Source organism: Mirounga angustirostris, unplaced genomic scaffold (assembly GCF_029215605.1).
Source record: "Mirounga angustirostris isolate CCGP_5_RB_7025 unplaced genomic scaffold, mMirAng1.0.hap1 SCAF_4, whole genome shotgun sequence".
Lineage (NCBI taxonomy): Eukaryota > Metazoa > Chordata > Mammalia > Carnivora > Phocidae > Mirounga > Mirounga angustirostris.
In genome coordinates this window covers 95,862,805-96,006,983 of record NW_026991712.1, presented here as the reverse complement: position 1 = coordinate 96,006,983, position 144,179 = coordinate 95,862,805, and the positions used below count along the sequence as shown (strand labels likewise).

The window sequence follows — 144,179 nt, the reverse complement described above, 5'->3', positions numbered from 1 at the left end:
TCCAGAGGAGAGCTCTGTTTTTCTAGGTGGAAGTTAGGTAAACTTTTTCAGGAGCACGCCCCAGGCAACAGGCTGGGGGCTGGGGACTACCTTCAGGAAGTCCTTTCCATCATCTGCAGAAGGAAGCTCAGCATCGTGGACCCATCTGGGTGCTAGCGCATTGCCTCTGGATGACAAACTGCCCAGGCTTTGGAAGGGATTTTTGTTGTTGTTGTTTTTTAATAAAAGTCATCTCTACGTCCGACGTGGGGCTCCAACTCATGGCCCTGAGACCAAGAGTCACACGCTCTACTGACTGAGCCAGCCAGGCGCCCCTTAAAGTGCACTATTAAAAACCTATCCATACACAGAAGGCAGGCTGATAGGGGTGATGATGTTAAGGATGCTAATAATAGTAATAATAAACCACACCTGCTGTTCACTATGTATACTGTGCTCTGGGAGAAGTCAGAATGCCTTCAGCCCAGTACTTGATTATTAAAGATTTTATTGCATTTCTATCTCCTCTGAGGTTTTACTCCTACAGGCACAGCTAGGTAGGTGTAAAATGAAAGTTCTAAACCAGGGGCGTCTGCATGGCTCAGTCAGGTAAGTGTCCGCCTTTAGCTCAGGTCATGATCCCAGCATGCTGGGATAGAGTCCCAAATCAAGTCCCCCGCCCCCCCAACATCCTATGGGCTCCCTGCTCAGTGGGGAGTCTGCTCCTCCCTCTCCCTCCGCCCCTCCCCCCGCTTGTGCTTTCTCTCGCTCACTCTCTCTCTCAAATAAATAAATATATATTTTTTTAAAGTTCTAAACCAGACACACTAAGAGAAGGGAAGAGAGAAGACAGTTAAGCTCAAAGTTGGCAATCTTGTCATTTTAACTAGTTTGGACCTGAGCCAGAGGTACAAGTGGAAGTCTACAAAAGTCATTAAGACACTTGGCCCTGCCACGCAGTGGATTTGTAATCTTTATTAAACAAGCAATTCTCCCTGGGCCTCAGTTTCCCTGTCTAGAGGTGAGGAAAATTGGTGAAATCATATCTAACTCTTGATAGCTCTAACTTTCCTAGACCAGATGCTTACACATTGAGATTCTTCCGTGTCACTGGGTCCTCTTCAGTGGACAACGGGGAGGAGAGAAGGCTTCCCCCGTCTGATAGAGTAGCTAGCACTTGCCGGGCACTGTGGGAGGGATCTTGCATACATTAGCATACATTAATGTATATACATGAACTCATGGGACAGCGGTGCTGTCTTAATTTGACTAGTGGTCTTCAGAAGGCGGGGTGGTATCATCAGAAGGTTCTCTCATTTCTATCTTATTCAGAAAACAAGGAAGTAGGTAGTCTATAGACAGAAATGGATAGATGGAAGTGTATATACATTTAAAATCACTACAAATAGTTTATACATACATAAATTACATATTGATGTGTGGCACAGAATTTGAATTGTACATGAGGGATGCAACATTTTAAAAAAGGAAGAGTTGAGACGTTATCCCAGACACTGGAAGTAGGAAAATCGCAATTACCCTACCCAACAGATGCTTTACTTGGAGGGAATTGAGAGCCCATAATATGCTTAAATCAAGTTTCACATAGAAATCACAGGTGAGCTGTTTCTCAATCCATTATTTCCTTCCTTCCCTAAGTTAAAAAAAAAAAAATTACACATGCAATTCCTTAAATCATTCTCACTGTGAAAGAGCCCCACAATACAGAGTCAAGAGCCCTGCGGTCATTCCCACTGCCCTCCTCCCAGCCTCTAGCCGCCCTGACCTCTCACCAGAGGGAACCCCAATGATCATTTTGCTGTGTATTCTGCCCACTTTCAAATTAAAGTTTCATTATTGCTATCCTTCAGTTGTTGCCTTAAGGAAAAAGAGCCTGGAAAGAGGAGAAAGTGGGATTCGGTAACCTACAAAATATTTTAGGCAGGACCCTTTTCAAAACGCAACGGGCAGGCCTGGAAGTCGAACGACGTGTGGTTTCCAGTGCAGGGCGTCTGGCCACCTCCACCTTGGTAAATACTCTGACTGGCTCTGGCCCTGGCGTGCCTGCCAGACAGCCAGACACAGGAAACCTGACAAATCACTAGCATCCTTCGCTTCTTTATTTTTATCCTTTATACTCATCAGTCTCCTGTCCCCTGATAATGGCTGGGAATCGGAGTTTCTCTTACACACAGTAGCAAGGGCATGCTTTCTCTCCTCTCTTTCCTTTCTAAAGGACAATGTCAAGGACATGTCCAGGCCAGGTCAGAGAATGTTACATCAGAGATACTGCTGCTATATTTACCCCCACTTGCCTTTCAAGCAAAGCAATTTATATGATGAAAAACAGCAGAGACAGGCTGTCCCGGGGTATCTTCAGAGAAGAAAAACATTGAATTTTTTAAAGCTGTGTATTTTATGTTGCAGTACATTTCTCTCGGGGCAAAATTTCTTTCCCTCTCTCTTTTCACTTTTTAAAATTCTGAGGACAGAGTTAAAGAGACTTATTACTTCACCCCAGGCCTAGAGACCAACAGTTGCTACTCAGGGTTTAATCCATTCCAGGCTGTCACCATAGCCTTGAGACAAGAGAGACCAAACAGAATGACAAGGAGAATCACCACTGGATTTGCTTTGCTGTGGAAGTTTCCATATTGGCCTCTGTCGCACTTTCACCTCCAACCCCCTCTGTACTAATTATGTTTACTCTCCAGGCCTCAGTTTCCTGCTCAGTAAAATAGGAAGACTCAATTCTGTTTCACTTGGAGGAGGGTCGTTAGGGGAATAAATATGAAGAGGGTCTTGAAGTGGGAAAAAAGGGTTATTCAGCTCTGATTCAATTCAGCAGTTGCTTCTTGAGTACTTACTAAGTACTGGCACAGGGAACCACCCAGTCAGACACTGTACCTACCCTTAAGGAGTTAACAATCTGATAGCTGGTAGAAAACCAAATTTACAAAGAACCTTGCATGCCCCAGTTTCAGAGGAGGGAATGCTGGGGGAATTGGGAGAGGGTTTAGGGGAAGCTGCTAAGGGAGGGGTGGCATTTGAGATGGGAGGGAACAAGAGGACATTCCTGAGAGAGAATAAAGAATAAAGGAAGGGGCCGCGCCTGTCTGGCTGAGTCGATGGAGCATTCTACTCTTGATCTTAGGGGTTGTAAGTTCGAGCCCCACGTTGGGTGTAGAGATTACGTAAAGTCCTAAAAAAAAAAAAAAAAAAGGAATAAGAATAAGGAGAAGGAAAAGGAGAAGAAGAAAGGAAGTCACAGAGGAACCAGAGCTCAGGATGAGCTCAGGGGACAATGAGTATGCAGTCTGGTACATGACAGGGAGCACGGACAATAAGTTGGGTTCACACTGGAGAGGCTACAAAGTCTGTGCTTAATCCCATAGGTGTCACAGACTTTTGTAGAGGAGTGACAAGATTGGAGTAGCACTTCAGGGCAATTACCGTGGCAGCTGGTAGGGGGGATGGGGCAGCTTGGAGGGATAAGGGGAGGGCGTGCTCCAGTGGGGCGAGGGCGGAGCACTGCCAGGAGCTCCTTGCTCCTGGACCCGTCACCCGCCCTGAATCTGAGTCAAATGCTGCTACAGGAAGGACTTTCCTCCTAAGCACTTACACATTCAACAGTTAGACTTAGCCAAATCTGGTTTTGGTGGGTCTCTCTCTTTTCCAAGCTGACTCTTGGCTCCCCATGAGAGCGTGAGCTTCCTGCAAACGGGGCCTTTGTTCTGTTCTTCATGCTCCTCTCTGCACCAGCAACCTGATGCCCTCTACACTCTTGTCCACGGGAGCCCTCACTCAGGGCCAAAAGATTGCTGCTTGGCCTTCAAACCCAGACTGCACTTTCCCTCTGTTTCCCCAAAACATCCAACTAGTTCAGGGGTGAAAAAGGAAATGGTAGGCAGATGGGGGAGGAGGGGATGTCCTGTGTCCTGGCGAAAGACCAATTTGGATTATGGTCCTTTGAAAAAATCTAAAGACCACATTCGTTGAGCAGTAATTACAGCGTCAGGCATCCTGCACTTCAAACGCATCACTCCATGACATCCAGTTGGCAAGCCTGTGGGATGGTTACCATTATTTCACAGATGAGAAAACTGATGCACAGAGTTCAATAGTTTGGTCATTAAGTCCTAACAAGGGACAGAGGCAGGATTTGAACGGTGTCTCTCTGCTGTCCATTAATCTTAGGGGCGCCTGGGGGGCTCAGTTGGCTAAGCATTTGACTCTTGATCTCAGCTCAGGTCTTGATCTCAGGGTCATGAATTCCAGCCCTGCACTGGGGGCTGGGATGTGGAGACTACTTAATAAGAGAAAATAAGAATTAAAAAAAAAAAAATTCCATTACTTTAACCACTGTGGTCTATTGGTCCTTCTGCATTATGGACCTAGATACCCAGGTCAGCATTTCTTCAACATTGCGATCTATACCCTTCTCCTCCAACACAATGGCCCTGTTACTTGAATGTTTACTGAGGAGTTGATCCCTTTGGATTAAGACTTTGTTAGTGGAGATTACATTGCAAAGACTTAACCTTTCACTGTTACATAGCTCTCAGGGGGTAGATTTCAGTGCTTTGAAAGATTTTAACCTGCCAGATAAATATCCTTTATTGATTAATTCCATTTCCCATAAGACCATCAGGCCTATTACACTGAGTTGACGGGACACCAGATTAAAACAAAGGAATCTGAGTAGCCTGAAAAGAATTGACAATTTCTATTAGCCTCTGAAATGGAGAGAACAGTTCTCAGACCCCTTTGGAGCCTTCAGGGTAATGGGGGTGGGGTTAGGGAGTAAAATTTTGGCCTGGACCCCTGTTGGGAAACCCTGCTCTGACCTTCTATGGTAGAATGCATTTTATTTTATTTTTTTTTAAGATTTTATTTATTTGTGAGAGAGAGAATGAGAGACAGAGAGCATGAGAGGGGAAGGGTCAGAGGGAGAAGCAGAATCCCCGCTGAGCAGGGAGCCTGACGTGGGACTCGATCCCGGGACCCCAGGATCACGACCTGAGCCAAAGGCAGTCGCTTAACCAACTGAGCCACCCAGGCGCCCTAGAATGCATTTTAGAGAGCTCTGTTTGATGGTAAGGGAAGAGAGCAGAGCACCTGAGGAATGAGGGAGAGAAGAAGGGATGGTGAGAGAGGGAAGGTGAGAGAGAGAGAGGATCAGAGCACCTTTCTGGTGATTCTCCTGCCTTAAGGATGCATAGCTTGTAGCTAATTAACTAAATTAGAGCCAGCCTTGGTTCATTTGGGAAGGCATCCATGGAAAGATCATGGATTCTGAAGAGAGGCACATTTGGACTTTTTCTCACCACCTTGCCTAACTTCTGAATCTCATGGAATAAAATAATTACTTTTTAGGATTGTTGTATATGAGATAAGATATGTTTTCAAAAAATCCTGGTATTGGGGTGCCTGGGTGGCTTAGTTGGTTAATCGTCTGCCTTCAGCTCAGGTCATGATCCTGGGGTCCTGGGATGAAGCCCCTCTTCGGACTCCCTGCGCAGTGGGGAATCTGTTTCTCCCTCTCCCTCTGCCCCTCCCCCTGCATGTGCATGCTCCCTCTCTCTCAAATAAATAAATAAAATATTTTTTAAAAACCCTGTTAGGGGCGCGTGGGTGGCTCAGCCGGTAAGCAGCTGCCTTCAGCTCAGGTCATGATCCTGGAGTCTCGGGATTGAGCCCCATGTCAGGCTCCCTGCTCATCATGGAGTCTGCTTCTCCCTCTGCCCTTCCCCGCTTATGCTCTCTCTCTCTCTCTCGCTCACCCTCTCTCAAATAAATAAAATCTTTAAATAAATAAATAAGTAAGTAAGTAAGTAAGTAAAGTCCTGGTATTAATAGGCATTGAATAAAGGCCAGTTAGTAAAAATCTTGAGAACTACCAGGGGCACCTGGGTGGCTCAGTCGTTAAGCGTCTGCCTTTGGCTCAGGTCATGATCCAGGGGTTCTGGGATCGAGCCCCGCACCAGGCTCCCTGATCCATGGGAAGCCTGCTTCTCCCTCTCCCACTCCCCCTGCTTGTGTTCCGTCTCTCTCTGTTAAATAAATAAAATCTTCAAAAGAAAGTCTTGAGAACTACCATTTTGTACTGATTTAAGAGGTTTCAGAATCAGACAACTTGCATAATTCAGACTTTCTTATAAATTTCAAGTCTATTATCACTAAGAAGTAGTAGTTGAAATAAACTAGAAAGACCTCAGATATTTTTAGTAGACGAATGTCCAGCCAAACAGAAGAGCAAGACCTTAACTAATTTGCTGATCCTCAGGAAGACAGAATGCTGAGGAAGCCGCCAAATTGTCAGAATTTTTCATGCAGCTTTTCTAAGGACAGCATGCAATCCGTCTGGATTGGTTGTAGGCTGAGAAATAATTATTTTCCACATGAAGATCACCGAGGACATACTAAGTGGCATTATTTCAAGTTAGATCTTGAGACATAATTTTTGTTTATTCCTGTATGTAGAGTCCTCCTTCCAAGATCTGCTGGGTTGGAGGCTTGATATTTCGAGGGTCTGGTTTTAGCTCCTTAGCTTCTTCCTGACTTTCCTGTTTTGTTTTGTCCCCTGACAAATGGCCTTATCTCTCCAATCTTTCCAGGGACTGTAGGGAGGAAGGCGGGGGGGGGGGGGGGGGGAGGTTGTCTGTCTAGTACTACTCTAAGTGCCTCTTAAGCCAGGCTATGGAGTGGGGGGGTTGGGAAGGGGCTGGTTTTTAATTTTTTTTAAGCATCCTGAGTAGTGACAACATTCACAGAGTCAGTGGATATTCTTGTTGGATTTCTGGGTTCAAATAATTTCAGAAAGTGTAACTTAAAATAAAACCACGTACCACCATTGTAACCATTTTCAAAAGGCAAAGAATGAGCAAGGTAGGTGTGTACCATCTCTCTTCTCTACTCCACGTGAGGTCTGTCCCTTCGGAAACTGGTTTGGGAAGACAGGGGTTGTCCTATCTTTCTCCAGTTCAGGTGTATTCAGAGACAGGAGTTGAAAATCAGTGTATGTTTAGCAGATTTCCCTAAAATTAGGAGCCCCACACATGAATGTTATGAAACAGCAAGACCACCCCGTTTCCGGCAGGGTCTCTCTGCCTGAGACCTCCTTCCCTTCTTCAACTGGCGGGAGTCAGCTCAGCCATCCTCTCCTCAGGGAAGCCTTTCTTATCACTTCTTTCTTCATTGGTCTGGGTTAAATACAGGCTTAAACTTCCTTCTCATAAAGCCTAACTTCTGTGTAACATTGTAATGGACTGCTTACAAGTTGATTGCTTTGCCAGAGTATGTTTCTTAGGAGATTTTTTTTTTTTATTACCCCATCTATAGAAAGTAGCACAAGATCTGGTATATAATAGGTATTTAATACTATCAGTTTGCTCATGGAAGGAAGGAAGGAAAGAAGGAATAGAGGGAGGAAGGGAGGAAGGAAGGTCAAGGAAATCCCATTCATACCCCTCCTCACTCCCCCTACTCCACTTCTCCCCCCCCCCCCCACCTACCCAGCTCTGCCTGATGAGAGGACCAGTCTACCTCAGTTACCAGCAGGAAGCAGCAGTAGAGGTCCTTGAGCATAAAAAATTAAAAAAAAAATAAGCAAATGCATTTTGGGTTCCTAATTCACCCAAGTTTCTCCATTTGCTAGGTGTCATTGGTCTGGCATCAAATAACTGAGATTGGCAGAGAGCCCACACGAAAACAGGCAAGATGTTGATGTGCCAAAATAGTATATTTTAAAAATTATCCTGTTCCAAACAAAGATTTTGTTCCGAGTGGAATCTAGCTCCATGCAGGAGAAGTTGAGAGTCCTAGCCCTGGTTTTGATGCTGGTGGTGACCCGGGGCCTTGCCTTTCATTTTAATTTGTTCATCTGTAAAATGAGTCTGTGTTTAAAAATGAGTTGTGAGCCATTGGTAGGTCGTGTTATCAGTTTATCGGGTTGCACCTGGCATTTTCTAATTGAAACCGTTGACCGGTTGTGGTAAGGTAAGGATGGTTTCCTGAAACTTGGTCTGGTTATACTTTGTGCCTGTGGGTACTAGGTCAGGGTATAAAATGTACTTCTTACTCTGTTGTCAAGGTCAAACATTTGGAAAGAATTGGGTTGGATGATAAATGAGGCCCTTCTAATATTAGTGTGTGTGAATTTGGCAGGACTGCAGCAGACCCATCAAAAATAGAGGGAAAAGAGGGGCTGGCAAGAATTAAAGAGAGATCAATTGGGATAGCACTAAACAGGAGGTCAGCTGCAGTCAGGAGAAGCTGACGTAGAGCTCCGGAAAGGTACCAAACAGAAATCCTTCAGAGAATTGTGCAGCTTGGCTCTTCCCCGCCTTCCTTCCCAGCCTTAAGTCTCCTAACTGTCTGTTGCCTTTATTTTATTGGTTGGGAAGAGCATTGGCATTTTCCGGAGCCGTTCCCTCCAGCCCCACCCCTACCCTTCTCCCCCGGTTATGTATAACTCCCCTGTGCGCCTCCTCCCGACCCCATCCCGGTTCGCCCACCTCTGTGCACAGGTGCTGGGCCTAATCACTGCTGGGTGTCTGGCTCACACCTCTTTCTATTCCTCTTTGGTGGTCTGCCTACACACTCTTGGAGCCAAGAAGCGTGTGTTGGAATGTGGGGTCTGGGGGGTGTGGATAAAGGGGTGGAATGTTCCTCTGCAAGAGCCCAAATCTTCCCAAGGAGGCAGATCAGTATAAATTAAAAACATATATTTTAATCTCAAACATTGTTTCAATTTACATTAAAAGAAGGCATAAGACTTTATGATTATTAGTTTTAGTCAGAGGAGATCCTGAGCTTTAAACATTGGAGAATCACTGCTCAGTGTAGTCAGCAGGGCCTCCCATGACCCACCAACTCCAATCACCTGGCTCTGCTTCAAGGTGGCAAGGTCGGCAGCGCGGGGGAGACAGATGGAAATGCTTCCCTGAAACCCTGTTGCAGAGTGACCGATGGCAGAGGTTTGGGCCTCAGAGCAGGGACAATCCGATTTCTACAGTCCCTTCCAGTTATCAGATTCTTAACTTTTATGATTTAATGAACAAATGAGAAGTGATAGGAGATTTTAGCGGGTACCTACACTTCTGTGATTGGGGGAATCCAGCCTGAGGACAAGGAGATAAAAGACTTTCGTGTACAGCCTAGGCCCCCTATTCTGGCTACAGATGTTCCTTGGACAGTGGTTAACACAAACCCGTCAAAGAATGGACTGTTCTCAAGGCCCGTGGTGGGAAAAGACGTTATGAACCATGCCTCTAGATTCTTTGACAAACATTGAGTCACCGCCAGAAAGCAGAGGTCTGGAGGCTAACTGCTAGCATTCCAGGGTTCTAGTCCTTGGCAACTGACCTGTCAAATGACCTTTGACATCTGGCCTGACCTCTCAGTTTCTCATTCTTCCTCTTCTGTGGAGTATTCAGCTAAACAACAATGCCTTCCATTGCCAAACAGTTCTCAAGGTAATGTACGTAAATTCAAGGTAGTGGTAGCAGTAGATAAAGAAGTGGAAATAGAAGAAGCAGTAAATATTATTACTGCCATTCTGTAACTTAGACAACTGAGGCACGGAGGGGTTAAGTACCTTGCCCACGGCTGTGCAGGGATTGGTGTACGTGACTAAGTCTGCAACTGCCAGAGGCAATGTGACTGGAAGGTGACTAACTGGTATTGGTTGCTGGGAACCGGGGTGGAAGTTGCTGAAGGGAAAGACTGGTCTGACCCTGCCCTGAAGGAGTCTCGAAGTGATTCTGAGTCACAGCCCTGTGAGGTCCCCCTCCGGAAATGGCACTGACTGTAGCTAGAGTCCTCAAACATTTTTGCCCCTGTATCTTTTTTTTTTTAAAGATTTTATTTATTCGTTTGAGACACAGAGATATATATAGAGAGAGAGCATGAGCAGTGGGAGAAGCAGAGGGAGAGGGAGAAGCGGACTCCCTGCCGAGCCAGGAGCCCGATGTGGGGCTTGATCCCAGAACCCTGGGATCATGACCTGAGCCAAAGGCAGACGCTTAACCATCTGAGCCACCCAGGCGCCCCTGCCCCTGTATCTTTTAAGAGAGTTTTGAAAGGGGTGCCTGGGTGGCTCAGTCGTTAAGCGTCTGCCTCCGGCTCAGGTCACGTTCCCAGGGTCCTGGGATCGAGCCCCGCATCGGGCTCCCTGCTCAGCAGGGGAGTCTGCTTCTCCCTCTCCCTCTGCGCTCCCCCTGCTTGTGTTCCCTCTCTCGCTGTGTCTCTCTCTGTCAAATAAATAAATAAAATCTTAAAAAAAAAAAAAGTTTTGAAAAACCATGTGCCCCCTTGGCACCTAACATTTTTTGCCTTTAGCTTCAAGAGTTGTAAAAGTTGTAAAACACAGTGACTGGCCTTTTGTAAATATTAATTAAACTATGAAATCACTCTTTTAAGTGCATCTAAAGATTTCATATTAATATCAGTTACTTGATATTATCCTGATGGATTTAGCTAATTCATGATGGAACTCTCTAAATTGGAAGTGCCATATTGTTTCTTTTTTTCTGTGAAATCATATTTCGATTCCTCTTCCATGTCTTCTTAAGATAATTTAGTGATTGAAGGCATTTTATTGGTCCTCTACTATACATACTTTTCTGCAACAAAAATGCATAAATTAAAATTCATTTAAAAAGGTCTTTCCAGTGACAGAGGTTCTAATTGTTCAAAAATATTATGATTAGTAACATTTATCAAAACAATAGATTTATGGGGCACCTGGGAGGCTCAGTGAGTTAAGTCAGACTTTGGCTCAGGTCATGATCTCAGAGTCTTGGGATCGAGCCCCGCATCAGGCTCCCTGCTCAGCGGGGAGCCTGCTTCTCCCTCTCCCCCTACCCTTGCTTGTGCTCTCTTGCTCACTCGCTCTCTCAAATATATAAATAAAATCTTTCCAAAAGAGCCAGATTTATTACAAATGTTTATAATTAGTAAACATGGGTTCACTTCTTTTTTTAAAAAAAGATTTTATTTATGTATTTATTTATTTGAGAGAGAGAGAGAGAGAGCATGAGCGGGAGGAGGAGCAGAGGGGGAGGGAGAGGGACAAGCAGACTCCACGCTGAGTGCAGAGCCCTACTCGGGGCTGGATCCCAGGACCCTGAGATTTTTTTTTTTTTTTAAGATTTTATTTATTTATTTGAGAGAGAGAGAGAGACAGCATGAGTGGGGGGAGGGCAGAGGGAGAGGCAGAAGCAGACTCCCCACTGAGCAGAGTCCGATGCGGGGCTCGATCTCAGGGCCCCGAAATCATGACCTGACCTGAAGTCCGATGCTTAACCAACTGAGCCACCCAAGCACCCCAACACTGGTTCACTTCTTAAGAAGTGAAATTTTATTGGGAATTTGTTTCTTAAGGAGATGGAAAGAATGGGGAAGTGTTTATGTTTCCTTGATTAGAATTAATTGTGGACTTGTCCCTTTGCTGTCCCAGAGATTTTTTGTACCTTAGAGCAATGCATCAGTTAGCAGGAATAGAGAAGAATGAGCAGTAAACTTTTTAGTGTGTGAAGTGGGAAGAAGGCAATTGAGGGGAAAAAAAAGGAGGGAAAAGGAAATCAGGGCTGCAGATACCCTCTGAGGCATGTCAGTTTAGGGAAGAATATGAACGGAAATGGAGGCCCTGGAAATTGATTCCATTGAAACTAACCACCGCCCTGTAGCTTTTGGAAAGTTTCTGTGCATCTGAACCACCTGCGGGTGAGCCGTGTGCCCCCAATACCTGCCCTGGGGGAGAAACTGGGCCAAGGTGGCAGCAACCAAGCAGTGCTCTTTGTTCTCCATCCCAGGGATTTGCATACCTACAGCCCCTCCTTCAAGGTCTTCGGAGTCATTCTGGAGCCGCTGGGGGTGGCTTTCTTGTGCTCACAAGCTGGTCTTCTTCGCTCTTCTGTGGTTTCTGCCCATTTTGGTCCATCTTCTGAGCAGCAGACCTGCTAGCCCCTTAGCTGCCAGAGCTAGCGTAGACAGCTTCGTATGAGGAAACTGAGGTTTGGACCCCATACCCGTAGGCTTTTTCTGGCGCAAACAGTGGCTCTCTGGGGGGTGGGGGTGTCCCCACCTTGACCGACCCAGCGTCCCTCCCTGGGATGAGGGGGACTTGGCAGGGAAAGCACCTCGTGCTGACAGTTCTTACGGGGGGTGGAGGGGTGGGGGGTGGGGGTGGAGGTCGTTAAAGCATATCATCCCATTTGGTCTCCCTTTTGGTTCTGGAATGGTGATAAAATGCTCCAAGCGGGCCAAAGTACCAGGTGCTATGAAAGGGGCCCCTGACCCCAGACTGCACTTTATATTTCAGCATTACCCCAATTTTCTTCACACCCAAGACTCAAATGGCTCCTTTTCTTGGCCCTCTAATTTATCTCCTTGGTGAACTCATATTCACCCTTCAAATGTCAGTGTAACCCCTCCTTTCAGGATGCCTTCCCTTTTCTCTGAGGGCCTTGGGAGGTGTTTGCTATCTCCGCGCACTTACTATCTTGGTACATATCTCATACATATGTGTTAGTCTTTCTCTCTAGGTAAACTGTGGGCTCCTTGAGAACAACGTCTAGCTTTATCAGAGACTATATACATCCCAGTGTCTGCTATGGGGAGTGGACCAAGTAGGTGCTCAAAGGATGTTTGTGGAATTGAATGTCATGCCATTTGGACAAACTTAGAGGGAAAAAGGACAGTAAAGGCACACCACTGATTTTGGCCTATGTCATAAATGGGGATGAGTAGAGGACAAGAAGTGTTCATTAATACTTTTCTCTGTCTTGTTATATTCTGGTGCATAAACAGAAGTAAGTGGCTCTCTTTCAATCACTGGACATGCCTTCGCGTGCCCAACTCTCTTGAGGACAACCAGCTCATTCCATGGAGCCCTGTGATCTAGATGCTCTGGAGTCCGGAGGATGCTGGGGAGGGGACAGAGCCCTTTGGGCACCAGGTGTTACACACAGCAGGGTTCTGTAGATAGAGTCTCCATCTCCTGACCAGAGGTGAAGGAGGGGCCTTCTGTGTTTCTCCTGCCAGTTGGGATGAAAGAAACAGTCGATGGAGAACCAGCTTATAATCTGAACTCAGCCCCCTCCAAACAATGCTCTGGTTGATACACTCTCTGCTCTTTTCCAAGGGGAGGGAACAGCAGTAGGCTGATCTATGAGATCTTCTGGCCCAGACTTAGAAGGATCTGGACTTACTATTCTAGGGGGAATTCACCTTTTTTTTTTTGAGATTTTATTTATTTATTTGAGAGAGAGAGAGAGCACAAGCAGGGGGAGCGGCAGGCAGAGGGAGAGGGAGAAGCAGGCTCTCTGCTGAGCAGGGAGCCCGATGCGGGGCTCGATCCCAGGACCCCGGGACCATGACCCAAGGTGAAGGCAGCTGCTTAACCCAGGTGCCCTGAGGGGGAGTTCATCCTAACAGGATTTTATCCAAGCAAGCCAAACAGTATTCACTGCATTTGATGCACAACAGTGCTACTGAAAACGTGGTCCGCCACTGACAGCATTAAAATATCTTGGGAGTGTTAAGAATGCAAATTCTTGGGCCCTTCTCCAGACCTACTAAATCAGAACTCCTGGGTGAGGCCCAGGAAACTGTGTTTTAATAATCTCTCAAGGTCATTTTTATGTATGTGAAAGTACACACACACACACACACGCACGCAGGGCCGCCTACAGCTCCAGCAGCTGCTAATGACACCGGGTCGTTTCCCTGTGGCTGCCCTCGGCAGGGCCCTGGGATTTGTTTTTCTCTACTGTGGACCTTGTTCATTTCCTGCTGCTTCCGAGGTTGGGAGAGGAAAGAGAGTGAGAATGAAGGCAGGAGGGAGGGGCAAGGGGTTAGCTAAGGCAGTGGAGCTTTCAAGAATGAAAAGGAAAATGCTTAGTGACAATGTTCCTTTGTCAAGAGTCAGCTTTATGTTGATGGAGCTGCAAGTCATCAGCAATCCAGGCACATGGCAAGAGTTGACCCGGTCATTCTCTGGGGCCAGATCGCCCTCTGCTGCCTACTGATAAATAACACTCTGGGACTCTGGAACTGCCAAGGAAAATGGGAAGAGTCAGTCCCTGGGGCTGGGGTGGGAGAGAGGACGTGACTAAAGGCAAGAGGTCACAAAGTCACCACTTCAGGCTAGAAGAATCTTGTTAGGATCTTGTGTGCAGGGAAGGAAGAAGTAGCCAATTCAGTGGGTGTTTCCAGGATCCATCCAACAAACAGTGGGGTTCTGCCAAGCTCTCCAGCGGCTCCCATGATTCCCAGCTCCCAGCTTGATTTGGCTCTGCAGCTGCTTTCCCCCTTCTTCCTCACCCTTACCTCACCTTGAAAAGAAGGGGCGTTTAAAATCAGAGGAATACAAAACAAGATGGAATTTTTTGGTGTGGAGGCATCTAGGGGCAGTTAGTCAAGGCTCAGACCTTTTTTTCAAACTCATTTTCTGAATCCCTTTGTTTCCTTTGTCTCCATGAAAGCACTATGTCTTTCTGTCTTTATTCCCTTGCCAGGGAACTCTTACCCCACAGTTGTGGAGTCAGCCCTTCTTTATTGCCCCACTTTATTGCTGTTGGGAATTATGGTTCATGTGGGTCACTGGTGAAGAGAGCAAAGATTTGTTCCCAGAATAAAAGCCCAGGCACAGCAGTGGCTCCTGCCAACCATGGGGCGGTGACCCACTTCCTCTTGGTTCTCGCTTTTGCCCCTTCTCAGCTCTGGCGGGAGCTGGCCACTGGCCGGCTATCGCCCCCTCACCCCCTACCCTGGGACTTCCTCAGAGTGTAGGACTCCTGCTGGGGAGATACCTTCAGGGTCAGGTCTGGAAAATTACTTAAACTGCCCTAAAGGGGCTCAGATGGAGTTGAGAAAGGGAAGGGAGGAGAGAGTGGGAGATTGAGGAGACAGAGAGTGGGAGATTGAGGAGACGAAGAGAAGGGGGCAGAGATGGAAGTGCATGTGGGGAGGAGATAAGAGCAGTGGTTAAATTTTTCAGAATGTTCTGGTGTCGGGACGCCTGGGTGGCTCAGTCGTTAAGCGTCTGCCTTCGGCTCAGGTCATGATCTCAGGGTCCTGGGATTGAGTCCCACATCGGGCTCCTTGCTCAGTGAGGAGCCTGCTTCTCCCTCTCCCTCTGCTGCTCCCCCTGCTTGTGCTCTCTCTCTCTCTCTGACAAATAAATTAAAAAAATCTTAAAAAAAAAAAAAAGAATGTTCTGGTGTCATGAAATACTCTAGCCTCTCCCCAAAACATCTTCATGTACAGAATAAGGCTATCTATGTGATGCCAAGCCCTTTAACCAAAACAGATATTTTTAGATAAAAATGTGGTTGTTTGCTCGGCTTTTGGTCCACATGGGACCAAATATCTGGATCTTTAGATAACCACATTTATATAATTTTATGTATATGACCACAGATATATGTGTGTTGTGTATTTGTATTAAAATCACAATACCTTTTGGGTGCCTGGGTAGCTCAGTTGGTTAAGTGTCTGAGTCTTGGGTTTGGTTCAGGTCATGATCTCTGGGTCATGAGATCGAGCCCCTGCATCGGGCTCCACACTCAGCACAGAGTCTGCTTGGGATTCTCATTTTCTCCCTCTGCCCCTCCCCCTGCCCATGCTCTCTCTGTCTCCAAAATAAATAAATTAAATATTTAAAAAAATCAAATCAAATCAAAGCACCGTTACTTACAGTTATAAAATAAGTAAAACCTGGAAATACAATGTACAGCACAGTGAATACAGTTAATAATATGTAATAACTTTGTATGATGACAGATGGTAGCTAGCTTTAGTGTGATGATCAGTTCCTAATGTATATAAATGTTGAATTACTATGTTATACACATGAAACTAATATAATATTATATGTCAACTACGCTTCAATTAATTTTCTTTTTTAAATCAAAGTACCTTTACACTGCCTTGTGATTATGACACTTAAAAGACAATTTCATCTCTCATAACTAACCTACTTGGTTGCGTTCATTGTGAGCAGTGTTGCATCTCTGGAACAACTTTGTACCTGGAGTTGGATCAGAACTCCAAGAAGAAGGGGCATAATCATAGGTACTTTGGCTGCAGACACAGAGGTCAGGGGTTAAGGAGAAGAATGGTATTTAATAGAGGGCGTGACAGTGACAAGGTATGGTGACAGATGTTAATTAGACTTACTGTGATGATCGTTTTGCAGTACATACAAATATCAAATCACTATGCTGTGCACCTGAAACTAATTTAATATTATATGTTGATTGTATCTTAGTTAAAAAAAGAGGGTGTAAGTAGCTACGTAATTTGCTGGGCTCAATGCAAAACGAAAATGGAAGACTTCTAGTTCAAAAAGTATTAAGAATTTCAAGATGGCAACAGCAGAAGTATGGGGCCATTGTAAGCACGGGGCCCACGGAGCCAGCTCAGGTAGAGGGTCCCGTAGGGAGGGTATGGATTAACAAATTCAAGGAGCAGTGATGTGTCTCTTCCAGTTTAAGTTTCCATCCGTTTCAGTGTCATTCCTTCTGCCATCCTCAAGGCATCTGGCAGGTTTTTTTGACACCCACTTGCTGGTCCTAGCTGTACGTTGGGGAGGGAAGGCGGGAGTCCGTGCCCAAGTTGGGGAGACACAGCTGGGGGAGAGCAGTGGTAGTACCGGGGAGGAGCCAGTCCCCAGATGGCATCAGGTGGCCTCGGAGCTGTGGAGAGGCACCAGGGGTGGCAAATGTACTTGGGGAGAAAACCTGCAAATGCCAGGATCACGTTGGCTTTCTTCCACAAGCAAACAAAGCGAAGGAGCAATCCAATGAGATTTACAATGCAAATCAGCTTCTCATATTCCAGAGAAGACAACTTGAGGTCACTGAAATGAGTATATGGAAAAAAGGTAGCCTGATTCTGTAGTCTTAGGCTAATGAAGTCTTGGAACACTTGGTTGCATAATCAGGCATAACTGGTATGACATGCTTCATGGCTTGGGATATAAATATAGTCTTATCTTTTAATTTTTCATTAATCACTTGAGCCCCCCCCCCCATGTCTTTATTTTTAAAATTGTTTTTTAATGTAATCTCTACATCCAGTGTGGGGCTTGGGCTCACAACCCTGAGATCAAGAGTCATGTGCTCTATTGACTGAGCCAGCCCAGGTGCCCCCCCTCCACCCCCTCGCCCCTGAATTGTCCAAGAACAGGGAACTGCTGCAGGTCTGGCCAGGTCCTTGCTTGTGGGGAGGAACAGCAGCGACGAGTAACTCAGAGAGCGGAGGAGGAGATGACGTTGTTGTCGGGTGTTCCCTGAGGTTGAGAAAGCAGCTCCCCTCAAGTTCTACTTTACTTCCTTCCCCTCGTGGGCAGAATCAATGCTGTATTTGTGCCGGAATGACCCAACTACATCCTTCCTGATTTCTTTCTTAGAATTACGAAGCCCTGCCTAGCATTCAAATCTCACTTTTCATAGACATCAGTCATAAACTATCAAGACCTAGGCAACACACTGATGAAATTTAATAGTAAGGAAGATAATAAAACATATTTAAATATGTTTAAAATGTGTATTTTAAAATGTGTTTAAAATATGTATTTGAAATGTTTATTTCTAAGTTTCAATAATTAAAATTGTTGTTGAAGACAAGAATTGATTGCTGTTGCTTCCTCCTGCTAAGGGAGGTGATGAAATGCACTTTGATATGGAAAGAAATCTCTCTTGGTCCCTGATCCTCCCAGGGGCTATGGAGGAAGGAGAAAGAAAAAGATTTCTTTTTTTTTTTTTTAAAGATTTTATTTATTTATTTGAGAGAGCGAGAATGAGAGAGAGGAGGGTCAGAGGGAGAAGCAGGCTCCTCGCTGAGCAGGGAGCCCGATGCGGGACTCGATCCCGGGACTCCAGGATCATGACCTGAGCTGAGGGCAGTCGCTTAACCAACTGAGCCACCCAGGCGCTTAAAAGAAAAAGATTTCTAAGTGGCCATGAGGCATTGACTCTGGGGAAAATGCTTGCCGCTTAGCTGAGCAAAGTCTGCAGAGAGAGGCTGGGGTTGAGTAGGGGGTGAAGAGGTCAATTGTTTTGTATAATAAGGTGAGGGGGAACTGAGTTTCCCGGAGGTCAAAGAAAGGCGGAGCCTGAAAATTAAATAAGCAAGGAAGCTTTGGGGAAGAAATGAAGATCAAATTCAGTTTGTGTTGTGTTTAAGTAATGTAAATCGCTTCCTGTCCTCACATCTTCAGTAAAGTCTGCTAAACACATAGGTGCCTGGGGTCTACAATTAATAAAACAACACGTAATACTTGCTGTGTAGCATATACTATTATAAGAACTTTACATACACAAATTTCTTTAATCCTCATAACCTTATCAAGTTGGTACTAGAATTCCTTTTTATATTTATTTATTTATTTTTAAAGATTTTATTTATTTATTTGACAGAGAGAGAGACAGTGAGAGAGGGAACCCAAGCAGGGGGAGTGGGAGAGGGAGAAGCAGGCTTCCCGCCGAGCAGGGAGCCGGATGCGGGGCTCGATCCCAGGACCCCGGGATCGTGACCTGAGACGAAGGCAGATGCTTAACGAATGAGCCACCCAGGCGCCCCTACTTTTTATTTTTAATTGAAGTGTAGTTGACATACAATGTATTAGTTTCAGGTTACAACATGGTGACTTGACATTTGTATACATTACAAAATGCTCCCCATGATAAATGTCAACATCTGTCACCATACAACGCTATTACAATTATTATTGACTATATGCCCTATGCTGTACTTTTCATCTCTGTGACTTATTTATTATATAACTGGAAGTTTGTGCCCTTTAATCCCCTTCACCTATTTAGTCTGCCGCCCCATCCCACCCCCTTTCACAATCATTAGTTTGTTCTCTCTATTTATGAGTCTGTTTCAGTTTTGTTTGTTCATTTGTTTTGTTTTTTAGATTCTACATATAAATGAAATCATATGGTATTTGTTTTTCTCTGAATTATTTCACTTAGCGTAATACCCTCTAGATCCATCCATTTTGATGCAAATGGCAAGATTTTGTTCTTTTTTATGGCTGTCTCTATATCATTGTGTATCTGTATATCTATACACCTCCCCCCCCACCTTTATCCATTCATCTCTGGATGGATACTTGGCCTGCTTCCATATCTTGGCTATTGTAAATAATGCTGCAGTAAACATAAGGGTGCATATATCTTTTCTAATTAGTGTTTTCATTTTCTTTGGGTAAATACCCAGTAGTGGAATCACTGCGTCATATGGTAATTCTATTTTCAGTTCTGGGGGGAATCTCCATACTGTTTTCCACAGTGACTGCACCAGCTTGCATTCCCACCAACAGTGCACGAGGGTTCCTTTCTCTCTGCATCTTTGCCAACACTTCTTTATTTCTTGTGTTTTTGATTTTAGCCATTCTGACAAGTGTGAGGTGATATCTCACTGTGGTTTTGATTTGCATTTCTCTGATAATGACTGATGTGGAGTATCTTTTCATGTGTCTGTTGGCCATCTTTGGAGAAATGTCTGTTCATGTCTTCTGCCCATTTTTAGTTGGATTATTATTATTATTATTATTTTTTTGGTGTTGAGTTGTATAACTTCCTTATTATTTTGGATATTAACCCCTTATCTGATATATCATTTGCAAATACGTTCTCCCATTTGGTAGATTGCCTTTTTGTTTTGTTGATGGTTTCCTATGCTGTGCAAAAGCTTTTTATTTTGATGTAGTCCTAATAGTTTGTTTTTGCTTTTGTTTCCCTTGCCAAAGGAAGCATATCTAGAAAAATGTTTCTGTGGCTGATGTCAAAGAGATTTCTGCCTGTGTTTTCTTCTAGGAATTTTATTTTTATTTATTTTATTTATTTATTTTTTCTTCTAGGAATTTTATGGTTTCAGGTCTCACATTTAGATCTTCAATCCATTTTGAGTTTTTTTGGGATATAATATAAGCAAGTAGTCCAGTTTCATTCTTCTGCATGTAGCTGACTGGTTTTCCCAAAACCATTTGTTGAAGAGACTTTATCCCATTGTATACTCTCGCCTCCTTTGTTGTAAATTAATTGACCATATAATCATGGGTTTATTTCTGGGCTCTCTATTCTGTGACATTGATCTATGTGTCTACTTTTGTATATCACATCTTCTTTATTCATTTATCTATTGGTGAACACTTGGGTTGCTTCCACATCTTGGCTATTGTAAATAATGCTGCAATAAGCATAAGGGTGCATCTATCTTTTTGCATTAGTGTTTTTGTTTTCTTCAGGTAAGTACCCAGAAGTGGGATTCCTGGATTGTATGGTATTCTTACTCTTAATTTCCTGAAGAACATTTATGCTGTTTTGTATAATGGATGAACCAATTTACATTCCTACCAACAGTGCATGAGGGTTATCATTCCATTTTTATGGATGAAGAAACTGAGGCTAAGAGGGTAAGTAATTTGTCTATAATCACTCATGGTTAATATATTTTGAAATATCACTAAATATTAACATGCTATCATTTATTTCAATTCCAGTCATTCAAAAGTTTCAAAAAGTTATACATCAAATCCCTGGTGGCTAAGTTTTAGGTTATCAAGTTTAAAATTAATGGAGAGATATAACAAGAAGGAATGTGGGCCAGGACTCATTTTTATTTGTTTGTTTGTTTTCTATTTTTCTTTTGCAAACTAAAGAATCACTGACGTCAAAACTCTGGCCACTTCAAAGTAAAAACGGATTAGCATAGCAAGTGTAAAGACAAAGAACAATGCTAAGAAGAAATTGGAGTTTGAGAGGGGCGCCTGGGTGGCTCAGTCGTTAAGCCTCAGCCTCAGCCAGGGTCCTGGGTTCGAGCCCCGCATTGGGCTCCCTGCTCGGCGGGAAGCCTGCTTCTCCCTCTCCCACTCCCCCTGCTTGTGTCCCCTCTCTAGCTGTGATTCTTTCTGTCAAATAAGTAAATAAAATCTTAAAAAAAAAAAAAAAAAAAGAAATTGGAGTTAGAGAGAATGAGGAGATAGTAAATAAGCTTTTTAAAAATGCCCCCCAAGGGGTCCTGGGCTGGCTCAATTGGTAGGACACACCACTCTTGATCTTGGGGTAGTGAGTTTAAGCCCCAGGTTGGGTGTAGAGCATATTAAATAAATTTTAAAAATGCCCCCCCCCAATCTCTGGGCCCGGAGAGTTATGTTCCATAGTAGTAAAATGATTTGTGGATGGGATCATGGATCTACCAGCAATTTTCTATCTTTGAGCCAGAAGTTATACACATTTTAACTTTAAATATTCTTGAGAAGTTGTGGTGAAAATAAAAGGGTGTCCAGAGCCTGGAAAACATCATAAATTTCATAAATAAGAGAAGGGCAGATTCCAGAACTTCATACCAGGAAGTAGGATGTTGTTCACAGGAAAAAAAATCCCAGAATAGTGTCTTAAATAGTTGTTTTGTGGATACTTCATAAAGAATGTTGTTGACACTTGGAATGAGTTTGAGTTTTCTAGGAATATTTCATGTCAAATTATCTATGTTTTATTTTATGATAAAATTATCAGATATGTAAATTAGGGAGATATAATAGTTACACTCCATCTTGATTTTAGCAAGACATTTACAGAGTCTGTTAATGTCATTATGGAAATGATGAAAAATGTGACAAGATTCTAATACGGTTTGCTGGGTTACATGGGTTAAATTGCTCATGTCAACGCAAACTGATTCAGAGCCTCTGATCCTGTCCCGCATGGTGTTTTTATCAAGGACTTAAGAAAGCATTTTTTTTTAAAGATCTTATTTATTTGTTTGAGAGAGAGAGAGACTGCACTAGCTGGGGGAGGGGCAGAGGGAGAGGGACAAGCCGACTCTCCGCTGAGCAGGGAGTCCAGTTCCGGGGGCTCCATCCCAGGACCCCAAGATCATGACCTGAGCTGAAGCCAGATGCTTAACTGACTGAGCCACCCAGGCGCCCCCTTAAGAAAGCATTTTTATTAAATTTCTACATCTAGAAATTTGGGAGCAATATTTAATGAATTAGATAACAGAGTCAAGATTCAAAATTATCTTATTATTTACTCCAAACCAACAAGAATATTATTGAATCCTTCAATTAAGTCTAGGACCAGATTGAACAGGTGTGAGCGTTTGGATAATGGCGCGAAAGAAAATCCTATGAAAACCAGTGGGGGCGGTGGGGTGGTCTTCATTATTTTTAGTATAACTGATAAAAACAAACCAACCAACCAAAACAAAAAAATTAAAGAACTCTTCCTTCGGTGGCCACTCCTGGAGCTCTGTATATGGTTTGGTGTGCCATTCTTTAGCAGGATCCTTAAAAAACTGGCGGATATTCAACGATAATAACACTGTCCAAGAGCCTTTGGTATCCATTTTCTTGTTTGTTCTTGCAACAGTCCTGTGCGATAGCTATTACTATCCTCATTTCACAAATGGGGAAATGAGGGCATAATAAGATTAAGCATTTGCCCCAATTCATACAGCTATAATTAGGATTTGAGCACAGTCTGGCAGGCTTCCCCACCCTTATGCTTAGCCGCTATGCACGCTACCTTTCAGAAGAATGACCACGTCAGTATTGTCCTAAGTTAAACTGTGCCTTAACGGAAATGGTTAAAGAGTTTGGGTCTGTATTTTCACATATTCTTAATTTCTTGTGGAAAATGTGGCTCTTAAGGGCTTAATTAGAACAGAAAGGGTGATCAATATCTGCTACACATAACGACTTTGTAATCATTAGAACTTCCCCAAAATGGAATGAGCTGCTTAAAAAAAAAAAAAGTGTGTGTGTGTGTGTGTGTGTGTGTGTGTGTCCAGGCTCTGGGTGCTGGAACATGGCAGAGGACCAGTTTCTGTCCTTAGGGAGTTCTTGTCAGTGTTTCAGTTCCTTGCAAAATGTGTTCAAGACAGCTCGTGATTCTCACTGGATTCCTGCCAGAAGGCATGACATTTTTTTAAAAAAGATTTTATTTATTTATTTGACAGAGAGAGACACAGCGAGAGAGGGAACACAAGCAGGAGGAGTGGGAGAGGGAGAAGCAGGCTCCCCGCTGAGCAGGGAGCCCGATGCAGGGCTCGATCCCAGGACCCTGGGATCATGATCTGAGCCGAAGGCAGACGCTTAATGACGGAGCCACCCAGGCGCCCCTAGAAGGGATGACATTTGAGTTAGGTCTATACTAGGTTGGGATTTGGACTGGTAAATCTAAGTTTACAATTAACCCAGTGATTCCTATTTCAAATATTTGGATAGTTTGATATTTAAGATTTTAGACACATGTTAGCTACACATACTAAAAAGAAATAGCCCACAGTTACTGCTATCATTCTACCCACATCCCCTCCTCAGTCACTCATAGCTACTGCTGTTGATGCTTTAACCATTATTCAAATCGGACTAGGTTATATGTCTTCACAGACTCAGACACAAACATTCAGAGCAGTTTTATTTGTAAAAGATCAAAACTGGAAATGGCTCAAATATCCAACCGTGATGAATGGATAAACATAATGAGGTACATCCATGCCATTGGGTATGGCTCAGCAATAAAAAGGAATGAAATGTGGATACAATAATATGATGGTTCTCAAAATAATTATATCGTGTGGAAGAAGCTACACGAAGAGCTCTTGTTGCGCTATTTACTATTTAATTATTCACATGGACAAAAAATCTGGGCTGTTTTGAGTCCAGAAATTAATGGATTCAGAAAAAATTCTCAAAATGATTGCGTAGAAGACAAAAAAGGCTGCTTTAAGGAGCTGCACAGAGGTGGCCTAGTTACTGAGAACCTCAAGGCTGAGCTGTAAGCTCTCAAAGCTTTCCTCACGGTTCTCTTCCCTTGGGGTCAAAGTCTTGGGGACTCAGCAGTAACCAGAGAATAGCGTTCTGCCTCTCTGGGATCAAATTAGAGGTCTTTGGGTTAAGAAATCTGGTTATTGCTCAGTTTTAACAATGTGTACTTAGTCCTTGGAACATGCAGGGCACCAGGATGGGTACTAATTGTCTTTGCTGTCAGTTATAATCATCTCTGTCACAGCTGACTTGGGCAAAGCACTCTGCCGGAGGACTTTAGATGAAGTATCTTCTTTTTTTTTTTTTTTTTTTAAGATTTTATTTATTTATTTGATAGAGAGAGAGACAGCGAGAGAGGGAACACAAGCAGGGGGAGTGGGAGAGGGAGAAGCAGGCCTCCCGCTGAGCAGGGAGCCCGATGCGGGGCTCGATCCCAGGACTCTGGGATCATGACCCGAGCCGAAGGCAGACACTTAACGACTGAGCCACCCAGGCGCCCCTGAAGTATCTTCTTTAATCCTGACAGCCATCTATGATGTGGAAGTTATATTTAATCCTCAATCTACGGTTAAGGGAAATTGAGGCCGGGAGACATTAGATATCCTCACCAAGGTAATAGAGCTAATAAGGGGGAGAGCTAGGATTTTGATCTAGGCAGCCTTCCTCCGGAACTGGGGTACTTAACCATCGCTTTATATTGCCTCGCTAGGGATACTGAAATGTAAAAAGATAAGAAAGAAGCACCCATGATCTGGTGGGGGAGACAGGCACAGGGACACATTGACCCCAGCATGTGATAAGCACTACAGTGAGGGTGTGTACTGTGTATGAGGAAAGGACTGAGGAAGGGCCCCTGCCCTGCCTTGGGGAAAATGGGGGAAGTGGCATTGAAGCTGGGCCTTGAAGGACAGGTGGGATCTGCTATGGAGAGAAGGGGGAAGGAGTATGGCAGGCAAAGGGAACTGCATGTACAAAAGGCAATGGAAAATGAAACATGAGGGGCACCTGGGTGGCTCAGTCGGTTGGGTGTCTGTCTTCGGCTCAGGTTGTGATCTCGGGGGTCCTGGGATCGAGTCCTCCGTCGGGCTCTCTGCCCAGCGGGGAGCCTGCTTCTCCCTCTCCCTCTGCCCCTTCCCCTGGCTGTGTGCTCTCTCTCTGTCTCTCAGATAAATAAATAAAATCTTATTTAAAAAAATATTTTATTAAAAAAAGATTAAAAAAAAGAAAATGAAACATGAAAGCAGACGAGATTTGGAGAAGAGCAAGTAGTTTGAAATGAGATGGTGGTGCAGGGGTAGGTGAGCATGGAGGCAGCTTCGAGAGGCCTCCACGGGAGCGGAGGTGCCACAGGAAGTGGGTGAGCAGAGTAACAGGATCAAGAACCGTGGCAGGGTCAAGTTCAAGCTGTGCTGCTTGAACTCACCTCAACAGGTTAACGAGGAGAACCTAAGACTTTTGCCACAAGTTCAAGGGACCCTGAGCTCCCACGGGTTATGACTTTGAAAGAAGAGGAATGATTGCTCAGTTTATTGTTTATTTGCTTCTGTCCGGGCTGTTGGTTCTAGAAGGGGCAGGAAGAGGCCCTAGCCAAGAACTTGCTGTTTTCCTGTGAAATAGAAAGAACACCAGGTACGCTTGCTTGCCCGAGGTTACTGCTACCCACATAGAGAGTACTCTGTTGGGATGCTTTTAGTTGCAACTAACAGAAAAATAGAGCTGTGTAAGGAATTTATCCACTCATGATGTTCAGAAGTCCAGAGGGAGCTAGTTTTAGGTGAGGCTGGATCTAGCAGCAAAAACAATGCCTTTCTTTCTTCTCTGCTGTCTTCTTACTAAAGCTGACTCCCTTTGGGGTCCCAAGGGGGCTAAACCCAGCTCCCAGGGCTACCTGCTTTCTCATTCACACTCAGCAGGAAAGACAGCATCTTTGTCTTTGTCCGAGGGTCACACTGATTGCAACAGCTTTGGTCATAGCACCCTTTAAACCACCCCCAGTGGCAGTGGATAAAATGCAATGATTACCTTAGCTTTCGGGGTCTACTGCTTGACCTCGGAGGTCAGGAAAGGAGTTGCCTTCCCTCGGGCTACACAGATCTCCAGATAAAATAGGACTACTGGGAAAGTGAAAAGAGGTCACTGAACGTCCATGCTCAGCAGTCAGGCGTCAGAGCTTTGGAGGACTCGCTCAGTTAAAGTCTTGATTTGCACAGAACCTCATTGATTGTTGTTAGCGGCCCGTGCAAACTTCATACTCCTGGCAGCCTCTGTTTAATCCAGTGGTTCCTAACACCCTCAGAGATTCTGATTTCCTTGGCCTAGACATCAGTATTGTGTTTTCAGCTCACCAGAGGATTCTAGTGGGCAGCCGGGGCTGAGAACCATTGCTTTTGTCTTTCATTAATGCCACTTCTTCGGTCACAGGTTCAGTTTTATGTACAGCTGAACTGTGTTGAATTGAAACAAATAAGGAGAGGGGCGCCTTGGTGGCTCAGTCGGTTAAGCGGCCGACTCTTGGTTTTGGCTTCGGATCGAGCCCCACATCGGGTTCCGTGCTCCACATCGGGTTCCGTGCTCAGCAGGAGTCTGCTTGGAGATCCTCTCCCTCTGCTCTTTCCCCCACGAGCTCTCTCCCTTGCTCTCTGACTCTCAATTAAATAAATAAATCTTAAAAAAATAAACAAATAAGAATATAGGCAAACACATAATACAAATTAGTAGTAACTAACACTAATTGAGACTTACATGTTCTGTGCCCATGGCAAGGTATTTTGCATGCATTATCTCATTTCACCCACTCAACCATCTTATGAGATAGAACATAATATCTCGTTTTGACAAATGAAAAAACTGAGGCCCAGAAAACTTAGTTCACTTGTCCAAAGTCATGCGTCTAGAATGTGATTACAGTAGGACTTGAACCCAAGTATAACTGACTCCAAAATTTCATGCACTTAACCTGTTATATATTGTTCCAGAACCATGACTTTAAGAGACCTCATTTATTGTTCATTTCCCAACCCTTTTTAGTCCCTAGTACACTTTTATCAGGGCCTGCCAGTGACATTTAGGTGGGGTCTTAGTGTCTCTTGCACCATCTATGACATTTTATGTATATCGTATTACACTTACAGAGATTACACCTAGTATATATCTGTAGGTATAAAACAGGGTGTGATCTAAATATGTGTTCAGAAATTATACATTGTGCATTTAGTGTTTATATCTATACACACACACACCTATATTTTACACACATATAAAAGTTGTGGATGTTGTATAAGGGAGAGAACACGGACTAGCACTGTGACCTTAGGCAATCACCTGAATTTGTTAATTCCTTTTTTATCATCTCTAAAATGGGGAAATACTGCTTGCTTTTTCTAACCGCATGGTTATCTGAGGATCAATTGAGATCCCAACCTAGCAAGGAGTCTTGAGCACACATTTTTTTGCCGGCTAATGAGCTATAAATATATATGATGTGTTGGCATCACCTTTTACAGAGTAATGTTGCATCTCTGTGTATCCCAGTTGATGAACCATAAGTGCCCCCTCCTCTTGCTTTTTTTCTTTTTAAGATTTTATTTATTTGAGAGACAGAGAACACGAGCAAGGGGAGGGGCAAAGGGAGAAGCAGACACCCTGCTGAGCAGGGAGCCCCATGCAATGAGGGGCTCTTCCCAGGACCCAGGACCCTGGGATCGTGACCCGAGCAAAGGCAGAACGACTGAGCCACCCAGGTGCCCCTCCCCTTGCTTTCTCATCTACTGACAAACCTTTGGATTCTGTGTAATATGCATGGGTCAGAGGTCACAAATTTAATAGAGAGCAGGGGAAAGCACAGAAGGAAAAGGAAAGAGTAGGAGAGGCATTTTTACAAGTTTTGCAATTTACATAGTGGCATCTTGTTTTACTCCAAAACAAGTCACTGTTGGCTCAGATGGGAGGAAACTGGCCCTTTTGTACACTCTTGATGGGATATAAATTGCTATAACATTTTGGAGAGCTAGTTATCACACTGACGGTCAGTATAGCAATTCCATTTTGTAATAAATAATAAAAAAATTTAAAAACGTAAGCTCATATTTATACCAAGATTTAGCAGAAAAGGGCATGAAAAGATAGACCCACCAGGGATGGCCAGTGCTTCCTGGAAGTGTCTGGGAGGGGGAGTTTCACTTTTTACTCTATATTCTTCTGTGTGATTTGAACTTGCCTACAAGCATTTATTTATTTGTTCGTTTGTTTGTTTTTTGCAAACAAAACAAAACAAAAACCAAACAAAAACCAAGAGAAGTCCAGAGCAGAGGATAGCTAGATAGGCACACATCAGCTGTGTGCCCATGTTCTTAATCCTTGGCTCCTCTGTGCAAGGCAGGAGGGCGCTGACCCCTGGCTGGCAGGCCCTCCTCGTGCTGCGCTGTTTGTAGCCCATTACCAGCTGCTTAAGCAGCAGGTTCCCGGTGGCTGGTCAGCTGGAACTGCTTCACGAGGACAAACAGGAAGGACGCAGCTGCCGGTGCAGCTTACCCCGTTGGCCTCATTGACAGAAAAAATCTATCAGTCCTAAAATGTTAAGGAGAATGTCATGCTATTAATAAGTCCCTCGAGCCTCTGCCAGGAGAGGGGAGTGAGGCAGCGTGAGGTTGCCCAGAGGAAACCTTGCACACCCACGCATTACAAGCCTCCAGTCCCTGGTCCTGACAACTTGCCCTCCACACTTGCTCAGGACTTCCGTGCCACAGGCGAAATCTCATGGCGATCCTGATCCCCTCCGTGCAACTGGAACCTCCTCTGCAGCCAAATAAACCGTCCCACCCTCCCTGCAGCTCACCTTCTCTTACGCAGGATGCCCCCAGGAGCTCAGAGCAAAGAGAGATTAAGGGAGGCAGGGAAGTAAGGTGAGAATGCCTGGTAGATGGATAGCAAATCCCTGTTTTGACACTTCCTGGCTGTGTGGACTTAGGCAAATTACTTTGCCTCTCTGAGCCCAAGTTTCCTTATCCGCAAAATGGGGAAAATAAACCTACCTGCCTTATAGGGTTGGAGGTGCTGCTACCCATAAGGGCTAGTGCTGTCTGCCTGAAAAGAGGAATGCTCCGTAAGTGTACGTGTGTGTGTTGCCTCATTAGCTTTCACCTCCCACAATGACAGTGGTTCAGAGTTTGGGCTCTGTTATTTATTACACGTGTGACTTTTGGCAAACCTCGCTGGGCTTCAGTTTTGTCATGGGCTGAATGAATAGGACTCCCCTCTCATATGGTTCTTGTAAAGATGAACTTGGATCATGCACATAAAACAATAAAGTGCCCGGGTGGCACCTGAGTGGCTCAGTCGTTAAGAGTCTGCCTTCGGTTCAGGTCATGATCCCGGGGTCCTGGGATAGAGTCCCACATAGGGCTCCCTGCTCAGCGGGAAGCCTGCTTCTCCCTCTCCCACTCCCCCTGCTTGTGTTCCCTCTCTCGCTGTGTCTCTCTCTGTCAAATAAATAAATAAAATCTTAAACAAACAAACAAACAAACAGTAAAGTGCCCGAACACAGGCATTCAGGAAATGGGAATGATTACAATTTGCTGATGAAAAATTAGCATGTTTCCTGTAAAACATATGAGCTTTGCAAACCAATTCAAAATCCCCCTGCCTACTCCCCCCCTCAACCTCCACCAATGCTCAGGGAATGAGCTGCCTGTTCCAATCTGAAATCTACTCCTGAACTCCTGTGCTGTGTGATGTTCCTGTCTTCATCCCCTTCTTTCTCTCTCTTCCCGCTTCTCTTTCTCTCCCTGCCGAGGCCTCTCATTAGTCCAATTAATAAACAGTTGCTGTCACTTCAGTTCAGCCCCAGGACCAGGGTCCCTTGTGGATGGGCCGTTATGCTGGGGAAGTGAGGCGATGGGGGAGTTGTGGGGGGCACCCTCATTTCCACGGGGGAGTGGAACAAGGAACCGGGCTTGGCAGCAGATGGACCTCCCTGGGCCCCGGTCTCTTGGGACATCAACAGGATAATCAATGAGAACTTCATTATACAGAGTGAGAGTCTGGTTGTTTGGCAGAATACCAGGGTCCCATTTAGGGACTGGAAGGTTCTGGCCTGGAGATAATGATCAGCCCCAGGCCTCTGGCTTTCTTCTGTGCACTAGCTTTCAGCTCCCCCTTGGACGTGTGCACGCGCTCGCGCGCACACACACACACATACACACCCATACAGGCTCGCACCCAAGTTCCCCGGCTTTTAGTCAGCTAAAGAGTTTGTGGGTACGTTCCAGGCCTGGAAGGCTGGTGAGCAGGGTGAAGCTGGAGGGCCCAGAAACGCATGACTGCTCCTGCTGATTGCTGAGAATAATCAAACCCTGAGGTTCCCAAGGGCCATTAAACCATCACAAGTGTCTCATCCACAGTGAGAGCAGGTTCCCCCCCTCCCCCGCCAACCCCCAACCTGGGGAGGATAAAGGAGCAGGCCTGGGGAGTGGGCCCAGCCAGCTGCAAACAAGACAATGGGACTAAGAGGCTAGCTCAGAGGCTCCCGAAGCCCAGGGACAGGTTGGTTTGCTGGGTACACAATGGAGTCAGCATTTTCAACCTCCTCCTCCCCCAACCATGGGGTGTGAACCTGGAGTTTCTGCTGAGGACAGGTGAGGGGAGGGGGCATGGTTTGATGGGAAGTTATTTCCCCAGCCAGTTACATCATACGTACCTGTTCAGGCAAGTATTTAGGGAAAAGGGGGTCCCTATCAAACTCACTGCGCTGACACCTGGCCCCCACCTGCTGCGCGGTGGGCGCTTCTCTTTGCCACCTAGAGTTCTGAGCTTCGACGCTGGCCTCAGCCCAAGGTGAAGGTAGAGAGTGCCGCATTTTCTCTCACTGCTTTGTCTAATTCCCCACAACCACAAAAACACATGGGCTTCGTATAATAGATTTCCCTGTAGGTCTCAGAGTGTGGTTCTCAAAGTATGGTCCATGAGCCAGCCACGTCAGCGTCACCTGGGAAATCGTTAGAAGTGCAGATTCTCAGGGTGCCTGGGTGGTTCAGTCGTCAAGCGTCTGCCTTTGGCTCAGGTCATGGTCCCCGGGTCCTGGGGCGAGCCCTGCGTCGGGCTCCCTGCTCTGCGGGAACCCTGCTTCTCCCTCTCCCACTCCCCCTGCTTGTGTTCCTGCTCTTGCTGTGTCTCTGTCAAATAAATAAATAAAATCTTTAAAACAAAAAAAGAAGTGCGGATTCTCCAGTGTTACCCCAGACCTACAGAATCCGAAAGCCAGCCCAACAATCTGTACATTAACAGGCCCTTCAGGTGATTCTGATACCTGCTGAAATTTAAGGACCCTTGCTGTATGTTTGAAGATAACTTGAAAAAAATTAAAACAGAGGGAAGGGGACTAAATTGTAAACAGGACTGTTTAAAAGCCTATAGGAATATACAAGGTGTCCTTCATGGAGTTTTGCTTCCCTCTTTGGAGGCCCACGTGCAGAGGCTGATTTCTGCCCATATAAAAACGATCTAAAGCATGTGCTCACACATATACGCGTGCACACACACGAACCCATTCCCCATCTTCTCTCCACGGAGGCCACAACATTCTCAAGACATTCAAATTTGGTGTTTATCATTCACATGCTTTTACTATCTATTTACTATATGGTATTTTTGGCATAGTTAAAACTTGGTGTATTTTGGACATACCAGACCTATCTGCTGGCAGTTTGCTTTTTTCATTTGCCATTAAGTTTTGAGATTTATTTTTGGTGACACTACATCTATTTTCTTGTTGGTGGACTTTCAGGTTGATTCCAATTTTCTTTCTTTTTTTTTTTTTTTAAGATTTTATTTATGTATTTATTTGACAGAGAGAGACAGTGAGAGAGGGAACAGAAGCAGGGGGAGTGGGAGAGGGAGAAGCAGGCTTCCCGCCAAGAAGGGAGCCCAATGTGGGGCTGGATCCCAGGACCCCTGGGATCATGACCTGAGCTGAAGGCAGACGCTTAACGACTGAGCCACCCAGGCGCCCCCCCCAATTTTCAACTATTATAAATAATGCTGCAATTAACACTCACGTTATATCAATGCACAAGAGTTTCTCTAGGATATATACCTAGGAATGGAATTACTCTATTATAGTAAGGTGCATCCTCAACTTTACTAGATCTTTCCAAGTTATTCTTCAAAGTGGTTATATTAATTTAAGCTGCTACAAAAACGGGGTACAAGAGTTCCTGTTGCTCATGGCCAACATTTGGTATTGTTAGACTTTAATATTTGTGTTAAATTTGTCATTTTTTGGATGTGAATGGTATTTCTTGGGGGAAAGTTTTAATTTACATTTATCTGATTACTATTAAAGTTGAACATTTTTTATAATGTTTACTTGGCCATTTGGTTTCTTCTGTGATTTCATGTTTATTTCCTTTATTTGTATTTCTATTGGGTTATCTTTTCTCCACTGATCTGAGGCATTTTTTTTTTAAAGATTTTTTTTTTATTTATTCATTTGAGACACAGAGATACAGAGAGAGAGAGAGAGCATGAGCAGTGGGAGAGGCAGAGGGAGAGGGAGAAGCAGACTCCCAGCTGAGCCAGGAGCCCGATGTGGGGCTCGATCCCAGGACCCCGGGATCACGACCTGAGCCGAAGGCAGACGCTTAACCATCTGAGCCACCCAGGCGCCCCAATCTGAGGCATTTTTTATACACCCTGGGTATGCATTATAAATATCTGCTTTCATTTATAGCTTCTATTTTTGCATTATTTATGGTGTTTTATGGTATAGATGTTTTTCATTTTATTATGTAGGCATATTTATCAACAATTTTCCATCTAATTGGTGCTCTTTGAGTCATGGTTACAAAATATTTCTGTGTCCGTGAAGACTGAGATGCTATAACAAAGAGACCCCAAAATGGTGTGCGTTAAAGAATAGGAACATTTATTCCTCTCACAAAACAGTCCCAAGATGAGTAGTCCCAATTGCTGAGGTGGCTTTGCTGTACGTAGACATTTGGGGAGCCAGGTTCATGCCATCTCATGAGTTTGCCATCCCCTTGGGCATATCACCGTGTTGTATAGCCAAAGCTGGATTGCTGCCATATTCAAATTCCAGCCAGCAGGAAAGAAAAGGAAAGCATGGAGAAGGCATAGCTAATATCGAGTTCCAGAGCTGCAAGTGGCAGTCAGCAGTTCTGTTTACATCCCACTGTAAGAAATTAATTTCCTTACCAGACCCATCTGCAGGGGAGGCTGGAAAACGTGCCCAGCTACAATGTGATTATTATGGAAGAATGGGGGAATAGATTTGGTGGGCAAAGAGTAGTTTCTGTCTACTTTCTCTACCCCGAGGTCTTTATTCTATTAGGGTTTTATTTTCATTATAATGTGAGTTGGGGGTCCCTTTTACTTTATTTCTTACATTCCAGTATATTTGTTGATTTGTAATATGACCTGAGTCAAGTTTCCCTGTGGGCATGACTTGATTCCCTGTGGGCATGACTTGATTTCTGGACTCTCTATGCTGTTCTTTCTAAAAAAATTTTTAATTGTAATTAATTAATATAAAATATTTTATTTATTTATTTATTTAGAGCATGTGAGCAGGGGGAGGGGCAGAGGGAAGACGGAGAGAGAGCATCTCAAGCAGACTCTGAGCTGACAGTGGAGCCCAATGTGAGGCTCAGTCTCATGACCCTGAGATCATGACCTGAGCCAAAATCAAGAGTTGGGCGCTCAACAGATTGAGCCACCCAGGTGCCCCTCTGTATTCTGTTCTTGTTGTTTATCCCTATGTCTCTTCCCCAGTTTCTTAATAACTAAAGTATTATTATAAGTCTTATTATCTGGAAGTATCAACCCCCCTTGACTTAGTTTTTTTAATAAAAACAGTCTCGGTTTTTCTTGGCCCTCTGTTCTTTATGATTTTAGAATCAACTTGTCAAGTTTCATAACATTCTTTTTTGGAATTGTGCTGCACTCTGGATTCATTTTGGCAGATTTGTCAGTTTTAATCTTTCTCTTATAAAACACAACATATAGAAAAGTGTTAAAAAATAGAAATCCACATTTTGGTTGTAAAGCAAAACCCATGTAACCACTCTCTAGATCAAGAAACAGAATACTGTGGGAACAGTTCCCGGTGTGTTCCGTATTAATCACAATCGTCCTCTTCCTGCACAGAGGTCACCACTCTTAGCTTTTATAGGAATAATTACCTTGCTTTTCTTTATAGTTTTACTGTTTGTGTATACATCTCTAAATAAACATTGTTTTTAAGCTTTATATGAAAAAATAATATAGAATGCACTCTTGTAATTTGGATTTTTGGCTCAGAATTATGTTTGGGTTGTTTCTAGTTTTTGGCAATTATACTAAGGCTGCTGTCTACATTTTGGTGCATGTGTCCAGTGCATAAGCATGCGTATCTCTAAGGTGTATATCTAAAAGTGGAATTGCTGCATTGTGATATATGTACATTTTCAGCTTTTTTAGATAATCCCATGCTGTTTTCCAAAGTGGTTACACTAATTCTGATCCCCATTAGCTTTGATGAGACACCTCATTGTTCCATTTTCTTACCAACACTCAGGATTGTCAGGTTTTGCAATTTTTATCCATCTGATATGTATAGTGGTATTTCATTGTGGCTTTAATATTCCACATCCCTGACACATAATGAGATTAAACAATGTCTCATGTGCTTTTTGGCTATTTGTATTTTTTTCTTTTGAAGTGTACCTTAAAATTTTATGCCCATTTTTCTTTTAGGTTGTTTGTCTTTATCTCATTGATTTGCAGGAAATCTTTGCAAAAATGGGATACTTCGTTGGTTATGTATGTTGTAAATATCTTTTTTTTTTTTTTTTAAAGATTTTATTTATTTATTTGAGAGAGAGAGACTGAGAGAGAGAACACATGAGAGGGGGGAGGGTCGGGAGGGTCAGAGGAAGAAGCAGACTCCTGCCGAGCAGGGAGCCCGATGCGGGACTCGATCCAGGGACTCCAGGATCATGACCTGAGCCGAAGGCAGTCGCTTAACCAACTGAGCCACCCAGGCGCCCCTGTTGTAAATATCTTTTACTGGTGTCTTTTGTGAATGAAAATTTTGATGTCTACATATATCATTTTTTTTTTATGATGAATGATCTTTTTTTGCTTTAAGACATCCTTTTCTATTCCAAAATGAAAAAGATAGTCTTTACTATTCTCTTCTAAAAGCTTTATGTTTTTACTTTTCAGTTTTAGGTCTTAAACTGATTTTTTGTATGTGGTGTGAAAAAGGATCTAGTTTCATTTTTTCCCATTTTTATTTAATGATCTGTGCCCCATTTATTGAAAAGTCTGTCCTTTCTCTAATGATCTGAAGTTCTACGTGGGTCATAAATCAAATGTCAAACTAAGTCTCTGATATGTACCAAAAAAGTCTACGGAACTTTCCCTGTGGCAACACTACACTTTTTAATCACTATAGCTTTAACACCTATCTTTTTTTTTAAGTTTATTTATTCATTTTTTTAGTAATCTCTGCACCCAACATGGGGCTTGAACTCAGAACCTTGAGATCAAGAGTCACATACTCTTCCAACTGAGCCAGCCAGGCACTTGCTTAACATCTATCTTGATATCTGGTAAAGCAAATCCATCTACACTTTTTAAGATTTTATTTATTCATTTGAGAGAGAGAGAGAGAGGCAGAGAGAGCACAAGCAGGGGAAGAGGCAGAGGGAGAGGGAGAAGCAGACTCCCCGCTGAGCTGGGAGCCTGACATGGGGCTGGATCCCAGGACCTGGAGATCGTGACCTGAGCCAAAGGCAGATGCTTAACCATCTGAGCCACCCAGGTGCCCCCATCTACATTTTTTGCTGGTATTTTCCCCTTGCAATACCATGTACATTTAGGATTTTTACTAGGATTGCATTAAGTCTACAAATCAATCTGGGAAAATTGACATCTTTATGATGATGATTTCTCCAATCTAAAAGCGGAGTAAAACTCTCCATTTACTTAGACCTTTTAGGAAATAATTTTCAATAATGCTTTCTAATGTTCTCCATATATTTTTTCTCTTGCACTTCTTTGATCAAGGCGTCTTTTAGTTCTATCCTAGGTGTCTTATGGTTTTTATTGCTATTGCATGTGCTGTCTTTTAAAAATTGTAGTTTATAATTGCTGTTTTATTAATCACTGATTTTAATTTGTCAATCCTGTAGTCAGAAACTTGTTGAGCCTTTTTACTAATTCCAGTAGTTTATTGAAGATTCTTTTGGATTTTTCCTTCAGACAATCATAACCTGTTTGAGTAAGGCTACTTTTGTATCTTAAAATCCTTATACCTTTGGGGCACCTGGGTGGCTCAGTCGGTTAGGTGTCTGCCTTCAGGTCATGATCCTGGTGTCCTGGGATCGAGCCCCGCGTTGGGCTCCCTGCTAGGCGGGAAGCCTGCTTCTCCCTCTCCCTCTGCCTGCCGCTCCGCCTGCTTGTGCTCCCTGTCCCTCTCAATGTCAAATAAATAAATAAAATCTAAAAAAAAATCCTTATACCTTTTATATCTTTGCTTGCACTGCTTAGAACCTCTTGCTGCACTGGTTACAGCCTCTAGTACTTATTGTATGGAAGCAGTAATAGACATCTTTGTCTTGATCCTAATGTAAGATGAGTATTTTTTTTTTTTAAAGATTTTATTTATTTACTTGACATAGACAGACACAGCGAGAGAGGGAACACAAGCAGGGGGGAGTGGGAGAGGTAGAAGCAGGCTTCCCGCTGAGCGGGGAGCCCGATGTGGGACTCGATCCCAGGACCCTGGGATCGTGACCTGAGCCGAAGGCAGACGCTTAACGACTGAGCCACCCAAGCGTCCCAAGATGAGTATTTTTTTTAAAAAGATTTTATTTATTTATTTGAGAGAGAGAGCAAGCCAGAGAGAGAGCTTGAGCGGGGCCACGGCAGGGGGTGGGGAGGAGCAGAGGGAGAAGGAGAAGCAGGCTCCCCACTGAGCAGGGAGCCCTACAGTGGGGGGAGGGGGCAAGCCCAGGGCCCAGGATCTTGACCTGAGCCGAAAGCAGGCCCTTAACTTATTGAGCCACTCAGGGACCCCAGGGACCCCAAGATGACTATTTTTAATGTTTGTATTATATTGTATTTCTTTAAGAGGTTTTGTTTTTTTTTTTAAGTAATCTCTACATCCAACATGGGGCTTGAACCCAGTCGGTAGAGCATGTGACTCTGAGATCAAGAGTCATGTGCTCTATTGACTGAGCCAGCCAGGTGCCTCTATTTTATTGTATTTTTTTTTTTTTTTAAGATTTTTTATTTATTTGACAGCGAGAGAGGGAACACAAGCAGCGGGAGCAGGAGAGGGAGAAGCAGGCTTCCCGCGGAGCAGGGAGCCCGATGCGGGGCTCAATCCCAGGACCCTGGGATCATGACCCGAGCTGAAGGCAGATGCTTTACGACTGAGCCACCCAGGCGCCCCTATTTTATTGTATTTTTTATGTTAATATTAAGTATGAAGTTTGCTTCAGGTTTTGGTAAATATCCTTTATCAGCTTAAGGAATTTCATTGTGTTCCAAGTTGGCAAAAAGTTTTTGTAATGAAGATTTCTGGAAAATTATGTTAAACACATATATATGATATATTACATATATGATATTTACATGTATCTTATGGTATATGGGACCTATATTATATATCATATGGCATATATATGTGTGTTAAAGAAGAAAAACCATACAACTATTTTAGTATATGAAAAAATATATGATATACAGTACATTTATATATGTAATATATAACATATATAACATGAATATACACACATATTGTATCTGATAATGTAGTAAATTGCTGGTATTATCTGATAATGTAGTGAACTGCTGATAACGAAGTGAATGGCTAGCACTCTCTGATTTACCTGTCAAAGAGTACATTCATGCTGTTTGCTGTGCGGATAGTTTTGAGGGAAACGAGATTGGAAAAAGTTCAGTTAGGAGGCTACTGAAGTGGTGTAGGTGAGAGATGATTATGTCTTGAGCTGGTATGGTGGTAATGGAGATGGAAAGAAGCAGTCCGTTTTAAGGTATATTTTGGATTTGCTGATGGACTGGATGTGGGGTAACCATTGGGAGCACATGGAGAATAAAGGGAAAGGAAAGACTTGAAGACAAGTCCTAGATTTCTGGTTTTAAATTTTTTTGTAAAAAAAATTATGGTAAAATATACATAACATAAAATTTACCCTCTCAACCATTTTCAAGTTACAGTTCTGTGTCATTAAGTTCATTTATGTTGTTTTGCAACTATCAGCACTATCCATCTCCAGAACTTTTTTCATCATCCAACTGAAACTTAGTATCTATTAAACAATAACTCCCTATCTCCTTCTCCCCTGGCCCCTGGCAACCACCATTCTATTTTCTGTCTCTATGAATTTGACTACTTTAGGTACCGCGTGTAAATGGAATTAACAATATTTGTCTTTTTGTGACTGGTTTATTTCACTTAGTATAATGTCTTCAGATTTCGGGCGCCTGGGTGGCTCAGTGGGTTGGGCGACTGCCTTCGGCTCAGGTCATGATCCTGGAGTCCCTGGATCGAGTCCCGCATTGGGCTCCCTGCTCGGCGGGGAGTCTGCTTCTCCCTCTCCCACTCCCCGTTTGTGTTCCCTCTCTCGCTGTGTCTTTCTCTGTCAAATAAATAAATAAAATCTTTAAAAAAAAAAAAATAATGTCTTCAGATTTCATCCACATTGTAGCATGTATCAGAATTCCCTTCCTGGGGCGCCTGGGTGGCTCAGTCGTTAAGCGTCTGCCTTCGGCTCAGGTCATGATCCCGGGGTCCTGGGATCGAGCCCCGCATCGGGCTCCCTGCTCGGCCGGGAGCCTGCTTCTCCCTCTCCCACTCCCCCTGCTTGTGTTCCCTTTCTAGCTGTCTCTCTCTCTCTGTCAAATAAATAAAATAAAATCTTTAAAAAAAAAAAAAAAAAAGAATTCCCTTACTTTTCAAGGGTGAATAATACTCCACTGAGTGTATATACCACATTTTCTTTATACATTCATCTGTTGATGGGCACTTGGTTTGCTTCCACCTTTTGGCTGACTGTGAATAATGCTGCTATGAACATGGGTGTGCAAATATCTCTTCAAATCCTTGCTTTTAATTCTTTTGGGTATATACCCAGATATGGAATTGCTGAGTCATAATTCTATGTTTACGTTTTTGAGGAAATGCCATTCCATTTTCCACACTAGTCACACCATTTTACATTCCCACCAGCAATGCACAAGAGTTCCAATTTCACATCCTTGCAACACTTTTTTTGTTTTGTTTTTGTTTTGTGGGTTTTTTTTTTTTATAATAGCCACCCTGATGGGTGTAAAGTGCTATCTCACTGGGTTTTGATTTGCATTTCCTTAATGATGAAGGATGTTCAGCATTTTTTCATGTGCTTATTAACCATTGTATATCTTCTTTAGAAAAATGTCTAAGTCCTTTCCCCATTCTTCATTTTTTTTTTTTATTATTGAGTTGCAGGAGTTTGTGTTTTTTTTTAAGATTATTTATTTATTTGAGAGAGAGAGAGCATGCACATGCTTGGGGAGGTGGGGGAGATGATTCTCAAGCAGACTCTACACCAAATGCAGAGCCTGATGTGGGGCTCAATCCCACAACCCTCTACCTATCAGAATGGTAAAAAATAATGTGCAGAAGGAATTAAGAACTGGGAGGGGCTCCTAGCTGGTGTGACCTGCACAACTTATTTGGGAGGACACAAGATAGAGAGCATGAATTTCTATTGTGCCCATAGGGAAGCTCTGAAACCAAAATTCAGAGAGGTACTAAGATTACTCCTGCCTATGCCCAGTTTCTTAGTGGAGGTTGTTAAGTATGCTTAATAGCCAGGGAAAGGAGGTTAAGAGTAAGTTTCACCCTGCTGTCTTGGCTTTTAAAGTTTGGTTAAGTAAGATTGGAGCATTGGATATGTCTTTGGATAGCCAAGCAATGGATATCCAAGAAATATTTCAATTCTTAAAAAATTGAAAAAGGGTTTTAAAAGCATAATTGTGACTCCAAACCTGCCATGGAAAGATTGATTTCAGTTACTTTCTAGGACAACCTTATGACCTAGGCATTATCACTTTTTTTAACCTGCTCAGTCTTTCAATTTGCAAGAGTCAGAAAACCCATAGTAATGCCAGTATGCCTCTGCTCCAGGTAATTTGTTGAAATAGAAACAGGTCCAAAATGGAGTCACTTGTGCTAAGCCCCACATCCGCAAACCAAGATTAAATACCTAACCTAATTGCAGTTTCCACCACTCCCAGGACTGTGACCTTTAATCAGTCAGTCTGGAATTAACTGGTCAGCGCTGGTGAGGTGATGTGCCTGATAGACCCTCCACCCGCCACCAAAGGAGGTGACTTTTGCTCGAAACTTCGTTTTTTCCACCCACTTCTGCCTACAAAAGCCTTCCATTTTGTACATCTCCTCAGAGCTCCTTTGCTGGGTGGAATGAGGCCTGGTTCATGAATGTTGCATAACACCAACTAGATCTTCAAATTTACTCAGCTGAATTTGTTTCTAACACTTCATTGAACCTCTCTGGGATTGTTTTCTCATCAGCAACAATCGTCCTGTCAATTTTACAGTCACTGAGAGACCAAACAAGGTAACAGATGCAAATGCTCTTTGAAAAGTATAAAAGCACAACATAGAAGTGAGCCACCATATTCTTGAAGTCTTATTCATAAACTTGGATATAAGAAATGACTGAGTGAGCATAAGGAGGCCAGACTTGGCTCTTCCTAGTAGGTTTTTCATAGCCTCTGCTTCAGGATAAATAACACCCAGCCTTCGCTTTGTTGACTATTTAACATCCTCTTTATAGGTCCCACTAGCTTTTCTGAGTGTGAGCATAAAGGACAGCTTCTCTGCAACAGAGGAAGGCAGGGTATTTTCCTTAGAGACATGCCTCGCAGGTGCAGTCCCATCAACATTTATTAAACTCCAGGCTAAAATAGAAGCTGGAGGTACACAGATGAATAAAGAGGGCCTCTTCCTTCAGGAGCTGATCAACTGATAGCAGTCAATCAACTGATAGTGGTAACATGCTTCCTGTTAAGAGAGTGGGAGTTGTCACCCACTTGCAGGACTGCAGGAGCAGCAGACAAGCAGGAGGGGGCAGCGGCGGCCCCAGCTGGGCTCTGGAGGCCAACGCCAGGTAACATACCTTCAGAGTCCGCGACTAGGAAGGTAGCCCTTCTATCATTCCCCTTCCTTGGAGCCCAGAAGAAAGATCCTTTTCTACGATTATAGTAAATATCCCCCAAATCAAGACTTCGGACTCGCAGAGCTTTAGCCGCTCTTCCTCTTAAGAAGCTACTGCGCCCTCCAGCGGAAAATTGACGGCGGCACACCAAACTGGCGCCACAACGTGCCGGACACCTTAAAATCCTCCTTAAGAAACGCCCACTCACCGGCCCCGCCTCCTCACGGAGTCCCGCCCCCGGCGCGACCTCGTTCTGTGGCACCGATTGGCTGGCTCTTGTGCGTGAAGACGTTGCGTCGCGGGGCGGGGCGGAGGAGCGTCGTCCGTAGGGCCTTAGCCGTGTATCCTCGGCCGCCGCCCCCGCTGCTGTGCGTATCCGCCCCTCTCCTGCCTTCGGAGGGTCCAGGCGACAGCCGGGCCCTGGGGTGGCAGCGCAGCCGCCAGACGTCTCCGCCGAGCTTTCTTTCGGTTGGCGGCTCTTCTCGGCTGGGTCCAGGTCGGGGGGTGGAAAATGGCGCCGGCGCCCCAAGGCGTCCAGGAGGAGCCGCTGCTGGACTGTCGGTCCACACCACTTTCCCGGCTCCTTTTCCTCGCCCAGGCTGCCCTCCTCTTGCTGCCGGCCGCTCGCGCAGGCCTCTGCCCCGCGCCCTGCTCCTGCCGCATCCCTCTGCTGGACTGCAGTCGCAGGAAACTACCAGCGCCGAGCTGGAGGGCGCTGTCGAGCCCGCTGCCCCCCGACGCGGCCAGCTTGTGAGTAGGGTTGCCGGGAGGGGGTCCAAAGGAAGGGAGCTTCGCCTCCCAGGGGACAGGAGGGAGACACGCTGGGTCGGAGGTCGCGGTCGGGAGCATAAATCCTGAAGAGACATGCCATTACAACGTTGCGAACATTTTTTGAGGTGGGGTGGGAGCCTAAAACACCTGGAGTTAAGGTTCTGGAGACTAGTATGAAAACCAGGTTAAGATTCTGGAGGCCAGGGAGTTTGTGATGCCTGGGCTGGGGAGGAGTTGGGACGGGGACATTGTTAAGGGCTCGATGGACCTGGGCACCGGCCTTGACTCTGGATGGTTGGAGATCCTCGCCCACTTTGGGCTGCATCATCCAGTGTGTAACTCAACTCGAATGCTCCGCAGGTACGTGATTTATAACCACGATCGCCAAAGACGTAAGAACGGTCCTTTTGTCTCTAGTTCGCGTTTTGGCACATTGGGTGTTGTGGTTTTGATACTTAAATTACAGGGTTAAAACAGCATGTGTTGGGAGATCCAGTACTAACCCGAGGAAATATCTTTATAAGTAGCTTTTTTTTTTTTTTTTAATGTAATTCAGGATTCACTGTAAAGAAAGGAAGGAGTATTCTTTCCCAGATCATGTGATGCTTTAATTGTTTTCAGTGCATTTCCTTGTGGCAAAGAACCTAAAAATCAGTTCTCTTTGTTTATGTGTGGGAAGCAAGTACCGTGATTGGATGAATTCTTCTGGAGACTCCACTGCTGAGTGCTCATCTTGACAGGCCTGTTAGACAGTGGCACCTGGAGAGCTCATTAGTGTGAGTCAGCCTGGTGGCATTAAGAGCAACAGTAGGTGTTAAATGCTGCAATTACGGGGTTTCTTAACCACTAACGTACAGTTATTTCTCTGCTAACTGAGCAACGAGTTTATTAATTGACAGACTTCTAATGGAGGCTTCTCTAAAAAGAGTGTCACAAAAAAGAATAGTTTGAGGTGCCATTAAAATATGAGGGGCTGTTTGGATTTTCCTTGCAAGTAAAATACGAATAGAAATTCTCTCTGCTGCAGAGGTTAAAGTATTTAAACATTTACAGATAGGTTAAGATAGATGGGAAAAAAACTACTTCAGAAATTCTTTGAGAAAATTAAGGTAACTTAAATAACCAAATGTAGCATAGATCAGCAATAAAACGTTTTCTTTTGTTTTATTATAGTGATACCTGTCCTAATTCTGGTTCTTTTGACCCAGATTAAATTTAAAAATTGTTATCAGTGAGCACCATAGTCTGAATTGAACCTAGCACAGCATCTTTGTAATGCAGCAAGTGCCTTTTTCTAAGAAATTCTTGGAACAGCTACCTGATTATGATGGAATGAATCTGGTGCAGGTTTTTTTTTTTTAAGATTTTATTTATTTGCGAGAGAGACAGTGAGAGAGAGAGCACATGAGAGGGGGGAGGGTCAGAGGGAGAAGCAGACTCTCTGCTGAGCAGGGAGCCCGACGCGGGACTCAATCCCAGGACTCCAGGATCATGACCTGAGCCGAAGGCAGTCGCTTAACCAACTGAGCCACCCAGGCGCCCCGAATCTGGTGCAGGTTTAAAACCAACCGTTTATTTAACTGTGATTGAAATAAATGTGGCTTACTTACAAGATCCTACATTGGTAGGTAAACAGTAATTAGGAATAGTTTTATGTACGATACAATTATTTTGTGTCTGGGTTTGATTTTTGTTTAATCTGGACAGATTTCCTAAAGCCAAATGACATCCCCAAATTCTAAATGTCCTGTAATGAAATTGACATTTTCAGTTGATGTAAAATGCCTGGGAGAGCAGTTCTGTTGTAGAAATGTAATTGGAAGTCTTACATTAGCAGAAGAACTCTTAGAATATTAAAACATTGCGCTTCTATAAACTGAGAAATGTAACATTCTTTAGTCATTGCCTTCAGCTATAAAACCAGGTACACATGGGTTTTGTTTTTGTTTTTTTTTTAAAGATTTTATTTATTTATTTGACAGAGAGACACAGCAAGAGAGGGAACACAAGCAGGGGGAGTGGGAGAGGGAGAAGCAGGCTCCCCGCAGAGCAGGGAGCCCGATGCGGGACTCGATCCCAGGACCCTGGGATCATGACCTGAGCCGAAGGCAGTCGCTTAACCAACTGAGCCACCCAGGCGCCCACACATGGGTTTTTTAACGTAATTTTGAATGTGTAAAGTAGATGTAATGCTGTAAATAGTGATTCAAACTCAAATGCTGAAACTTGTGGCCATCATCAAAAAGATTATAGATGAAATCCGTTAATCTTGGTTTTTGGAATATATATGTATATCTGTAGCCAGTTCCTGGTATAGAGCTTCTGAATATCCTTTGTAATTTCCTAAATGATAAGAGCACTAGGAGCATCTTGTGTTCTAACACTCAGTCTTTGACTTATTCCTGACACAAGCTCCTAAAGCCCTTGGTATTTCCCGGGTGATGGGAGTGTCTTTTGACGTAAAGAGGTGACTCTTGATAGGCTCCTGAATAGCTTCAGGATGGGAGTCCCTCACCAGAAAGACCAAGCCATGGTTAGAAGCTTGGAACTTTCAGCCCTGTCCTATTCTCCTGGAAGGGGAGAGGGGCTAGAGATTGAGTTAATAATTGATCATGCCTATATGATTAGCCTCCATAAAATCCCAAAGTATGGACTTTGAAGAGCTTCTAGGGTGGTGAACATATCTTCATGCTGAGAGTGGCACACCCCAACTTTACTGGGACAGAAACTCCTGCGCCAGACCCTTCCAGATCTCACCCTTTGTATCTCTTCGTCTGGCTGTTCATCTGTGTTCTTTACTATATCCTTTATTATGTAATAAGCCAGTAAATGTAAGTGTTTCTCTGAGTTCTGGGAACTGTTCTAGCAAGTGATTGAATCCAGTGAGGGGGTCATGGGAACGTACAATTTGTAGCCAAGTCAGACAGAAGTTGTAGGTAACATGGGGACCCACTACTTGTGATTGGTCTGAAGTGGGGGGCAGTCTTATGAGACTGAGATCTTATGTCATGAGGTCTGCTGTAACTCCAGTTAGTGTTAGAATTGAATTGAATTGCAGCTGGTGTTGGAGAATTGGTTGTTGTGGGAGGAAAAACCCCACATGTCTGGTGTCAGAAGTATTCTGTGTGGAGTAAAAGGAAGCAACAGGTGACAAAAACTCTTTGCTTGGGCAGACTTTAGTTAGGCTTCTGAACCTTCCCTGGGCCATATGTACACATCCTTGTAAAATGTAGTTTTAGCAAGAACCTTTCTAAGTCAGTTTAGCAAGAAGCGCTCCCCCTTGATGTCTGATTGGGTTCCTCCTCCTGCAACATCCAGAAGATGACGTCTGATTGCCCTTGCCTGTTTTCAGCAAGAATCCTTTAGGCTGTTTAGTCAGAGCCCCCCTGCCCCTGACCACTGATGTTTCCTATTAATAATTTTCAATTCATTGACCTTACCCTTCTCCTTAGCTATAAAGTCCCTCTTGCCCATGCAGGATTCAGAGTTGAGCCCAGTCTCTTTCCTCCACTGCAAAATTTCATAGCCTCACCACCCCCCAAAGTCTTCCCTACCATGCTTTAACAAGTATCATTTTTCTCCTTTTAACAGTTATGGTGGCCTCAACTTGGATAGGATCAGATTCATCATTGGACCCCCGGACCTCTCACCCAGGACCCTAAGTGCATACCTTTGAAGACTTTATCTTCACTCCTGACTGATTGATCGGGGATCCATTGGTGAGTCCGACTCCTGAACCATTGCTCCGGACAAACGTCCGTGGAAGCTGGTAAGGGCAGATTTTGATTCCTAAGGGTCTGAGTATATCCCAGAAGATGAGATAGAGAGTCCCAGATAAACACAGGTTGGGTTGGCTTTCCATGTTTGTCTGTAAGAAGCTCAGTTAGAGTGCCAGGCAAACAGCTGTTTGTAAGAAGCTGGGTTAGAGTCCTAGGCTTCTTTGTTTGAAAGCTACCTACCAGTCTGGAAATCTCTTCTTCTTGGCTCTTCTTTTTATGAGTGGGGATTATTTTCTGACTCTCTGGATTGGAAATCTTTCTCCCCGCCTCCCCCCCACCCCGACTCATTGTACTGGAAGTCTATCTTCCTGGCTCTCTATAATACCTCTTAGTTTTCTGTGTTGGATCCTGCTTTTTCCATGGGAACTTCTCGTTTGACTCAAATACCCTTCTTGAACCCCTGATAGCTATGTTTTCTGCCAACTTTGTCTACCTCCATTCGTGTTGGCATGCTTTTGCTGAGAATAATATAGAACTTCATTGGCCTATTTGGGAAACTTGAGATCTCCCCAGTCTGGCTCCTTGAAGAGCCCTCCCTTCGCATTGCTGCTCTTCCGCCTTCTCCCTCTTACTACCTTCAGTATTCCCTCCGGTTCCGTTGAATCTTTGCTTATGTCCCCCTCCAAACTCCTTCCTCCTCTCTACCTCCGCCAGACCTTTTTCCACCACAGTCTTTATAGTCACTTGAATTTTGGGCCCTCTGCCCTCCATTGGGGGCTGTCAGGGGACTTAGGGACCCCCAAAAGCAACTACTTGACCTGAAAAGGAAAAGCGTAATTGGAAGTAGACAGGATGTTTTGGCCAGTTGGATGGGCTTTGGAGATATCCAGACAGTTGCTAGATGTCTCCTTGGTCACTCACTTGAAATTTGGTCCACAGCTTCCATAAAGTGACATATCAGGGCAAGGGAAGGTCTTGAAGGTGGTCTTTACACAATTGGTAAACAAATAACATTAACTTGGCCTGACATTTCCTAGAAACACAATTTTTTTAAGATTTTAATTTATTTGTGAGAGCATATGCATGTCTGTGCGTGTGTGCACAAGCAGGGGAAGAAGGGTCAGAGGAAGAGGGAGAAGCAAACTCCCCACTGAGCAAGGAGCCTGACTTGGGGCTGGATCCTAGGACCCTGGAATCATGACCTGAGCTGAAGGCAGATGCTTAACCTACTGAGCCCCCCAGGTGCCCCTAGAAACATAATTTGTATAAAAATAGAAAGTGGAGAAAACACAAGAACTAATTATTTTGTATAAGCCAGTGAATTTGTATTACTGTGTCTTACTAACTATGGCTTAAATTTTAGAATGAAAACAATAGCTATTGGTGTCTGTATGTTTGTGTGTGTGTATGCATATGTATGTATTTTGTAGATGTGTGATATTTTTCTTTTAAAGATTTTATTTATTTGAGACACAGAGAATGAGAGAGGCAGAGAGCACATGAGAGGGGGGAGGGTCAGAGGGAGAAGCAGACTCCCTGCTGAGCAGGGAGCCCGATGTGGGACTCGATCCCGGGACTCCAGGATCATGACCTGAGCCAAAGGCAGTCGCTTAACCAACTGAGCCACCCAGGCGCCCGATGTGTGATATTTTTCTACCTCTGGATGGTATTACCAAATTAATTTATAAAATCCCTTTAAGGAGCTTCATTCAAGCTGCCTTAGAGATAAATGAGCACTTACAGAAGTTAAGTGTTCCTGAAACTCTCAGAAGTAGAGAAACTAACCCAGTGTTTTGTTTTGCCCTTTTTTTTTTTTTTTAAGATTTTATTTATTTGAGAGAGTGCACTCCTGCATGAGCTAGTGGGAGGGGGAGGGGGCAGAGAGAGAGGGAGAAGCAGACTCCCTGCTGATCAGGGAGCCTGATGCAGGGCTCTGTCTCAGGACCCCGAAATCATGACCTGAGCTGAAGGCAGACACTTAACCAACTGAGCCACCCAGGCGCTCCAAAACTAACCCAATGTATTAAGTACACATGATTTGGGATGATTTTTTTGTAAATAAAGGTTTTTGTTTTTGTTTTTAAATTGATGGTAAAATAAAAATAGGCATGTCTTCAGCGTTGTCAGTGTTAAACGTAATGCAGACATACAATTTTTCTTCTACCTAAGCTTACTAGTCAAGCTTACATAATCTCTACTAGATGTTAAGATTATAAAGCTATAAATCCAAACTAAGAATAAAACATAAAAATGAATTGTGGGCGCCTGGGTGGCTCAGTCGTTAAGCATCTGCCTTCGGCTCAGGTCATGATCCCGGGGTCCTGGGACTGAGCCCTACATCAGGCTCCCTGCTCCGCAGGAAGTCTGCTTCTCCCTCTCCCACTCCCCCTGCTTGTGTTCCTTCTCTTGCTGTGTCTCTCTCTGTCAAATAAATAAAAATCTTAAAAAAAAAAAGTTAATTCCTTGATGTATGTCAAGCACTATAGTAAAAAAAAAAAAGGGCAGGGGGAGACCATGTATTTAATCTTCCTCGGTTTTTACTTTTGTGATACTTGCCTATCATGTATATGTTATAAAAATAGTCAATGGGGGGGTGCATCTGGGTGGCTCAGTCAGTTGGGTGTCTGCCTTCAGCTCAGGCAGTGATTTCAGGGTTCTGATATCGAGCTCTGTGTTGGGTCCCCTGCTTGGTGGGGAGTCTGCTTCTCCCTCTCCCTCTCCCTCTGCCTCTCCCCCTGCTCATGCTCTCTCTCTTTCACACTCTCTGAAATAAATAAAATCTTAAAAAAAATAGTTAATAAGGAGATAACTTCAGATGATGGCTAGCTTAGTTTGGTGTTAATATCTGCCAAAAATAAAAATGTAGGCCACTTTTTAAAAATTTCTTTTTTTTTAGAGAGAGAGTGTGTGTGCAGGGGCAAGGGAAGGGCAGAGGGAGAGAGAGAATCTTAAGTAGTCTCCATGCCCAGCATAGAGCCTGATGTGAGGCTTGATCTCAGAGCCTTCAGAGCTGAAATCACAAGTCAGATGCCTAACCAAGTGAACCACCCAGGCACCCCAAATGTAGGTCATTTCTCAGTAAGATAAACTACTGAAAACATTTCATTACTGAACCTAAGTTTGGGTTTATGTATTTTTGGTATCTTGTCTTCATATGTATAGAAAATCTAAAGATACTTGAATCTCTTAGTAAACATGTCATTTGCCACATTGAAAAATTATATTGTGAGGAATCATATGCCTCTAGAAATTGTGAGATTGCATATTCATAAGTTTACTAGTCTACAGGATGCTGATATATGACAGACAACAATTGTCTATGTCATAGTTTTTTCTGTAAAAGAAAGTTTATTAATGGTTAAAAATTGTAATCAGTATATGTAGATAAAACTATTAGAAACCATAAAAATACTATGAAACAACTTTGTATGCAAAGTATGCAAGGCATGAAGGATGTGTTTTTGTTTAGGGAAAAAAAGTAATTTTCTTTTTTTCTTTTTTTTTTTTTTAAAGATTTTATTTATTTATTTGAGAGAGAGAGAATGAGAGACAGAGAGCATGAGAGGGAGGAGGGTCAGAGGGAGAAGCAGACCCCCCGCCGAGCAGGGAGCCCGATGCGGGACTCGATCCCGGGACTCCAGGATCATGACCTGAGCCGAAGGCAGTCGCTCAACCAACTGAGCCACCCAGGCGCCCCTAAAAAAAGTAATTTTCTAAGGCAGACTGACTGGTTATTCCAGAATGAGAAAGAAGAAAAAATACAGGACAAAAACTGAATGGATATTAGAAAAATAGTTATAGATGTGCAGAACAGGAATTATATATGTGGTCAAGTTGCTAAGGTTAAGTAGATTTATAAGTTAAAAAAATTAAACTTTAATATCAAAAGTGTACCTGATACAAAACTAGCATGTTGAAGTTTTCTTGGATTATTTGTCTACTTTTATTACGAAACTGTAAAAAGATTTTCCTTTACCTTTTATGTAATTTGCCTAGGAAACAAAGATTTTGTGTCTAATTAAAATAATTTCCTGTGCTTCATGTGTTCATCAGGTCTTTGATTATTTTTTAAAAAGATTCATTTATTTGAGAGAGAGAGTGTGTGTGTGCAGTGTGCAGGGCTGGGGGCTGCAGACGGAGAGGGAACGGGAGAGAAGCAGACTCCCTGCTTAGTGAGGAGCCTGACTACTGGGCTCAATTTCATGACCCTGAGATCATGACTCGAGCCAAAATCTCTAAGTCTTTCATTATTTTAAAAAATTGAGTCTTTGCAATATTACAAAAGCTAAGATTTTTTTCCAACTATGTAATTTTCTGTATTTGCCTTTGAAATCTTTTGTCACTTTTTCTAAATGAATAAGTATTGTTTCACAGTGATCTGTTATCTTAAGTGTTTATTTTTTTTAAAAGATTTTATTTATTTGAGGGGTGCCTGGGTGGCTCAGTCGTTAAGCATCTGCCTTCAGCTCAGGTCATGATCCCAGGGTCCTGGGATCGAGCCCCGCATCGGGCTCTCTGCTCAGCAGGAGCCTGCTCCCACTCCCCCTGCTTGTGTTCCCGCTCTCGCTGTCCCTCTCTCTCTGTCAAATAAATAAATAAAATCTTAAAAAAAAAAAAAAGATTTTATTTATTTGAGAGAGAGTGAGCATGAGCAGGGGGAGTGGCAGAGGGAGAGGGAGAAGCAGGCTCTCCACTGAGCAGGGAGCCCGACGCTCGATCCCAGGACCCCAGGATCATGACCTGAGCCGAATGCAGGCACTTAACTGACTGAGCCACCTAGGCGCCCCTCAGATGAATAATTTTAAGACCGTGCATTGGACTGAGTAAGAATTTCCAGAACTAATGAAGAAGCTGATGGATTCATACAACTGCTAACCCAAGATCGAGCAGAATAAGAATTAATTACATGGGACCGAATGAACTGATGAAGATGGTTATATTTTTTTATGACTCTTTGAAACAGTGCTAGTTCTTTAATGTTTTTCAGATTTAAAGAACCCTTTTTTTTTTTTTGCTCTTAAACTGTCTGTAGTTTACAACAATCTGATTATACCTTTGTGAACAAAGATGAAACAGTTTTTTCTCCCTATCTGATCCCTCCAGAATTTGGAAACTCTTAGTGCATATTATTTTCATGATACTCTAGTTATTTGTGTAAGTTGAAGAAGAATCTATTCTTGTAGCAGGATACAATTGGAAACGTTGGTTTTATTACCAAGGCTTGACTGGAATGTTATATTTGAGAGTGACATACATAGAATCTGGTTTAAGGGACTAAGGTTGCCCTTAAGAAGCCAGTGCTCTTGAAAGAACTGGCCTGCTATCTGGCTTACAGGGTTCCCAGCGTTATAGGTGGGTAAGGAATGTCACTTCCTGGCAGGCCCAGAAATCTCAGGCTATGGACCTCAAGGAAAGAGGAATTCATTCAGACCTATAGGTATGGGAAGATGAAGTCTGGTGCTAATTCCTGGATTGGCTTCTTAATCGCAAGAGGCTTTTAAAAGTTTAATCTGAGATTTCCTTATGAAAAGTTCCAGCAAAGCAAACTCAGAAAGAGGCTGTATGGGCAGTCACTATTCTTGCTGCACCTATGTAAATAATTAGGACAAACCTAATGAGACTAGAATCCTTTTTTTTTTTTTAAGACAAAAACCAAAAACTTTATGTTAACTAAAATGTCACAGAAGCAACTTACACAGGGGCGCCTGGGTGGCTCAGTCGTTGAGCGTCTGCCTTCGGCTCAGGTCATGATCCCACGGTCCTGGGATCGAGCCCCGCATCGGGCTCCCTGCTCCGCGGGAAGCCTGCTTCTCCTTCTCCCACTCCCCCCGCTTGTGTTCTTGCTCTCACTGTGTCTCTCTCCGTCAAATAAATAAATAAAATCTTTAAAAAAAAAAAAAAAAGCAACTTACACACAACTTGACAAACTTAAATATCCCAGGCTTTAAATGAGACCAGAATTCTTTTGTAAAAAAGAATTAAAAGGTTGACAGTAGAGAGAATTTTTTTTGTTTCAGTGCAAAACTATAGTGCACCCTTGTGGGTTCTGTCTTGCACATTTTGCCAGTTCTTACCAAATATTCAACTCTGGTTTCTTCCAGTGTCTGGCTATAATTTTCCAAACTAATGTTTCTAGTTTTTTCTCCCACCCTCCTGACTTGCCATCACTGAGAACTAAAACTGCCCTTTTCCTGAAACCCTGCAAGCTGAAGCTGGACGACTTGATATAAACTTAAAAAAAAAAAAAAATTACCACGGCATATCATAATATGGGCAACCCTTGTGCCTCCTGCTGTTTGGACCATTCACAGGTTCACCAGAACACTCAATGCTATTACCAGAGTTCAAACTGCAAACCAGGAAAATTCTTCAGATGGCCACTGCCACCCTCACTCCACCATTTAAAGATACTTTGAGCTCAAGTCTGAAAATTTCAGCTGGCTCTCCTCTGGACTCAGAAACTAGGTTTCTAATCTAACTATTAACTTTTGTTTTTCTTGTATTTTCATAGAAGCTGCCCTCATTAAATGTCTGACTATTTAGCATCATCAAGTGGATATTCTCTAATACCAAGTCCCATCCAAAGCTTTACCTGGTCCTTAATGGAAAAAAGGCTACTGAACAAGAGAATAGACTTACATTGTGCAGAGGAAGGAAGAATGCCTCTTTCCTTGAACAAGAATAAGGACTGACAGATTCTTTGCTTAACCAAATTTTAGACTCCTGAACCACCTCCTAGGCTCACCTGTATACGTTCTTGTAAAATGCAGTTTTAGCCAAGAACCCTGCTAAGTCAGTTAAGCAAGAAGCCCTCACCCTCAGTATCCGATCACACCCTTGATATCTGATTGGTTTTCTCATCTTCTGACATTCTCCAGGTGATGACTGGTCACCCAGGCCTGTCTTCAGTAAGAATCCGCTTAGCCAGAACCCACCATATCCCTGTTTTTACCTTTTAGTGATTTTCCGTCCACTGATTTTGGCTGACCACCCTGCTCCTTGGCTGTAAATTCCCACTTGCCCATGCAGGATTTGGAGTTGAACCCGATCCCCCCCCTTACTGCAAAATGTCACCACAGTGGTCCCTATACCTGAAGAGAAAACCTGCACCACCTTGAATAAAGTCTTCCTCGTGAGGTTTTAACAGGTGTCATTGAATATTTTTTCCTTTTAACCCAGGGAGTTCTTCCTAGACATTTGGTGTCACAGAATTGAGATTCACTAGAATGGCCTTGGCTCATGGAAACGTGGTTTGGGAAGAGAGCGGGTAAAAGGATGGGGAATGTGGAGCCATTGATTCCTGGGTGGCATGTTCACCTCTGGAATGGAGCAGCAGCTGTGCTGATCTCAGTTACTAAAGATAAAAGTTACAAATGGAATTTAGAGATGGATCTAATTCCCAGCACTTTGGTTCACTGGATATGTAAGGAAATGGAAACTAATAAGGAAAAGGTGAAATGTTAAGTCCTTTGGCTATTGTTATGTGTGATAGTTAAAATGAAATTAAAATAGAGTTCTGGATCAGACCTTGATGCTAGACAGAAATCAGATTTCAGTGAGTCTGAGTTTTGGCTACTAGCCTGAAAGCTGCCCCCGCAAGGGGAAAATTATGCAAAGACAACAAAGTTACCTCCAAAACCTCTGGTCACCAAGAAGACCATCGGTGTATGTAGGGGGAGGGCAAAACCAAGAAACTATTGAAACCAGGGAATATTGTGTGAAGGAGTTGTTTTCATTCTGTGGATCAGTAATAATTAGTTTCCTGAAGAACCTTTATTAAAATGGATTGTGAGGGTGCCTGGGTGGCTCAGTTGGTTAAGCAACTGCCTTCGGCTCAGGTCATGATCCTGGAGTCCCGGGATCGAGTCCCGCATCGGGCTCCCTGCTCAGCGGGGGGACTGCTTCTCACTCTGACCCTCCCCCCTCTCATGCTCTCTCTATCTCATTCTCTCTCTCAAATAAATAAATAAAATCTTTAAAAAAAAAAAAATAAAATGGATTGTGAGAGTAATTAACTTAGGAGTAGTATCTGGTTTTAAATGCTGTAATGTGGGAGACCATGTTTGGGTTGGCGCAGGGTCCACAGCTCACTATGGAGCAATCACAGATAGCTCTCTGTGATCCAGACCCAAAGCAGGTTATTCCCGAGGGAACAGCCAGCCTGGTGGACTGGATAAAAGCCACTCTAAGGTCTGTTTACCCTGATAATGGGGACTGCCCAGCCGGCCCTATAAATGCCAAGCGGAACACCCCCAGTGGAGCAGATGGTATGCTTCATATATAAGCTGTATGGGATTATCTTTATGATAATTGGAATATTCATCTGCTGAATATGTTACTCCGTTGATAGTAAATGCTTTGATTAAGGGGAACTCTTTTACATGAACACCCCATATAACCTTAAGTGCTGCGAAACCGAGGGACAGTTGGGGAAGCCTTATGTATTTGCTGTCTCAGCTTCCCCTCCCAGCTTTTATCGCTGTTAATAAAAACATTAGGTTAATTAGCAAGAGAAAGAGGAAAGGCAAAGGACAGAATCAAGGGACTGGTCATAGCAAGGTGGAAAATTTTAAATAGTTTTTAAGAAATAAGGTGAATAAAGCAAATATCATTTGGAGCAAAACAAAGGAAAAAGGGAAGAATCATGGGATTCAACCCAGCAGAATGGAAAGCTTTAGATGGTTATTAAGAAATGGGATGAATAAAACGGATATTGATGGGGTTAAAACAGAGATTTTAGTATAACACTATTTAGGTTGGGCAGGCCAAAGGGACCTTTTTCTGGTTCCCCCCCACCCCAACATAAAGGGTCCCAAACAAGTATATTCTATTTACCCCAGTTTGGAGAAATTTAAAAATCTGAAGGCAGAGATTACAATGAGTAATGTGACTAGTAATTGCTTGGGGCATTGGGTAGATAGATTAAATGAGCTAAAAATTGACAAAGGGCCAGGGTCCCTTGGCTTCATCCCTGGGTAAGACCCAAAGCCTTTTGCACAAGAGTGGGTAAAATGGTCAGGAGGTGGAGAAGGAAAGTTCCCAGGATTTCCTTGATATGGGACCCTCTTGGACTGTGGTCCCAAATACCAAAACCCATTGATAAAGCCCTGATGCAGTTGAGAGAACATAAACATGTAAGGGTTGAAGGATTTTGAAAGTTGGAATGTTTAAACAAGGCTTTATGTAGGGGCACCTGGGTGGCTCAGTCGTTGAGCGTCTGCCTTCGGCTCAGGTCATGATCTCGGGTTCCTGGGATCGAGCCCCGCATCGGGCTCCCTGCTCAGCGGGAAGCCTGCTTCTCCCTCTCCCACTCCCCCTGCTTGTGTTCCTTCTCTCGCTGTGTCTCTCTCTGTCAAATAAATAAATACAATCTTTTAAAAAAAACAACAACAAGGCTTTATGTAAAGAAGTCATGTCTCCTTTACCTGAATGTTTTATGGTAATGAATTATGTCTGGCGTGGGGAACACTTTGCCCTAGTATTTTAAAACCAAAACCTGTTAAATAAGGTCCTAATGGAGGCTACAGTTGGGAATGTAAGGTGAAAGTTTGTGAGAATTGGTGTGTTTGAACAGGTTTTTACCTGATTGTATTAGGGAGATGGACCTTATATCTGACTGGGGAATATTTCCTTTACCTATTATTGTAAAATAGAAGTCAGGTAAATCCACCTTTCAATATTAATTGGATACACTAAAGGGGAACCAGTAAGATTGCCAATCCCAGACAGTCCCAAGTGCTTGTATGGACAGATTCTCTGTGCGATAGTGGATTGTAGTGTACCATAGACTGGGGCTTATGGCAAAAGCCTGTGAGTGCCTCCCGGCAATGACTTACTGGACTTTGGACTAGAGAATTCCCACTTGAAGGGTAATTATTGCCTTGCTAATGGACAGTAATTGAAACAACTACTGTGACTAAAAGTCATAAAAATAATCTTGAAAACTGAAATACTCATGATGTCTTGCACAATGTCAGATAACACTTCAATAGGTAGGGCAGTGCCCAGAAGAGTTCTGTAATAAAATGGAAATGCAAGGAGGAGCTACTCAAGGGAGCCTCTTTCCCCCTAAGACTGACTTGGGAGCTGTGTGAGGAGCTGCTGGATTCTGTTGTCACATGGGCATTGTCCTATAAACAGCTTATAACTGACCCAACAAAGAGCTACTTGGTTTGTGGATGGCAGTTCCAAGGTGAACTTCCTCTTTGGAAGGCCACCATTCTGGTTGGAGGAGGTAAAGACAAATTAACTTAGTGGGCTGAATTGCATGCTGTTTTCCTAGCAGCATGGATGAATTGAACAGTGGTAAAAGCCCCTGTGTTTGGGTTTTTACTGTTTCATAGGCAGAGGCCAGTGGCTTGGCCATATGGCTGTGCAGAAGAACAGTGGAAACCCGGCCTGTTAAAGGGATGCCCACCTAGGGCACAGCCCTGTGGAAATCGCTGCCGGAATTTGAAGTGTGCATTAAGGTAGGACATGTTGATGCTCATCAGAAGAACCCTTTTCAGGTTTGTAAGGCAGTTGGAATCAACAGGCAATATCCCTGTGTGCTTGTTTGAGGTGGTCACCTGGGCCCATGACATAAGTGGGTAATGGGGCATGCAGCAATGCAAAGATGACCGAATCTAGACATAATCCTCTTGTACCTTCTGAGGCACAAAATGCCAGTAAGAACTGTTTTATCTGCAAGCAAAATAGAGATTGTAGATGGCTAGGTGGCCCATTCCCATTGGGAAGGCCCTGCATATAGGTGGCAAATGAGACTGATGCTGTAACCGTGATAGGTTACAAATGGGTCCTGATAGGAGTAGACACTGACTTTGGACTGGACTTTGCTTATCTGACAGTAGATGCAAATGCTCAGAGTGCTAAAGAAGAACTGGAAACAGAAGATAATTGTAACAGTTTGGATGGCTAGACCAAGGAATATACAGCTCATAGCGTCCAACCCATGGGCAGAGAGATGTCCTCCTCAGAGTACTAGTTTAATAGAGAAGTGAGCGGGCAATGAAAACATTGGTTGTGTAGAATGGGAAGGTAAAGACCTGAACGTATGGGTTACGTTCATGAGCTCATGAGAGTGCTCTCATTCATCGTGAGGTGGGGCTAAAGGAGTGGCCCCATCAGGCAGAGTCCTCTTTTTTTCTGGTGGATCTGGGGGGAGGGGGTGGCAAAGGATGCTGGGATGACTCTGCAGTTCTTACCAAGGGAGGAGTATCTTCGTGTAATGACTGTACTTTTTCTTTCTTCACATCACCTCAACTTTTTTCTTTTGTGCTTGATACACTGGTCATAGGACCAGGGCTGCATATACAAAGTGCAGAAAACAAGGATGATTCCTTAGCAAGAAACTGTATTTTTAAGCTTGGGTTAGAATCCTAAGGGCCTGATGGGGTGGGTTGTGCCTTCGCCTTATCTGGCAAAATTGAGGTTAAGAGTGAATGCCACTCTATTGCTTGGTGGTAAGAATAGCCTAGTGGTTCTATATCTATATAACCTTTCCCCAACTGAATGGAGAGGACTGAGAGGGAGGTGGTACCTACTAGACTCTTATTGCTGTTTGCAGTCTAGGTCAGCACAGTAGCCGAACCTGATGTCTCTTCCAAAGCGGGAAGAGTTGGGGTATAAGTGGAGAGAAGGAGCAATAGTAGCTGAGGGTAAAGGAATGAATAAATGGGTTGGGTAATGAGGGAAATCCGATGTTAACACCTCAAAAGGGGCTCAGAGTAAGATCTCATCTCTGTTATACCAGATGCCTGGCTGAAACTGTGTTTGCCTACACCACTCCTGCTTTTGTCACCTCACAAGATTGGAAGCCTGTGAACATGAGTGGCCTTGCCTGGAAAGCATTTTCATGTGAGATGATGATGGACTAGTGCAAATATTAATGACTGAATGGCATTCTAATGTGTCAGTATCTCTTGAGTTGTATATCTTTTTGCTTTAAGAGGGTCTGTGGCCAGAGACCAACGTGGGCTGTGAAATAATATAAAAAATATATATTGGTCTCTTACCCTGGTTGGTGGCACAGAGCTCCTAAAGTCCTTGAAATTTCCAAGTGATTAGAGCATTGGGAGCATCTTGTGCTCTAATATAGTTAACTTTTGTGTCTGTGATATTTTCACCATACTTCTTTTTAAAAAAATTTTTTTTTTAGATTTTTATTTATTAGAGAGAGGGGTACCTGAGTGGCTCAGTCAGTTGCACGTCTGCCTTCAGCTCAGGTTGTGATCTCGGGGTCCTAGGACCGAGCTCCGCTTCAGGCTCTCTGCTTGGCGGGGGGCGGGGGGGAGTCTGCTTCTCACTCTTCCTCTGTGCTTTCTCTCTCTCTGTCTCTCTCTCAAATAAATAAAATCTTTAAAATAAAAAAAGAGTGAGCGAGCATGAGCGGGGTGGCGGCAGTGATGGTGGTGGAAGGACAAAGGGAGAGGGAGAAGCAGATTTCTTGCTGAGCAGGGAGCTCGATGCAGGGCTCAGTCCCAGGACCCTGAGATCATGACCTGAATCAAAGGCAGATGCTTAACTGACTGAGCCACCCAGGTGCTCCTCACCATTACTTCTTACAGAGAAGTGAGATGGGCTGTGGGGCTGAATTGGGGGGTAGTTTTCAGGGACTGAACTCTTAACTTATAGGGTCTGCTCTAATTCCCATTAATGTTGGAACTGAGTTGTGGGACAGCCAGTTGGTGTTGGAGAATTGGTTGGTGTGTGTCGGGGGGAATCATACATCTGGTGTTAGGAGTATTGTATATATGAATAAAGGTAGGAAGAAGTGGAATTTTTCCTAGACAGAAACCTATTTAGATTCTGTCTTTATGCTTCTCTGTTATCAGAAAGTCTTTCAAATTTTGTTTGGTTATTCAGAATTTGATTGGATTGTCCATGGGTGCTAAGCTCTGTATCACATTACTCTGATTTTACACACACACACACACACACACGCAGGAATTGGAGGACCAAATGTATCAAATTCTTGTTTTGCCAAGTGACACCATTAGGACCCCTATCCTCCAGTTATTTATTGTCATGGTCATTTCATGACAGCACCAAAAAATTAGGAAGTACATAATTTTAGAAATAAGGACAATTCTGTAGATTAAATATATTTAGCTTTATGGAAAACTTGTAATCTTGTCCTTCCTATTTTCATTTCACTGTGGACTGGTAAAAACTTTATCATGGATCAGTATTGGGGAATCACTGCTATATTAGATTAAATTTCATATGTACTTAGTTACTTTTTTTTTTTTTTTTTAATTTTTTTTTATTCTTATGTTAATCCCCTTACATTACAACATTAGTTTTAGATGAAGTGTTCCATGATTCTACTTAGTTACTTCTAGTTTCTTTCTTGTCTCTCTGTTTTCATTATGGTAACTTTAAGACTTGTTTGCATTTGTTCTTTTAGAATAGTTGTGAACAGATGAGTTCTTTAGCATACAAAGAGGACATTAATTTATATTGAATAACTCTAGGAAAGTCCGAATTTGCATGTGACTCGAGCTTTAACCTCTTTAGCTGCTGCTCTGTGTAAGTAACATGGGCAGAATGTTTTCACTGTTAGTTAACAGGTGGAGTCAGCCTTCATCCTTTCAAAGGTCCAGAGCTCACTACCAGTGACTTGAGTGATGTCAAGGAAAAATTGCATAGCTTTGTCAATACTTCATATTTCCTTTCTAAAGGGGCAGATAGGGGTTCCTGGGTGGCTCAGTTAGTTAAGTGTCTGCCTTCAGCTCAGGTCATGGTCCTGGAGTCCCGGGATCGAGCCCTGGGCCAGGCTCCCTGCCCAGCAGAGAGTTTCTTTCTCCCTCTCCCTCTGCTGCTCCCCCTGCTTTTGTGCGCGCGCTCTCTCTCTCAAATAGATAAAATCTTAAAAAAAAAAAAAAAAAGGGCAGTTAATTTGTAGTATCCTTCCTTTCTACGTTTATTGTGATACTGCTAAGGATAAAGATACACTTTGGAAAACATTCTTAGGTTTTAGAAAGTGATATGTTAGGGAAGTTGATTTGAGGGCCTTTAAGTTCATTGCAGATGTATGTATGTTTTTCTGAAAATGAACTCTCAGCCTTCCATTGTATGTTGTGAAGAAAACTGTGAGAGGCAGAAACATAACACTGACATAATTTGATACTCTTTAGTTGGATAATCTCGCTGGAATGTGAAAAGAACTTTAATTGCTTTAAACCACAAGGTGGTGAACTGAAAAGGAGTCCTTTTAAAAACAGTGCAGATGTGATTTCCTTTCTACTAAGGTCCCTCATTTACCTCATTTATTTATTACTATCAGCCTTTATTTTCTACTTCCTCCATCCATTTTGTTGTGTCCGTGTTATTTTCACCATACTTCTTAAGAGAGAAGAAAGATTGGCTATATGGAACTGAGCATACAGTGAGTTTAGAAAGCTGGTTCACTTTGTGATCAAACCTAGGTAGGACTTCTTCTCTTGGCTTCTCGGCTTCCATAGGGCAGAAATCAGAGGCAACTCTTCATGCTCTGGATAATATTACCCTGTTCCAAGTCAACACTTCAGAGTAAAGAAGAACTGGAAAGATTCCCTACGTCTTCATTCCTCTCACCCTCACATTCTCCCCACCAATCAGTATCTGCCATGAGACCATCAGCACCAGTGTCATGCCCTTGATTCTTGTTTACACCAGTCTCCACAAGCATCTCAGGACTTTGAGGTTATCTCTACTCTCGCAGAGACAATCCCAAATCCTTGGCCCTCTTTTTGTCTTTAGCAGGCATCATTTTCTGACATGCTACATATTTTACTTTGTCTTCTTTTCAGTAGATTGTAAGTATAATGAGGCCCTGGATTTTTGTCTGTTCATTGCTGTAGAGAAACAGTGATCAGCAGTAAGTACTCAAAATATTTGTTGAATGAATGTAGTAAATAATTGAATTAAAGTGTGTGGTTGTGTCTTCTGAGGAGGGAGAGATCAAGACAAATTCAAAGCAATCTTTTCTCATTTGCTTCTCTAGTCTTTTATATATTTTATTAGATGGTTTCTTTTCAAGGCACCTCATTTTCCATAGTAAACACTGTGAATGAATCAGGGTATTAGCCTATTATTTGCATTTTAACATCATCTTTTTCTTTTTAACAAAAAGAAAAATTCTCAATATAGGCACATTAAGTTACTGCTAACTCTAGTTCTCATCTTACTCTATGTGGGATGTTTTGTTTGAGTGTACCAGAAACTTTTCCATGCACAAATAATCTTCATTTATTCTGATCATCTTTGTTTTTATAGGGCTTTGCAGCATCTCTTAGATATTTACTAACTATTAGTGGATAATCAGTTGCACACAGAGTGTCATGGCTTGCAGCTGTGGTTTGAGGAGTTTTTAGCCTGCACAACTTCATTCCAACCTGCACAGCAGCTACCTGTTTCTGGAGTTGGGATACTTGAGAAGACATTTCGTCTTTCACATACCTTATCTTTCCAGACGCTAGGAGAAACACCAGTTTTATTCTTCGAAAGAAACAGACCTACTGGTAAATTCCTAAAGTACATTGGGGGGGAAAGGGAATATGCTACCATAGTGTTTCCAGAATCTAACATATATTGACCTTGGCTTGCATACTGCTGTTACAATGAACCTTTTCACTTCCAAAAATCATTTCAAAGCATATACAGTGTGTTTTTCTTTCATTGCATTAAAGATTTAACATATTTCATCTTTATCCTGGTCTATCTGGGGGAGTGGTAAACAGAAGATGTGATCCCATGAAATCTTTAGCAATCTTAGGCATTTTTGGTTAGTTCAGAAGGTACCTAAGAAGAAAGCCTACAATGAGAGAGCCTTAAGAAATCTGAATTAATACATTATTTGCTGCAGATCATTTAGGGTTGGTTGTTAATACAGGTCTACCCTGAATTATCTTGATATTTTACATGGAATCCAGCATAAGGTAACAATTTAAACTTCTTTTGGCACTGTGAGAGTGCCTATCTTATCACACTTTACCTAGCACTAATTATTGTTAAAAATTTTGGTTTTTATCATTTGGTAGAAGGAAAGTGTTTTGATTGCTTTTGTTTGTGTAGTCTCTTTGGTTAATTAACTTTACTTCCAGTGCTTGCCTTGACCTGAGTGGCACTTAATTTTAGATGTTGGAACCACTTGGAAAGAAGAGCCACAGTGTGCTCTTTATATCCCTAAGGATTTTTACCTTCAACCTTTGCCCTTTCTGATGAGATTTTGCTGGGTGTGGAAACAATAGCTAAGGGATTAGGAATAAAACAAGGCTGTAACTGCAAAGAAAAGAAACCTAGGGTCATTAGCTTTGCCTATGGACTCTCACACCCAAGCCCAAATCCCACTCCTCTCCAGTGAAATACGTAGTCAAAGGTTATCAAAGAATCAACTGATATGTCTTGCTGCATTTATCTACGAATGCATTTTAAAAATCTCATTTTGGGGCACCTGGCTGGCTTGGTCAATGGAACATGCAGCTCTTGATCTTGTAAGTGTGAGTGCCATGTTGGGTGTAGAGATTACTTAAAAACAAAATCTTGAAAAAAAACAAAAGTCTTATTTCAAAAAGCATATATAAATTATGAGAGGGCATATATACTCATTTAAAAAGGGCAAAACAGAAATGTATTAAATAGAAATAAAAGCATCCATTTCTTCCTTTACCCTTTTATCCCACCCTCCTGTGGTACAAATAGGAATTTTTAGAAAAAATTATTTCAGTGAGAGATAAGAGCGTGTGCGTGCACACGTGTGGCATTATGGGGGGCAGAGGAAGAGGGAGAGAGAAACCCAAGCAGACTCCCCACTGAGTGCAGAGCCAGATGCGAGGCTCTATCTCACGATGCTGAGACCAGACCCCAGCTGAAACCAAGAGTTAGGTGCTCAACCGACGGAGCTACCCAGGCACCCCTGGAATTTTTTTTTTTTTTTTAAAGAGAGAGAGAGAGTGTGTGCACCAGGGGAGGGGCAGAGAGAGAAGGAGAGAATCCCAAGCAGACTCCGTGTGTTGAGTGTGGAGCCCATGTGGGGCTAAATTGATCCCATGACCCTGAGATCATGACCTGAGCCAAAACCAAGAATCTTGACGCTCAACCAACTGAGCCACCCAGGTGCCCCAGGAATTTACTTTATAGGAATTTCATCTTGATAGTGAATAGAATTTAGTGGCATCTCGGTGCCAGTGAGGCTTTAGTTTAAGCTCATTCTATAAACTCCAAGAGGGAGCATATAAACTCCAAAAATGTCTGTTTTGTTTATGTCTGCTTAGTGTGTTGCCTGACAAATGGTAGGTGTCAAGTCTTTGTTGACTCACAGATTTATTGTAGGGCAAGAAAAGGAAAAGAATTGAGAGAATCTTAACAGAGCATCCTCTGGCCACAGCTTTGGGTTACTAGATTTCTGGACTAGTGCAGTGGTTCTCAGTGCTGACTGCACCTTAGACTGTCACCTGGAGAGCTTTTACAGAATACCAATGCTTGGGCTCCACACTCCAGTGATTCTGATTTGATTGGTTTAGGGTGAGACCCCAGCATCAGTACGTTAGAGTCTTCCCTTAGGATGCCTGCAGCAGTGATGGAGAACCACTGAACCACAGACAGTTGTTGCTTATTGAATGTTAATTGAGATCTGTGCTTTCCTTAATTCTTTGAAAGTCCTTTGTGCTTTGAAGGACACATTTTTATAGAGAATATTGTCCTTATGTTTCATTATATTAAAAATATTTTGCATTTCTTGATATACAACATATATATTCAGCACACGGATATTCAAAAACTTACTTGTATATTAAGATAATCATTTCTTCCTGATGCTAGAAAATACATTCCCCTCATCTTTGGTCCATGACATTTTATATGGTTATTTTATTTTTTAAAGGCCCTTCAATCCTAATGGAATATGGGCATTTGGCAGTAGAGAAAACACATCATATTAACAGTTTAGCAAAAATATATGTATATATTTTTTAAAGATTTTATTTATTTATTTGAGAGAGAATGAGAGAGCATGAGAGGGGGGAGGGTAAGAGGGAGAAACAGACTCCCTGCTGAGCAGGGAGCCCAATGCAGGAATCGATCCTGGGACTCCAGGATTATGACCTGAGCCGAAGGCAGTCGCTTAACCAACTGAGCCACCCAGGTGCCCCCAAAATATCTGAATTCTTATGCAGTATTCTCTTTTCGATGTCAAAGTAAGTGACTCAGCTTGTTTATTCTGTAATATTCCAGTCATCAAAAGTATTAACATGTTCAGCTGATGCAAATAAAAAATAAAAGCAGTTTAAATAACTACATCCTATCTAAATTATTAATTTCATGTTTGGGACAAAAATCAGAGGAATAGAATAGTTAATGCAACCTTTACTTTGCTATAAACCTTTTTTTTTTTTTTTTAAGATTTTATTTATTTGTCAGAGAGCACAAGCAGGGGGAGTGGAAGAGGGAGAAGCAGGCTCCCCGCTGAGCAAGGAGCCCGATGCGGGACTCGATCCCAGGACCCTGGGATTATGACCTGAGCTGAAGGCAGACGCTTAACCAACTGAGCCACCCAGGCGTCCCTAAACCTTTTTTTTTTTTTAAAGTGTGTGTATTCTTTACCTTTCTCCTTTCCTTGTCCTTCCCCAGCTTTTCCCCAAAGAAGAAATTATGTTATTTGTAACAAACTTAACTGCAGGAATAACTGTCAGAATAACTAGTGGTGATTAGCAGTTTTAAAGTTAAATCATAAATAGTGCAACATTAGTGAAGTGTGGTATAAATAAATTTGTAACAATACTTCTTAACTATGGGTTCCTTTTATACATTTTTATTTTTTACATACCTATTTTCAAAATCACTATTACACCTTGCTTATATAATCAGAATCTTGGCAGGTTGCTTCAGGAAGAGCATAACCAACCCTGAACATAAGTATGGTTATTTGAAGAGATACTAGATTTTGTGCCAAGTTAAACTATGCAGATATTAAGGAATGATGGGTTACATTAATAATGAGAAACCCAACTAATGCTTGTCTTTGATTAGACCTTCCTTTTCTACCAATAATGTAGGTGATAACTTGTTTTAATGTCCATTCACTCCTAGAAAATCTTTATAATGACTTAAATAAAATATAGTCTGGAAGATAACTTGTTTTAATATCCATTCACTCCTAGAAAATCTTTATAATGACTTAAATAAAATATAGTCTGGTACAAAGACGTGAACCCAGTTGATATGCAGAAAATGCTTACTAATAATGATGGAAAATGCATACCTTTCTGTATATTTTCATGTATAAGCAACAGCATTTGTTCTGCTATTGCTGAATTATTATTTTATTAGTAGGCCATGGCTTTGTACTGCTTGCTAAAACTTAAACTCTGTTCACTGGTTTGAAATTTGAAGGCCATACACTAGGTTCTAAAATGGAATTTACTGTTTCATAAATCAGTCCAAAAACAGTCTAGTACATTTGCATTTTCCACTATCTTTCTGAGGTATATTACTGATTAGAAATATAAGAGAACCGTCTAGTTAGTTTTTTTTTTTTTCCCCTTTTGTCCAGTTCGTAATTAAGCTGATTTGGTCAACCTAGGGCATTTTGAAAATATTCTGTAGAAAGAAGTCTAATCTCTTAGAAAAGTAATTGAATTAAAATCTTTTCTAGTCACATTCTTAGTTGTAGATAGATTTTATATGTGAGTTTATTTTTATATTTAGACAATATTTTCCCATGGTAGACTATTAAAACAGTACAGGAGCATATAAAGTGGAAAAATAACAGTTCCTTTGTTCCACCTAAGGAAAACCCACTGTTAACCATTTCTTGTGTGTACTTCTTGAAGTTCTACACACCATATCTATTTTTTCCTTTGAAATGCACATGTGCCTGCACATACACGAAGCCATACTGTGTACCATGTGTAAATAAATGTGTTATTCTTGGGGCGCCTGGGTGGCTCAGTCAGTTGAGCGACTGCCTTCAGCTCAGGTCATGATCCTGGAGCCCCGCATAGTATCGGACTCCCTGCTCGGTGGGGAGTCTGCTTCTCCCTTTTCCTCTGCTCCTCGCTGCTTTATTTATCTTAAATAAATAAAATCTTAAAAAAATGTGTTATTCTTTTTTACTGGCTGCAGAGATTTCTATTGTATGGAACTTTAATAAGGTATTTAAGTGATCCCATTTTAATAAACATTTAGATTTTATTTTGTGATTTTGCTATTCCAGTAAATTCCTGGTAGATACCGCTTCATAATTATGTGGCCGTATATAGAATAGATCCATAGAGGTATCACTGGGTAATTATAAAACATCAAATCTTGTGGTATAGGTACGTACTTTAATAACTTGACCAAATGTTTGGTGGATTGCCTTGTTTTGGAATCTTTCTCATAAAATTGGAATTCATAAGCAATATTTAGTTTACTACTTTTAAGTTAATGTAGGGGAGTAGTTCCAATTAATTAAGGTTTTACCTTGGGAAATGGATTGTGTCTGCATATATAATAGATAAATACTCAGAAGAAGTGACAGTGCTTGACCATCACTGTATTTCAATCCAGTAATAAGTTATTATATACATACTCATTTGTATGCTAAGCATTTGATATATATTCTTTTAATTTCCTGAGCAGTTGAGTGAGATTGGTACAGTGTTCTTATTTAATGTTAGAAGAGACTGATGATTAGAGAGGTTGAATGCTTTGCCCAAGGCCCCAGAACTGGCCACATGGAAACTATTCTTAAATGTAACTGTCCATTGAACATTACATCAGAAACTAACTATGTACTGTATGTTGGCTAATTGAATTTAAATAAAAAAAAAATGTAACTGTAGGATTCCTATTTCCTGTTTTGTCGTTGTATTCCTTCCAATAAAACAATATTTTCAGTCATTAAGAACCCAGTGAAAATATAATGGAAGAAAATAAAACCTGCCTCTGATTCTTGAAATGAAAGCTGCCATCTTCCTACCACCTCCAACTTTTTGGATTCATGTAAAAAGTGTTGTACAGTGTATTACAAATAAATAGAGTAAATTAAGGAGAGAAAATTTAATTTGGAATCACATTATGCTTCATGCTATAATAAAATCTCGTTTATCCTAAAGATAATTTACCCAATATCTCTAGCCATCTCTTATTCAACCGAAAAACAGAAATGCTTCCAGGAACCACCCAGGTGCCCCTGACCTTTCTTTTGTGAACAGGAATCCCTGTCTTGGGTTCCTGGGTAGCTCAGTCGGTTAACCAGCCAACTCTTGATTTTGGCTCAGGTCATGATCTCGATTGTGGGATCGAGCCTCTCACCAGGCTCCATGCTCAGTGCAGCCTCTTGCCAGGCTCCATGCTGGAGATTTTCTCTCTCCCTCTGTGCCCCCCCCCCCCCCCGCACTCTCTCTAAAAAAAAAAAACAAAAGGGCAAATTACGCTGGATAAATATGTAAAGCATTGACATACCTAAACTGTTGGATATGATATGTTCTTAACTTTTAACTTTTGTGAAGGGCCCTTTTCACTGAAGTATTGTTATTGTTGAAGTTCACAGCATAGTCTATTTAGTGTTGCAGATTCTCAAAAATGAAAAAGATTGATGGTGACTCAAAAGTGTACACATGTGACTGGGCAGAAGAAAACCTCTGTATCTGTGTTGCTGTAGGACTTTTTTGCAATTAGCTTGCAGATTTTGATTCCCCTCCTCAGAGTGTTGTGATTGCTCTGTACATTCTATAAATTATTTACACCCTGATGCTACTAAGTGACTACATTAATGGCACGTCTGACTCCACATGATATCAAGAACTTTAATAATTCATTACTTATTACAGCTACATCCCTGTAAGTTAGCATGCGTGGGAGCGGAGTTTACAACACATTGAGATAAGGCCTTCTCTGAGATCTTTACTCTCCAAGCATCATGTCCATAAATATTCAGATATTAGTGGTGTTTAAAAATAAAGGATTATTGACTGTTACAAAGCTAGACTCTTAGGTTTTGTTTATCAAGCATTAGATTACTTCAAGTTTTTCAGTACATTTTAGGGATATTCAAGTTGAAAATATTTGGAAGACAGTTCTCCATTTCAGGACTTTCGCTTAAAAAAAAAACCCAAAACCTGACAAACCAGCATTAGCTTATGCAAATTAAATGGAATTAATGCTTTGCCATTGGGAAGAATGGTGAGAGACTTTAAGTATCCAAATTCTTAATCTAAGAGTTTTATTTATTTTTAAAAGATTTTATTTATTTGACAGAGACACAGCGAGAGAGGGAACACAAGCAGGGGGAGTGGGAGAGGGAGAAGCAGGCTTCCCGCGGAGCAGGGAGCCCGATGTGGGGCTCGATGTGGGGCTCGATCCCAGGACCTTGGGATCATAACCTGAGCCGAAGGCAGACGCTTAACGACTGAGCCACCCAGGCACCCCAGTCTAAGAATTTTACATCTGATAGTCAAAGTCTTCCAGTCTTAGTCTTCTTCAGCCTTTTTGAAGTTCTTTATTATTTTTTTATTTTTTATTTTTATTTTTTAAAGATTTTATTTATTAGAGAGAGAGAGAGTGAGAGAGCACGAGAGGGGAGAGGGTCAGAGGGAGAAGCAGACTCCCTGCTGAGCAGGGAGCCTGATGCAGGACTCAGTCCTGGGACTCTGGGATCATGACCTGAGCGTAAGGCATTCATTTAACCAACTGAGCCACCTAGGCACCCTTTATTTTTTATTTTTTAAAGATTTTATTTATTAGAGAACACACATGAGAGAGCACAAGTAGGGGGACCAGCTGTGGGAGAGGGAGAAGCAGGCTACCCTCTGAGCAGGGAGCCTGACGAGGGCCTCAGTCCCAGGACCTCGAGATCACAACCGGAGCTGAAGGCAGACGCTTAACCGACTGAGCCACCCAGGCGCCCCTTGAAGTACTTAAAAAAAAAAAAAAAAAAAGAGGAAGGGTATGGTTATGGAAAGCAAGGGTGTGTCTGTGCACTCCCATATATGCACATGTCATGATTAAATTCCAGAGGGAAATTTAGGTATAAAAGAATGCATACATTTCTAGGGAGGAGGGGGAATGGTTAAGTCAATGTTGAATCTATCTTTAGTTTTCCAGTGACTCTGAGTACTTAAATACTGCTTTCCAAAAAGACAAAAAGGTTACTAAAGTTGGCAATTTGTAACCCTAGTACTTAGCACAGGGCCTGGCACATGGTTCAGTAAATGTTTATTGCATGACTAGCTGATGATCAGATCAATCCATATAATTTTAGACACCTGGTATTTTGATAACTCAAACAACTATACAGATTTTTACTATAGTAGTTTCCCTTCCCCCATATTCACAGGAGATACATTCTGAGACTCCCAGCGGATGCCTGAAACCGTAGATAGCATTGAACCCTATATATACTATGTTTTTTCTTATACATACCTATGATAAGGTTTAATTTATAAATTAGGCACCATACAAGACATTAACAGCAATAATAAAAAACAATTATAACCATATACGGTAATAGTTATATGAAAGTGGTCTCTCTCTCAAAACACCTTACCATACTGTACTCACCCTTCTTTTCTTGTGATGATCAAATGCCCATGTGATGATCAAATGCCCATGTGATGAGATGAAGTAAAGTGAATGATGTAGGCGTTGTGACCTAGCGTTAGGATCATCTGCTTCCAGAGCAGGGTTGACTGTGAGCAATTGAAACCATAGAAAGCCAAACTGTGGATAAGGGGGAGTGGGGGAACTACCGTAGTTGCTTTCTATGATAGTGCTACTTTGGGAGTGTATTGTAGTTCACGGTTAGTGTTTTATTTATTTATTTATTTGTTTGTTTGTTTAAAGATTTTATTTATTTATTTGACAGAGAAAGACACAGTGAGAGAGGGAACACAAGCAGGGGGAGTGGGAGAGGGAGAAGCAGACTCCCTGCCGAGCAGGGAGCCTGATGCGGGACTCGATCCAGGGACTCCAGGATCATGACCTGAGCCGAAGGCAGTCGCTTAACCGACTGAGCCACCCAGGCGCCCTCACTGTTAGTGTTTTAAAATGCCACCTAATGTGGATATGGGGTTCTGATCTCTGAGGCATATATTCTTTTTTTTGTCCATAATCAAAACTTTATTGAAAAACTGAGACCAGGGGCTCCTGGGTGGCTCAGTCGTTAAGCTCTGCCTTCGGCTCAGGTCATGATCCCAGGGTCCTGGGATCGAGCCCCGCATCGCGCTCCCTCCACGGGAGGCCTGCTTCTCCCTCTCCCACTCCCCCTGCTTGTGTTCCCTCTCTCACTATGTCTCTCTCTGTCAAATAAATAAAATCTAAAAAAAAGAAAAACTGGGACCAAAATAGATCACCATTGTGTACCTTACAAAATTAAACATAATTACATTATTTTGGTAGATTAACTGGAATTGCTGAACTGATGAGGCTTTCTGCAGTACAACACAAATTCAGGAGGTTGTGTGGATCATTAGTGTTGCTTTCTTCTCAATGAAGAACACCCCTCTGTGAGTCTGACCTTTCCTCCTGTTGGCTGGCACAACACTGTTGAACAGCCTACCCAAGTAACCACCATCTGAGCATGGCTGAGCACCGCGGTGATCTTGTAACAACGTGGACATTTTACTTCCATAAAATAGGAATATGGGCTTTGAACTAGCTGTTTCTTTTTATGTTTTCTCTTTTCCTCTTCCAAGGACGGGTGTAGTAAATCTCTAGCCAAAAGCCTGTTAATCCTTTATCGAGTGCAGACAGTCTGATCTCTGAGGCAACACCCCTAGTGAGCAGCACGCGATTGGGCTTGCAGCACTGGAGGCATATGTTCTTAAGACAGCGTTATCCTGTCGAGAGGCTCCAAAGTCTTTCCAGTATCCTTTGGGTTCTGTCAGAAAGCCTTTAGAGGGGCGCCTTTGTGGCTCAGTTGTTAAGCGTCTGCCTTCGGCTCAGGTCATGATCCCAGGGTCCTGGGATCGAGCCCCGCATCGGGCTCCCTGCTCCTCGGAGAGCCTGCTTCTCCCTCTCCCACTCCCCCTGCTTGTGTTCCCTCTCTCGCTGTGTCTCTGTCAAATAAATAAATAAAAATCTGTAAAAAAAAAAAAAAAAGCCTTTAGAGGTTCTTCAAAGAGATAGAGAAAATCGTACCCTTTCCCCCAGTAGAGACACTGGACAGTTTTCACTGATACTTAATACAAAGTAGGTTATACCATGTGTAAGGTGAGTTAACTTGATTGCTTTAGATTTCTTTAATAATAGTTTTCTTTAAAAGTGATTATCTGGTCATTGACATCCATGAGAGAACTGTAGATGATTATGGTCAAGAGTTACATTGCCAGAGAGATTAGGGTTTGGAAAGGCATTAGAAGCACTGTTATGATTAAAATGAAAGCTCTTAATCTGTAGAAGGGAAGAAGTGAAATTTTAGCAAGCATCAGCTATGGAATTAAATCATACTATGCTAGCCTGCTACATAGATGATAGTTGCCAGACCAGCCACCTTGGAGCAGAATGTGGACTATTGAACTTAAATTACAAGAGCTGAATTTTAGTTGAAATGCCACAATAAGTCTCTTTTCACTTGTATAAAATCCAGTGTTGTTTACTAGCAAGTGTGAGTTGGATGAAAGCATCTGAATATAAGGTTTTTATGTGGAGCAAATTCCTATTTTTATCTCTCAAATTTCCCAGTGCATACCCCTCCCTAGTCATGAGTTTTCTTGAGCTGATACCTGGTGCCAGGTATCTTGGAATAAAGGTGTTAGAACTGTTGTGGAAAAGGGATGGTTTCATCTGGCTTTAGTTATCTTATAGTGTAAGTTAAGCTCCTAAATGAAAGTGGCTAAGTTTTACAGATGGACAGACATGAATCTGGCTGAGAGCAAACTGTTCTCTGATAGAGACATCACTCAGACCTGCATGCATCTGTCAGCTGCTCGTGGTGGCGCAGTGAGAGACAGTGATCCGTTACGTTTCTCTAGTGTGCCCCTATTGCTAGCCATATTGTAACGTTTAATACGTCACTTGGGCAGACAGCTTGTGTGGGCTGGATTCCACTTCAGCCTTGTAAAGATGCCAGGAAACATCAAGGTGAATTTTTAAAGCCTATTTAAATATTTAGACTCATGACTAATTTCAGTGAAATCTCTGCTATATCTAACAAAGTGCTTGCTAGAAGTGAGATGGAATTTCAAGTTTATGGCTTCCTCACTTACTAGCTACAATCCAACTACCTTGGATTGACAAATTATTAATCTCTCTGCCTGTTTTTGTCTTAGGCAAGTGAGGACTGTAAAAGTATTTGCCTCATAAGGTAGTGTGTGGATTTAGGCAGTTAATATGTATAAAGTGCATAGAAGAGTGCCTGACCACCAATCATCATCATTAACATAATTTGGAGATGGATTTTTCTTCCCCAAAGCTAGATTGCTTTTTTTAGGAAGACCGTATCTCTGTTGAGGATATGGTCAACCTCATTTCTAATATAGAAGCTCACTATCTTGACTTGTGAAATCGATCTTCTTTTATCTACTGCTAAAGTATAATGCAGTACATTACAATATTATATATTACAATATGTTATGTAGTATGTTACTTTAAAAAGTATATTTTTTTCAAAAATATATACAGTGTAGTCCATTACAATAAAAGTATAAGATAATCACTAAAAGGGATGAAAGAACTCTTTAATATTGCTGTGGAATGATCTACCCAGATGTATTATTAAGCGAAAAGACTAAGGGCAAATTAGTGTGTAAATTATTCTACCATTTTTGTAAAATTTTGCTGGTGCATGCATAAAATATCTGGCAGGCTGCACAAGAAATGGTGTATTTTCATTTGTTGCTTTTGGGGAGGGAAATCGTATGACTGACAGGATGGGAGATTTAAACTTTATTTCTTTTTATACTTTCTGATTATTGAACCATGTGAATATATTCCCTAGTTAAAAAAAAACCCTCATATAAATGAAGAAAAAGTTAAAATAGCTATTTTAAAATCTAGGTATTTATTCATGCTTTGTAAACATTTCTTCTTTTTGTGTGTACTATTCAAATTCACATTTGATAGGGCTTTTAGATTATGTTTTAGTTTTTTTTTTTTTCTTTAAGTCTCTTTTCCAACACTAAATTAAGAATGATCTTTCGTCCTCCATTAGGGATCTGAGTCATAATCGGTTGTCTAACTGGAACATCAGCTTGGAATCTCAAACATTACAAGAAGTGTAAGTTATTTTTATTTGTTTAAATTAAACTCTTAGGGTGGATTTGATGAATTATGAATTTGAGGATGTTTAATCCAGAAATGCTGTCAAAAAAAATTTTTTTTAAAGATTTTATTTATTTATTTGAGACAGATAGAATGAGAGACAGAGAGCAGGAGAGGGAGGAGGGTCAGAGGGAGAAGCAGACTCCCCGCTGAGCAGCGAGCCCGATGTGGGATGCGGGACTCGATCCCGGGACTCCAGGATCATGACCTGAGCCGAAGGCAGTCGCTTAACCAACTGAGCCACCCAGGCGCCCTGCTGTCAAAAAATTGACGGAAAAAATTGCAAAGATATTGTTTAAAAACCTAAACTGTTGTCTTTGGCTTTGCTACTGTTACAGACTCCCCGGGCATTGCGCCATTAGGTTGGTGATTAGTTGCAAACTGTGTAGAAATAATTATTCTATCTACTTTCTTGGGATCAAAAGTAAGATTTTTTTCCCCCTTTTCAGAGTAAATAATTTTGCTTGTTTTTTGCCAGTTTCAGCCAATGAAATTCTCTGTTGTGTAAATTTTTTTATGTCTTGACTTGTCTAAGATACAAGCATCATGTCTAAAGCAGAGTAACGTGGGCGTACCTGGGTGGTTAAGTGTCTGACTCTTGATCTCAGGTAGCTATCATTATCTATCCCCAGCGTGGAGCCTACTTAAAAAAATAAGATTTACGTGAAATGAGTGTTTTTGTATTGTCTGTAATGTGGTGGTTAATATAGTTCAATTTCCACTTCACTGAAGTTTTTCCTTTAATACTGAGATGTATTAGTATGTATTTTTTGGAGGCAATTTTCTAAAATACTACTAGTATCAGTTACTGCATTGTGATGTTTTCAGAGGCACAACTATTGAGGCCTGTTTGCCTGTATGCTAAAACGCCAGAACCTTCAGATTTATTTTTCTTTTTAACTTCTTGCTGACAGGGGTAACTTCTTCATGTCTCATTGTCCTTGAATTCCCTCTGTCTCTGCTCCAAATTGACTGGTTTTGATCTGCTGTGCACTGAATAAATAAATTGACAAGCTTATTTGGCTAAAAGAGTAGACACCGAAGAAAGTGGGAAATGCATGAGCTTTATGACATGGACTTTGTAACTTTGGCTGTTTTCTGGGAGGCCTTTTACTTCTGGTTTCTGTAGTCTAGGTTATTGAGGTTGTTTAGTGATTGAAAACCATGTTAATGAAATGTGATTATATTAGATTTGCTACTAAAACATTGGAGACATTATGTTTAAAGAGCTGCTAGGATCAGAGGGTGATATATCATGTCATCTGTAAAATTAATGATAGGTTCCATCTCTCAGGCAGATTCATCTGTTGGATTCAAACAACCCTCTCTAACTTTGAATAACTTAAAAAATATATGTGTGTGTGTATTTTAAAAATTTACTTGATTTATAATTTTTTATCTTATTTACTATAAATGTATAAGGAGATATGGATAGGTTAATTATTTCTTCTTTAAGAAGGACTGAAATTAGCTGTCAGAAAGCAAACTATTCAAGAACATTGCTGAGATTAAAGATACTTGATGTGCAAAATAGTGTTATCAATCATAGATCTACATCATGAAAAAACATTTCTTATTAAAATCTTTAATTTCTCAGTATAATGCATTTAGTCTAATTCATTCTGAGTCATCTGCCTTTTTCAAATTTGGCACCTATCCTAAAGAATAATTATTAGCCAGAAACCAGAACTCAAGAGGCAACATTTCCCCCTCTAAACTTTGAAATCTGTTTTTCCCCTTTGCCTAGGAAAATGAATTATAATGAGCTAACAGAAATCCCATATTTTGGAGAACCAACCTCTAATATTACTCTACTCTCACTGTAAGTAAATCAGATTTCATATCTTTTAAATTATGAATAGTACAGTTTTTAAATTTAATTTTTGTTTTTGGTACCCTTATTGTTGATCCTAATTATTTAACATCCTCATGGCCTGGGGTGGGTCTCTGGCAGTAGCTTCATTACAGTCTTTTTTTTTTTTAGAGTCCATAATATAATCCCAGAAATAAACGCAGAAGCGTTTCAGTTTTACCCTGCCCTCGAGAATTTAGATCTCAGTTCAAATACAATATCAGAAATCAAGACATCTTCATTTCCTCGAATGCAGCTTAAATACCTGTAAGTAGTTTAAACTAGATTTATTTTAAAGTGTATGTTTATTTATTGATACTTATCTTCCCAGAAATCTCTGTTATTTATTGTGATTTTGATATGCTTATGAGAAGCAAATCTGGGGTCAGTTTTTTGGGTTGTTTTTTCTCTCCTATTGTCAGAAAATATTAAGTATCCAGGGTAATTTTTGAGGTTTAATTCTGGGTGTGTTTTACTAACAGTTTTGTAAAACGTAAATAGGATTGGTTTGTTAAAACAGTGGCTTATCCTATATAATGATAATCAGCATGTGTGCTAGTGTTTTTCAAAGCATATTCATACTTACTGTTTGAACCTAAATGAAGTAGGTATTATCCTTATTTTGTAGTTGAAGAAACAGAGCAGTTCAATGATTTGTAAAGTTGGGTATAGTTGCTAAGTGGTAGAGCTGGGCTCACTCATAGCCTTTGGGGTAGCTGTCAGGTGGTAGAATATTTTGTTTCACTAAATTTTTTTGTTATCTTGTTCATTTTAGAAATTTGAGTAATAATAGGATAACCATCTTGGAGGCTGGTTGCTTTGATAATTTATCCAGTTCCTTACTAGTGGTAAAGTTAAACAGGAACAGAATCAGCATGATTCCACCCAAGATTTTCAAGCTACCTCACCTCCAGTTCTTGTGAGTAACTAAATAGATGGATTTTAAGAAGATTGTTTTTTCTTTTAAATTATTTTAATTATTATTAGAGCAAATCAGCAAATGTCTGACTGGAAAACTACTTTTGTTAAAGGGAACTTAAAAGAAATAGGATTAAAGTGGTGGAAGGTCTGACATTCCAAGGGCTTGACTCCTTAAGATCTTTGAAGATGCAGCGGAATGGTATTAGCAAACTTAAGGATGGAGCTTTTTTTGGCTTGGATAACATGGAAGAATTGTAAGTACTATGAACTAGAATAGAATATTGTTAGGAAAGGGGTCAGCCTGGGACTTAGTGCCAAACGGCTAGGGTAGTTGATTTAATTATATGCAAGTACATTAGTTCTTTCTCCCTTCTCTGATGTGAAATAAGTGTATACAAAGCTCTTTAAGCTTTGTTATCAAACTGGTATTTTTTTTATCATTCTTACAAACATTTTGTGTAGGGGCGCCTGGGTGGCTCAGTTAATCATCTGACTCTTGATCTCAGGGTCATGAGTTCAAGCCCTACGTTGGGCCTCACACTGGGCATGGAGCCTACTTAAAAAACAAAACAAAACATTTTGTCTAAAAATCTTATATTTTCTTAATGTTTGGAGCTGATGAAAATTATCAGGATTTACCTCAAACAGGTACATCAAACTTCTTAGTGTGTTGATTTTATAGATCTGATGTTTTAGACAGTCTTACTACCTTCTAGCAATAAATTTTAAGTAGAGTATACTTACTGGATAGAATTTGTTGGCTCACTTGTATTGAGTGAAAGTATATGCCTCTCTGAGCAAGACCTCATGAAGAGTTTTGGAATCTTCTTGTTGCAATGCCTTGTTTGGAAGCCTATTTTCTCCTTTCTTTCTCTAATTCTGCAGAGAACTGGAGCATAATAACCTTACAGAAGTGAACAAGGGGTGGTTGTATGGCTTGCGAATGTTACAACAGCTCTCTGTGAGCCAGAACGCTGTTGAAAGAATCAGCCCTGATGCATGGGAGTTCTGCCAAAGACTATCTGAACTGTGAGTGTTGGCTGGCATTTCCATGGCGGCTGGGAGACCAGAGTAGGTTGGAATAAATCACTGTCATAGCCAATAATGAGATCTAACATCCCTCTTTATTAGAAGTTTGTTGAAAACTCTAAATTTAACATGTAAATAGAATGAGAATAGGAAAGTTGAATTAAAATACAATGAATTCCTTACCTTCCATGTTTCCTGTTTTTAGTGATTTGTCCTATAACCAGTTGACCCGCTTGGATGAATCTGCCTTTGTGGGTCTGAGCTTACTGGAGAGACTGAATTTAGGGGACAACAGAGTCACTCACATTGCTGATGGTGTATTTAGGTTTCTTTCCAATCTTCAGACACTGTAAGTACATCTGTCCTTTTTTTTAAAAACAGTAAAGTAAATAAGGGCACCTGAGTGCTCAGTTGGTTAAGTGTCTAACCTCGGCTCTGCTCATGATCTCAGGGTCCTGGGATCGAGCCCTGCATTGGGCTCCCCGCTCAGCAGGGAGTCTGCTTGTCCCTCTGCCCCTCCCCTCGCTCGTTCTCTCTCTCTCTAATAAATAAATACAATCTTTAAAAAAAAAATAGTAAAGCAAATTAAAACTGCTAATCAAGCTACACATTTACGTTTATGTTAATATTTTGCAGTTCTTCTTCTATCTTATACTTTGGGGCAAGACAGTCTTATTTGTCTCTATCCCCGCACATAAATCTTATTTATCTTTAGCCAGTTCAATTTGTACTTTAATTCTGAATTTAATCAAATAAACAAAGCATCTCTTACTGTGCCAGTTACTGTGGAATAAAACACAGTTGCTAGTCAAGAATGCATATTTTCTTGTTCCTCTGACCTTGAACTACTATCAGAAAACCGCTACTTCTCATTCAGCAGGATACAGGATGTGTAGTGGGAGCAGCTCTGGCAGGAGCGCTGTTCTTTTCTTTTTTTTAGATTTAATTTATTTGACAGAGAGAGACACAGCGAGAGAGGGAACACAAGCAGAGGGAGGGGAGAGTGAGAAGCAGGCTTCCCGCAGAGCAGGGAGCCCGATGCGGGGCTCGATCCCAGGATCCTGGGATCATGACCTGAGCCGAAGGCAGATGCTTAACGACTGAGCCACCCAGGTGCCCCAGGAGCGCTGTTCATTGTTGCTAATTTGCTGCATGACTTAGAACAGAAAAGACTTATATTTATCAATGATCTGATGTGTGTTAGGTGCTTTCAGAATGCTAGGATATTTTTGCTCTTTTCCATATCAGGAGGCTGAGGTTCAGAGAGATTAAAATGATTGTTTAAAGTTACACAACTTGTATTCCCAGCTGGTCTTTCATCCAAGTACTGACCAGGCCTGACTCTGTTTAAGTTTCAGAGATCAGACAAAACAGGCACATTCAGGATAAAGTCACACAGCTTGTAAATGTTTGAGCCAGGAGTAGGTCTGTTTGACGCCAAAGCTTATGTGCTTCTTACCATACTGCCAGATGAACAGGATCACTTAACCTTCCCTGAGTGTCATTTTGTGTGTGTCTTCCCCCAGCAGAGGATGGATATAGGAGTAAATGGTTGCTACAGGCAATATCAACTCTAAAATTCTGGGGTCCTGTAAGTTGGATGTTTTACCCTTGTCATGAAACATAATTGAATGAAGAAGTATTTTAATGAAATATAGTGATTTCAAACATAGAGCAGAATAAGAGAAAAAGGCTAGTTAGTAGAATTTGTAGATTCTTAAGGGTCCTGAATAGGGGACTTTTTGGTCATCAGGCTCAGAGTTGATAAATGGTCTCAGAAAAGAGGCAGGCTCCCAACTTTGGGACCTAGCCATCAGTGAGAAGGAAAGCATGATAATTTTGTGAAGGTATGTATACCTGCACAAGTGTGTGTGATTTTTTTTTTTTTTTTTAACTTAATGAGGTAGTCTTCCTTCAGATTTGGCCTTGAAAAATTAAAAGTGATTTTTTTTTCCTACATTATTAGAAACCTAGAACAGTTCAAACCCAGGAATTTATATCAAATGCAGCTGCAGCCTTTTGGCAGTTCAAAGAATGGCAAGCAGTTTCTTTCAGTATACCACAGATTATTACTTTTAGTATTAACGTTTAGGAAAGTGATTGCAGAAATTAATGATGGTCTAATGCCACAGAGATGGTTAAGGCAGAATTAGGATAAGATCTGAAAAATTCTGGCTTTAGGCCAATACTCCTGCTAGAATATATACTTCTTAACTCCTGTTGGTCAGTGAGTTCTATTTATGCTATACTCTGGAGGAGGGGGGAAAATCTTGGAATGTTGAGTTGTTTCAATGTTTATTCCTTAGTAAAAGGAAATGAACCTGTTAGCTTTCACTTCAAGTAAAGATACAGATAAAGGGGAAGAGTGATCTCTTATCTCTTTACTGTTACATAACCTAAAAATATATTAATAAAAGAGCTTTGTGTTTTATTATGAGATGACTTAAGCAAAAGTGATTAAATATCTATAACTGATACTTCTTCCAGCAGGACACTGTGTGGTGCAACTGCATTTCCTCTGAGAATGCAGCAGTGGATTTTAAAAGATCCATACTTTTCCTTTTAAAAATAGCAGAGTGATCACTCTAGTGCATGGGTGTATCGGTCTTGCTTCCCAGGGGGGTGTGTTTAATTGCTGTCAAACTGTGAAGCTTTATACTGACATTATTCTTTGTTAGCCATTTTAGGCTTAAGGGCCCACGGGAAGGCTTGGGTCACCCAGAAATCCCATTAGTATAAAATCACATTTGTAAGCCATATCCCTTGCGTCTTGAAATCCCGCTTTTTGCAGGACCATGACTATAATTTTTAATATGCTAACAAAATTAGGGGCTATTAGGTAGGAAGGTTAATACTCTTAGCAGGTTGCTTAATTTATTTATCAAGGCCAGCTTAATTCTTTGCTTATGAGAATCAGTTCTTATTTGCTTATTGCAGATACTCTTTAAAAAGAAGAATCGAATCATCTTCATAAATAACTGTTAAAATAAGGATGAAAATTAGCATGCCATTACCAGGATGATATCCTGTGCTATCATGGTCATTTTTAACTAACATAACCTGTCTTTCTCTGACATTTTTGTAGAAACTTAAGAAACAATGAAATTTCATGGGCCATAGAAGATGCTAGTGAAGCTTTTGCTGGACTTACAAGTCTCACTAAATTGTATGTATTTATAATATTTTTGTATGCCTATATGTGTATTTTCAGGAACCAATTGTAAATGTGATTGGATTATGTCTTTTTGCTATGGCTGGAAAGTCACCCTTTTGATTCACCCACTAAAGGAGGAAGCTTTTTGTTTATTAAGTTTTTTGTTTATCACAGTGGCTTTAAATTTTTTAAATTTATTTAGTGGTGGGACACTTTCTATTGAAAGGGCTTTCCTATGGGTACTCCAAGAGGTTATTCATAGAACTAGAATTTCTATTCACGTAAAAGAAATGCACGGAGAAACCAGAGTTGAACCAGTATTCTTTTTAATCATATGAGATTTATGGACAGTTTATCTAGAAAGAGAGGAATTCTCTCAAGTAAGATGTTAGATCTTCTCACCTGAGAATTTCTCCAAAGCTTCACACTTGTCTGAATTTCTTTGACCTGATCTTTTGCTAAGAAGGGAGAGATTGGGACTCTAATCCAATTTCTCATATGAAATCTAGCAGTGCATCACCGGTCCGCATGGCTATTCACAGGCACCTTGTTGAGCTCCAGCCTCTTAATAGAGGCCTTCATTCTGTGCTTTGCATTGGTTGGTAATAAAGGTTCACAGCTTTCTTAAAAAATCCATGTTAAACTTATTTTCACTTTTTATAGGTAAATGTTTGATTTAATGAATTAAATTTTGCTTAGTGGAGAGCTTTATTAGAAAGGTCTGTTTGTATTTCAGAATCTTACAAGGAAATCAAATTAAGTCAATTACAAAGAAAGCATTCATTGGTCTTGAATCCCTTGAGCATCTGTAAGTATTTTGCATCCATTTTGCTCAGTATATAAATAATCTTTGCTATTAGCAGAGGTTCTCATGACCATTTAAAGTGTTTATATAATTTAATTGTAGAAATGGTGACCGGTAATGTTTCATTTCTCTTCATTTCAGCGATTTGAACAACAATGCTATAATGTCTATCCAAGAAAATGCTTTTTCTCAGACTCGCTTGAAAGAACTGTACGTAACTTAAGTTTTTTTTTTGTCACCAGTCATTAGATCATTATCCATGCTTGTGCTTTAAGTGTGATAAATGTGACCCATGTGTTTCCAAAAACACACAGTATAGGCAGGAAAAAAAGAAATGTTAATATTCAGTTATTTTAGTGGCTGGATATAATTTTAAAATAACCCAAGATTGAAAAGCCTAGAGTTTGTGGCACCACGACCCTCTGTTTTGCCTGTGCTTACAGTTAAAGAGACCTTAGCATGGCTCCTTGTGCTTTAAGTATATCCTGTTCCTTCCCCCCCCCCCCCCCCCCGTTTATTTTTGGATTATTGGGAAAATGTGTTCCCAGTCTCCTTAGATGGGAACCTTAGGGTGGATTACAGTTAAGGTATTAGGTAATTTGTTGGAGATAATTTAGCAGTTTCAGTATCATCAGAGGGAATGTCTCTAATCTGTTTTTTCAAATTACTAAAATGGTCAAACACTGTTAAATAGTTGTATTAGAAAAACACATATTCATGATTTTTAAAAAATTGCTGTTACTGTTTTAGAGATTTCCCAGGGGGAGGGGTGGTTAGTTGGGCATTGGTATTAATTTTATACTCTGGTGATTTGAATATTGAGCCAGTGTTAAGAATCAGTGGACTAAAACAGTTGATCTCGCCTTGCTTAAAAGCCACTCAAAGGACGGACTGTGGACCAGAACTGGTTCATGATGAGATAAGGAGAGAAATTCATAGTAAGCATTTAGAAACTTTTAGAACAATTTGACATTATTGTGACACTTCTGTTGAATTTTATAGAAGTATTAATCTACAACAGATTGGAAATTATAAAACTGGTCCTTCATCACAAGTAGTTTGAGATGCACTAGAAGTTTGTGAGTTCATACTGCCTAGATTTCAAATTTCTGCTCCATTCTTTACAGCTATGTGACACTGGGGAAATTTAGTCTAAGACTCAATTTCCCTTCTCAAAATGGAAGTTGTACCTCCTTCAGAGTTATGTGAGGATAAAACTAGATAATTTGTTTATTCAAGAAATATTTATTATCCTCTGCTACGTAAGGTACTGTCCTAGATGCTAAAAACACAGTAGTGAACAAGACAAAATCTTTATCCTCATAGCATATTACAATAAATTCTAGTAATGAAGTTAAAGAATAAATTAGTAGATATATAATATCTCATCAGGTAATAAGAATTCTGGAGGAAAATAAAGGTGGGTCACAGGTGTGGAGAGTGGCTGGGATTGCTATTTTGGATAAAGTAGTGAGGGAAGGCTTTTTTTTTTTTTGAAGATAATAGCATTTGAGTCTGGACCTTAGGGGCAAAGCATTCAATACTGGGTGAAGAGCATTCCAGGCACAGAAAACAAGTGAAAAGGCCCTGAGGTAGGAGCTTGCTTCTTATGCTTGAAGGACAGCGAAGACATCAGTGTGGCTGGAAGAGAGCAAGAGGAAAGGGGGTTAGGAGGTGAGGTCAGAGAGTTAAGCAGGAACCAGACCACCTAGGACCTAATGAGTCATGAGGACTTTGGATTTTTTTTTTCCTCTAAATACATTAGGAAACTTTGGAAGGTTTTGAGAAGATGCTCAGCATAGAGGCTGGCACATAGTGAAAGTTGAATAACTAATATTAATAAAATAAAAATGTTATGGGAATCAGTTATTTTCTGCCAGACTTTTAAGTGGCTCTTTTTTGGGGTGGGGGGCGTCAAGATATTTTGAGTTATTTCTCCTGGGCTTAACTTTTTTTAAAATTTAAATTTAATTAATTAACATAAAATAATGTATTATTGGTTTCAGAGGTTCAGGTTAGTGATTCATCAGTCTTATACGTAGTGCTCATTACATTACATGCCCTCCTTAATGCCCAGCACCCAGCTACCCCATCCCCCTCCCCTCCAGCAACCCTCAGTTTAACTTTTAAGGGCACATCTTAGTGCATATCAGTATTACCCTTTTTTTGCCCATGATAATCTGAGGGCCACCAATAAAGTTTTAATGCTTATGAGAAGAGCTAAGTGTAAAATGTAATTTAGGTAGTAGGTGAAAGCAAATAGTATAGTTTCAGTCTTCAGTCATTTGGTAATTTGAGAATTGGTTTGAACAAACTGCTAATGGAGGAAACTCTAACACACCTTTTTTTTTTTTTTTTAAAGATTATTTATTTGAGAGAGCGAGAATGAGAGAGAGAGAGTACATGAGAGGGGGGAGGGTCAGAGGGAGAAGCAGGCTCCCCGCTGAGCAGGGAGCCCGATGCGGGACTCGATCCTGGGACTCCGGGATCATGACCTGAGCCGAAGGCAGTCGCTTAACCAACTGAGCCACCTAGGCGCCCTCTAACACACCTTTTTTTACTGAGAAATTGTGATTGCTTTTGGTTTACTTTAAATCGAAGTCATATTTACAATACTGTTATTACATCAAGATTTATTAAAATATATCCTTATGCGTTCTGGTATCCTTCACAGTGCTTTTCATAAATATTGGGGGGGAGATGGGAAAGTTGTATGTAAATTTAAAAATATTTTGCATTAAACTTAAATAATCATGGTAGAAACATTAGAAAACATATAGTTAAAGCAAGAAGGAGAGCAAGTCCCCAGATCCCCACTACTCAGAGACAACCACTATTAATATTTTGGTGTATATCTGTCCACACACTTTTCGAGAGAATGCAGGGTATTCTATGAGGTCCTTGGGGGCCGATTGGTTAGCATGTGAGGATAGAAAGATGCAAAAGAAGCAGAAGTAAAGGGAAGTAATGTGAATTCAGTGGTATCTGTGTCCAGGCACTGTGCTAAAGGCTTTATTTAAATTTTTTTGAGGTAGGCATTCTCAAACCCATTTTCCAGAAATAGAAACTGAGATTTTGGAGACATTAAGTATTTTGCCTAAGGTAAGTAGCAGAATTAGGATTAAGTCCATGTCTCGTGAGTCCAGCTTATACCTAAGACAGCATAAATCAGACCACATCACTCCTCTATTCTTAACCTTCCAATGGCTTCCTTCACACACACGGAGAAAATACTTCAAGTTCTCTTCTTAGTTTGTAAAGCATCTGCATGGCCTGGTCTTCCCTGCCCAGCTCCTTGACCTCGTTCCTGTCACTGCCCGCCCCCCCCCATGTCCCCTCCCTCAGTGTGCTCTAGCCTCAGTGGCCTCCTTGCTTTTCCTCAAGCACCCTGGGCGTGTCTGCCTCAGGGCCTTTGCATACAGTTTCCTATGTATGCGACACTCTTACCTCAGGTCTTTGTGGAATTTGCTCTCTCACTCCTTTCAGGTCTTTGCCCAAATGCCATCTCTTCAAAGAATCTTTCCCTGACCACTTTATCTAAACTAGTAGCTGCCCTCTCTGTATCTTTGCTTAGCTTTGTTTTTCTTGATAACACTTACTTTCTGACATTGTACTTTGCCTTTATTTGTTTATTGCTTGGCTCTAATGAATGTGTAAGTTCTGTGAGGCCCATATCACCACGGCCTAGAACAGTGTCTCGCATATAGTAGACTCAAATATTTGTCTATCAGTGAATGAATATAACCTAAGAATTCTTAAATGCAAAAGGTAACTTTTGGTCTGATTAATTAAAATAACCCTTAGTCAAATAAGGCTTTTGAGATACCATTGAAGACTGAAACTTCTTTGGAATCAGATTTTAGATACTTAAAAACTAGATGAGGATTTTGGTGATGCACACAAAGCAAGTTAAAATGTTCTCAAAATCTTTGCTTTTGCTACTTCCAGGTGGATGGGACATTCATGGGGTCATTAGGAGAAAACCTATCTGATTTTTCCGATATGTTTTATAGCCCTATCGTAGACAACAAATAAAATTTCACTGGTTCCTAGTTTAAGTTAAGCAGTACACATTGCCACAGGACTGAAATGTTTTTGTAATTGTAATGAAATAATTTGAAAATAATTCTTATGGAATTATTGTGGAATATTCTTGTGGAAAATATCTTCTCCACAACAAACATGTCTCTATGCTGCAATGTATATGGTAAGCTTTCCCCCAAACTTTTCTGGGAAAAATTTTAAACTTCAAAATTGAAAGGAAGGTACAGTTAACGTCCACATTCCCTTTACCTAGATTTACTGCTTGTTAACTTTTTGCTAAATTTGTGCTCTGTCTCTCCCTTCCTCCCGTCTCTCTCTCCCTCTCCATCTCTTTCTATCTCTCTCTTTTCTCTCCACATACACTACTACTTTGCTTAGCCATTTGATAGTAAGTTGCAGGCATCATGACACTTTGCCCCTAAATATCTCAGCATGTATTTCCCAAGAACAAGGGTGTTTTCCTACATATAACCACTATTATCTCATTCAATTAAATTAACATTGATAAAATAATATTACCTGACATGGAGTCCATACTCAGATATCCCCAATGTCAAAAAATGTTCTTTGTAGATATTCCTTCCAATCAAGAGTGATGCACTGCATTTGGTAATGAGTCTAGTCTCCTTTAATCTAAAATAGGTCCCTTACCCTTGTTTTGCCCCTTTTCTTAATGTTTTGGATGACACTGAAATATTTGAGGAATTGAGGCTGGCGGTCTGAATTTGTCTTGTAGTTTGATTCAGGTTGAACATTTTTTGGAGAGAAAAATGCATGGGTGTGCAGCAGGCTTTTAATGGTGAAGAAGCAGAATGAAAAGTAAACGGTATTTCTTTTCTTCTTGGCTTCTGCAGGATTCTGAACACAAGCAGTTTACTCTGTGACTGCCATTTGAAGTGGTTGCTTCAGTGGCTGGTTGATAATAACTTCCAGCATTCTGTGAATGTAAGCTGTGCACACCCTGAATGGCTAGCAGGGCAGAGCATCCTGAACGTGGACCTGAAAGATTTTGTCTGTGGTTTGTATTTTGTTCTAAAATTCTGTATACTACACATTGTCTTTTTAAAATCATTTTATTATTATTTTTTCATCATGATAAGTGTACTCTTCAATCTCCATCACCTCCTCCCACCCACCTCCCTCCTGGTAACCATCAGTTTGTTCTTTATGGCTAAGAGTCATTTCTTGGTTTGTCTCTCTCTCTCTTTTTTCCTTTGCTCGTTTGTTTTGTTTCTTAAATTCCACATATCAGTGAAATCTTATGATACTTGTCTTTCGCTGTCTGACTCATTTCATTTAGCATTATACTTTCTAGCTCCATCCATGTAATTGCAGATGGTAACATCTCTTTCTTTTTTACGGCTGAATAATATTCCATTTTATGTATATACCACATCTTTATCCATTCATCTATAAATGGACATTTGGGCTACTTCCATAATTTGACTATTGTAAATAATGCTGTAATAAACATAGGGGTCCATGTATCTCTTTCAGTTCCTGTTTTTGTATTCTTCGGGTACTTTGGTACCTGGATTGTAGGGTAGTTCTATTTTTAATTTTTTTAGGAACCTCCATACTGTTTTCCACAATGGCTGCATCAGTTTGCATTCCCACCAGCAATGCAGGAGGGTTCCTTTTTTCCACGTCTTCACCAACACTTGTTTCTTGTGTTTTTTATTTTAGCCATTCTGACACACGTAGGGGTGATATCTCATTGTGGTTATGATTTGCATTTCCCTGATGATGAGTGCTGTTGAGCATCTTTTCATTTGTCTTTTGGCCATCTGTCTTTTTTGGAGAAATGTCTGTTCATGTCTTATGCCTATTTTTTTTTTTTTTAAAGATATTATTTATTTACTTTAGAGAGAGAGTGCATGAGTGGGAGGGGCAGAGGGAGAGAGAATCTCAAGCAGACTCTGCGCTGAATGTACAGACCAATCCGGGGCTTGATCTCACGACCCTGAGATCATGACTTGAGCCGAAACCAAGAGTCAGATGCTCAACTGACTGGGCTACCTAGGCACCCCTGCCCATTTTTAAATTGGATTATTTGTTTTGGCGTATTGTGCTGTATCAGTTCTTTATATATTTTGGATATTAACCCTTTATTGGATATGTCATTTGGAAATATCGTCTCCCATTCTGCAGGTTGCCTTTTAGTTTTGTTGGTTGTTTCCTTTGCTGTGCAGAATTCTTTTTTTTTGTTAGATTTTATTTTTTTTATTTATTAGAGAACAAGAACGTGCACACAAGCAGGGGGAGCGGCAGGCAGGGGGAAAGGGAGAAGCAGGTTCCCCACGGAGCAAGGAGCCTGATGCAGGACTTGGTCCCAGGACCCTGAGATCATGACCTGAGCCAAAGGCAGACACTTAACTGACTGAGCCACACAAGCGTCCCTGTGCAGAAATTTTTTATATTGGTGTAGTCCCAGTAGTTTATTTTTGCTTTTGTTTCTCTTGGCTCAGGAGACATACCTAGAAAAATGTTGCTACAGCTGATGTCAGAAATTACTGCCTCTGTTCTCTTCTAGGATTTTTATGGTTTCAGGTCTCACATTTAGGTCTTTAATCCATTCTGAGTTTGTTTGTGGATGGTGTAAGAAAGTGATCCAGTTTCATTCTTTCACATGTAGCTGACCAGTAGTCCCAGCACCATTTGTTGAAGAGACTTTTTCCAGTTTTATATTCATTTCTCCTTTGTTGAAGATTAATTGACCATATAGTTGTGGGCTTATTTTTGGGTTTTCTGTTATATTCCGTTGAGCTGTGTGTCTGTTTTTATGCCATATTAACTACTACCACTTTGTAGTATGACTTGCAATCTGTAATTGTGATATCTCCAGTTTTGTTATTCTGTCAAGATTGCTTTGGCTACGCGAGGTCTTTTGTGGTTCCATATAAATTTTAGGATTGTGGGGCACCTGGGTGGCTCAGCCGTTAAGCGTCTGCCTTCGGCTCAGGTCATGATCCCGGGGTCCTGGGATCGAGCCCCGCATCGGGCTCCCTGCTCTGCTGGAAGCCTGCTTCTCCCTCTCCCACTCCCCCTGCTTGTGTTCCGTCTCTCGCTGTGTCTCTCTCTGTCAAATAAATAAATAAAATCTTTAAAAAAAAAAAAATTTTAGGATTGTTCTAGTTCTGTGAAAATGCTGTTGGTATTTTGATACAGGGATTGCAGTAAATGTGTAGATTGCTTTGGGTGGCATAAACATTTTAACTATATTTGCTCTTCCAATCCATGAATGTGGAAATGTCTTTCCATTTCTTTGCATCATCTTTAACTTCTTTCATCAACGTTTTATAGTTTTAGAGTACAGGTATTTTACCTCTTTGGTTAAATTTATTCCTAGATATTTTATTGGTTTTGGTTTAATTGTGAATGGGATAGTTTTCTTTTTTTTTTTAAAGATTTTATTTATTTGACAGAGAGAGACACAGCGACAGAGGGAACACAAGCAGGGGGAGTGGGAGAGGGAGAAGCAGGCCCCCCGCGGAGCAGGGAGCCCGATGCGGGGCTCGATCCCAGGACCCCGGGATCATGACCCGAGCCGAAGGCAGACGCTTAACGACTGAGCCACCCAGGCGCCCCATGAGGATAGTTTTCTTAATTTCACTTTCTGCTATTTCATTATTAGTGTATACAAATGCAACAGATACCTGTACGTTGATTTTGTTTCTTGCAACCTTATTGAATTCATTTATCAGTTCTAGTTGGGTTTTTTTTGGTGGAGTCTTTAGGGTTTTCTATATATAATATCATGTCATTTGCAAATATTGGAAGTTTTACTTTTTCCTTACCTATACAGATGCTTTTTATTTATGTTGTGTGGTTGCTGTGGCTTAGGACTTCTAGTAACTACTCTGTTGAATAAAAGTGGTGAGAATGGACATCCTTGTCTTGTTCCTGACCTTAGGGGACAAGCTCTCAGTTTTTCACCAGTGAGTATGATGTTGGCTGTGGGTTTTTCATATAAGGCCTTTAGTATGTTGAGATATGTTCCCTCTAGACCTACTTTGTAGAGGATTTTTATCATGAATGGATGTTGTATTTTGTCAGATGCTTTTTCTGCATCGGTTGAAATGATCATATGGTTGCTATCCTTTCTCTTATTGATGGGATGCATCACATTGATTGTTTTGTGCATACTAAACCACACTTGCATCCCAGGAGTAAATCCCGGTTGATTGCGGTGTATGATTTTTTAAAATGTTTTCTTGGGTTCGGTTTGCTAATATTTTGTTGAGGATTTTTGCATCTGTATTCATAAGAGATATTGGCCTGCTCTCTTTTTTTGTAGTGTCTTTATCTGGTTTCGGTATCAGGGTGATATTGGCTTCATGGAATGAATTTGGAAGTTTTCCTTCCTCTTGTATTCTTTGGAATAGTTTGAGAAGAATGGGTATTCACTCTTCTTTAAATGTTTGGTAGAATTCGCCTGTGAATTCGTCTGGTCCTGGACTTTTGTTTTTTGATTATTGATTCAGTTTCATTGCTGGTAATTGGTCTGTTCAAATTTTTTATTTCTTCCTGCTTTAGTTTTGGTAGGTTTTCCAGAAATTTATTTCTTATAAGTTGTCTAATTTGTTGATATATAGGTTTTCATAATCTGTTAAAATTATTTATATTTCTATGGTGTTGGTTATTTCTCTTCTTTCATTAGTAATCTTATTTATTTGGGTCCCTTCTCGTTTTTTTTTTAATGAATCTTGCCTAGAGGTTTATCAGTTTTCTTGATCTTTTCAAAGAACCAGCTCCTGGTTTCATTGATCCGTTCTGTTGTTTTTTTAGTTTCTATGTCATTTATTTCTGCTCTTATATTTATTATTTCCTTACTTTTGCTGGGTTGGGGTTTTCTTCTTTTTCTGGCTCCTTTAGGTGTAAGGTTAGGTTGTTTGAGATTTTTCTTGCTTCTTGAGATAAGTCTGTATTGCTGTAAACTTCCCTCTTAGAACTACTATTTGTGTCCCAAAGATAATGGACTCTGTTTTCATTTTCATTTGTTTTCATGTAATTTTTTATTTCTTCTTTGATTTCTTGGTTGACCCATTCATTGTTTTATTTTTTTAAAGATTTTATTTTGGGGGGACACCTGGATGTCACAGTTGGTTAGGTTTCTGACTCTTGGTTTCAGCTCAGGTCATGATCTCAGAGTCCTGAGATCAAGTTCCACATTGGGCTTTGCGCTCTGTGCTTAGTCTGCTGAAAGATTCTCTCTCTCTCCCTCTGCCCTACCCCCATCCCCCACCCCCTGCATGCACTCACTGTCTCTCAAATAAATACTCAAATAAATAAATCTTTAAAAAGATTTTATTTTTAAGTAATGTCTACACCTAACATGGGGCTCGGACTTAGAACCCTGAGATCAAGAGCCACATGCTCTACCGACCAAGCCAGCCAGGCAGCCCAACCCATTCAGTGGTTTAATAGCATGTTATTTAACCTCCATATATTATGCTCTTTTCCAGATTTTTTTGGTGGTTGATTTCTTTCTAGTTTCATAGCATTGTGGTCAGAAAAGATGCATGGTACACACTAACTATCTTAACAGAATTAAAAAAAAATTAAACCAGAATGCTGTCTAACTAGCATATCTGTTTCCATTTCTCTGTGTTCTTTTCTGAAATTTTTATATTTTGTAATTGTGGATTAAATTTTGTATTCTTTGACTTAATATATCATAAGCAGTTTTTTTCCTCTGTGTGTTCTTCAGTGATCATTTTCAATGTCAGTATAATGGCATCTTTATGAATGTAGGCCTTTCCCTTTAGAGGGTTGTTAGCCTTAGAATAGATATCCAGTAAAATTCCTGAATCAAAAATGATTTTCTTTTTGGGGCGCCTGGGTGGCTCAGTCGTTAAGCGTCTGCCTTCGGCTCAGGTCATGATCCCAGGGTCCTGGGATCGAGCCCCGCATCGGGCTCCCTGCTCCGCGGGAAGCCTGCTTCTCCCTCTCCCACTCCCCCTGCTTGTGTTCCCTCTCTCACTGTGTCTCTCTCTGTCAAATAAATAAAATAAAATCTTAAAAAAAAAAAAAAAAGATTTTCTTTTTAAAAAGTACTACATTTTCCAGAAAGATAGCACTTGTTTATGTTGTCACCAACAATGTATGAATGTACCAGTTTCACATTGTTTCTATTTTTTTTTTTTTTTTTTAGATTTTATTTATTTGACACAGAGAGACAGCTAGAGAGGGAACACAAGTGGGGGGAGTGGGAGAGGGAGAAGCAGGCTCCCGGCTGAGCAAGGAGCCCAGTGTGGAGCTAGATCCCAGGACCCCGGGATCACGACCTGAGCTGAAGGCATACGCCTAACACCTGAGCCACCCAGGCGCCCCACATTGTTTCTATTTTTGATGCAGTTTCTTTTTTTTTTTTTTTTAAGATTTTATTTATTTATTTGAGAGAGAGAGAATGAGAGACAGAGAGCATGAGAGGGAAGAGGGTCAGAGGGAGAAGCAGACTCCCCGCTGAGCAGGGAGCCCGATGCGGGACTCGATCCCGGGACTCCAGGATCATGACCTGAGCTGAAAGCAGTCACTTAACCAACTGAGCCACCCAGGCGCCCCCTTTGATGCAGTTTCTTAAGACTAAAGTGGTGACAGGGTTTTAGAGTTTTTTGGGGGGGAGGGGGGACAGTCATGGAAAAGTTGTCGTGATTCCAGTACTCATAATTTCAAGTATATATCTATATTGTTCTTTCTCAGCTTGGGCATTTTTCCTTTACACTTAAATTTCCTTTAAAGTAGAATAACTGATTCCTAGCTTTAGGTAGTAGAACTTTTACATCAGCGTATTTTCTTCCATATCACTAGTATCTGATCATTTAGATACCCATATATTGTCAGATCTGTGTTTATAATCTACTTAAAGATACTTAAGTATCCTGGAAGTTCAGGCCCACAAAATACTTATGTTGTTTTTTTACATATAAATAACATACTATTATTTATGAATCTGTAGTTTATTAGCCAATCCTAAGCCTATCTTTAGTTGGACATTTAACATGTTTGGAACTTCTCACTATTTTAGGTGAGAGTTACTCACATACAGAGTATGTTCAAATAATGTTTTATTTTATTTTCTTAAAAAGATTTTATTTATTTCAGAGAGAGAGAGTGTGTACGGGGAGGAGCAGAGGGAGAGAGACAAGCAGACTCTGTGCTGAGTGTAGAGCCTGATGCAGGGCCCAATCTCAGGACCCTGGGATCATGACCTGAGCCAAAACCAAGAGTCAGACATTTAACCAACTGAGCTACCCAGGTGCTCGCAAATAATGTTTTGTTAATAGGTCCACCCTGTAAAATATAAGTTTATAATCCCCATTTTCTATATTGGCACAGAAAAGATAATGGGTATTAATATGTATGTTTATATATGTAACCTCTACATATACACAGGAATTAATAGGATTAGAAGTTGTCTTGAAATTTGAATATAGGTTTTTCTTTTTTCCCAGTAAATGGTAATACTTAAGAAGTACATTCTAAGCATAAGAGACCATGAGTGATAGTAGAAAACATGCTAGACCCTGAAGTCTGAAAACCTGGGTTCCTGTCCAGGCTTTGCTGGGAACTTACATGTCTCTGAACAAGTTGTTTGACCCTTCTGGGCCTCATTTTCCATATCTTTCAACAAAAAGGAATTGGATTCTAGCCCTGTAGTCTCTGTGAATCTTAATATGCCGTTTTATAAACAGAACAAGCAATTTTACATTATTTGTGTCAAAATCTGTAGAAGCAAAAATAAATAAATGACTTGGCTCCTGCCCCATTTTTTTTCTCTTAGATGATTTTCTCAAGCCACAGATAAAAATGCATCCTGAAAATACAATCGCTCTTAGAGGCACGAATGTGACTCTGACGTGCACTGCAGTGAGCAGCAGTGATTCACCCATGTCTACCGTGTGGCGCAAAGACAGTGAAATCCTGAATGACATCGATAGCGAGAATTTTGTTCGTTATCAGCAGCAAGCTGGAGAAGCTCTAGAATATACGAGTGTCTTACATCTTTTCAATGTGAACTTCACAGATGAAGGAAGATATCAGTGCATCGTTACTAATCACTTTGGTTCTAATTATTCTCAGAAAGCCAAACTGACTGTGAATGGTAAGGAATTCTGCTCCCTGATAGTTTTATAGTTGGAAGGATTTTTCATGTTCAGGTTTTGAACCTCTTGGCCAAGAAAATGAGGCTAAGCCTGACATTTGAGGGGAGATTTTACTGTTTTGTCTTTAGGGTTGTGATAATGTATAGACTGGGTTACCATTTTGTCCAGTTACTGTCCCTAATTGGTCCTTGGTTGGAGGTAAGGGGGAATTCCATGGCCCCAGGAGATAGGCTGCTTTCCTTGTTACTTATGCTTTTGGAAAAATTCTTTTGAAATTCTCTATTCTTTCTAGAACCATAATTCTGTTCTGAAAACTGTGAAATGTATTCCTGGCACTGTTCACAGGGCTTTGTAATAACAGAGTATTTAGGACATTTCTGGGTGCACTGATCATGATCATTGTCTAAGTGTGGTCACACAGAATCATTTATTAATGCTCTTCTTCATTGTGGTTGTAAAAAGAACTTCTCCAAAAAGTTTGATTAATTGATCACCTATCGGATTGAATCACTAAAACATTTTAGGTTTTGTGCAACCAAAGGATATACTTGTGTCTTACTTCTGGGTTGTTTCATGAGATTTTTGAAGGCATAAATTTTTTGTATTCTGTATTTTATTTATTTTTTGGTATAAATTTCTTTTTGCATGCATTTGCCATGACGGCTTTGTAGATGTTAGTTTGGAAAGCACCGTTTAGTCTCTTAAGTAAGGGAGTCGTAATAAATGTACGGAGTTCTGAAAGGTTTGTGGCCTTCTACCTTTCCTGTCCTCATCAGAGAGATAGGTAGACGTGTCATGCATTCTAGAAGAGTTATCACTGTACTCCAAGTATTCTGAGGTTCAAAGAGAAAAGATGGCCTCTGAAGTTGTATTTACTGTCAATCCAGAGAGCATGCCTTCTGAAAGAAATAGAATATTACGAGTTGGTACTTTGTGTATGTGTGTATAAGTGTGTGTGTGTGTGTGTGTATGTATTACCACCGCCCCACCCACTTTGTTTTGGGGATCTTTCTTGAAACAGAGATGCCATCTTTCCTGAAAACGCCAATGGATCTCACTATTCGCACTGGTGCCATGGCCAGATTAGAATGTGCTGCAGAGGGGCACCCTGCACCTCAGATTTCCTGGCAGAAAGATGGTGGCACTGACTTTCCTGCGGCTCGAGAAAGACGCATGCATGTCATGCCCGAGGATGATGTCTTCTTCATTGCCAACGTGAAAATAGAAGACATGGGAATCTATAGCTGCATGGCACAAAATATAGCCGGAGGCCTCTCAGCAAATGCCTCACTCACAGTATTAGGTATGTGTACTGCCCCATGGGTCCCTGCTTTGGTTGGAGCCTTTTTTTTTTTTTTTTTAAAGATTTTTATTTATTTATTTGAGAGAGAGAGAATGAGAGAGAGCACATGAGAGAGGGGAGGGTCAGTGGGAGAAGCAGACTCCCTGCCGAGCAGGGAGCCCGATGCGGGACTCGATCCAGGGACTCCAGGATCATGACCTGAGCCGAAGGCAGTCGCTTAACCAACTGAGCCACCCAGGCACCCTGGAGCCTTTTTATTAAGGGTCTATTTTGGTCTTAATGGCAAAAAAAAAAAAAAAAAAAAAAAGTCTAAGTTTGAGATTTTTTTTTTTTTAAAGATTTTATTTATTCATTCGAGATACAGAGAGAGAGAGCATGAGCAGTGGGAGAGGCAGAGGGAGAGGGAGAAGCAGACTCCCGGCTGAGCCAGGAGCCCGATGTGGGGCTCGATCCCAGGACCCCGGGATCATGACCCGAGCCGAAGGCAGACGCTTAACCATCTGAGCCACCCAGGCGCCCCTAAGTTTGAGATTTTAATTGTGATCCTTCTATCTTTGTCACTTTTTTTTGCCAATACATGCAGGGTTATGTCAGCCTAGGATATTAGTGGATCAGATAACGGAAACCTGGGGAAGTAGTGAGGGCAGAATTAGAGATCTTTATCACATGAATTGAAAATTCAAATCCCTTTATCCTGTTACATCGCCTTCTGGAGTTTTCAGTTCATATATGTTTTTTCTATTCAGCAGTGAGTTTGCAGTTGTTTTATACTGCTTCACAGACAACTCAAGACAATTTGTTTTTTTCCTAGTTTATTTAAAAAAAAATTTAATGCACAAAAAATGACCATCTTCTGGTTAGATTTTCTGTTCTCCTTCCAATGTACTCCTCTTGATCCTATGTTCTGGTAAAATAAAATGTTTTTTCCCTAAAGAGTTCCTCTGACAAGCCTATTTTTTTTTCTTATGAGAATACCTGTCTTCATGGGACTCAACTCAAAGGCAGATTCTGCTTTCTAGTTCTGTATTCCCCTAGATGTTAGGTTTTTTAAAAGTTTGTTGGTTTGTGTTATTTCCTTGTGTAATCAGAAAAATAAGTATATAGTTTTAAAAATTTAGGATATATAGAAAATTAGAAAAAGGGAAAGTCACTAAAACACTGTTAAAGATTTTGGCATATTCTGGACTTTTTTAAAAACACATTTTCATGTAGTTATGTATACCTACTTTTATCCTCTTAAATATTATATCACAAGGGTTACTCTGTCATTAAGTCTTCAGAAAATATCATGTGCCTGTACTATGGTTTACTTACAACTTCTCCTGCTAGATTTAAAGATCTTTTTCCTTTATTTTTAAAAATTACAACTAGTTTCATAATAAACCTGTTTGTGTATAAATCTTTGACTTCCTTGCTTAGGATAGCTTGCCCAAGGTAGAATTAGTGAGATAAGATTTTTGAGGCTTTCGCTTTTCTGAAACACTAACTTCTAATCTTCCCATAAGTATATAAAAGTGTTTACTTATTTTTTTTTCTAAGGGTTTTTTTATTTATCTTAGGGGGTGGAAGAGGGAGAGAGGGAATCTCAGGCAGACTCCACACTGAGTGTGGCGCCTGACACAGGGCTTGATCCCAGGCCCCGGAGATCATGACCTGAGCTGTAATCCAGAGTCGGCTCTTTAGCCCACTGAGCCACCCAGGTGCCTCTGAAAGGGCTTACGTATTGCATCATCACGTCATTCATCTGATTCAGTAGGATTTAAGAAATAAAATGGTTTAACATGATTTTTTATACATCTTTCTGTTAGAGACACCCTCATTTATCAGACCGCTGGAGGACAAGACAGTAACGCGAGGTGAAACTGCGGTATTACAATGCATAGCTGGAGGGAGTCCTGCCCCTCGCCTCAACTGGACCAAAGATGATGGGCCCCTGCTGGTGACAGAACGGCACTTCTTTGCTGCAGCCAACCAGCTTCTCATCATTGTCGATGCTGGCCTGGAAGATGCTGGGAAATACACCTGCATTATGTCTAACACCCTTGGGACAGAACGTGGTCACATTTACCTGAATGTCATTTCATCCCCCAACTGTGACTCTTCCCAGAGTAGCATTGGGCATGAAGATGATGGCTGGACCACAGTTGGCATCGTCATCATTGTTGTGGTCTGCTGTGTTGTGGGCACCTCTTTGATCTGGGTCATTGTTATTTACCACATGAGAAGGAAGAATGAAGACTATAGTATCACGAACACAGGTGAGTGGTACCCAGTCAACACCTATGGCTTGTACTTGAGTCAGGAGCGTAGTATACAATTTATTGTAAAATATTAAAAGCTGTGGAGCTTTGATACTTTATGTGTGGTAGGAGGAAGAGTTTTTTTGTTAAAATGTCCTCCTTCCTTGATAAAATGGAACCTCTCTGATGAATAATTTTAAGAATTTGTAGACATTCCCCCAGAACCTTGCTCTTACAAACACGTTACAGGTGCACCTTCTTTCTTTAATCCTTAGGGCTCATTTCCATCCAAGCTTCTCTGTGGGGGAAGAGTGGAGCCCTTCTGACTGGGATCGGCCTTTCACCCCCCCGTCCCCCGAAATTCTGAAAGAGAAGAGGCTCAGTCAGGTAGACTGTGAAAGTACTCCTATGGATAAGATTTTAAGACTTTAGGTTTCGCCTCTTTCAGTAATACTTTCAAAATGAGGCTTTGAAAAGAATTTTAGCAAGAAAGAGTTTTGGGGGGGAAATTCTAAGACTTGTTGAGTTCCTAGGTACATACCATTTTCCTGGCCAGTATATATATCAGAGTGGAGCACATTTGCACAATAGTCTTCTGAGTGTTGCCTAACGTTATTTGAGAGTTACAGATGTGTCTTTTACAGAGGAGCTTAATCTGCCTGCAGACATTCCCAGCTACTTGTCTTCCCAAGGAACACTGTCGGAGCCACAGGAAGGCTACAGCAACTCTGAGGCAGGCAGTCATCAGCAACTCATGCCTCCTGCCAATGGATATTTACACAAGGGCGCTGATGGTAATGACTCTTCGTTGTATATGCTTACAATTTCAGCCTATTCTGTTGAGTTTATTTGTCAATGTGTAGTTTTCCCCATTAACCTGAGGCAACATTTTTTTTTATTTTGTAAAGATTTTATTTATTTATTTGACAGAGACACAGCGAGAGAGGGAACACAAGCAGGGGGAGGGGGAGAGGGAGAAGCAGGCTTCCCGCGGAGCAGGGAGCCCGATGCGGGGCTCGATCCCAGGACCCTGGGATCATGACCTGAGCCGAAGGCAGACGCTTAACGACTGAGCCCCCCAGGCACCACTTGAGGCAGCATTTTAAAGCAAGATACTCCGTGAAAACATTTGGCTCCGTGCAAAATAGGGTGGAAATTGACCAAAATCTTAACAGAGAAGAAAATCATCTGACAGGAGAAACACATCTCAAAACAAGAGATTGGCGTACCCAGCAAAGGCTCCCAAACCGAAGTATTATCATGAGAAGGAGGTGCTCTAGAAACTTTTTTGAGGTGTCTTAACTTTTTAAGACATGAGCACTCTTTAGGCCACATCCAGGGGAGGTTTGTGTCTCCTGCGGACAGGTTGATGTTCACTGAAGTTTAAAGGGCAGTGGTGATTCTCAGCATACATTGGAGAAATCAGAGAGATACAAAATGTTCCCTAATTAAATGAACCCAGTTTCTAGTGCTACTTCTCTCCCCCACTCCTCCCTTCCCTCAGGGAGTGACAGAACTCGGGGAGGTGAATTGAGGGATAGAAGAATTGGGTTTGATTCCTAGTTCCTGTTTCCGGCTCTGGGACCATGAACAAGTTACTTAAATCGGAGCTTTAACTTTCTCATTTTTAAAATAAAGAGACGATACTTTATAAAGGACTTCTCTCAAGATTCTCACAGATCCTTTCAACAGATCGGTGTAGTGCTTCAAGTACCATACAAATGAAAGGCCTTTTCTCTTTGTACAGAGATTTTTTTAGGCTGAGCGTTAACAGGGTTTATCTGTTTAATCGCTAAATTGGATTTTATTTTGGGTACCTCTAGCTTTTAGAAGAACCTTTAAATGCCTCTGCTCTTTGAATTGGTGGGAAATAACCCTGCTTTCTGGGCCAAACTAACTTCCAGTTCTAACAGTGTTGCTTGATCAAGAAGTTACTTGCTCTTTATTTCTCTCTCTTTTCTCTCTTTGAACAGTTTTCAAAGCATGTAACAGTCTGGGGAGCTCATTATTAAACTTTACCTCTGCCAGACATGCACATGTGTCAGGCAGGACTCTTGACCATCAGAGGCTTTTTCTCGGGGTACTTTGAGCCAGGAGTGTTGCTTGATCCCTTGACTCATGAAAGTAATGTGGGCTTTGTAAAGTGCAGTCCTCATAACGCCTTGTTCTCTGCTTTAGTTCGCTTCAGCCAAACATGTGTCTTGTGGCACAGTGCAGCCTTATCTTGGTTCCCTTGAATTGGGCATGACCTTGTCCAGGCTGGACAGAGATGGTTTACTGTAGCATTCAAGAGCATGGGCTCTGGAGCCCAGAGTGCCTGAGTGTAGATTTCAGCTCTGTATTGTAGCAGTGTCTTGGAGCAAGTTCCCTCATATCTCTTGTGTTGTAGTTACCCCATCTGTAAAGTGGGGGTACATATTACCTACCTCATGGGGATGCTGTGAGGATTAAATTAGTTAATTCACAGAAAGACCTGGTTTATCAAGTAAGTGCTAAATCGATGCCAGCTGTGGGGATAATGGTGACAGCTGGTGTAGAAAACTGGTGATCGGCAAAGCTGACTCCTTAACTGAAGGATTCTTTCCTGTGTTGTCATCAGGTGGCCCTGGTACCCGGGTTATTTGCTCCGATTGTTATGACAATGCCAACATCTACTCCAGGACCCGAGAATACTGTCCATACACCTATATTGCTGAGGAAGATGTTCTAGATCAGACACTGTCCAGCCTCATGGTCCAGATGCCCAAAGAGACATATTTGGCACATCCTGCCCAAGATGCCCCTACCCTGGAGAGCCTGGTATCATCAGTAGACAGAGAGATGGCTGCCTTTCCCACCAACCATGAGAGGATAAATGAGAAGAAACTTCCCTCCACACAGATGAGCAGTGGTAAAGGGCACAGTGTTTTTTGTTTATTTTGTTTTGTTTTTACTCTCACCTACTTGATTTTTCCTTCTGTCCTATAAGTGGCACTCAGATTTGACAGGAAGCAAGCAAATTGGTATAATAGAGTGATTAGCTACTGCTAGCTGGTATAAGGTAGGGCCAGAGATTTTCAGAGATTAGAATTACAGAGAAGTCTGCATCTGTAGGATGGAAACAGTTTCTATGGGCGTATCAAGATCACACTTCTAGAAATTCAGAAGCCATATAGAAAAAGCTTTTAAAAAGTTTCATATAGGTGTTTTTTCTTCCATCTTTACTTAAGTAATGGAGATTGGATATGCCGAGGATATAATTTGGTGGAGATTTTTACTGAGAAGGTTTAAAAATGATGTGGTTGCTGTTCTAGCAGGTAAATATTGAATGTCAGTATCACTTAGCCAGTGTTTGTTTTCATGTGTGAGGCATTATGATCCAGGGCCCGAAGTGGGGATGCGGTTATGGGATAGTGGCTGCGCTCCTCCACGGCCCGGGAGAAGACACACGTGTCACATGGGCAGAGGAGGCATGTGGTAACACCTCGGTCAGTAAGACAAAACTCTCTATAGACTGGGAAGGGCACTACTGCGCATGTCTTCCTGTCCATCCAGGTTTTTCATCAGCTGTCACCCTGCTGTCAGCCTAAAATGGAAGGGCACAGGAAGTTGGGTGGGGGTGAGGACTGCAGGTGCTTTCAGGGGTGGTTCTGGCAGGAGTACATGAGCTGACATGGGACTTTTTTTTTTTTTAATCTATTTTTATTTTGAGATAATTCTAGAGCCCCATGCAGTTGTAAGAACAGAGAGTTTCCCTTGTCCCCTTTACCCAGTTTCCCCTCCTGGGAACATCTTGTCCTTTCAAGAATGTGATGTAGATAGGATCATACAGCATATAAGCTTGGAATTGGCTTTTTTCCCTCGGCAAAATTCTCTCAAAATTCATCAAGTTGTTGTATATTAAAAGTCTATTCATTTCTGTTGCTGAGTAGCATTCCAAGATAAAGATGTCTACCTTTTGTTTAACCATTCGCTTAATAAAGAGTATCAATGTATAAAGAACTCTCAAAACTGAACAGAAAAATCAGCCAGTCAATGAGAAAATGGGCAGAGGAACTGGACAGACATTTCACCTAAGAGAATATGGATATACACAGATGGCAAATGAAAGATAGTCGACATCATTAGACATCAAAGAAATGCAAACTGAAACCACAATAACAGGTCATTACACCCTAATCGGAAGAGCTAAAATTTAAAAAAAAAAATTGTGACAAAATAAATCTTGGTTATGATGCAGAGAAACTGGGGCACTCAAACATTGCTGGTGGGAATGCAGAATGGTATGGCCACTCTAAAAACCAGCTTGCCAGTTCCTCACAAAACTAAACATGACATGGGACTTTTAAGATGTGCTCTCTTATTCTTAATTAAGAGACCAACTCCAAAGATTTCTAAAGAGGGTACAAGTCAGAGAAAAGTATGTCTTGGCTTTAAAGTTCAGTGTCCATGAAAGAAGTGCACCAACACTTAATTCCGTGTTCCCATGTCCTGTCCTAAAAGAGTTACACACATAAAAAGACTTTAAGTAGAACCGAAAGTGCAGTGCATCTTTTTCCTAACTTTCAGGATATCTCAATTGTTAACTTGGTCTGTAAGTGAGGAAGTCAGCAAATGAGTGCTTTGGTGCATTGCTCATTCCTCCCTGGGGTGCTCTAGCTCCTTGCTACTCACAGTGTGGTCTCAGCTTCAGCATTACCTAGGAGCTTGTTAGAAATGCAGACCAAGGTTCCCACCCCGGACCCAGTGAACCAGAATCTTTATTTTAACAAGATCCCCAGGTTATTTGTATGCACGTTAAAGCTTAAGAAACCCTGCCCTAGCTTACTTTTCCACAAGGGTTTTGTTTTTATTTCTGAGTGTTTGTTTCCAGAATGTTTTGCCTGACTTTCTCCAAAATGCATCCCCATGAAGTTAATACAGCTATCAGCAAATATTCTTTGGGGAAAGAGCTCACCACTGCAGTAAATGAGGTGAATGAGAAATGCATATTTTTGAAACCAAAGTACAGATAATCTGATTTAAAATTGCTGCTTTTGGTTATTATTTTGTTGTTAGAATTACTGGCATGCTAGAAGCTGGAGGGAGATGGTTTATTTTTAAAACAATTTTTTTTAAACATACTCATTTGTTATTTAAAGATGTAATAGCTGCACTAAATCAGTGATTTTTGTATCATGCAACTTTCACTACAATATGGATACTATTTTAGTCTGTTTCCATGTGTCTAAAGAATTTTATTTTTAAATTTTTGTAGCAGCAGAACCACTAATAATAGATGAAAGCAGAGGACATATCACAAGGTTTCAGTAAATACTTGGTTAAGCTTGTTGAAAGACCATGGTTCCAGTTTCTATTTTGTTTTCTTTTGTTAACTGTTGCTAAGAAGATGGCAAGTGTACATTTGCTCTCAATGTCCTTATTCAGGAATATTGGGTATCTTTCTTTCTGGGAGGATTTGGGTAAAAGAAAATGAAGTTTTAGACCATTAATTTTGAACTTCCATTTGCCACTGATTATTGTCTTTCGTTCTCAGAAATGTTGCCGCGGCCTCTTTGGAACATAAGCAAAGAACTAGGCCTGCCTCATCCTCCCTTTTCCCAGCAGCCAGTCCTTGAGCCACCACAACTCCATCAGCATGAGGGTCTGGCAGAGAGTGGCCCAGAGGGTTCTGCCTCCCTCACGCCCTGTCACAGGTTGCACGACCATGCTTTTGATTTTAGTAGGACTCGGAACATTCAAGATGGTAGTGAGGGCACATGAACCTCACTCCAGGCTGAAATCTGGGCCAAGACTCCAGTTAATTCATTTTGTATTTACTACCTCAGAGTTCAGAAGAAACCCCAAAGTCAGCATTTGCTTTACCCTGTCTGCAATTACATCTGACCCCACCGAGGTGGGCCAGGCATTTGTTTGGGCTTATTCCTGAGGAAGAAGGGGAAACGGCTGACAGAAGTGGGTACATCTAATAAAACATGTGCAACACGGGCAGAGGAAAATACAGTACAACTGTGTTTGCTGATGGTTCCACGGGGTTGTGCCCAGCTGTGCATTGCCTATTAGGGAGAGCCTCATTGCTGCTTAACATGCTGGATTGTCTGAACCTGCAGAATGATTCTGAGAAAACATCACTGTTCTGTTGTGTCTTCCAAGGAATAGAAATAACTTCGGAGCCCTCTGGGAGGTGTGTCTGGGATTCTTCAGTGGTTTTAAGCATCTAGTTGAGACCGAGGCTTTGATATTCAAGGTCTTTGACAAGAATCCCAGGCTTGACCAACTGTTACCACATCAAGGGGTGTTGTATTCTTGTGAATCTTTTTTTTTTTTTTTTTGGTCCCTGTCACCCAGGGATCTCGTTGTAAATATATGTGCATTTATAAATAATTTTTGTATTCATTGACCATATGTGTTAGCTGCATTGTAAATATTTTTGATATGCCAAAATTATATATAATATCCAGTTATAATATTGACAGCAGCTTCTCAGACCACAGATTTTGTATGACTTGGTTTAGTGAACCTAAAGACTTTGTTTAAAGTTTTAAAAATGTGTTTGTTAAGAAGTATATGTATAGAGGCAGGGTACCTAGTGATTGCATACACACAAACACAATCTTGATGTAATTAACCACTTTCTTTGTACCTAGAAGTTCATACATCTAGTCATTTGCCATCTGTTTACAAGTGCCAGGTAATACTACCTTTCTAGCATAAGAAGACTCAAAAGACTAGCAGTCTTGTCCTAGCCATGTGCACAGAGAGAAAATTTCTTTTGGGAATATCTTTCAGCAAAGTCCTTAGTTGATGAGGAAACCAAAGATGCTTCTTTTCAGTTTGTTTTTTTGTATTTCTTCTACCAAGGCACAGTATATCTTAAGAAGGGAAGAGTGCTTTTGGGTAAGTCGAATGTGCACAAATTCATAAACTGTAAAGCTTTAGAGTGTTTTCCTTGTTTATACAAGTGATTATTTAAGCCAAAAAGTTCTCTTGAATTTTTGATAGCAAAAAGCTTTATATGAACAAAGAACTTCTAATGGAATGTAATGGACTAAAGTTTGTTTTTTCTTTGTTCTTTCGGATTTCCTTACTTAGGCTGTCAGATTCTGTCCTCTCAATCTAGTGAGTACTAGTTATGTGCTGGATGACTCCCATCACTTAAATGAAAATATCTATTTCTAAGTTACTGTGCATTTCAAGGGTTCTAAACTCACATAATGTCTTCGCTTTTTGCCACAAAGTTGAATTGCGTACTAGTTCTCAATCCTAGTTTTTTTCTCCCATAGGCAGTGGCGTGCGTCTCTTCAGCGGTTTTGTACCACCAAGGGCCTTTCTCTCTTTTCTTTTTCAAACTGTCAGCCTCTTCATTTTTACTTCAAACTTCTTAAGTATCACTATTTTCCCATCCTTTCAATTTGTGATTCTTCTTCTTCCTTACTAGGTTGTACTGTTATCTGTACAGGGCTGACTTAGAATCAGGAGACCTGATTTTGTTCCTGGCTCTGGTCCTTACTGGCTGTGCAGTCAGGGGCAAGTGTCTACTTCTCAGCCTGATTTTCTCATTTATGAAATGAGGGAATTCTACTGGATGCTCTAAAGCCCTTTCCAGCTGTAATGTTCTGTGAATCTGTGATCCCTCCAGCAACCCAAGGAGCATTCTGCTCCTCTAATAAAAAGCTGCTTTCACGAAACGTTTGTTAGAGTAACAAGAGTGATGCTGCTTACTCTGACTTGAGCCAGATTCACTTCCTCCACAGCAGGAGGGACAGTGTAAGAAATATTCTCGAGGAGAAGAGCTATTCTGCTTTGAAACCGTCTCAGTGAACGACGAGTGTTGACTCGATGGAAGCCACTGACGGCTGTCCAGAGCAGCGGCTCTGAATGGTGCGGCCGCCGCACGCCTGAGCATCAGAAGCAGGTGAGGGGGGCCCGCCGGCTAATCTGTAGCTGGTTTGTGGCTCCCTTACCTTTCAGATGTCTTCATTTGTACAGGTAATCCTGTTACTATCCTGTACTCTCACTCAAATGCTGACAGACTTTTCTTGAGTGAAAAGGTGTAGTTAGAATGAGGCTGCAGGTGAGCATCGGCTGTTAGGGTGACAGAACCGAAAACCACGCTGTGAACCAGTGTCCGAGAAAACTTAGAGTACAGGAGTGCTGCCTCTGCCCTAGCAGGGGTCCTGTTCCTCCTACGACTGTCACGGTCTGGTCTCCCGAATGGCCAGGGTCTCCCTTATGTCAACACCAGTGGCTGAGATGCCTTCCCAGATACTCCTAGCTTGCCAAAACAACTACAGAACTAGTCAAGAATTTGTTTAAACATGAAGAGCCTACCCCTGGTTTAAAAAAAAATAATAATAAATTTAATAAATTCTAATCTTAGGAGAAGGACTTGGCTGAAATTTTTCATTATCGCATATGTTTTTGACCAAGCAGTGATTTATCCCTCTACTGTAAACAGGATTAGTGGCTCATGAGTGTGTCTTCCCCGCAGTGTGATGTCTGCCTAATGCCTCTTTAATCAGGGATGTTGTAAAGCAAGGCAAACTAAAATGCCGAGAGAGATATGTCTGCCCCTCACCCAGTGATCTCCTTGTATCAGTAGGGATACGTAAATTCTCTTAAGTTGTGCCCCTCTTAACCCGATTCTTCAAGTCTACCCGGAAGAAGAAATAGCATCTTCCTTTAACTCCACACACCCTACTGGCACATGGTCTCTACATAAGCCATTGGCTTTCTGTCATTCAGCCGCTTCTAAAGTGCTCTCCCTATTTGGGCAATTTACTCTATGGGATACGAAGTATCAGAAACCCTCTAATGTGCCATCTCAGAGTGTTTTATGTGTATTTTTCTGAAAGGTAACTTTCATATTTAAAAATAGTTGCCTTCACACTGCCCATTGGGGGGGTTGTAAAAGCAACATTAAGATGTCTGGCAACTTAGACTCTTGCCCATTTTCCTAAGAGATGGGAGATAGGATAAGAGTCTTTAATTACTTAAAGTGTCACCATGAATTAGGATTAAATTCACTCTTTATTCCTGAGGACAGGGGTCATGTCTGCCCCCATTCTGTGGGGCAGAAGTTATTAGGGAGGTGCAGTATACACTTGCTAGTCATACTATATAAACTAATTATCTAACGATTAGGTTTGTCCGATAATTGGAATAATCCGTGTTTTGTGGGAAAAGTACACGTGGAAGCTAAATAATCATCTGTTAATAGCACTGAAGAAATTTCTGCATTAAGAATGGAATATGGGCAAGATGACTTTTAGGTCTCTCTCAATTTTATCATGGGAAATTTCCAGAAGCAATCTGACAGACTTAAAACTTCCCCCTTCAAAATCCTTTATATACAGTAAGTATAGAGCACTTAAATTTTTTTCAGCTCAAGAGTTTTGGTTTTTGGTTGACAAAAGGAGCCTGTTCTATGTTAATGGCTAAAAACATGAAAGTCTGGGCTTACACTTCTGAAGAAATCTATAACTAGTTACTAACACAAATGGCATTACCATAATAAAAACTTTAAGAGTCTATATAATGTATTATGACCCTCCTTTTTACTCCTTAATTTTTATGCCTGTTTCTTCTTACCAGCAGGACTTAGTTGGAATGGGATTGGAATTGTGTTTAGCTTTACACCCAGTATTTTACCCAAGAGCGTTATGGCCTTTTCCAATCATTTTAATATCCACAGAAATACCAGGAGATAATGGAGCAACAGGGGTAAACTTACTGCCATTTTAAATGCTATGTGCTCCATTTCTGAGTTTGCTTCTTAATGCAGATTACAGAGGTAATTGTGAAGCAGTTGGGCCTTACAAGGTTGAGCTGAGATTTTTGGCAACCTGCAAGGAATGTCTCATTCTTCTATGACGTGGCCTCTTTCCCAGTTCAGTCTGGCAGATGTTTTTTCCTCCTGCTTCTAACTTAGAACTTTTTGGTTTAGAGTACAGTCTCAACCAACATCAGTTAGCCTTAATTTTTTTTTTCTTTTTTGGACAACTGCCTGGTTTGTTGACAAAAATAGCAAGTTCTGAATTAAGAGATATATTACAAGCTGCTCTTTACAAAACAGCACCTGCAAGCCCATGAATCATCTGAAGATTCTGTGGGTAATAAGAGGTAGGGACATGTGTGTGTGTCTGTGTGCACGTGTGTGCATGTGTTGGTGTGTGTGTGAAGAGTAATATTTGGACCTGCTCCCTTAAGGTGGTTCGTTGAGTGTTTCTTAGCAGCCCTATTAATCTCCACCAATGAGTGGGGTGGGACTGAAAAAACAACTTGATTTGAGCCTGTTTTTAGATAAAAAGTAAAGTGATCCTTTATCAACTATAACTGTCTTGAAAGAGAAATTGAGGGGCGCCTGGGTGGCTCAGTTGGTTAAGCGACTGCCTTCGGCTCAGGTCATGATCCTGGAGTCCCTGGATCGAGTCCCGCATCGGGCTCCCTGCTCACCAAGGAGCCTGCTTCTCCCTCTAACCCTCCCCCCTCTCATGTACTCTCTCTCTCTCATTCTCGCTCTCTCAAATAAATAAATCTTTAGAAAGAGAAATTGATCATCAGGTGGTCAAGTGCTCTTGGAGTATCTCTTGGCTACTTAAAGTGGCCTCTTGATCGATAGAGAGACTTATTTCTACCCTCTTCTGTTCCCCCTTTTTCCCATCAGAGGAGGTCAGTCTGAGCAGCCCTGGTACTAGATGTACCGAAAGAGAGTTATAAGCCAAGTTGTTCAGTGTGGTCCTTTCCTAGTATCTATTTATATTTTCTCACACATGAGAATGTATATTTTATAAGGCATGTGTTTGTCTACCTGTTTGTCTACTGTAATATGTCTCCAATAAAGCTAAAATACATTACGATTTTCTCGTCTTCTGTTGCCTTGAAGTATAGGAGGGAAATGGTGTATTTTTAAGTTTGTGGTCCTTTGAGGGGGTCCCCAAAGAGTTGTATAAGTTATTTCCCCTCTCTCATTTCTGTTGTGTTTGAGTCACATACTGTCTGGAGCCTGCCATCGGAACACCCTGCAGCCCTCGGCTTTCCAACGGCCAGTGCTGTGTGCTCTTCTTTGCCTCCCTCATTGTGTCCGCCATGGTGCTAGATGCCTGGCGGGATGGATGGAAACAAACACACTTAATAGTTCATGAGAAAATAAGAGTACTTTCTACACAGGGAAAGATTTGAAGGCATCATTTTCTTTCTTTTTTTTTTTTTTAAGATTTTATTTATTCATGAGAGACAGGGAGAGAGAGAACACAGCAGGGGGAGAGGCAGAGGGAGAAGCAGGCTCCCTGCTGAGCAGGGAGCCCGATGCCGGCCTGGGTCCCAGGACCCCGGGATCATGACCTGAGCCGAAGGCAGCCAGTTAACCATCTGAGCCACCCAGGTACCCTGAAGGCATCATTTTCTAAATCAAAATTAACAAAATATTTGAAGAATGTCAGTATTCCGGTCAGCTTCCACACTGTACTATATTAGGGACTATTTTTCTTTTTTTTTTTTTTTTAAGATTTTATTTATTTGACAGAGCAAGAGAGCACAAGCAGGGGGAGCAGCAGAGAGAGGGAGAAGCAGACTCCCCTGAGCAGGGAGCCCGATGCGGGGCTCGATCCCAGGACCCTGGGATCATGACCTGAGCCGAAGGCAGCCGCTTAACCAACTGAGCTACCCAGGCGCCCCCGAACTATTTCTTTTGGGTCTGTCAAAAGCTCCTAGTTATTCTTTGAAGGCTGGGCCCACAGTACTCGTCCCATTCCCATCATGTTCTTCTCTTAACGGGACACATTCCACAGACATTACTTGAATCTCAGAACACTCCTAAGATACAGATTGGGCAGATAACTTTAATCTCCATTTTTTGTAGTTAAGGAATTTGGCTTGGTGAGATTATCACTTACACGATGTCAAAAAGCTTTTAGGCAGTAAAGCCAGGACTTGAATCCCGATTTTCTGTCTCACATTCAGAATTGTCCCCACTGATACCTTCTAGTTCTGAACAGAGTATTGTGCTGGGGTCTTCAGAAATATTTGAAGAAAAATGTCCTCTGGACATTGATGACTTCCAGTATGGTGAAGTTTGGACTGGAATGTATCCTGGAAGCTGGTTTTTATTATATTCCTGATAAGAAAACAGACTACCGTTTTTTTCTCAAGGTGGAATGAAGAAGAATGCTATGGTTTTTACTGTATGTTTTTATTTGGAGGGGTATATACTGGAGCCCAAGTAGCCACATCGTGCTGAATTAGGAGAGTTGTTCACACCCAGCTATTTAGAAGCTTGTAACCCAGCGCTGAAGCTGTCTGTGCTGCTGGACTAGTGGCCATGGACCAGTACTTTTGTAAGATACAGTAAGAATGAATTTCTAGAAAAATGAAATAAGACAAAAATAACCATAAAATTTTTATTATAGATTTAACGGATGTAAAATTACTGTCAAACTGCTGCTAAAGTTTCTAAATGTTACTCTTGATTTCTGTGCTTTGTCATGGACCAGTAGCAAATAGTTTATGGATAGGCACAGATCTGCAGACCCCTGTTAGAGGAACAGTGCTGTAACCATGTAATGACCATGTAATGACATGGTTATGTGTCATGGTGGGGATTGGTCTTACTCATTTCTGGAGGTTCCTTTTATTCTTGCTGGTTTGAAATGGTCGAAACTGAGAACCGGGCTTTTGTCCTTTGAGGCTTTCCTGACTGGAAGCAACGATTTAAAACACCTTTTCAGCTCAGCCAACAACCCCTGCCCTAAAGGGGCTCACTGGCATGGTGGAGTTTTTGGTAGCATGCGGCTTGTTTTCTAGTCCTGCTGTTTTTCTGGCCAGAGCTCTCCGGATGGGCTGCCTTTGACTTTTGTTAGAAGAGAAACTGTCATCAGCTAGGTTAAGGGAAGAGGAAGAGCCTGGGTCATCATACTGGGAGGGACACGGTCTGATGCTGGACTTGTGTAATCGCTGTAGTAAGGCTCCATTGGGGGAAATTTCAGCTGCCACCTCTGCTGTTGTCTTTATTCAGCCAACCAAGAAATGTTTCTTGAAATCCCTAGGACAGAAATTTCTCACTTTGTTTATTTGGTTCACCGGCCATCACCAAGGCTAGCTGCCAAAGTACTTTGACAAAAAGAGGCTAATAGGAAGCATTAGTCACAATTATTGCTAGGAAGAAATAATGCAGTAATAGCAACTACATTCTGCCTACCCCTTCCAGTATGTTAAGCACTTCAGCACTTGATCTTCACAACAATCCCTTTGAGGGAGATACTCTTATTCCCATTTTACAGATGATGAGACAATCAACTTGCCCAAATTTATATAATTAGCCAAGCAATAGAACAAGGAGCTGAACGTAATGCTTTATTTTCTTTTTTTAAAGATTTTATTTATTTGAGAGAGAGAGCACGAGCAGGGGGGAAGGGTAGAGGGAGAACCAGACTCCCTGCTGAGCAGGGAGCCCGACGCAGGGCTCGATCCCAGGGCCCTGCGACCATGACGTGAGCAGAAGGCAGATGCTTACCTGATTGAGCCACCCAGGCGCCCAAAAGTAATGCTTTATGATTCCAAAGCACAAGTTTTTTCTTTATGCTAAAGACAGGAAAAATGTGACCTCTTATCACCTTTGTCATTTAGTCTTTGTTACCGGCTGAACTGGGTGCCCCCCAAATTCAGATGTTGCAGCCCTAATCTCCAGTACCTCAGAATGTGACTGGATAATGTCTTAAGGAGGTAATGAAGTTAAAATGAGATCTGCAGGGTGGGCCCTAATCCAATATGACTGGTGTCCTTATAAGAAGAAATTTAATCACTAGACATGCATGTTCACAGAGGAAAGCCCATGTGAGGACATAGCAAGAAGGCAGCCCTCTGTAGGCCAACAAGGGAGAGTCCCGAAGTAATCAAACCTGCTGACATACTGATCATGGACTTCTAGCCTCCCGAACTGTGCAAAAAGCTGTTGCGTAAGCCACCCCGTCTGTGGTATCTTGTTATGACAGCCCGAACACACGAACCGTCTTCCAATAACCCAGCCAGGTTGGCAGAATTTTCTTATAACTCAGGCTAGGTGATTTGCCTACAGCCACGTACTCCAAAGCCCGTGTTCTGTGTACTGAGCCACATTGTCTTCTGCCCCTGGGTCGGTGCCTTCTAGACTGAAAAGCCCTGTAGAGAAACTGGAGATGAAACCGACGAACGTTGGCCGGCTTGCTTGTCGTTCTGACGCCTGGCACACATGTCATGAGCCTCCCCAACCACAGCTCTGAATGACGCTGGAACGCAAGAAGCTGCTGCGTGTTTACAGCGTACCCATTAAGTTGAGTGCATCTGGGAACAAAGAAGCAGGGTATTTGGAGCATTCAAGAGTAAGTGCCTTTAAGTTCCTATTTTATTCTTCTCTCCCAAGAAGAAACCAGGTTTTTACCACCATAAGTATAATACCGTGTGTGGAATGACTGGTCGCTCTTGAGTTATGTGCCAGATCAAGTAGTTTAATTTAGTGTACCTTTTAAATGCTCCATCAAAGCTGATGCGAATTCCTCTGTCTCAAAAACAATAGGCATGTGGTTAAGGTTGGCAGTGATCGAGGCTGGCTTGAATTATTTATTCTTCTGGGTGAGCACCAGAGCCAAGTGCACGAGTATATGCTCTATGCCGGAAACCACGCAGAGAAGAAATACGGTTGTTGTCAAACAGTGAATTACTGCTGCTTCTCGGGCCCTGTTCTTTATACCTGTAACCTGGGGGTGGCTCGGGGACCACACTGATACGCTTTCACTGACAAGGAACTTGAAGGTTAAGATTCAAGTGTGTGGTGCTGAGAATTTTGGTGAAGCACAAAATTGCAATAAACAGCAGATCTGGAGAAAAAGCAATGCATCATGTTGGCAGGAGTTTTCCCTTCTGGGCCCACTCCTCCATAAGCACTGGCATTTTCTCACACTTTTTGTAGACCTTACTTGCCCGTCTCACCTGCCAAAGGTGTACTGTTTCCTAAAGGTCCCTTGAGCTTGAAAGACTAATACCCAGTGAGGTAAGAAGTTTGAAAAGTACCTTCTGAGCTTCCCCTGTGGAAAGTCTCAGTTCAGTGCTCCTTCCTTTGGGCAGCCTTCATTTAGAGAGGGCCCTAAGAGCTGGCTGGGTACGTTACTTTCTTCACTTGGGGAAAGGGATTTTATAAAGAGAAACTCCAGTTGAGAGATGACTGGTTCCTTTTGCCCTGAACTCCTTTCTTATGTCTTAAGTTCTAGCGGATGCAAGACTTGTTAGCGAAATGGTTGCTGAGGGTGGTGGAAGAGTTTCAGAATGGCATAGAATTTCTTCTGTAGCTCTTGAAGGCAGCGTGTGGCTTTTAGAATACCTTTGGTTTATAAAACAAACCTGTTTTCTACCCTACTAAAACCTCCAGTCTTGAATGTTTCCTTCCTTACTGCTCCTCTTACTCTTCCCCAACCTCCCAGTTAAAAAGTCTGGGCAGAAGAAGGAAGAAACTCAAGTCCCCAGTCTGCCACCAGGGTGGAAATGCCCCCTTTCAGCTAGGCAGGGGCTGCAGTTTTCGGCAGGGACAGCAGGACGGTGCATGAGGATTCCCTGTGGTTGGCCAAAATTTGAGTTTCCCTGGGCCCTGCATTTACCATATGGTTATTTGTTTGTTTGTTTGTTTGTTTGTTTGACAGAGAGAGACACAGCAAGAGAGGGAACACAAGCAGGGGGAGTGAGAGAGGGAGAAGCAGGCTCCCCGCTGAGCAGGGAGCCTGATGCAGGGCTCGATCCCAAGACCCTGAGATCATGACCTGAGCCAAAAGCAGACGCTTAACCGACTGAGCCCCAACCATATGGTTTTAAAAGTCGTTGGTTCAGAGCACTAGCTTTGATGTAGGACAGAGCTGGGTCCTTACTACTCTTACCAGTTGTGGGAGCTTAAGCCAGTGCCTGAGGTCCTTTGGGCCACATCCTCTTTATCTGTAAAGTGGAAATAATCATGCCTACCTGGTACAGTTGTTGAGAGGATTAGACGAGCTAATACATATAAAGTACTAAGCACAGTGCCCAGCACAGCGCTCAATAAATTTTAGCTGCTGTTAGTTATTGTTACGGGCACTCAGGATGGAAAGTTCCTTCTTCCTTTCCCTTTCTTTCCTTTCTCTTCCCCTCCTTTCCCTATCCAGGACAGCTCAAGATGGGGAATGTCAACAGTTTCCCCAAAGAGTCATTTCAGGGGTAGTGCTGGAGATTTGGATTGCTAGCTGGATTTTATTTAGAAATAAGACAGTCTCCTAAAACAATGATTAAGTGAAAAGTGCCTTCAGCTAGGAGTCAGTGGGACTGGGATTCTGACCAGCTCTGCCTCTCACTGACCACATGATCTTGGGAAGTCACTTGACTGCTGGGTCTCAGTGTCTTCTGCCCAAAGAGAATTTGGACTGTTATCAGGTGCTCTCAGAGGCCCCTTCCAGCTCTGCATTTTATTGTGGTTTTTCCAGGTGCATAGACCCGCCCTCATCACTGTCCCCATTGTGTTTGTTTTTTCCAATTGTTTAGCGGTTCTTCTTAACTCTCCCAAGAGGGAACTCACTTTATCATTTCTCAAGAATAATTATAAACATGTGCATGGGACTTTAGAGGGGACAAAGAGCCTGTCTGGCTTAAATGAAAGGAAGGAAGTGGGGAAAAAAGGAGAATTTTGTTGTTGTTCAGTCCAGAAGTTCTGAGCCTCCCAGGAAGTGTATTGTGTGAGCTGACTTCCAGTGAGCATTATTCCTCAGTGGGGGTCTTCCTTGGTCTACACATTCCACCCTGTAACATAGTTCTAATGATTGTGTAAGAATTCTTGCAACAATCTATGGCAAACCGGATTGCTTTTCAGAATATTCTCTTCAGTACTTAATATGTTGGCTTCATGCCATGGTAGTTGATGGTATTGGGAGAACTGGAAGCAGAACACTTGGTTCACATCTTGGCTACTTTGCTTACAGGAAGATTACTCAACTTCTTTTGGCCTCTGCTTCCTTCTCTGCAAGACAGCAATGATAATACTACTCACCTCAAGATCTCACGTCAAGACTGCTGTAAGCACCAAGTGGAATTGTTTCTACTGTGGAGAAGCAAACCCTTCAGTTTTAGTAAATCTGACTTATTTGGGAGTATGGCTAAAGGAAACAGCAACTTCATTTTCTCTGGGCCCTTTGGCCCGTCAGTGAGGGATAGCTGTAGGCTTTTTAATAGATTCAAACCCCATTCTAGTTTTCCCCAAGTCTCCTCCGGGTTTACTCTGAAGGGTGCCCCTTGTTTGAATTGTCACCGGCCTGAAGAGGGACCAGCAGCCGCTTGCAGGCAAAGACATGTTGTCGCCTCTGAGGGTACTCCTTGGATGGTGCGCACAGCTGCTGTCCCCAACAGTGTGGACTAGGATGCTTTGATGAACAACGAGACCTTGAATACTTTATGTATCTTGTTTTCCAATGATACTAAAGAGTTCAGTAAACCCAGTTGGTAGGAAGCTAAATTGCTGGTCTGGCAAAGGAGTGAGCAGAAAAACCTAAAGTAAGAGGATTTTTTTTTAAACCTCCTTGCTCAGTTTGGGAGCTTGGCTTACTTTTCCTGATACTCTGCTACCATCTGGCTTGGATTTTCTTCAGGCAAAAATAACTCCATGCTGATTTTGAACTCTTGGCTTATTGTTGATGTCTTTATAGATTCATCCAGTGACTACTGAATAAATGGCTCACAATAAATGTGTGTTCCTGCTTGGTGTAGGGTAGCTGATTCCAGAAATGTAAGGGGAATCAACAAACTCTCCCCAAAAGGAGGCCTTATCCACTGAAAATCCCTTTTGCCAAGCTAGCCAGAGAGTAGGAAGTGTGGGATAGGAGATCAGATGGGTTGCGGTCTGGACTGCAGGGCAAACTGGAGGGCTTTCTTGCATGTTTTCTCTTTGGATCCAGATTTTAGAATCTGTGGGACACAGTGGTGGTCTCACACGGGTCCCTGGCCATGGAGGAGAGCCTGTCTCAGTGAAAAGCTGGGACATTTCAGCCCTCGAATGTCTGTCTTACCGGTGGACAATGCGGGGCTGGTGATGGGACTGATGGGGTCCTCTTAGGGGTCCTCTGCCATTTTCTTGCCTGAGCATCTCTTTTCCTCTTGTTTCCCCTGCTGAGGCCGATTGGAAAGCATTACCTACCCATTCGTTTGAACTAGGACTGGCCTCCAGGTGGCACTTCAGCACAGCGAACGGCAGTGGCTGGCGTCACCTCTGGCCATCGTTCCTGGGGGCTCTCTCATTATATAAAAGGATTCATGGAAATAGGGCTTCTCCAGCTGCACAATAGAGGGAAGATCTGTTCAAGCTGGGACCCTGGAGAGGTCAGGGAGCGGGGTGGGGAGGGGGGTGACAAAACCTTTAATCCCCAAGCAAAGTAATATCCATAGGTTTAGGTTCTTGCCAGGACAGAGCCCAGAGCTGCTTGGCCTGGGCAGCAAGGTTTGGGCTTGGCCTGTTGGGATAATGAGCCCAGAGCTTCAGGCTTGGTCCTCTCGCATCCAGGAGGCCCCACCCAGGTTCACGGCCCCAGGCCGAGCACTTAGTAGCTTGGCCAGCTGCCTGCCCAAGGTCTGCAGATGTGGCAGACAGCATCTGGGTCGAAATCCTCTCCCTCTGCCTCCCCTCACACCTCATTCTCACCCTCTCCTATTTACAAAGAGCTTTCCCCTGTATGATCTCATTTGTGCCTCACAAATTCCCTGGGGGGAGGAGCAGGGTGAGTGAGGCCTTCCCTTGCTCTCAGGAGCTCCGGGGAGGGCACCGTGTGTCAGAAGTATCCCCTTCCTGGTCTGTCTCTACCAGCAAATCCTGAGTTCCTTGGGGGCAACTATTGAATTCAACTTAGTGGTTTCAGGGCTTAGGGCTCCGTGCTTGGCACGGTGGAAAGGCTCAAAACAGTTTGCTGAATGAATAAATATTTACAGGTGAAAAAAACCTCATCAAGGGACAGTAGGTGGTAGAGTCCAGTCTAGAAGTTAGGGCTTCGGGCTTCTAGGACCAGTGACATTGCTGCAATGGGTACCAGTTACATCATGTGGTTTTCCAGGCAGAAATAGAATTTGCTAGTACATAAAGGGACCCATGCAAGTCTGTCTCCATGTGTGGCATTTGAGAACATGAAGATTTTACTTCAGGTCAGGCACTTGGGGCCCCAGTCTGCTGTCAGGAACACACTAGGAGATGTGGGTGGGTCTGGGGCATGGCTAGCCTTTAAGAAGCCTTCCTTAAAAGTATGGGGGGCAGGGATGGTAGGCACCCTGTGTTCCCATCTATCAAAACCTTTCTGTCTCTAACTGCTAGGAAGTCTGGGGATAAAAAGCTCATCCAGTGATCCACCCCACCCCACTCTGATCCATAAATTAGCACTCTGTTGATGTAAATGTCCATATTTCAGGTAGTTTAGGACTCTGCAAAGAGATGACACAGGTTTGAATCCCAGCTCCACCACTTCTTAGCTGCTGCCTTGGGCAAGACCTTTAACCTCTTCGCGCCTCGATTTCTCATCTTTTAAGTGACGATAATAAGAGTATTTAATTCCTAGTGCTATTTTAGGGACTTAGGGAGTGACTATATAACAATTAAAATAGTCCCTGGCAATAAGTCAAGGCTAGGAAGTGTTCCGCTCATCTCTATTTATAGTATCCTGGATTTGAGAACTTTGTTCAACCTACGGGGGCTCTTCATGATTTTGTAGCATTCCTTGGAATTCCTGCATTGTAGCTTCCAGGGTCTCAGTTTTCTCCCACACAGTTATAGCTCTTTTGAGGTCTAGAGAAGAGAGGAAACAACTTGAAATGCATTTTTCTGCTGATCACAGCAGTAGCATTATCTTTGTTTAATACACAGCCTCTCCTGGTGGCTCCAGTCCGAATTCAAGGGCTTTCTTTTCTACAGCGGTGCTCGCCACATAGCACATAGTAGGTGTTTAATAAACGCTTACGGCAGGAAGGGAGGAAGGAAGATACAGAGGATAACATTAGTACAGAGTACTGTATACAGACAAGGTCCCTATGGAATTCGTACTTGTCCCCTAAGACCTACTGACTAAGCATGAAAATCACCAAGGAAATGTGATCAGCTTGGAGGAGGAGGGGGAGGAGGAGAGAGAAGAAACTGGAGCAGCCTGTTATCGGACCAAAGATATCAGTCCTTCCACTGTACATGGTTCCATTGCTGATGGTTGCATCAGCTCAGGCCAAGTTGAAAACCTTGCTGGTGCTCTGGGACATCGAAGGCGTCTCCAATTGCAGTCTGCCCCGGAGAGTTGTTTTTCTAGGGGTAGTTGGTCATTTGTTTTGTAGCCTCTCAGGTGCTCTTCTTTATGTCTAGAGACGAGCCAGCTCACCAGACACTTCTGTGGGGTCTGTCATGAGAAAGACATGGGAGGTGGACAATGCTCCAGGACTATTGTTAGTGGAAGCCTGTCCGACCTTGGCAGTCTTATTCCAGGTCTTATGCCAAGTTAGACTTCTAATAGATCCTTACCCACAACCCAGATCCTCTAGCCTGAAAGGCTTGGAGTAGATGGAGTGTAACTAGAGACCACTCTAGTTTGAGGTTCCATAAGGGAGTTGAAATTGAAACTCAACAGACCTTTTCTAGTAAACACATTCACTATTTAATCAATTAGGTCATTGATGGTAAGTAGGACTGTCTCAACTGGCATGCCAACTCTGATTGATGGATAATACCTGCCCGGGGAGTGGTGTTGGAGAAGGATTCTGAATCTCTACCCTCCCATCTGGGACTTAGGAGCAAGTGCTGTGATCAATCAACAATGTCTGTCCTAGATGCAGGAAAGGGAGCAGGCCAAGGAGAGGCAGATATTTACCCCAGGAGAGGTGGATATTCACCTGCTGGAGTTGCTAAGGAGAAGAGGAGGCTGTTTATTTGGAAGTTGGGAAAACGCAGATGGTTGAATGGTCAACTATGCTCACTTAAGTAAATCAAGATAGACCTTGAGCAATTCAGCTTTTGGGAGAAAGGTGGTACCAGCTCAGGAAGGAAGGCAAAGAAGGAATAAGGGTGGGAAGAGAGTAGTGTTCTAGCTTTCAGACCTCTGTAGAACCGTGGCGGTCTCAGAAACAGTCAGATGGAGAGAGAGCAGGCATGACAACATTAGGTGGTTGTTCTGAGTTGGAATTCAAGATTTGAGCAGATTCTAGAATAGAGAGTCAAGCCGTTGACAAACAGATGGAAAAGCATAGAGGAGTGTTTCCCAAACTGAGTACGATGAATCACTTAGTATCTGTGAAATGTTATGGGTATTTTGCCACGATAAATAGGCAGGGGTAGGGGCGCCTGGGTGGTGCAGAAGGTTAAGCCTCTGACTCTTGGTTTCAGCTCAGGTCATGATCTCAGGATCCTGAGATCAAGCCCTGCGTCGGGCTCTGCACTCAGTGCTCAGTGTGGAGTCTGCTTAAGACTCTCTCCCTTTTCCCCTCCCCGCCTGCGAGTGCTCTCTCTCTCTCTCCCAAAATAAATTAAAAAAATATAGACAGGGGGTAGGGAGAGAGAGTTCCACGGTATACAAGTTTGGGAAACCCTCTATCAAAAAAACTCAAGAGAGTTAACTGTAGCCCAAGGTGGCTCTTGGCCAGAGGGGGTTATGGAAGAGAAATGTAATAAGCTATGAAAGCAAAAATGTGGGTTGGTTTAGGCTTTGAAAGGCCTTGAATGACAGTCTGAGGAGTTAGGCTTGGCAGATGTGGAGGGTTGTGTGCTAGAGACATAATGCAATCAGAAGTAACTGTTGATACCGTGGAGAGAAGCTTGAAGAGGGGAGAGACTGGAGGGCAGGGGATTAGGTAGGAAACTGTCACATGGTCCAAACAAGAGGTATTAACAGCCTGCACTAGGGCGGTAGCAGTGGGAATGGAAAGGAAGGGCCAAGGTCAAGAGCCATCTCACCAGGGGTATTGGCAGGACCAGGCCGACTTCAGGAGCCCTCAGGTTCACAAGGGGTTGTGCTGAAAGGCACCCACCAGCTCCTTCCTACAACCCCACGAGCAAAACCCGCAGAGTGGGAGGTAGAGGGCTGCGATGGAGTGTTTGATTAGACAGAAAGTATAACTTCTTGCCTCTGGGCATGATTCACTGCTAGAAGAGCGCCAAGGGCACTAGCATGACGTCTGGAGCTCTCACCGGTGACGGCCATTGCCCCGGACCTCGAGGCACACGGCCATGCCAAGCCCCGTTCTTCTCCGAGTCTCTACGGTTAGCGTGTGAATGTCGGAGGGGGCCTCAGAGCTCATCTCGTTGGGGGCTTTCAAATCGGACTGAACGTCTGGATCCTCCGAAGAGTGCGTTAAATACTGCAGATTCTCAGTCTCCACATCCAGAGCCTGGGAATCTGCATTTACGATGTCCTGAAGCGGTTCTGAGGTATAGTCAAATTTAGGAATTCTTTCGTCCCATCACTTCATGTTATAGGTGAGCAAACTGAGCCCCAGACTGGAGCAAGGGCCGGATTTAGTGGCAGGGCTGTGACTAGCATGAACCATCCATCATGAACTAATACTTGGTCTCGTTGCTTGGCTCTAGGCTGAGGGTTACACAGCGATTAAGAAGTTCAGAAAGTTCTCCTGTCGCACCCCCTGCCCCATGAGCCCCTCCAGGAGACATGTTGCTTAAATCTGGGGTATCCACACAAGTGTGCCCAGAGCAAGAATTATAACAATGATGGGGTGCCAGGCACTGCTCTAAGCACTTTACCTGGAGAACTCTTCTAATCCTCGCAACAACCCGTGAGGTGAATATTCTCCCCATTTTATGGAAGCGGAAACTGAGGCACAGGGCAGCTACGGGGGCAAGGAGCTGCTTTCGCCATGTCACGCTCAGGTGATTGTTTTCCTCTGCTTGGGGCGGCGCTCTGCGCCTCTACTTCCTTTATCCCACACATTCAGAGCTGGCCCCTTCCCTTCCACACTCCCTCCCTCTCCAGCCCAGGGAGCCATTCAGAACTGAGCCAGGGGGTGGGGGTGGGGGGTGTTTGGCTGCCATGTCTCTGCAGTGCCAAGCTCCACTGTGGACCTTCCTTTACTGAGGGGCCGCATGTGCAGATGACTGGCTCTGGGGCCCGAGTCAGCCTCGGGGGCGCCCTGCAGGTCAGCCAGGCAGGCAAGGGGGAGAGGCTGCTTCTCCCCGGCAGCCCTCGGTTGCCCGGCAGGGGTGGGCGTTTTCAGGGAATTCATTCTTTGCTGGGGAGTGGGTGAGTGAGGGCACATTCTCAGCCAGCGCAGAGCTGTAGAGTCATGGGTGTGTGTGTGTTTGTGTGTGTGTGTGTGTTGCTTTAAATAAGCTTAGTTGCAGCTGAGCTGGCTGTTGTATTACCCTTGAAACCTTGTCTAATTCCGTGACTCAAGGCCCTGTGTTAGGACTCATGCAGTTCCTTGTCAGCCTAGTGAACAAAACTGATCTCTCCTGGAGGTCCTGGGGGTAAGTTCTCTTAGCTGTGTTCTTTTTTTCGCAGTGGCTGCTAGGAAGCTCGGGATTCTATCTGTTGCTTAAGGGAACACTCTGTCTCATTTTTGAGTTCGTGACAAAATTAACTCCTCTCTTCAGTTTTTCCTCCAGTTTTAACAGTTATTGATCTCTGAATTAATTTTAATTTGCCATGTTTCTAACTATAATATATGAGAGTGCCAGTTTCACCATCTTCTGCTAATCTGACATTTTTAATAGGTTATTTTTGGTTGCTATTTAAATTCTTATGTCTCTGTTGAGCATTTTTCCATGTTAAGTTATTTTCTCCTATAAACTTTTGTGTTTATCGCCTGTCCTTGTTAATCTAGGTGATACTAGGGATTCATTTCTTGATTTGTATGAATTTTCAAGTATTAAGATTATTTACCCTTGGGTTATAAAATTTTTTGAATTTTCCATTGGTGTATGCTTTTATTTTGTTTTATTTTTATTTGTTAAAGATTTTATTTATTTATTTGACAGAGAGAGAGAGAGCGAGAGAGCACGAGCAAGGGGAGCGGCAGGCAGAGGGAGAGGGAGAAGCGGGCTTCCTGCTGAGCAGCGAGCCCGATGTAGGACTGGATCCCAGGACCCTGGGATCATGACCTGAGCGGAAGGCAGATGCTTAACTGACTGAGCCACCCAGGTACCCTGTGCTTTTATTTTAAGCTGCCTCAAATAATTTACCAGAAATAAGCAGGGCAGAAAATGAATGACTGAATTAAATTTCTTGTTTGTGTACTCCACGTGTATTTATGGAGCAGTCTTTCTGACCATCCACTTTATCTGCAATTTGGTTTCTTTTTTTTATTAGCAGTAAATTTTTATTACAATTAATAGTTCAGATGATGAACAGACTAGAATAGTGTTTAAAATCAACTTCTGAAAAAAAATCACATTTATTTATTTATTTATTTATTTAAAGATTTTATTTATTTATTTGAGAGAGAGAATGAGATAGAGAGCATGAGAGGGGGGAGGGTCAGAGAGAGAGGCAGACTCCATGCTGAGCAGGGAGCCCGACGTGGGACTCGATCCCGGGACTCCAGGATCATGACCTGAGCCGAAGGCAGTCGCTTAACCAACTGAGCCACCCAGGCGCCCCCAAAAATCACATTTATATAAGGGAAATTAAAACGGGCCAGCAAAAGTCCAAAAAAAGGTATAGCTTGGATTATTGCACTTGGATGATGCAATTTAGTTTCTATGGTAAGAACAATAGCTGACATCTGTTGAGTGCTTATTATGTGCTAGACACTGTTCTTTACAAGTATTAACTTATTTCACAACGATCTTATGAGGAAGTTATTATCATCCCCATTTTACAGATAGGAAAACTGAGGCACAGATTAGTAGTTAACTAACTTGCTGTGCTGACACAGCTAGGAGACGGTAGAGCCAGGATGCAAACTCCAAGCCTGTACACCACTGGTTCTTAACAAGGGATGATTTTTACCCCCAGGGGACATAGGAAATGTCTGGAGGCGTTTTTGGTTGTCACCACTGGGGAGTTGCTTGTATTATGTAGTGAGTCGAGGTCAGGGACACTGCTAAACATCCTACAGTGCACAGGACAGCCCCCCACTCCCCAACAAAGGATGATCTGGCCCAAACGTCAATAGTGCTGAGGTTGAGCCACCTTGTGTAGACCAACCATTATCGTATATCATCTCCTTAAGCTTCCCCAAAGCTCTTTAGCCTGGTTCTCTGTCCTTGATCTGCACGGATAACTGAAAATGCCCCCAGATGGGCTGGGTAGTGGTACAGTCTGCACGAGGGAGCATAGGCATTCCAGGGGGGCACACCCTGGTGCTCAGGTTCCTCATGGGGAAAGATTTCTGAAGGCAGGAAGCAAAACCCAGAAAGCCTTCGTGTCCATTGTTCTTGCAGGTCCAAAGAGGGGCGGGGGCTGCAGAAGGAGCTGCTGGGCTTGTTACATTAGGGAGCAGTGCCCCATCCCATGACAAGGACCAGCCGGAAAGCCCCAGGTTACTGAAGCCCCAGACAGAGCACTCCAGGTGCCCTAATCTTAACCCTAACCCAGGTGCTCCTCCCTCCCTCTGCCTGTGGCTTCCTTTCTCCCAGGTTCCCAGACACTGGTCTAGATCTCTGCGAGCAGGTGCTTCTTATCCTCCCCTCCCCCACCATCTCATCTAGATACTGAAGCTCCCTAGGGCAGGATGGGTCCTGTTTCCATTATAGCCACGCACCTAGCCCACCACAGGCCCCTCATACAGAAATCCCAGTTGCAGCCTTCTAGAATGTGCTGCTGGAAGAAAACTCCTAATTCTGGCAGCAAGGGCATCTCTTTTGGAAGGCCATGCTCTTGTGGCAAGAACAGGGCTCAGAGAATTGGCAGGCCTAGGCTGGTGGTTTCTGTACTCGGGAGCCCTGCATGGGGCTCACTGCAGGCCGTTTGTCACCTTCATGGTGACTGGTAATGGGGCTGGTATGGGGCTGCTCATCAATAGTTATTTGTTGGCTAGAATAAATGCATCCCTGCTCTGCTCTCCTGTCTGGACAGATCGAAACCACCTCCACAGATGGACTCAGGCAGTGGCTGCAGCCTGCTGCAGGGCAGGGGATGCAGACACGTGTCGATCATGTGGGGTACAAGGCTGATGGGCTTACCAGTGTCCTCCTGCCTGCTGAGCAGGCGCCTGCACACAGTGGTGAATCCTGCCCCTTGTCTGTGGGCTTGACTCAGCCTGCCCCATTCCTCCCTGGGCTAGAGGATCTTTGAGGCGAGGGGCTATCAGTGAATTACACTCAGACTTCTCAGGGGCCTGCTCTGTGCCAAATACTGGGCTGAGTGTGGTAGACGCAGCAGTTAATGAGAAAGACATGGTCCCTGACTAGCACGAATAGAGATTTTGCACTAGCAGCTACAAGTGGGATGTGCATAATGGAGGAGGTCTGGGGAGATTGTTCTTAGCTGCACTAACCGAGGGTTGCTGGAGGGGAGGGGTTGGGAGGGATGGGGTAACTGGGTGATGGACATCGGGGAGGGTATGTGTTGTAATGAGCACTGGATATTATATAAGACCGATGAATCACAGACCTCTACCTTTCATATGTTAATGAAAAAATAATAAAGTAATGAAGGGGGCTCACAAATGACAAAAGCTTGGGAAGCATTGATCCAATAAGCCTCTTCCCATTAGTGATGAAGGAAGGGAGGTCCAAAAGAGTGACATTTAAGGTTGGCAAGAAACAGACCCGGGATTACAACCAAATCCTCAGGATCTCCAGGTGGTGTTCCTCTGAGCAACCCGGGCCACCTGACTTCCCTAGGCTCCCTCCACTAGAAGATGCTTTGATTAGTGTTCTTTTATTTTTAAATAAAAGTTTTGTTGAGATGTAACTCACATACCATAAAATTCAACTGTTCAAAAGTGTATCATTTAGTGGGTTTTAGCGAATTCACAGAGTTGTGCGACCAACAGCACAATCCAGTTTCAGAACATTTCCTCATCACCTTGAGAATCTGGGTGGCCACTGATTAACCACGGGTCCAAGAAAAATGAGGAAGTTCATGAAGCCAACCTGAACCCAACTGGCAGCTGGAGCCAAACGCGAGAGAGCCACAGCTAAGCCACAGACCTATAAGTGAAAAGAATAGATGTATAAATGTACAAGTGACTCTGGAGTCAAAGAGGCCTGGTTTGAATTCCAGCCTGTGAGTTCTATCATCTTGTTACTTAACGTCTCTGTGGCTGTTTCCACGACTGTAAGGTGGGGGTGACACCTACCTCATAGAGTTGCTTGAAGGTGAAGGTGGTCAGCCAGAGAGCCTCTCACACAGAAGGGCTCAGCATGTTGTGGGCTGCCCACAAAGCAGCCATCCCCCCTTTTCTCACGCAATCCCAGTTTCTGTTTAGGTTTCCCATATGACCCTCTGTGCCTCCTGGGAAGCTGACCGCACCCTGAACTTCAGAGCTGGTCTTGACTGGCGTAAGGGAAATCCCAACACTCTCACCACCCATTGGCTCAGGAACTCAGGTGTACGCGGGTCAGCGGAGGGCGCAGGTCCAGCCCCAGCCATGTGCTCAGGAACGGGTGTGTGCATCAGGCAGGTTCTTAGCTGCAACAACAGAAGCCGAGTCTGGGTGGTTCGGCACTTCCAAAGTTTATAGAAAGGACAATGGGTGGCTCGCAAGATCATAGGGAGAGCTGGAAAGCCAGGCTTCCGGCCAAGCTGGCCCAAACCCTTCCACAGGTCAGAGCTGACAAGAAAACAGCCACCAACACCAAGATCTGGATGCACGTGCTACAGACTGCCTTCCAGCCGTTTCTGGGCCGGGAGCTTGACTTTACTCTGCAGCCATTAATGCCTCCACTGTGTGTGTGTGTGTGTGTGTGTGTGTGTGTGTGTGTGTGTGTGGTGGGCAGGCGTGCAGGGCGAGCGGAGGGGAGGGGCAGGAGGAGAAGGCACACTCCATGCTTTTCTTCTTGCACCACTAACTCTTGAGTAAAAGACCCGTGGCTGTGTCAGGAGAACAAAGTCTGGCTCCTGCTTTGGGGAGGTGGGACTGATAATTTCAAACTTGTCCTAACAAAGGGTGAGTGTTCAAAAGAGCCCAAGTGACCACAACAAGTATGACAGATGTCTGCCACAAGATTTGTTCCAGTTTGAGAAAATGAGGCGCAAGGGGGTTGTTTGTTGGGGCTTCTTATAAAGAATCATCCTTATTCGTAAAAGGGACACAAGAAGAGACTCTCCTTTCTCTGCACGTTGTGATGTGTTGATGTGGAGTCTGGAGCACAATAAATCATTCCAGCATGAGGGAAGCCTGCCTGAAAATGAAGCCAGTACACAGAGGAGGGGAAAAAAGCAAGAGGGGAGCAGAGAAGGAGCGCAGAGCCACTGTCTTGCTGATCCCGAAGCCGTTCAACCTCTAGATTTCCAGTTACATGAGCAAGTGCGACTTGGATTTTCTGTTGCTGGCAGCCCAGCACGTCCTAACTGATGTATTAGCGATGACCCATCAAGACCTTCTAGAGACAGTGGGAGGCGAGGTGGTCGGGGAGAGACCTGGGTTCTAGCCTCATTTCTGCCTCGTGCCTCCCAGCCAAAGCATGAACCTCTGAACCACAGTTTCACTGTTTTCACAGCATTGTTGGGGAGTGAAACGAAGGGTGGAAGAGAACTGTGTAGACCAAAGTGCAGAGGATTCTTCCTCCCCATGGGTTCTTGTAATCAAACAAGACAGGGGCACAAACAGGGTAATACATGAACAAACAGCTGCTTTCTCAAAGGCTTGAACATTCCAGGTTCCCATTTGGCCCAAGTTTTCGTGTATTCTCTATACTTGGCAGCTGGGTGGGAGGTAGTGGGAGATAGGAAGGAGACGGAAACCCTTTGAAGTAGAATTAGGTCAAAGCTGATCATTAAACAGCGTGTAGATTTGGGTGTTTGCTTTTCCTTTTCTCTGTGTTCTGAAAGGAGCACAGGGGAAACTGTAGGCTCTCCTTCAGGAGGAGAAGGAAGGAGGATGCCAGATGCGCCAGATGTTTTACCCTTCTTCTCTCTTCTGGTATCCTCACAGCAGGTAGGTGGGACATGTGTCTCCATTTCTGAGACTCGGAAATGGTTCCAAGAGGTGAAGTCATCTGCTCTGGGTATGAACTTGAATGCTCTTTTCAGTACATCCCACCAGCTCCCAGGAAAACACAAAAACATACTCCATTTGGTATTTGAGCTCCAAAGGTTTAAACAGAAGCTTACCAGGAGGGCTGAAAGAAGGCATTGTCTCCTCAGGTTAACTTCAAATGTCCTTTTTCCCCAAGGGAGGCAATTGTGCTATCAGAAGAACGTGGTCATACTTGTAAATACCAAGGATATCTTGGAAGGACACTCAAGAACTGGACAGAGTGGGTGATCTGAGCGTGGCAGTGGAGGGAGCCTGGTCGGAGGAAGACACAGACACTTTTCACTCTTGGCCTTTTCCTTGGTAAACATCGTGGCATGTGTGTGTTTTATCTACTCAGAAAGTAAATAAACGAAACTATTTTTGGCACTTAGGTCTTGGGTTTGCTGCTTCCCAGCAGTGACCTGGGCTAGCCACGCTTTAGTGTTTCCTCATTTGTGAAATGAGGATAAAAATGTCTGCCTCTCAGGCCTACTCAGAAGATTAGATCACATCATGCACATGAAGGAGCTTGGCATTTAGTAAATGCTCAATAAACAGAAGGTATTTCTCCGGACTGCAAAGCTCTAGTCATATGAAAGCTACAGTTAGTAAGTTATTATTGTTTGTCATTCAGGGCATTTATACAAATAATTTTGACATATTTTATTTTATTTATTTATTTTTTAGAGATGACTATTTGAGAGAGAGAGCACACGAGCAGGGGGAGGGGCAAAGGGAGAGGGAAAAGCAGACTCCCTGCTGAGCACGACTTGGGGTTCTATCCCAGGACCCCAAGACAACCTGAGCCAAAGGCAGACACTTAACTGACTGAGCCACCCAGGTGCCCCTAATCTTGGAATATTTTAATTTTCAATCTGGACTACCTCCTGGGCTTGAAATCGTTTGGTAAGTCCACCCAATGTTAGAGGAAAGAACACAGGTGTGGAGTCACACAGATCTGACTTCAGAACCTAAGGCTGCATCACCCTGAGCAAGGCACTCAATGTCTCTGAGCTTCAGCTCCTAATCAGCGCCTCATCAGCTGATTGGATCCTCATGGGTTGTCTTTGTTCCTTGTCTGATGCCCACCTCCCAAAGCAGATCCAATTCCGTAACGTATTAACTAGAAATATTTTGGGGGGGTGTGGGGAAGAAGATACAGATCACACACCACACAATAGAAATTAAATCAAATCCTCCAACAGACATCTCCCAAGTTCCTCTTCCCTGCCAATCATTTTCTCTCTTTCCTTCTCTTCACCTCTGGGACTTCTTTTTTTTTTTTTTAAAGATTTTATTTATTTATTTGACAGAGAGAGACAGCGAGAGAGGGAACACAAGCAGGGGGAGTGGGAGAGGGAGAAGCAGGCTCCCTGCAGAGCAGGGAGCCCGATGCGGGACTCGATCCCAGGACCCTGGGATCATGACCTGAGCAGAAGGCAGTCGCTTAACCAACTGAGCCACCCAGGCGCCCCACCTCTGGGACTTCTTAAAACCCCTTTTGTTGTCCAGAGCAGTTCACCCCTACCCTCAGCCAGTGCGCCCCACTCAGCAAAACAAAGACCAAGCCGAAGCTCCTTTCCTTGACTGTGTCTCTCTGCAGGTGGGACGGGGTGGCCTCAGTCCATCCGGCCACAGGTGAATGGAGGATGATCATACTCCCCTGGCAAGCCCATTGTGAAGATGGGCAGAGCTGGAATTCAGGTCCAAGTTTGTGACCTCAACTTCAATATCCCTCCCCACAGCTATCTCAAGACAACAGCATTTTGTAGAATCTTGGTTGCTAGTTTTGTTGTTGTTACATTCGGTTTTTAGAAGAGACAAAGAGTGAGTCAGGAATGTAATAGTAAGAATTCAATTTGCAGAGTATGTGCTGGGACCAGTACAAAGTCACGTCAAAGCCTCACTCTCCGTGGATCTGTGATGCCAGCCAGGGAAACTTGAATTTGGAGCGATGACCCCTGAGGCAGACTGGCATCCTCCATCATCAAAGAGCCATCTTATTATGTACACTGCCTTCCGCTTACGCTAGAATGTGGACTGAGATGTTTCAAAATTCATCGGCAAAACATGAGATGTGATGCGGTTTTCTTCTTAGCCTGACGTCCCACTTCCTAAGCCTTCCAGCAAGTTGGAACTTCATTGTAGAAAACCTCCCAGGAAGGGAAGGGAGTCAGGGTGATCAAGCGCATCAGTGGGATTGGCAGAGAGGTAAGTCAGTGACGGCGGTCAGCAGTAGGGTCCTGAGTTGAGTGTGTTTTAGTTTCCCAGAGCTGCTGTAGCAAGATTCCACTCACGTGGTGCCTCAAAACAACTCACATTTATCCTCTCGGTTCTAGAGGCTGGAAATAAAAAAATTGCTGGCAGGGCCATGCTCTCTGAACGCTCTAGGGGAAGATGGTTCCTTGCCTCTTCCTAGTTTCTGGTATTGCCAGCAATCCTTGGTGTTTCCTTGGCTGGAAACACATCACTCCAATCTCTGCCTCTGACATCACATGGTGGTCCCCCTGTGTGTCTCTTTACCTCGGTTACCTCTTATAAGGACACCAACCTTTGGATCAGGCCCACCCAATCCAGGATGACCTCATCTTAACTAAACCCACCTACAAAGACTCTAGTTCCAAATTAGGTCACAGTCACCAGTCCTGGGGATTAGGACTTCAACTTACTGTTTTGGGAGACACAATTCAACCCACAACAGAGTGCTCTTCTCTTTCAAGTTTGCTGGCAAAGCTGTCTGCAGAAGTGATTCCACAGCTAGGACCTAACAGTGATTGAAGGAAGGGGGGATAGGAAGGTAAAGTTGTGGGGAGCAACTTCCACGTTTTCAAAAATGGGGCAATGGAACTCTTGAGTGTCAGCTCAGTCCTTAATATTGTCACCCATTCCTGGCGAAGGCAGACGTTCAAAACTAACATCTGAAGCGCTAGGCTTAACCTGACCCATAACTTCGAAATTAATGCTGGCAAATAGGCCTGTTCATCATTGATAAGTCACAGTTTCACATGATGGTTAACATCCCCTTCAAAGATGGATGTACGTGTAGTTCATTCCGTTTTTAAGAGAGAGCTCCCAGAATCCTGCTCAGATTTATGGTCAAATAACAGTTCTGAAAAATTGCATCTGATGCTGACTCAGGCCTGGCAGGGGCAGTTGTCACAGGCCTTGAGCTTTGGCATCAATCTGTGACTTCCCAGTGAGAGAAGCTCAGGGGTGGAAGCCCACAGGCCTGATTGCCCTTTTGGAATAATATTTAATAGGATGACCACCCCCTCCCAGCCTGCCAGCCCGGATCAGTGCCACAAGCCAAGGCTCAGCCTTGCTGGGCACAGGGGCTGCGAGGAAGACTTGGCAAAATTTTAATTAACTGAAGATAAACACACACCGGGAGCGGGAGTCCATTAGCTGGCACCACCACCCAGAGAGAAAAGGCCTCGCTAATCGCGCACCACAGCAGGTGAAATGACCTGCAGACCAGCAGCGTCCATGTGCTGGCAAATTAAAAAACCTATTTTCAAAATAAATATGCATGGGGTCTCCGTTTGTCATATTCTTTCTCCTGAAAAGCAGGAGAGCGGGGATGTTCATGAGCAACTGTTTTTAATATTTTTATTGCCCAGGAATGCTGAACACCCACATGTGAGTCCAGCAAAACAGGGCTGGAATCGCCCTTTCTCTGGAGGAGAGGGAAGTTGTTCAGGAAGCCAAGTGAAGGTAGTCAGAGGTTGAGGACCATCCCTGAGGAGAAGAACAAAGAACACAGTCAGCCTGAGCCGGATCAACTGAGTCCGGAAGTGGGTGAAAAAGCAGGTGGGGCAGACATACGCTATTCGCTCTGCATCAAGGAGTCCGCAATTGACCGGCCTTGGTTTGGATTATGAGATGGCCAAGTGGCAGGGCTGGCGCTTACGTTTTCAATATCCTCGAGGGAGGATCTTACATGATTTTATTTTATTTTATTTTTTAAAGATTTTATTTATTTATTCATGAGAGACAGAGAGAGAGAGAGAGGCAGAGGGAGAAGCAGGCTCCCGAGGAGCAGGGAGCCCAATGCGGGACTCGATCCCAGGACACTGGGATCATGACCTGAGCCAAAGGCAGACGCTTAACCATCTGAGCCACCCAGGCACCCCTTACATGATTTTAGAACATGGCCTGAAAGTGGGTACTTCATTCACTCATTATAGCATACACCATCACTTACTCTGTCACAAGTGCTATCCACGTGGGGCTGGACACACAGCAGTGAGGGAGATTTCACAGTCTCTGTTCGCATGAAGCTTACGTTCTAGTTGGGGGTGGGGTGGTGACAAATACATAAGAAAAGATCAGGTGGCAACTAAGTGCACAGACCTGGATGGTGGCGCAAAAGACCTGGAGAGCATTCCTGGGCACAGCAAGTGCAAAGGCCCTGAGACAGGGAGGGGCTTAGTCTGTTGGAGGACTGGAGAAAAGGTGAGTGGTTGAAGCTCCATGACAAAGGAGATGAGTAGTAGAAGAAAAGAATAGACAGGGCTAAGGTTAAGGAGACAGGATTTTATTCCAAGTGCAATAATTTATGTGAAACCTGTCATTCCTGTTCCTGCTAGATTACTAGCTCCAAGAGGGCAGTCTATATCTATCTTGCTCACTCAATACGTAGGTTGCATTCCAGGGCATGTGCTGTCTGCCTTGTCATTGTTATTTATCCCTTTAGTATTACAGGTACAAGTAGGTAAGGTTTCTCCCCCCCAGATAAGTTACAAACCACTTAACGGATCAAGCAGGGACCCCTCTTCTTCTGACCTTTCTATTGTGTGCTGAGCCAGCCTCCAATGACCCTTGCCTTCTTGTATATCTCCTTTCACACTGAATCTGAGCTTGTCCTGTGCGACCAGGAAAAAAAGGTAGAAGGCATAGTGTATGACCCTCAAGGTAGGCCATAAAAGTCATCGCAGCACCTGGCTTGGTCTGTTGGCTTCCTGACTCTAGGGGAGGCCAGCCGCCACACCACGCGGACACTCAAGCAGCAATGTGGAGTGGCCCACCTGGAAAGGAAGTGAGTCGCCCACCAAGAGCCAGCAACAATTTGCCAGTCCTGTGAGGGAAGCCACCTCGGAAATGGGTCCTCCTGCCCCAGCTGACATATGATGGCAACTGACCCTGCACCAGACTCACCCAGCTGAGTCCTTCTCTGCTTCCTGCCCAACAGAAACCGTGAGAGAGAACACAGGATTGTTTTTTTCAGCCTTTCAGTTTTGAGTGATTTGTTAGGCAGTAACAGATAACCAGAACGCCTAGCAGAAGGTCATGCACGCAGTAGTGGGTGGAAGCACAACCATGAGGAAGTCCTCAAAGGGAGCCCCGCCATGTGGGACAGGGGGTGAGGGACACCTGAGGGGAGGGGAGGGCAGCCAAGAGCAGGTGGTAAGAAGAAACTGTTAACGAGATTATTGAAGACTAACCGTGGAGGGCAGAATTTGGCCGTTATTATCTCTTGTGAAGGCTCCAGTAGCCAGGGGATTCAGCCAAAATATCCGTAAGATATTTTGATCTGTAAGAATCTAGAACCTGTGTAAATTCCCCAACTTGGCTGTTGTGGTGACCCTGGTCCAGGTTTATGGAGCGAAATGCTCTTGAATGTTTGCTTAGGGTGACAAACAACAAAGGGTAGGAAGAGACAGTGCCCCACCCAAAGCCACTTTGGTGGGGTCTACCAGGAGGGGAGGTGAGCAAGTGAGGTCCTGGCAGGGCCTGAGGCAGGCCCTCGGGGCCTAACAGTTGAAAGTCCATTGCATCTGGTTGGTGCAGGGAGTGAAAATGTGCAGTCACCTCAGTTAGAGGCGTGCCCAGCAAATTATCCTCAAACAACCCCCTCCTGACACATGAGTTTGGCTAACTGAGGTCTGTTAAATCCTTGTTTCAAAATACATTTGATCTGGAACTCCCAGGTAGCCGTCCAGTACAAGTCGTGCTGTTGCAGTCCAGGCCGGAGTGAGAGAGGGTAGCCGGCCCTGCCTTCCCTCCACCTGCCCTGGCCCCACTCACTGTCCCCGAGGCCCTTCCCGGCAGCCCTCATGTTCTGAAGATCATCTCTTGAAGACCACAGATTGAGGACGTTCCAGAGTCTGCCACATTGTTTTATAATAATCTGTCATTTGTGATTGTTTGCACTGCTGTTTCCCCCCATGACTGCAAGCAACTAGATCCATCTTCCTTAGATACTGTCTCATCTCACACTTCCTGTGCTGAACATCCCCCACAGGGTGCTGCTTCTCCGAAGCTAAAGTCAGAGTATCTTTCCAGTGTCGTCTCTGCTCCCTGGACATGGACCCAAGGCCCCCGCTCCAGTCACTTTCTCCTTACTGTCCCCCTGTGTCTCACCCCCCCACCTGACCCCTTCCAGGCCCTGCATTTGCATTTCCTCCACCTGGAACACCATCTCCTGCCCCCTCACCCATCCACCAGGCACACTTAGACCCCGCTCCCTGCGACGCAACTCCCTACCCAAGGGACTGTTCCCCACCAGTGTTCCATTAGCAAACACTACCTGGACCAGTCATCGATGCTTAAAATTCCCATGGATCAGAAGTCACAGACACATGAGGGTTGCCAGGGACCTGAGAGATGGTCTAGTTCAAGCTCTTATTTCATCAATGAGGAGATGAAGGCTGAGAGGGAGCAGCTGTGGAAGAGAGTGTTTGTCACGCAAAATACTGGCCACCACCAGATCCTGCCTCTGGACGGCATTTGGGAAAGAAGGGTCAAGAAACATCCCTCCGTCTCGAAGCTGTGTTTCTCTGAATGTCAACCTTCTGGTCTGCAAAATCAGGCTCATCTGAGGATTGGGGAAATGTACTTACAGCACTTGGTACATGTAGACCCTCAATCAGTGGTTGTTTTTCTCTTCTTTCCTTTTTTTTTTTTTTTTTTAAAGATTTTATTTATTTATTTTTATTAGAGAGCGAGCGAGAGAGAAACAGCATGAGAGAGGAGAGGGTCAGAGGGAGAAGCAGGCTCCCCGCTGAGCCGGGAGCCCGATGTGGGACTCGATCCCAGGACCCTGAGATCATGACCTGAGCCGAAGGCAGACGCTTAACCAACTGAGCCACCCAGGCGCCCTTCTTTTTTTCTTTTTTAAATCATATTATTCTTACTTTTTTTAAAAAAAAGATTATTTATTTGAGAGATAGAGTGTTGTGTGCACAGGGGGCGGGGCAGAGGGAGAGGGGGAAGCTGACTCCCCAGTGCGGGACTCCATCTCACGGTCCCAGGATCATGACCTGAGCAGAAACCAAGAGTCTGATGCTCAACTGACTGAGCCACCCAGGCGCCCCATATCATTCTTATCTCTTCCATTTTTGTGTGAAAATGTTCAAACACAGAACAAAGAAGAAAGAATTGTACAATGAACAGCTGTCTGCTAACCACCTAGATTCCATCATTAACATTGAAAACTGCTCTTTCACATAACCATCCATCCCTCTATCCCTCTATCCATCCATGAATCTATTTTATTTCAAGTGATGCATTTCCAAGTAAATTGCAGACATCAGAACACTTTCTCCTAAATACTTCAGCATGCATATCATTAACTAGAGTTCAATGTTTGTTTAGTTTTTCATTTGATGTAAAATTTAGTTATAATGAAACGCATGAATCTTAAGTGTACATTTACTGAGTTTTAACAAATGCAAACACCTGTGTAATCCAGATCCCCATCAGGATATACAGAGCATTCCCATCACCACAGAAAGTTCCCTCAAACCCCTTCCCTGTTCATCCTTCCCCCACTCATAGAGGCAACCATTGTTTGGATTTTTGCTCTCACCCTAGATCACCTATTACAGAAAGTCATATACATGGAATCATGTAGTATGTACTCTGTGTAGGGCTCCTTTCCCTCAGCAGGATGTTTTTGAAGCTCATTCATGATGTTGTGGGATCAGTGGTCCATCTTTTTTATTGCTGGATGGGATTCCATTGTATGAACACACCCCCGTTTGTTTATCCATTATCCTGCTATTCATTTTTAATAAATGCTAGTTATCTCCCTTCTTTCCTTATGGTAGCTCATCATCAATGACATCAGCCACCACAAAACTCCACGCAAAGGGATCCGGCACCTTTGAGACAGGAAGGTCCCGAGCCAGTGGGAAAAGGTGCTCCTCACCTAAGCCTGCTCTTTCCCAGCTGAAGTCAGTGCATAGAGAGAGCATCACGTTGATGGAAGAATCGATTTTAGTTTCCTCCTGGGAGATCTCTCAGCCTGTCTTATTCTTATTCAGTGCATTCTTCTTAGCTTCCTCCACCATGAAATGAGCTGAAGCCAATTAAGAGACTTCTGCTTCCTCATCAGTGATATTTATGACTATGGGAATATTTATGATGCATGGAGAGGGCCTGGGTCAGAGAGGAGACTGAACTTTTGCTGTCCTTGTAAATGGGATTTGTCTCCTGCTTGTTTTTGCCAGCGTTATAAAAAGGAAGAGTGCATGTCATATAGGTTTGGGTTTCTTCCCCCCCCCCCCCCATCTAACCTTTGCATTGAGGCTGCAGATTAATCTATGATAAATGCTTTTTTATTACTGACCTCCATGCTTGGAATGAAGGAGGCATTTTGGTTTTCTGGACACTTTGGTAATATTACCTCCTTTTTCTGAGGTTTCCCTCACATGACCTATCCAAGCTAGAGCTAAAATGTATGAAAAAAGTCATTTTAAAGCTGATGACAGGAATTCTGCATTCTCTAAGAGGCTCAGGAGCTGCTAGAATCCACCAAAATGCCTCTGCATAAGTAAGAAAGGGTCAGTTACTTCACATTTTTGGAAAAATTACCAGGAAAGCAAACCATTCCCTTTAAAATACCCATTTTTAAAAATAGTCCTTCCTGCATGTCTTCATTCCCGTCTTCCAGGAACGCCCTTTTCCTTCCCAAGGCTAAGGCCCCCATGCTCTCGGGATCCCAAGTTCTCCCTCCCAGACCTGTGGCTCCATCTACAAACACTCCACTGCAAATGGTTCTTCCACCTCTGGTCGCAAACACTGTTCCTATCTCTCCTATAATATCCAGACAGAGTTATGAAAATAAATATACATATCAATTACACATTTATGTAATTCATGTGGCTGCCCTCCCTTCCCTTCAGTTCTGGAATTCTTGAAAACGGCCTTCTCTGCTTTAGTTTCCTCGCTGGTCCACCCCTTACGGCGTGGCCCACCCTCCCCACTGCACTGTGAGGGGCCAGAAGGCGGCCATGAACTTCTCAGCTTTCCTCCTGCCTCCTCTGGTCCTGATGACCGGTCCCCTCTCTGGTGACTTGTGACTCTGCAACATCTCATCACCTCCCACAACCCCTTTCCTTTGCTGGGCTTTAATTTTCCTCCCATACCCTAAAGGTGGTCATTCCTCCAAGAGGTGTCTTTGGGCCAATGGCATGCCTTCTCCCACCATTTTGTAGGCTGAGCAGCTCCAAGCTCCCTGTCGCCCTCAGCCTGCAGGCCAAGTAGCTCACCAGATGCTTCCGCCTGGGTCACCTTCCACCTAAACCCTGTTCATCTCCTCCCACAAGGAAAGGGGCATGAAACATGGGTTCTGCCCTCTGGGAGTTTATAATTTAGTTAGAGAGACATGCATGCCGATTCTGAAATGTTCTGTAACCAACCCTGAGACTTAATTAAAATTAAAGGTGCTGATATAACAAGAGTCATACCACATGACAAAATGTTAAGTGAGTGAGTGGTCTTACCAATACCATTGCCTGCTCAGAGTGAGGAGAAGCTGGGCACTCTCTTGCCCAGGAACATGGGTCAGCAAGTTCAATAGGGAAGGACAGAAAGGGGGTTCATTCCAGACAAGAACAGGGGAAGAGAGAACCATTCAGAGAACATTCTTTCAACCTGTTTTCAACCACACGGGTCAGGACACTTCTTCACGTTTTTTTCACCTTGCTCCCCTAGGAGATTTTGGAGGGTTTTTTTGTTAGTTGTCACAATGACTGAGGAGTGCTATTAGCATTTAGTGCCTGGAAATCAGAAATGATAAATATCTTGCAATGACGAGGTAAGTCTCATGCAAAGAATTGTCCTGACAGTAGCACCAAGGTTGAAAAACATATGTGGTAATTGACTCCTCCTTGCCACCTCCATCCTCCCAAGAAATTGAAAAATGGGGTCATCCTCCCCCAACCCCACCTTGGCTTGACTTTGCCAAGTCAAACTAATACAATTCACACATAGTGAATGGAATTGCCCTTGTATCATGGTAACTAGTGCCCAATGGGCAGACTCAAACACATGCCTGGGGCACCAGCCAGCAAGGGGGTAAGTTCAGCTGCATTGAGCTTATTCACAATTTTGCAGGCAAATTTTGCAAAATCTAGAAAGTTTTTTTTTTTTAATTTTAGCATAAATTAATGTTTATTGTTAGATCAAAAAGTAAAATTTTATTTTGAATTTCTTTTTTTTTTTTTTTTTAAGATTTTATTTATTTATTTGACAGAGAGAGACACAGCGAGAGAGGGAACACAAGCAGGGGGAGTGGGAGAGGGAGAAGCAGGCTCCCCGCAGAGCAGGGAGCCCGATGCGGGACTCGATCCCGGGACCCTGGGATCATGACCTGAGCTGAAGGCAGTCGTTTAACCAACTGAGCCACCCAGGCACCCTAAAATTTTATTTTGAATTTCATGTGAAGTCAGTCCCTGTAAACTTGTCAGGAGTTAGGGCTGATAAAGACATTAATTGGGTCCTGGGAGTGTCCCAGAAGAACACTATACATGTACGTCAGAGCAGTAAATGTAAATAGTCGTGATGCTGAAGAGGCTGGTCTCAGGGAGGCAAGACTAGAAGGGACTGTAATTAGGGAACCTGAAGCCTAATTAATGGTGCTCTATCTTGTCTGGGGGAAGATTGTAACAGATGATGGGAGGCCAGTTGGTTGGACTGTTGGTTGACAAATAGTAATTACTGTGTTCTAGGCACTGGGCTGGGCACTGGGATACAGCATGAACATGGCGATGTCCCTGTCCTCAGGGCGGGGGAGGAGGAAACAGGAAAAAATGCTACGGCCATAGGTCACACACCGCAGACAGGCATAAAGAAAATGATTGCAGGTCAGCAAGGGAGCCTAGAGGGCCGTGAGTCTGAGAACAACATCGTGCAGGTTTATCCAGCACTCTCAGGAGGGGCGGGTGGGGATCTTGGTCACTGGTCACTTGATGACTGGTTCCTCAGGTCTCACCAGGGCTGGAAGAAAGCTCCAAGGAGCCTAACTCCAGCCTAGGGATAGCAGCTGGGCAACCCCTGAGAGAGGGGGCGCAGGAAAGCCCTGGTTGGCTACTAGGAGAGGGCTGATGGGCGTGGCCTTTGCTTCATTGGCTGCTGGGCTTGTGGGGGCGTGGCCTGATTTAAAAGAACATGGTCTTGTTCCCTGAACCAAAGCCTGGCGTCAGGAGGGAGGGGATGCGCGCGACTCGGGAGAGTCCCAACAGGAAACAGATGACACCTTCATTAGAATAACTGAAGAAGAGGAAGTGACAAAGGTGTGGGTGAGGAGTGGAGGAACCACGGGGATGTTGGGGGTGACTCCGCTCCTGGGCAGCCCTAAGTGAAGGGTGGGGAAGTGTATAGGAAACCAGGAAGAAGAATCGCGTAGAGAAAGGTAGAGACGAGAAGGCTGTTTTGGGAGAGACTGGGGCGTCCTCACAGGGAGGCAACGGGCAATACTGTCACCTTACTTCCCTGCTCTCTAGTCTTCTGTCGGCTCCCCCTTGGCCAAACCCAGTGAGAAGTGAGAGGACAGAGAGCAGGGTTGAGGGGTGAACAGAAGATACGCAGCACAGGGTGACCCGTGGCCAAGGACGCAGGCAGTGCTGTTCCTGGAAAGAATCCCTCCCTTGTAAACAAGAACCCTGTGTCCCACGAGATTGGCTGGCTTCACGAAGGAAGAGGAACTACAAAGCAGCCTGGTACCAGCCCCTGATGTGATTCCTTTATCTTGCCTGCCTAATGGCATCAGGTACCACAGTTTTCTTCTCTGCATCTGTCTGCTTTTTCCCATCCCCACTGCCTCTACCTCTGGCCACCACCTTCTCATGACTGCATTTCTCTAACAGCTTCCGGCCTGGTCTTCCTGCCTCACCGCCTCATGCCGTCCTCTCCGTCCTGCAACCAGGTCTTTCCAACACGCTGATCTGAGCACGTCGTTTCCTTTCCTAAAGCCACGTGACCATAGCAGCCAACAGGAAGTGCAAACATCCTGCTGTGGCTTGCGAGGATTTTCACGGTCTGGCCTTATTTCTTGCCCATTCTACCCCAGTTCTCCTCCCTTTCTACTTTCAACCTCCCCTCAGCCAAACCTTTCTCTCCAAATCCAGCCCACTGTGACACAGAACTACTTTCTGATCTCTCACCTCGGAGAGTGGCATCTGCTCTTTCTTCTCCTAAAAGTCAGGAAGTCAAAAAATTTTTTAAAGATTTTATTTATTTATTTGACACACGGAGAGAGAAAGAGAGGGCACAAGCAGGGGGAGCAGGAGAGGGAGAAGTAGGTTCCCTGCCGAGCAGAGAGCCCCAATGGGGCTTGATCCCAGGACCCTAGGATCATGATCGGATTGGAAGGCACACACCCAACTGACTGAGCCACCCAGGGGCCCCAGGAACTCAATTCTAACCTAACTTTTTCTTTCCTTTTTTTTTTTTTTAAAGATTTTATTTATTTATTTGACAGAGAGAGAGACAGCGAGAGAGGGAACACAAGCAAGGGGAGTGTGAGAGGGAGAAGCAGGTGTCCTGTGGAGCGAGGAGCCCGATGCCGGGCTCGATCCCAGGACCCTGAGATCATGACCTGAGCCGGAGGCAGACGCTTAACGACTGAGCCACCCAGGCGCCCCTAACCTAACTTTTTCTTGTTCCTTATTCCTTCATTCCTGGTTACCCTTAGCAAAGGTTCTCCTATATGTTCCTATAACATCCTGGCCTTGCCCAAACCATAATATTTATTTTTAAAATTCAATAGATATTTATTAAATACCTGTAATGCATCAAGCTCTCACCACCTCAGGGCCTTCACTTATGATGTTCTTTCTGCTTGGCATGTTTTTTAATTCTTCATCTGACTAACTCTTACCCTTTGGGCCTCAGCTGAAATGTTATTTCCTACAAGAAGTACTCCTCTTATGCCTGGGTGGCTCAGTTGGTTAAGCGTTTGCCTGCGGCTCAGGTCATGATCTCAGGGTCCTGGGATCGAGCCCCAGGTTGTCCTCCACAGGCTCCCTGCTCAGGGGGGAGTCTGCTTCTCCCTCTTCCTCTGCCTGATCCTCCCCCCCCAACTTGTGCTCTCTGTCAAATAAATAAATAAAATCTTAAAAAAAAAAGATCTCTCTTATTCTCCTGAACCGAATAGCATCCTGTATGATTTGGTTTATTTGATGTCTGTGTCCCCCTCTCCATGTGGGAGAGTGCCAGATCTGCTTCATCCACCCTGTGTGCCCATCCCTAGCTTAGAGGCTGGCATGCACTGGGCACTGATCACATATGTGGTGAGGAGAGGAAAGCAATGGGGTTCTCCCATTGGACCATGGCAAGGAATAAAGGACTGTAAAGTAAATTTTACTCTTTAAGTAAACTACAAAATTACAAAAACAAAATTAGGCGTGACAGTGGACCTTTATTAGAATGTAAAAAGAAATGACAACAAATCATTAGACTTTTAAAGCTGAAAATACCGAAAATATCACAAGGTACAGAAAAATACTAGTCTTTTTATTATTTTATTTTTTTAAAAGATTTTATTTACTCATATTGGAGAGCATGCACATGTGAGCGGGGAGGGGGCAGAGGGAAAGGGCGAGAATCTCAAGCAGACTCTGCACCGAGCATGGAGCCTGTCATAGGGCTCTATCCCATGACTCTGAGGTCATGACCTGAGCCGAAATCAAGAGTCAGATACTCAACTGACTGAGCCACCCAGGCGCTCCTACTTATTATTTTTAAAGATTTTATTTTTCTGAGTAATCTCTACACCCAGCATAGGGCTCGAACTCAGAACCCAAGATCAAGAGTTGCATGCTCCGCTGACTGAGCCATGTTGGTGCTCCTACAGTGTTTTTTATTAATGAACTGCCTAGCACACTGCTATAATACTTTCTTCTTCTGCATTTTTTTGGCTGGATACTGTCTTATCTGAATACTCTTCACATGACAACAGGTTTGTAATATTTTCTATGTAGAGAAAGGAAAGAATTAAGTCTTTCCTCTGGAGTAACAAAAATTATATATATTATTAATAGTTGGGATGCATAAAGCATGTGATTTCACAACCAGACAAACATGCTATAGTTTGTACCCTACAAACATAGGAATTCTGATAAATCCCATTTGACATAATTCCCATCAAAAAAGAAAAAAAAAGTATTGCATAGAGTTATATCACTGTATTACTGAATAGCCCGAGTATATATGAGTCGATATCTATGAGAACTGAATCTTGCGCTTAGAATTTTGCACATCTGATGATTAGAAGAAACTCCCATAGACTAGCATTTGGTGATACACAATGCAAATTTTGTTCTCCTCTGCTACCCACATGCTTCCCAGTGCCAAGTTCCACAGGACACTCTCCAATCTGATATGATCTTTGGCCCTGCTCCTTAGTGCCACAATGCCAAGTGAGTCGGCACCATGAGCAGGAGGATTCCTGGAAGCCATTTCCACAGTGAGAGGGCTAGCGTAAAAATTGTTATACACAAAAGTGACTGCCAACCCCCTAAATATATACCACAAGACACAAACCCAGTTATAGCCCTAACTTCACTGCCCCTTCGCCAGATCCCACAAATGCCCCTGGTCCCTTCAGTGCCACCCCACACTGGAGGTAACGTGACAGAGGGGAAGTCTGAGTGGAAAGAGCATTCTTCACCAAGTGTGGTGAAAATTGCTCGCTTTTGCTAAATTTACAAAAATGTTCGACCACATTGTTAGGGCCCCTTCTAGAACTTGTGCCAATGGGAGGCCCTAAAACCGGAGCTGCTTTAACCTCATGGTAAATTTGCTTCCGTCTGTATCTTATCCACTATGACGTGCTGCCTGGTACCCCTCCTGGCACAGAGTAGTTGCTCACGAAATATATGCAGAGTGGGCGAAGCGTCCCTTGGCCTCATTATTAAGGAGATAGTGTTCTCCCTCGGTAGATCTCATTGCTTTGATTTAAAGCTGGTGCTCATGGAATAGTTGAGTAGAGTTATTGACTGCCGGGGGGGCAGGGGTGGAGGGACCACTGGTGGGATAAACCTTCCATCTCCTCGTACCTGGGCAAATAAGCCAACACCAGCACCTCAGCTGGCCTCATTAGCCTCGAGGTGCCCTGGCTGCCCTCTCCAGGTAATTCTAATTGGCTCCAATCAGGGAGAGCCGGGCCTGGGCTTTATTAACAGTGACAGAGCTCCACCGTCAGAATTGTAGGTAGACAGGTCGCGTTGGAAACAGTATTTCCAAGCACAGAGTAATTACAGACAGAACTCATTCTGGCTTTTGTGGCTATGCTGAGGAATCTTTACTTATCCAGCCCTGCCACTGGGGCCTTCTGGTTTCCCGCTTCCATTTTCTTCCTCGTTGTGAGGGCTGTTGGCCTTCCGGGGCCCATGTTCATTTTCCTTCATGACCTTGGGTGCAGCAAGCAGAAACAGTCTGGATTCCCAGAGGGCTAGAGGGGTCTTCAGTGCAGAGAATTCGTCGGAAATTCCAGGTAAGGAGGGTGGGCTGCATTTCTAGAACAAAGGTGGTCACCACAGGCCAGTGGTTTAAATGTGCTGGTGTGTAGGAGAACCGAGTGTACCCCATGCTTTCTTGCAGCCATTTAGCATGTCCAGCTCCTCTGCTCCACTCCGGTGAAGCCTTCCTGACCCTCAGGCAGTGAGTCACTCCTCTCCGTGCTCCACAGCTTTTGGCTCTGTGTCTCTATTACAGGACTCATTGCACTGTATTTTATTTATTTGTCCAGCCATCTGTCTTCCAAGATGGACTGCCAACTCCTCGAGGGCACTGACCAAATCTTATTCATATTTATATTCTTGGTGTATTTGCTAGCACAGAGCCTGGCACTTGTCAAATATCTATTGAATGACTCTCCAAACAAAGGGAATGGAAGATGTTGGAAATAATAAGACGAAGCAATGTGGGCATGAAGTTTTATGGTAGAAATAGCAGGCCAAGTGGTTAAGTGTGTCCTTTGGAGTCCAACTGGTTTAAATTCCAGCTCCACCACTATGTTAATTAGGATTAGGTTTGGCTGTAAATGACAGAAAACCCCAAGCAGTGGTGGCTTAGACAAGTTGGGTGTTCATTTCTCTTATTTCTCTTTCATGTCACAAGTTTAGAGGTGGTCACCTCAAGATGGCAGAGTTGACTTCCAGGGAATCTTTGGGGACCCAGGCTCTTTCTACCTTGTGGCTCTGCTGTCTGTACCCTTTGTCATGTCATGGCTCAAGCTGGCCCCCATCCAGCTCCGGCTCTCATACCTACATTCCAATAGCAGGAAGGAGGGAAGGGGAGGAGGCTCACAACTCCAGGAAGTTGCTTTTGCTTAGATCCTGTTACCCACAATTTAGTCACATGGACGTGCCTAGCTTCAGCAGAGTGGAGAATATAGTTTTTTGGGTTTTTTTTTTTAAGATTTATGTATTTTTTTTTTTAAGATTTTATTTATTTATTTGACAGAGACACAGCGAGAGAGGGAACACAAGCAGGGGGAGGGGGAGAGGGAGAAGCAGGCTTCCCGCGGAGCAGGGAGCCCAATGCGGGGCTCGATCCCAGGACCCTGAGATCATGACCTGAGCCGTAGGCAGACGCTTAACGACTGAGCCACCCAGGCGCCCCAAGATTTATGTATTTGAGAGAGAGTGAGCGAGCGTGCACATGCATGCATGAGTTGGGGGAGGGGCAGAGGGAGAGAAGTAGATTCCCTGCTGAGGGCGGAGCCCAATGCAGAGCTCGATCCCATGACCCTGAGATCATGACCTGAGCCGAAATCAGAGATTTATGCTTAACCGACTGAGCCACCCAGGTGCCCCTGGAGAATGTAGTCTTAATTCTAGAAGGCCATGTGCTCAGCTAGTAACGGGAGTCTGTTATTCTATAAGAAGGAGAAACTGGATTTTAGAGAAAAACACTTTCTGCCATATTCACTTACTATGTGACTTTGGGGAAGTGAATTAACTTGATGCTCAGTTTCCTCATTCAAGAGTTAAAGGAACCAGTGGGGCTAGGCTGGCAGGGGAGGTGTCCCCAGCAGAGAGCTTGTGCACTCAAGTCAGCCTGCCTGAGTCTGAGTCTCAACCAGTACTGTTTACCTGCTCTGTGACTTGGGGTTAGTTACTTGACCTTTCTGAGCCTTGGTTTTCTCACCTATAGAAGGGGGCTAATAATAACTTCCTTCATAGGGTTGCTGTGAGGATTGACATATTTTATGTAAGGCAGTTAGCCCAGTACCTAGCAATAAATTCTCTGTCACTGTTGGCTTCTTCTGTTATTACCAGTCAAGGCAAGCCCTGAGTGACCTTGAGTTTGACCATGAAGAGGATGACGGAGAAGATTCCATAAGCTTCTGCCCAAAATGCAACTCATTCCAAGGGGGTGGGACCAGTTTTGTAACACAGGAGGCAATAACTGATTAGGCCTACAGCGGCTGCATTAGTATGTTTGCATTTTGAATTGCCTCCAAATGGAGCTGACTTTAAATGCCACGGGAGCATCCTCTCCCTTCCTGCTTACTTTCATTTTCCAAAGCAGTCAGCAATTCTCTCATCTACACGGTGTTTTTCCCAAAGGGGTCAGGCGAGAAGCTCCAGGATGAGGAGTCCCAAGAAAAAATTTCTGGCCCCCGCAGGACCCGGGGGGTTGTGCCCCGGCTGTATTTGGGCTGGGACTTCTGTCCCCTCAGGCAGAAGTTGCAGGCGAGCAGAAAATATGCCAGGATCAGGTCAGACAGACCGCAGCTTGATAAAATGAGCAAAACACCATTTTTCTTCTGCTCAGGCTCCTGGGATTAGCGGTTAGGTCCCTCGAGGATCCTGTGTGTTTATTCTCAGAAGACCCAGCGCTCAAGGAGTGGGAAGGATTGAAGGCACACAGCCTCCCCAGGTAGATTGTCATTGGTTCTGCTGCTTGCAGGAGCTGAATTGGGACCCTCTGTTACTGTCTGTGTTCACAGGCTGCTTCCCACCTCAGTACCAGCAGAGTAGCTGCCAGGGGTCCCTGCGAGGCCAGAAAGCCTGGGTGGGAAAATGGATGATTGTGGCCCTGCTCTCGCCTGCTGGCTCCCCGGTGCCCTTCGCACTCAGCCTTCCTTCCAGGGTAGCCCCTCCATCAGTTACCATGGCTGCGGGGCGGCTCCTGGGTACCCACCTGTAAATGGAGCCACTGCTTGAGACCAGAAAACCGCCCGCAAAACGAAGATCTGCTGCTCTTCTACAGTCTATAAGGGAGTATATCACTTGAAGCGGAAAAATTGGCAACAACCTAAATGGCTGGGGGGAGAATGGTTGTGCAGATGAAGGTTCTGTCCCTTCAAGGGATAACAGGTGGCCATTTAATATAATCACAAAAATTATGTGGTGGCTCGGAAACACGCTTATACCATGATGTTCAAGGAAAATATGAAATCTCTTCGCCATGAGTAGAACTGTAAAGATTATCTATGCATCTGGACAAGGACAGAAAGACCAAAAGAGGGAAAAAATGGGCTGATAAGATTGTGGGTACAATTTTTCGTTTTAAAAATGTATTCTGATATCGATTTCTGCTGTTGGTGCACTAAATAAGAAACTCATTTTAAAATCTTGCTTACTGCCTTAATCATGTGCTTCCATCCCACCCCAAAAAAAGAAAAAGAAGCCGAACCACTGGAGTTTGC

At 43.0% G+C, this 144,179-nt stretch overlaps 2 protein-coding genes across 12 annotated transcripts; one reads left to right on the top strand and one right to left on the bottom strand.

Annotated features, from left to right (window-relative positions):
• Nucleotides 1-41,383: 41,383 nt before the first annotated feature.
• Nucleotides 41,384-125,659, top strand: LRIG2 (leucine rich repeats and immunoglobulin like domains 2). 11 transcript variants are annotated; one of them, XR_010410783.1, is made up of 19 exons: nt 41,384-41,769; nt 72,622-72,687; nt 74,479-74,553; nt 74,716-74,850; nt 75,359-75,502; nt 75,615-75,758; nt 76,390-76,533; nt 76,739-76,882; nt 79,619-79,699; nt 80,424-80,495; nt 80,634-80,702; nt 85,391-85,554; nt 92,320-92,640; nt 93,663-93,944; nt 95,753-96,202; nt 96,829-96,978; nt 98,784-99,074; nt 101,037-101,136; nt 101,700-101,826. XR_010410783.1 is itself a non-coding variant. In XM_064588624.1 (19 exons), the coding sequence occupies exons 4-19, from the start codon at nt 74,483-74,485 to the stop codon at nt 101,924-101,926; spliced, it is 2,889 nt and encodes a 962-aa protein (XP_064444694.1). In that variant the 5' UTR covers nt 41,629-41,769; nt 45,382-45,509; nt 72,622-72,687; nt 74,479-74,482; the 3' UTR covers nt 101,927-103,837. The 11 variants fall into 11 exon arrangements, 9 of the variants coding, with proteins under 9 accessions (XP_064444689.1, XP_064444692.1, XP_045752895.1 ...); XM_064588624.1 differs by lacking the exon at nt 101,037-101,136 and adding an exon at nt 45,382-45,509 and having other exon boundaries at nt 41,629-41,769; nt 101,700-103,837; XM_064588623.1 differs by lacking the exon at nt 101,037-101,136 and adding an exon at nt 45,382-45,559 and having other exon boundaries at nt 41,629-41,769; nt 101,700-103,837.
• LOC123858506 (small ribosomal subunit protein eS27-like) lies at nt 69,940-70,101 on the bottom strand. The gene has a single exon (XM_045895542.2). The coding sequence runs from the start codon at nt 70,099-70,101 to the stop codon at nt 69,940-69,942; it is 162 nt and encodes a 53-aa protein (XP_045751498.2).
• Nucleotides 125,660-144,179: the final 18,520 nt, after the last annotated feature.

What these genes read in the sequence shown, in the direction of transcription:
- LRIG2 (XM_045896938.3), top strand. Translation starts at nt 41,531, where the DNA reads ATGGCGCCGGCGCCCCAAGGCGTCCAGGAGGAGCCGCTGCTGGACTGT. An exon ending in CTTTCCAATCTTCAGACACT is followed by an intron (nt 76,883 to 79,618) that starts GTAAGTACATCT and finishes ACATTTTTGTAG; the next exon opens with AAACTTAAGAAACAATGAAA. An exon ending in CTTGAATCCCTTGAGCATCT is followed by an intron (nt 80,496 to 80,633) that starts GTAAGTATTTTG and finishes TCTTCATTTCAG; the next exon opens with CGATTTGAACAACAATGCTA.
- LOC123858506 (XM_045895542.2), bottom strand. Translation starts at nt 70,101, where the DNA reads ATGGAAGTAAAATGTCCACGTTGTTACAAGATCACCGCGGTGCTCAGC.